Raw genomic sequence first — 140,332 nt, forward strand, 5'->3', positions numbered from 1 at the left:
TACACCTCCTGTGACGGGGAGCCCACTCCTGCACTCAGCCAGCTCGACCCAGACGGTGCTCTCCCTGCCACAGGCTTGGGGTGGGCTCACCTGTGTCCGCTGCTGTGGGCCGGCCCCCACTCGGGGTCACGGGCTGCCTCCTCCCTGCAGAGACAGACCCACAGAGTCCCCGAGGGAGGCTCACATGGGCTCAGAGCCATTGGTGGCGGGGGATGGGGGGGTCAAGGGAGACCTATAGGTTTGCAGGCATGAACTCGGGCACAAGGGCACTCGCGGAGATTTGGACTCGGGGCTGAGGACTCATGGGTGGACGCGTGGGTGGGTGGGAGGGCAGAAGCAAGCACGGTGTGCGTGATCCGGAGTGGCCCTCGGCACGTGGGCATGTGGGTCAGAGGGAGAGTGTGCAGCTAGGCAGGTGTGCACGTGTGAGCGTGTGTGTGAGTGTGAGAGTGTGTGTGTGTGCTTGTGTGTGGAGTGTGTGCACTGTGGCTGGCAGGGCAGGACCCTGAGCACAGGGTGTGTCGAGGGGGAAGCACAGGCGTGACAGGCTGTGTGCTCCTACGGTGCGCGTGACACTGTGAGTGTGATAGCGTGTGACAGAAATGAGAGTGTGTGAGTGTGCCGTGGGACGGGGAGGGGCAGGGCGCATCTGGGCACTTCCCGGGGGCTCTGGTGGTAAAGAACCCGCCTGCCAGTGCAGGAGGTGAAAGGGATGCAGGTTCGATCCTTGGGTTGGGAAGATGCCGCGGAGGAGGGCACGGCAACCCACTCCCATGTCCTTGCCTGGAGAGCCCCATGGACAGAGGAGCCTGGCGGGCACAGTCCACGGGGTCGCAGAGTCAGACACGACTGAGCACACACACAGGGGCCTCCGAGGGCTGCAGTCCTCAGCCCCCGGGACAGCCCCGGCCTGGGTGCTGTCACCAGGCAGGAATAGCCCTGAGCTCATCTCCTGGACGCAGAGCCCAGGAGGTGGAGTCGGGGCTGCGGGGAGGGGGCAGCCTGGTCAGCGTGCTTGGCTCAGCGCAGGGGCCTCCAGGGCCTTGAGGGCAGAGGGCAGGGCCTGGCTCCTGAGCCCTGGGGTCCCGGGGCTCTCTGGCTCATGGGAGCGAGCACGGCGGGGGGCGGTCACGACTCAGACCCTGAGCCTGACCGCATGGCTCCAGATGGGCCTCAGCGCCTGTGTGCCCCGGAGGCGGGCTGCTCACCCCCCGCCCCAGGCACAGTGAGGCCTCGTTGCCCGGCCGCTTCAGTCTGGCTCAGCGAACGCTCTCCCTGCGGAGCTGGACGTGGCCGGCCAGCCAAGGGGGCAGTTGGGGGCCAGGCTCCCTCTAGGACCCTCACCTGCTTGTCTGTGAGTCAACCTGGGATCCTGGCCAGCACCCGTCCTGCCCACCTCCCCTGGCCCCACAGCCGACCACTGCCGAGCCCTCTGGGATGGTATCTCTGCGATCCGGCCCCAGCTCTCAGTTGCCACGGCAACTACTACCCTTCAAAGCACCTCTTCGCGCCTGGACCCCACTGCTGCCCCCTTCTTGGTCTCCCCCCGACCCTGCCCCCATGATGCACGCTCCCCGAGGCAATGTGATGCCCAGCCTGCGGCAGAAGGTTGTGGGCACTGCTGGTGCCAAGCCCGGGTCCCCCTGGACGGGGGACACCCATCTGCTGACCACTGTGTGAGCCCCCCAGCTCACAGCCGTGCCTCTACTGAGACAGCACCCCGAGGCTAGAAAGCAAGTGCCAGGAACGTTTTTGCTCATCCCACACACACCCCAGGAGCGATGACAGACAGGGGTCATTTACTCTCCAGGAGTGCCAGCAGACACTAAGTCAAAGGACATTCAGCGGCAACTGGGAGGTAATTCAGGGGACAGTCACCATCTCCCTGAAGAAATTCCATGACCAGCCAGTCCCCAAGATGAGGCAGCCGTCTCTGGACTGGGGCGCTGCGGAGAACAGACGACCGAGGAGTCTCAGCCTTTCAGCCTCTCCTGCCCATCCCCTTCCAGCCCATCTCTCTCAGCCCCTCCACCTTCCAAATCCTGAAACACCAGATCGGATGCACAGACAACAGCAGGAAAGTCTGGGGACCCTGAGGGAGGAAGAGAGGACAAAGAACTCCAGAAAAGCCCAGAAGAGACAGGCGCTGGTCAGAAGGGTTAAAAACTTCTGGGAAGATGGAGACCAGCGGGGGAGGGACCTGGGTGTGGGGGAGGGCAGGGCTCTCATTTGGGGTGGGCAGCATCCACTCTCCGCTAATGCCCCCAGACGTCCTCCAGAGCCTCCCCTTTCCCATTCTGGGGGTCCTCCCGGCAGAAGGGAACGTCCACCTCTCACCACCAGCTTCCCCCTCTTGCCCAGGGAAGCCCCACTGACTGACAAAGTCTGAGCAAAGCAGAGCAAAGCAGGCACGTGGTCAGGAAGTGGCCATAGGGCGCTCTCTGCCAGCTCTCCAGAGAGTCCTCTGGACCCTTCCCTTTTTATAAACACTGTCCTTGCGTTTTACATAAATGCATCATTATAAGTATCCTTTCTGTACAGGCTCCTCAGGTGCGACAGTGTATTTATCCACGTTGACATTTGTTGCTCAAGTTCTTTCTAACAGCTACATGATTATTCCAAAGTGTGAAAACATCAGAACTGCCCAGGTGAGCCAGAGACTCGAGAACAACAGCGCAAGCTTATGTCTGCAGCAGATGGGTTTGCGGTTGTTTTGTTACACAGCAACAGCTGACTGATACAATTTCACCACGGGTGGCAGAGCGGAACCAATGTCTCACAATGCCAAGGAACGCAAGCCACAAGTTTCCTCGGAGGGGCTGTCCCTTTGGGAGTCGAGTCTGTGCAACATCAACATTCCTACACGTTCTAGCCCACATTCCAAACCAGGTCGTCCTGACTCCAGTGGTTCCGTGAGCCCCAGTGGTTCCGTGAGCCCCACTAGCCCTTCCGTTTAAGCTCCCTTCTCTCAAGCCACCCAGCGTGCGGCCTGGTCTAGAGGGGAACCAACCAGCTGACCACAGGCTGGCAGCAAGAATAAATGGCTGTGGATTCGAGTTGCTAACTTCTGGGGTGGTTTCTTACGTGGCGATCACTGACCCAGAGGGTCACCTCAGTGCGGCTCCTAACTGAAAAGCATCCATCCGGCCCCTTAGGTGAAGGTTCTCCAAGACGCACTTCCACAGCAGCCTCGCAAAGACAACCAGAGCATTCTCACACAAGCCAAGAGCGCCGCCAGAGCTCTTCACGAGACAGCTCTAAGCCGGGGCTCAGCATAGCTGCCACACAGCCCCAGCCCCGCTCAGGGTCATCGTGAGAACCCGGGCCAGTCCCTTTCACCTCTGAACTTCAGTGTCCCTGTCTGTGAGACAGGGTTGTGCTGTGCTAAGTCACTCAGCCGTGTCTGACTCTTTACAACCCCATGGACCGTAGCCCGCCAGGCTCCTCTCTCCGTGGGATTCTCCACCAAGGATACTGGAGTGTTTTGCCGTGCCCTCCTCCAGGGGATCTTCCCGACCCAGGGATCCAACCCTCAGTCTCCTACGCCTCCTGCACTGGCAGGCGGGTTCTTACCTCTAGTGCCCCCCAGGAAGGGCACCAACCCCCAACGCACAGACATGTTACGAGAAGGAAGCGAAAGAACAGGACACGGCACGGCTTCTGTCTTTCAGGTCCACTGACCGCTAGACTGCGTAGCCTGGGACCAGCACCTGTCACTTTCCAGAACTCTCCACGTATAGTTTGGGGTTAATCACTACTACCTCAGGAGAACTGGTGGGGTGCATGACAAGGGATGTCAGAAGGACCATCAGGAAGAATGCTTTCGGTGGCAAGTAACTGAAAACCCAATTTTAACTAGTCATGTACAGATGTGAGAGCTGGACCATAAAGCTGAGCGCCAAAGAATTGAGGCTTCTGAACTGTGGTGCTGGAGGAGACTCTTGAGAGTCCCTTGGACTGCAAGGAGATCCAACCAGTCCATCCTAAAGGAGATCAGCCCTGAATAGTCTTTGGAAGGACTGATGCTGAAGCTTCAATACTTAGGCCACCTGATGTGATGAGCCAATTGACTGAAAAAGACCTTGATGCTGGGAAAGACTGAGGGCAGGAGGAGAAGGGGGCAACAGAGGATGGGATGGTTGGAAGGCACCACTGACTCAGTGGACATGAGTTTGAGCAAGCTCTGGGAGACAGTGAAGGACAAGGAAGCCTGGAGTGCTGCAGTCCATGGGGCTGCAGAGTCAGACGTGACTTAGTGACCGAACAACTCAACCTATAAGGGGGATTTGCTGGATCACATCATGGAAATTCCGAAAAGGGATGAATTCAGGCATGGTTTGGTCAAGCCTCCAACTTTGTTTGTCTGTGACTCTTCCTTCTGGACAGTCCTTTGGATGTTGACTTTGCCCTCAAGGTGACTTGTCCCCAGGCGCTGGTTGGCCTAGGCACTCGTTACTGGTTCATCGCTATGAGAAATTGGTGGGATTGTGCCTCCTGGCTTGGAGTGTCCGCGGCAGAGCTAAGGTGGAGACAGTGGCCTCTCACCCCTCATGACCACAGGTTCGTGGGAAAAAGAAGGGATGGGAGCCGAGGAGGCTGCAGTGAGAGCCCTGGCAAGTCCCCAGCCCCACGGCAGACCTTGGGTAAGTGACCAGCTCCTCTGTCACTGGCACACCCGTCTCTGGGCCTCGGGTTCCCTTGCGAGAATATGAGGGGCTGCCTGGGTGGCATCTCTAGACCCCCACCCAGCGCTCAGAGCTCAGGTCCTGATGAACCATGCGGTGTCTTAGGTGGGAGCCTGGAGCCCATCGCCTGCCACTTGTGGGATGGACCAGACTCCAGAGGCAAGTGCTCTGAGCAGAACACATGTAGGGCCTTGCTTCTCCTTATAAATGACTTCCAGAGCTCATTAGGGCAGGTGAATGATTTCCTCACCCTGCCACCCCTTTCCAAGACTAATCGCATTTCTAGGGACAGCGCCTAGCCCCTAGTGGGGGCCAGGATGTGGCCAACTCCGGTGCACATGTGGTGAGGCCATCTGTCTGTCTGCGGCCGGCCCACCTCTCGTCTGAAGCAGCGCCGAAGGTCCAGGCCTAGCTCCAGCACCACGTGGCCATTCAAGCTCTCAAGAGCCGTGTGGCTTGTGGCTACCACACTGGCCAGGTGACCTCTAACAGCTCCGTTCCTGCAGAGCGCCCCTCTCGCCAGCCGATTTCCAGCGGGAACTCGATGCGAGAGGCCAGCCCCTCCTCCCCTCAACGCCTACCTGTCCTTCCCAACTTCCTCTTCTGTAAACTGGGCTTAGAGAAATAGACACATGGGATGGGGCCTAGGAAATACTGACTCCAGGGCCAGGAGTCCCTGGAACATGATCTGGAGTTTAGGTTCTCACCAGCTCCCGGTGTGTCCGGTGGGGAAAAGACAGGTGACGGGCATCTAAACTCGACTTCACGTGGCAGATTTGGTTGGTTTTCCCACTCTACCGTCATTGCTTCTCTCTCTTCAGTAACAAGACTCTCATTTTTGGTAAAATGCATTGACCCAGCGAACAAAGGATGATTGCCCCGTGCTAATCTTGCCATCCTTATCATTATTTGCCTGTGACTGGTCCAGGAGCGGACATGAGACATCAGGAGAGGTCTGCGGGGAGCTTCTGGGGAAATGTTCCCTTCATGATAACAGACTAGCACAGGGGAGAAAATATCTTGGTACCCTGGTCGCTTCCTGCGTTGGATCTATTGTGTGTGGCTGGTGCTATGGCAGCCATTTTGGGGCTGTGAGTCACCACCCTGCAGGGAAAGTGATCATGCCGAGGTGTCCACGTGGGAGGGTGGAGAAAACTAGAACTCTGGTGTCTGGGTCAAGCCCTTGAACACACACTGCCTCCCTCCCCTCCAGACTCTCGTGAGGTGAAAATCAGTGTCCTCGAAGGCCAGCCCTCCTGCAGTCAGAATCACCCTGAGTGCCTCTCATTCACAAGTGAGTCAGAGCTTTCCAGGTCACGTGGATGCACAAGGACATTCCAAGCAGAAAGGACAGGACGCGTGTGGGCGCGGAGGTGTGGGAGAGGATGCTGCCTCCTGGGAACTGGGAGAGGCTCCTGGGGCAGGAGTGGCCCGAGCTGATACCGGAGCTGGCAAGGGTCAGGTTGGCACACAGGGCCACACACTGGAGTTTTGTCTCCACCTGTGGGAAGGTCGTGGCGGGCAGTGGGAGGCAGAACATTGGAGCATTTTTTTAAGGAACAGTTGGTTTTGAGTTACAGGGTGAACTGTGGGTAGGGACGGGCCGGTGGGGAGAGACTGGAGGCAGGGAGGCCAGGGCGGAGGCTGGACGGCAGCTGAGAGTGAGTGTGAGTGCTGGGGAGGGCCGGGGTGGCAGGGGGTGAGAGGGTGAGGAGGGAGGCAGGAAGGAGCAGACAGTCCTGGTGACCGAAGGACTGAGGAGACGTGAGGGGAAGGAGCCGGGGCAGAGGGGAATGAAGGACACAGCCCCCGGGCTCTGTCACGTGAGACGGGAAGGAAACCAGCCCAGAGGGGAGAGCAAGAGGTCAGAGGAAACGCAGGAGCTAAATGCAAAGAGGGTTCCAGGAGGAGGTGGGCGCCTGGCGAAGGCTGAGCCAGGTCACGCCCCCCACCCCGCTCCACACCTCCAAGGCTCACAGCACCTTTGAGGCTCCAAAGACCCCAGCCCATTCCCTCTCCAGCTTCGTCTTCAACTACTCTCTCCCGAGCTTCAGCCACGCTACCTCTGTGCTGCTTCTCGAACAAGCCAACAGGTTTCCTGGAGGTTTCCCTGCCCTTCTTGGGTGAGGTCTTCCCTGGCGACCTTATATTATATGATCCGGCCCCTCCCGCAGCACCGCGCACCCTCAGCCTGTCATCCGTCCCCACGGGGGTGTGAGCAGGACAGCAGGCACAGGCGTGGACTTGAGGGGCTGGTGTGCCCACGGGCCCAGTGCAGGGTGGGAGTTAGGGTCTGCTCCTTGCACTGCGGTTACTCCTGGGCTGCAGGGAGTGGCCAGTGAAAATCTGTTGAATTAATGAGTGAGGGCCAAGTGTGAGAGGCCTGCTAAGGTCCTCTCTGAGTTCAGCCAGGAATCTAGAAAGGTGAGGGTGGAGAGTGGAGTCGGGGGCATAGAGGACTCCTTCAGGAAGTACGGGGAAAGGTGCCAGGGAAGGAAGTGAGCGAGGAGAGACGAGGGGTTCAAGACACAAGAGAGGGGTGACTCACAGAGGCTGCCAGGGGACCACGGGGATCACATCAGCGTCAGTGTTCCCTCCTTTGCTTGGCTGTTAGGAAGCTCACAGCCAAATTCTAAGGTCAGCCTCTAAAACTGCATAGAATTCTGTGCTCCGTGTCGCCGCATTCTTACTGCCTCCCCAGACCTGATCTCATAAAGGTTTTCATTTTGCTTTGCCTGGAAGTTCTTGGTCACCGTTGCTTTTCTTTGTGGGGCTGCATTTGGTAGAAAATCTAAATATAACTGTGGCTTAAAACATGATGCTGATTTGTTTTTCTCTCTTATTACTAAAACCCAGGAGGTATACAGACGAGGCACACACTATCCCCTACCTTCCTTCAGGTATGCCCTTTGTCCTCATGCTCACAAGGCAGCTGTAGAGTTCCAGCCATCACATCCAAATCCAAAGCAGATAGGAAAAGAGTTGCCAGAGGATGAGTAGCCAAATGAGTTTCCCAGAAGCCCCTCCCAATGCCACCTGCTCAAACCCACTGGCTAGGACGGTTTCCTAGGACCACTCCTCGTTGCACGGGAAGCCCAGAAACGAAGCTCTTTTCAAGCCTAGTGCAGCTCTGAACAAAATCAGGCAGCGCTGGTGGTTAAAGACCCCGCCTGCCGATGCAGGAGACATAAAGAGACGCAAGCTCGATCCCTGGGTCAGGAAGATCCCCTGGAGGAGGGCATGGCTTCCCACTCCAGTATTCTTGCCTGGAGAATCCCATGGACAGAGGAGCCTGGCGGGCTGCAGTCCATAGGGTCGCAAAGAGTCGGACACGACTGAAGCGACTTAGCATGTACACAGGGCAGCTCTGAACAAAATCACAGTCCTATTATGGAGAGGAGGGGGATATGGATATCGGTTAGGGATGCGGCAGCTATCTGTCATGGTTACCCATATTTCTCTCTTTCATCCTTTATGGATTAAGAAGCACACAGAGGTTGCAATGGAGCATAAGAGCCTTTTCAGGGTAGCGATAAGCTCTGTGTTTGTAGCTCTGTCTTCAGTCCCCTGAGGGTGAACCAACTGCGTCTTGCATGTAGGTGGCGTTATCCCCACTTCACAACAGAGGAAGCAGCTCTTCTCCAGAGCTCAGAGACATCAAACCACACAGTCATTAGCCCACGGAGGAGGAGACATGGCCCAGAGATGCTAACTGACTTGCTCAGGATCAAACAGCAAGTCCAGGGCAAAGGCTAGAGCCTGGATCTCTTCAAGATTACATTTCAGACTGAACCTGGTCTGGACAGATCTCAGCCATGAAGTTCGTCCAAGGCAGGATTTCTCATTCCCCGAGACACTGCTATTCCTTTATCCACAGGAGCCTTATGCATGGGTCCCAGTGAGGCGGCAGTCTGGAGTCACTTCTGAGCCCTGCAGCTGCTATAAGGTCAGGGGAGTGGGGAAAGTAACTGACCATAACTTTCAACCAAAATCAGGTGCAAGTGGCAAACAATGAACTTAAGAGCTGGGGAAAAAAAAAAGAAAAAAAAATGTTTTCCACCACAAGTCCCTTTCCTCGGGTCAAAAGCTTTTCAGCAGGATGGGTTTCCAGCAGACCATGAAGACCCGAACACACTCCAAATATGTAATCTCTTAATAAGCCCTGGAGAAACCCTAGGCAGGCACCCTGACAAGCCGCCACCCGAATCACAATATGGTTTCGGCCCCCAGAGAGGAATCAAAGTCCCCATCATTAAAATGCGTTATTTATGGCTTGCAGAAAGCCTTCCAGACCCTGACAGCACAGCAATGAGCTCAGAAGTTAACTGTTTGATATTATCAGGGTCAATTCATCTCTCTGAATTCTTTACCCTATGTTCTTTTTTTTTTTCTTCTGAAAGGCATGTACAGAAGAGGAATTTCATTCCAGGCACACCGGAGTGACGAAGCCAGCTGGGGTACTGCCTTTCTCCCCTTGGTGATCAACCCTCTGATTCATCCGTCCTTTTGGTAAAGACAAAATCACTTCCTGCCTCGCTGAAGGTGGCCGTGAGGGTGGGAGAACCCGGGAGGCGGCCAGGGAAGCAAAGCACGAGGCTGGAGAGCTCCTAGAGACCACGCGACCCCGCAGAGGCGCAGAGAGGGCACGGAGCCTGGCAGGTGTCACACAGCAAGCCTGGAGCCCAGGGCTGTGGGACGAGGCAGGCTTCCACCAGGGCTGCCCCACCCTTGAAGGTCCTTGGCAGGGTCCTGACTCTGCCTGGAGCCTGCTTTTCCACCTGTAAAATGGCTGTGGACATGGGTATTTATCCAAAAGGCATGGAAACAGGATCTCAAAGGGATACTAGCAGTTCATGTTCATTGCAGCGTTATGTAGGCTAGCCAAGAGAGGCAGACAATGTCAGTGTCCATCGGTGGGTGGACAGATAAAAAAAGGTGTGGCGTATGAGTGAAGAGCCGACTCACTGGAAAAGACCCTGATGCTGGGAAAGGCTGAAGGCAGGAGGAGAAGGGGACGACAGACGATGAGGCAGTTGGATGGCATCACTAACTCGATGGGCATGAGTTTGAGCAAGCTCTGGGGGTTGGTGATGGACAGGGAGGCCTGGCGTGCTGCAGTCCATGGGGTCACAAAGAGTCAGACACCTGAGTGACTGAACTGAACTAATAGATACATACACATATATACATATAGTGCAGTATTAGTCACGATAGAGAAGGGAATCCTACCTTTTGCAACAACATGGACGGACCTTGACGGTATTAAACTAAGTGAAATAAACCGGACAGAGAAAGGCGAATACTGCGTGATCGCTTTCATATGGGGAATCTTTTTTTTTTTAAAAAAAAGAAGCAAAACTCACAGAAACAGAAAGCAGACAAGTGGCCTGGGGATGGGGGAATCAGGGAGAGTGTGGTCCAAGGGCACAGACTTCCAGCCATACGGCGAATAAGGGTCAATCCGCGAAGCGCGTGGTGCCTGCACTGACAACACTGTTGTCTAAGTGAAATCTGCCAAGACAGAAGCGCTTCAGTGTTCTCAGCACACACACAAGGAAAAGGTGCACGCACGAGGCGACCGAGTGTGAATCAGCCAGATGGGCGGAGCCATGCACACGCTCAGCAGTCACCGTGCACACGCTCAGCAAGTCATGGTGCACACGCTCAGCAAGTGATCATATACACGCTGAGCAGTCATCATGGACACGCTCAGCAAGTCACCATATACACGCTCAGCAAGTCACCGTGCACACGCTCAGCAAGTCACCATATACACGCTCAGCAAGTCATGGTGCACACACTCAGCAGTCATCATGGACACGCTCAGCAAGTCACGGTGCACACACTCAGCAAGTCACCGTGCACACACTCAGCAAGTCACCAGTTTTATTTGTCAACATGTCTCAGTAGAGCTGGCAAAATCAATGAACACCGAGGAGTGGAGACGTGGAGAATACTGCCGCATGTAAACGAAAGGCTCAGTGACGGATTCAGACTCAGGCAGGGATGGACACTTTCCCAAAGTGTCCCCCAGGCTGTCTCTTGGCCGCCGGCGGCACCGTTTTGATCTGTGTGGCTTGCCCTCAGGCAGGTATCCCCTGCAGTGGCAACATGCTGGCCACCAGCCCCAAGTCCTGGGAAGCCACCCCTCGCCCAGGCAGAATCTCCGCACTAACACTGATGGAGCTGCCATGTGACTTCACGCATCTAATGTCACGTGACCACCCCTGAGCCCCAGTCAGAGTGGTCAAGACCAGCTCCTCTCTGATTAGCCAGGCCTGAGTCTCAGGCTCAAGTCTGAAGCTTAGTGTAACAATCCACTCCCCCATCAACTTGCATTATCCCCCAAAGACAACAAACCTTCCCTAAGAAGGCAATGTGGGTGCTAGGAAGACCACACCCACAGAGGACCCCAGAGAGACGTGGGATCCAGCTCAGGGAAGCACAAAACCCTGACTTCAAACTATAGCTCAGGCACGTGCTCAACACCCAATGTGTGAGAAAGGGCGGGTCACTGCACTGGAGGCAATCGGGGGGCCCGGGACCCATCCACACCTCCCCTTTCCCGCTGTGAGCATCCCAGCGGGGACAGCCAGGGACCCACGCAGATCCCTAGAAGCAATGCTTCCATGGCCTCAGCGGCTCAACCACGTGGTCTGTTCCACCAAGTCCTTTCCCACACACAGAGCCCGAGGTCATCCTGCCCCACCTCCCGTGTGACAGCTAATCCCCTCTCCCTGGCAAACAGTCTCTCCACCCTCCTTCACACCTCCACGGTCAGAGCACCCACTCTCCTGACACTCACCCCTCCCGGTATTGCTACCTGTTCAGTCTTCACTCCAGACTGTGAGCTTTGCAAGGGCAGAAAGGGAGCCTGTTTCCACTGCTGTGACCCCAGCCTCCTGCAAGGAGGATGGATAAATATCAGATGGATGGATTGGTGAGTAGGTGGACAGATGAATGGTCAGATAGACAGAAGGACAGACGGATGTGTGGGTAGATGGATGAATGGATGGGTGGTGGATGGACAGACAGATGGACAGATGGATGCACGATGGACAGATGGATGGCTGCCCCCGGACACCCCCAGCCTACACCTGTCCTCTTCTCAAGGATCTCAGCTGCAGCACTTGAGGAATTCTGCGAAGTGCAGGCTGAAGGCAGTGACCACCTTCCGCCTTCCAGGCTCTCTGCCTTAGGTCCTCCGACCCGGGGCGCGTCTGCACCGCACAGGGGCTGAGCCCCTGACCACCATGGACAGCGCCGAGCCGGCTCCTCTGATCCTAGCCACACGCCACTTGCTCGGGGGATGCAAGCGCTGGAACTGACATTCATTTCTACCTTAATTCACTCTGCCCCATCCACTCCTCCCAGCATGACAAGACCACTCCGACCCCTGAGTCTGTCCGTGGCTCTGGGCCATCTGTGGCTCAGCTACAGGCAGGGCATGGTGGCATTTTCCCTGGGGAAGCGGCATAGCCCACAGTGCTGGGGAGCAGGGGCAGGGCAGGGTCCTGGTGGCGGGGGGCTGAGCTGAACCCCACCCTCAACACCCCCCAGGCGTCTCCTTTCCCCTCCTCTGTTTCCCCTTGTCTCACCCTCAGGGCTGCAGCGCCCTGCCCCCATCTCCCAGAAGCTTCCCGAAGTCTCAGCGTCACTCCTCGCCCAAGAGTCACTGCCACATGTGGGCGGACGGGGACGCTGAGGCCTCGGGAGAACACGCTCCTCGCCCAAGGTCTCCTAGAGCGTCAAGGGCCAGACCAGACACCACCTCTGCGGGCGGCCCCACCGCTGGACATGCAGGGCTGCAGACATTAAGACAAAATAAACGGGGCCTAACCAGACTTACAGGCTTTTTGCATGGCAAAGGAAACCACCAAAGAGGCCAAAAAATCTACAGGACGGGAGAAAATACCTGTAAATGACGTGACTGACGAGGGCCTGGTTTCCAAAATATACAAACAGCTCATGCGACTAACAACAGAAAAACAACAATCCAACCCAAAAAAAAGGGCGGAAGATCTAAACAGGCATTTCTCCAAAGAAGACATACAAATGGCCAAAAGGCACGTGAAAGGATGCCCAACACCACTACCTTTTAGAGAAATGCACATCAGAACTGCAATATGGTACCATCTCACACCAGTCAGCGTGGCCTCGGTCAGAAAGTCTGTAAATGACAAATGCTGGAGAGGGCATGGAGGAGAGGGAGCCCCCCTTCACTGCTGCTGGGGATGAGAATTGGTCCAGCCACCATGGACAGCACACGGAGGTTTCGCAAAGCACTAACAGCGGAATTACCATAAGATTTATTAAAGGCAATCCCACTCCTGGAAGTATATCCAGACAACACGATAATTCAAGAAGATCCACGCACCCCCTCTGTGCACAGCGACACCGTTCACAAACGCCGAGACAAGAAAGCAACCTAAAGGCCTGTCAACAGATGAAGGGATGAAAGAACGTGGCTCTTAGATGCCACGGAATAGCACTCAGGCGCGAAAAAGAGTGAAATGACACCACGGGCAGCAACACGGATGTGACGAGAAACTATCACACTGAGTGGAGCAAGTCGGGGAAAGAGAAAGACGGACACCACATCACTTATACACAGAATCTGAAGCAAGACGCGAAAGAACCCACCAATGAAACGGAAACAGAACCACGGAAATAGAGATCAGACTTGTGGTCACCAAGGGAAAACAGGCTGGGGAGACGGAATGGGAGGCTGGGGTTTGCAGATGTAAGCGTTTATACATAGGATGAATAAACAACCAGGTCCTGCTGTATAGCAAGCACAGGGAGTATGTTCAATATCCTTTGATAAACCGCAGTGGAAAAGAACGTTTGAAAAGAACGAATGCTGAATTTCTTTGCTGTACAGCAGAAATTCACACAATGTTGCAAATCAACTATATGTCAATAAAAATTTTAAATAAATAAAAGTAAAACAGTTAATAAAATGAAAATAAAAACCAGAACAGGCAGGGATGTGTAGTGGGCAGACAAAGGGGCTGCTTCCCACAGTGGGATACCAGCTCCAGCCTCCATGACCTTGGCCAGTGACCTCTCTGGGCTCAGTCTACCCGGCTGTAAAATGGGGATATTTGTTTCAGGACTAACCACGTACTACCCAGGTGTTCTGAGGATGAAATGAGGTAACCCATGGAGGGTGCAGAGAGCAGCACCCCAGGCGTGGAAACGGCCCAGAGCCCTGCATTTTCCACCCCTGGGGGACGGACCCGGCTCCAGGCACCAGGCATACATTGTCCCCTTCCTTCCTTGTGAAGCACCGGTACTTAGAAAGGATTATTCCCATCTTACAGCTGGGGAAACTGAGGCTCGGAAAAAGAGCCAGGCTTGCTGCCCTCTGCACTCCTCAAACTGCCCGGTATGTCCTGCTGAACAACAGGCTGGAGTGTCCACTCTCGGGGCACTGCCCACCCGCCTCCCAGCTCTCAGTCATCCTCACCCTCATTCCAGGCACTGGGCTCCTGGGAGACCCAGGGAAGGGCACGAGGGAGGCCCTGCTCCATCTGTCTTGGGGAGACCTGGGCTGACCTCCAGCCAGCCCACTGCCACCTTCCTTTACCACCCCTTGTGCAAGGAAAACAACCACCTAAAAAAGACAAAGTCCAGGAGCGAACATGCTCTGACGAGGAAAAACAGGAAAATAAAGAGATGAGGGTGGGCATGTATTAGTCAGGACGGCCAGGGAAGGCCTCGCAGAAAATACAATCTGAGTTGTTGAGGAAGAGATGGATCGTGGCTGTCTGAGGAAAGGAATCCAGAAAGGGAAAAAAAAAAAAAGCAGGTGCCAAGGGCCTGAGGCAGGCATGTGCTTGGAGGAACAGCAAGGCAGCCAGTCCGGCTAGGAGGAACCAGAAGCGGCAGAGAGTGTGAGGCCAGGAGGATCCCCAGGAATGAAGTCTGCCTCCTGGGCAGCGTCAGTCCTCCCAGAGCAGGGGAGATCATGTTTGAAGGAGGAAACAAAAGGAGGGCAATTGCTTTTGATCCCAGGACATTGTGCGCGTAAGAGAGAACACGCAGCTGCTGGGAATATGACCTGGTATCAAGGTTCAAACATTAGTAGTGCACATCTTCTGACCAGGCCATTTTAGCTGCAAGAGTGATCAGGCGCATTTAATCACAGCCGGGGCAGAGGGGAAGGGATCTGGTAAACACTGGGTCTGTGGATGGGTTGGCTGTGTGCATCACGACACGGCATCCAGGCTTTGTGAAATGATGCTTCGGAGAAATGGTTCCCAACACAGAAAGACAGGCACTCTATTTCATTAAAAGGAAAAACAGGGGAGTCCCTTTTTTCTAAGTACAGATACACACAGGCACAGCAGAAGAGACTGGAAGCGCCATCGGCCGTCTCTGGGGGAGGAATCTGCAGGCAAGTCTTCTTGCCTTCCTTCTGTTTATCTGGGGTTTTCCCCCCGGGGGTCCCTTCAACTCCCCTGAGTTACGACGCAAGCTGCAAAGAGGGCAGAGCTTCGTGGCTCTACACCCAGTGGGAGCTGGGAGACGTCACCGACTCGGTGGTCACCTCCACGGCCCAGTCCACCATCCGCAGCCCTGGCCGGTGACCCCCAGGTGAGTTCTCCAACAGAACCCTCTTGGGGAGCCCCCAGCAGACCCGAGGGGAGGGGAGGGATGCGAGCAGGGCGGGGCCTGCCGAGTGGCCAGGACGTCAGTGGTCAGCACCCACGGGGCAGTGCCCTGGGTCAGAGCTCGCCGCACACAGCCTTCCCCTGTGTCCCCAGCAACCCAATCTGGGGGATACTGTGGTCCCCACCTTACAGATGGGGAAACTGAGGTTCTGAGAAAGGCACCAGCCTAGCCTGGGTCTCACAGCCGAGCAGCACCAAAGCCAGGATGTAAATTCAAGCTGCGAGAACGGGTGACAGGCCAAGAGGGTCTGCTGACAGCCAGGTGTCCCCTCAGCGCCCCTCAGCTCTTCTGCGGCCTCCTGAGGGAGCTCGAGGCACAGAGATGTTAGGCAACTCCTCAGAGGCCACACAGCCCGGAGGAGGCAGGGCCGGGGGCTCCAACCCCCAGGCACACTCCAGCTTCCAGCACAGGGACAGGCCAGAGGGCGCTGGGAAGACAGCCACCTCGTCCCCCGAGGACTTGCGCAGAAGCAGAGGCAGCCGTGGGTGGGAGCTGGGAGCCGCTGATCACCGCCTTCTGGGGCACCCCAGCCTCCCTGCCTGACCCTGCAGAGCCTGGGGATCTCGAGTGGGAACTGGTCAAACTGTCCACGGCAGGTGCTTGCAGAGCCCTGGGTCCCATCAGGAAGCCCAGAGAGGGCAGGTGGCTTGTCCAAGGGCACACAGCACAGCAGCAAGGCGGGGCCCCCGGGCCGGCCCTCCCGGCGCCGCAGGCTGGAGTCCGGGGCTTGTCAAGGAGAAGGAAGGAGCGGGCCTGTGTCTTCCAGGCAGAGAGAGATCCCTCACGTCCGGCGATCACGTCATCGGCGGGGACGCCGGCCCCCGGAGTCACCGTGCTGTCCTTCATGACCTCATCTCTTGGCTCAGCCCCAGCGCAGTGCCTGGTGCCTGGAATCAATACCTCTTGGCAGGGCCCGAGGCCCCCATGTCTTCCTGTCGGCCCCTCCCGGACGGCCCTCCCCAGCAGCACACAGACCCACCACCCGCCTCACGCTCCCAGGCAGGGAGTCAGGGTCGGAGCCGGGCTGCAGGTGACTGTGGGCTCAGACCGGCTCTCCTGCCCAGCGCCCCCCGGGGCTGTGCTCTCTGCCAGTGGGAGGAAGCGGTCTCTGTGCAAATCCAGACCCCGCCCCATCTCCTGCCCGCTGGGCAGCACACATGGCCGCCTTGGGGCTCAGGGTCTCACACGTCAATGCGGGTGATGGATCCAGCTTGCAGAGTGGCCGTGGAGTTCCACCGCCCAACTCGGCACCTGGCAAACAGTAGCGCTCAATAAACGCTCCCTTCGGCCTGTGGTTGTTCAGTCAAAAGTTGAGTCCGACTCCCTGCAATTCCATGGACTGCAGCCCACCAGGTTGCCCTGTCCTCCACTATCTCCTGGAGTTTGCTCAAACTCACGTCCAGGGAGTCAGTGATGCTTCAGCCTGGAGTTTAATAAAGCAAGTTCAAGGACATTGTCTGTTATCACTCTGAGCAGCAACAATGTGAAGGGAGTGGTGTGGGGACCGTGGACGCTCAGGGTGGGATATACGTAAAGCTCAAGACTGCATTTCAGGACCTGGGCTGGAGATCCTCTGAAAGAACATGTCACCTGCCCTCTCTCGTTCACGGGTGGGGAAACCCCCCAAGGCCCAGGAAGGTCAAGGGAACGCTGAAGGTCACATAGCAAGTCAGACTGGAGCTTGGATGCTCGGCTGTGAGCAGGGGGAGCAGTTAAGGCAACCTTCCCATCCTGGGTCCTGTGCCTTTTGTTCAGGGTACACCCCTCGCCATGTACCTCACTCACACCAGCCCAGACTCCCCTGAGAACCACAGCCAGCGGTGGGCAGGGGCCACACGTTGGCCTTGAGAGGACACGGTCGTCAGCAGGCAAATCATGCCCACCATCCCGAGATGTCCACGTCCCAACCCTGGAGCCCCCGTACGTGTTACCGCACGCAGCAAAAGAGACTTTGCAAACATGATTACGTTACGGATGGTGAGAGGGGGAGATGATCCAGGTTATCCAAGTGGGCACAACATAATCACTGGGGTCCTTTAAAAAGGTAGAGGAGGAGGAGGGCCAGTGTGGATGGGACTTGCCTCAACAACTGACCCAGATCCCAGAGGACAACCAGAGCAAGGCATCCTCCTGCCCAGGGAACTGGCACAGAAGGGGCCCGATCCCTGCTAAGGCCAGAACCTCTGCCGGCTCTGCTAGAAATCCCACCTGTGAAGCCTGGAGCCTCTGCAGCCACTTTGCCATCATGAGGAGGGTGACACACGGAGGCAGCAGGAGCGAGAGAATCACGGTGAGAGCAGCTGAGGCCTGAGCTGGAACAGCAGCTGCAGAGAAGGCAGAGGGCCCGGGAGGAGGGAGACTCAGGAGACGACAGGATGGGAAGACGGAGCTCAGAGCTGCGGGGGGCGTGGGGACAGCCTGCGGGAAACCCGCCACCAGCATCTCAGCGACATTCTCCCCCGGCAGCAGGGGGCCCCCCATGAAGACCTAGGCCACATGGGGACCCTCCTCTGCTCAGACCTCCCATGGCTGCTTCCTCACGCCCAGCAAGAGCCAAAGTCCTTATCTTGGCTCCCAGGGCCCCCGACCTGGCTCCCGCCTCAGGGCCTTTGCCCAGGCTGTGCCTTCTGCCCCGCGCGCTTCTGGACGCTTGCTGGGCTCACTCCCTCCTGCATTTCAGGTCTTTGCTAAAGTGTCGGCACCGCTCCGCCCCCCTTCCCTGACCACCGAGACCTAAACCTGCAGTCCCTGCGGTCACCAACCCTCCCTCCCCGTCCCTCGGTGGGTTTGGCTCCCATTTATTCACTGGTACTGCAGCTCCTCCCGGGGGCCGGCAGCTTCTCCGCGGAGCGCTCCGTGCTTGAGACTGAACCTTACTCGGAGCAGCTGCAAAGCACCCCCGAGTCAGGCCCCCTCTGACCCCACCCCCACTGCACCGGCGCCTGGAGCTTGCTCTCGGGCGCCCCCCAGCGCCGGAGCCCGCCACGGCGCCAGATCGAGGGAGTCTGCAGGGGACAGCTCGGCCTTAAAAAGAGCAGGCATTCCTGGGCGCCCGCCGCCCATCGCCCCTGCCCCAGGCCTCCGGCGCGCACGAGGCGCGTGTGCAGACAGGCCGGCACGAGTGGATTCCAGGAGCCGAAGGAGCAGCCCGCTGGGCGCAGAGAGGCTGCCCACCGTGGGGCACCCCCAGCCCCGGCCCCAAGCGTCCAAATCTGCTACCTGAGCCCTGCTCCTGGGCACCTGGGCGGCGCGCCCGGACACACACACACACACACACACACACACACACAGCCGCTCCATTTGGAAATGCCAGAGTCTCAAAATTCTGAAAACGTATGATTAGTCCATGTCCTTTTCTTGGAAGTCCAAGACAGGCAGATTGCACATTTCCAGATCCACAGACCCCTCCGGAGTCAAAGCAGAAAGGCTACACCACATCACCTTATGGCAGAATCAGCTGGTGGCCCCCAGCACCAACCTCCCCTTCTCTCTCTGATTTTCAGCAGGGCTCCCAAAACAAAGATTCCATTCCCAGCCTCTGCACATCTAGGCTCCGACCAGTGGAATATAAGAGTGTTCAGCATCAACTCCCAGGAGCCTTTCTTAAAAGATATCTGATCTCACACTTGGCCCCCTTTTCCTTCTTTCCTCCTTCTTCCTACTGAGAAGTCAGATGTGATGGCTGGAATTCTGGCAGCCCTCTTGGACCTTACGGACCAGATTTCTGCCTTGGTTTGGTGCATCCAGGAGCTAGAAGTAGGCTGGCTCCTGTATCACATACTCCTAGGCTTAAATATGAAAGAGAGAAACTTCTCTCTTATTTAAGCCAGTGCTCTTTCGATTTTAATTTACAGTCCAACCCTCTCATTGCCTAGATGGGGGCGAGTGGACTATAGTCAGGCATGGACGTGCGCAAGGCCAGATGGTGAGTCAGGGCAGGGCCAGTATGAACTGAAGCTCCTGCCTTGTCTTCCTATGAGCCCTAAGCCAGCTCTTCGGGTTTCTGCTCTAATGGGTCCCAAGAGCTTTTCCCCTCAAGGTTGCCCAGCTCAGCCTGCTGCCTCACTCTCACCCACGGTGATCCCAAGGTCCCTAGAGGCAGCCCTGGGTGGAGGCACAGGGCACCCTGGGCTCTGCCACAGCACCTGTGTGAACCTGGGCAAGGCCTCCTGTGTGCTTGGTCAGTCCTGGCCGCTACCCTCCACGCCTCCTTTCTCTAGTCTCCCTGGGCTCTGGTTTGCCCTGAAATCTGAAGACCAGAGGATCTGCTGAAGATCAGGGGACCGCCAGCCCAAGCCCTGTCCCTCCCTGGCCACCCCGGCAGATGGTCACTTGGGTCCTGCTGGGACACCCCAGGTGACAGAGAGAACCTTCGTCCCCGACAGCCCAGCTCGGGCCAGCCCTGCTGAGCTCCAACTGGGCCACGTGGGCGACCTTCTGGGCTCACCTGGGCACGAGGACCAGGACTCTCTGAGGCTGCTCCTCTCCGAGCTCCTGAGCGTCTGCTTCCCGAAGGACAGTGGAGGAAGGCAACCCCAGCTCAACAGAGCTTCTCAAGGACAGGGTGCCACCTCCATGGGCAAGGGAGCTGCAGGAGCGGCCCCAGGCCTCCCGCAACACAAGGAGGGACCCGGCCCACGTGGAGCCTGCTGTGTGCCATACAGAGGGTTGCTTCGTCACTATCCTCGAAGGCACCCGAGTACTAACCCCGTTCACAGGTAAGGAAGGGCTTCCCAGGTGGCGCTAGAGGTAAAGAGCCCGCCTGCCAATGCAGGAGACGTAGGAGGTGCGGGTTCGATCCCTGGGTTGGGAAGATCCCCTGGAGGAGGGCATGGCAACCCACTCCAGTATTCTTGCCTGGAGAATCCCATGGACCGAGGAACCTTGCAGGCTACAGTCCATGGGGTTGCAAAGAGTTGGACATGACTGAAGCAACTTAACGCAGATAGGGAAGCTGAGGCTCAGAGGAACCTGTCCACAGTCATTCCCCTGACAAATCCAGCCGCAACCCAGGGGTCCTGCCCCCAGCCGCCCCTTGCTCTGGAGCAGGCCCCAGCGGGGGGCAGGGGGAGAGGGTCTGAGCGCCAGCCCACAGCCTCCCAGGGCCCCTCCCTCAGCCCGCGCCGGGACAAGATTCTGACTTGCAGGAGAAATTATGAATAAGGCGAAAGAGAGTTGTCCTGGCCCCTGTGCATGCCTTAAGTGTTTAAATTCTTTTTCATAATTATCTCAAACAGTAATTACTGCAGGAGCAGATGCGCTTATCACAGACAAGAAACCACCCGCCTTCCCATTTTTGTCAAAAGTGGAAACACTGACATTATTTTCCCGATTCGCTTCAATAGCTGTTTTCACTGTAAATACCACCTTAACCACAAGAAAAATACCCTGGGAGACGCTGCAGGTATTCAAGGTTTCAGAGGAATTACTCTGTGAGGGCTGCGGTGGTTCACGAGGAGGTGGAGAGAAGGGGGCTCGGAAGACCGCTCCCCACCTCTGCACCACCGGGAGAGGTGCGCCCCTGGGAGGAGGGTCTACCCCACGTCCACGTGGCACTCCCCACATCCCCTCCTGTGCTTGCCCCAACTCCCACCCCTACCTCCAGCTGCCCCCTCTCTAACAGCCCAGCCTCCGGAAACACCTCCTTCACCCCAAATGACACCAAAATCAAGGAGCGGCCCCCCACAAGCTCCATGGGAAATGAAGGGCCCCACCCCTAAGTGGAAGCTTGAAGAATTCTAAGGCTGGAAGGGACCGGGTTTCCAAGAATGTGGCATTCCAAGATTTCCCGGTCTCTAGGCCCTCACAGTCTGGCAGAGGAGGGGAAGCTGCGGAGACCTGGAATCCAGGGGTCACAGCCTGGAAAACACCCCTTCCCCTGCCAGCGCCTCCCTGGAGCTCTACAGCACCCCAGCGCAAGCTGCCAGGGAGGGAGGTGAGCTCTGGGGGCTTGCAAGCAGGGTCGGACGGGCACCGTAGGGAGCAGTGTCCAGGGCTGAGCAAGAGGCTGGGGACAGGGACCTTGTGGGCAGAGGCTCCCGGACAGAGCGGGACAAACTGAGGCCACACAGCAGGCGGCCCGGGTTCCAGTCCTGGGTCGGCCCAGGATGGTCTGGACAGGCCGACCCGCAGTCCTGGGGCCTCTTGGCCTCGCTCCTGGTGCGTAACGTTGGGTAAACCCTCCTTGACAAGCTCCAGCTTCTGATCTGTGGTCTCTGGGCTCTTCCCGCCCCACCCCGTCCCGTCATGAATGCCCTGGTCATGACCGACTACCACCGTGGAGCGTATTTATGAGAGCTGGGCTGCGTGCAGAGTCCCCGGCGTGCGTGACGCATTTTGTCAGTTTCCCTGCACAAGATTACACCAGCGGCCATCATCCCCATTTCACAGACGGGGAAACTGAGGCTCAAAGAGGGTAAGCGGGTTGCCCAAGGCCACCCAGCTCATCGGCCGCGGCACGTGTGACGGCAAACACCGCGACCGCCGCGTCCCTGGAGGTGGGACTCTGTTCCCGTCTCAGAGAGGCGGGTTCCAGGCTCCCGGGGGTCCCCCTGCCGCGTACCGGGAGTGCTGAAGCCCGGCTGTCGCACGTGTCCTGCAGGTCAGAAGGGGGGAGCGTGGGAAGAGATTAGCAGGATGGGAGCACTGAAGTGGAGGGAGGCGGAGGCCAGGATCCGGCCGTGGTTCCCAAAGCGGGTTCCGAGAGCCCGAAGGGCGCTCAGCGGCAGCCCAGCCGCCCGGGTCTTTCCCAGTGGTGTTCTCTGCTGCCCTCGTGTGGCCGAAGGAGTCAACTCAGCCTCCTGGAGGCAGTTTCGGGGTCCCGGAGCCCGCCGGGGCGTGGAAGGGGTGGGGCTGGGCAGACGACAAGCGGACCCAGGGGCGTTGGGCACAGCCCTTCTCTCGAGCCTCACCCACCCCAGCCCAGCCACACCAGCACGTTCGTGCTCCCCGGCTCGTGGGGGCCTCTGCCCGGGACCCTTCTGGCCTTTCACACGGCAGCACCTTCTCACCCTCTGGGCATCTGGCCCTGTGACACCTCTGCCCTGTAACCCGGACCCCCGCGTTCTCTCTGCCCCGACTCCACTCTGCGCTTCATCTTCATCCCTGTCACCACCCCCCATCACATCCTGGTTATCTGGCGACTGTGCGTTCCTCCAGGAAATTCATGTCAGCACCAGTGCCTGGCGTACAGTAGGTGCTCAATAATGGCTTTTGAACCAACATGCTCACCCCAATTACGGGGCAGCTGTGACCAACATCAGGGCACTCCCTCAGAGCTCTGGGCCCTATCTTCCCAAGGGCCCCAGCCCAAGGGTATGGCAAAGTTAGGGCAGGCAGCCACCCACATTTACTGATGCCCTCTTGTGGGCTACACCACACCCCGGACGCACCTCCTTGGCCCCACGCGAGAGCTGTCTGCACCCCATTTACCGGCGGGGAGACGGGCTCGAGGCTCCTCAAAGGTGCCACAGCACCCAGCTGGCCGGCATCTCCCAGGCCACGGTCTGGGCCCCACGCAGACTTCACCCTCTCTGTCTCCACCTGCTGGGGCCGCTCTCTGCCCTTTTCTTCCCAGGAAGGGAAAGGTCTGGGCCAAACCGGTCGTGGACAGCCCCCGCCGTCAGTGTTCACACATCTCTGTCTCAACTCCCCATCTCTGCACCTCCAGCTGTGTCTCGGGTTCTGAGCCCATGAGTCAAGCACGCCGTGATGAATGACAGTAAACCCTGCTGGACAGAGGTGGGTGTGCGCCCATTTCCCAGGTGGGGAAACTGAGGCACCGAGAAGCTAAGGGCTTGCCCACCATCACTGGGTATGTTAGTTGCACAGTCTCCTCCGACTCTTTAAGGTGACCCCATGGACTCCTCTGTCCGTGGAATTCCCCAGGCAAGAATACTGGAGTGGGTTGCCATGCCCTCCTCCAGGGGAACCTTCCTGATCCAGGGCCCAAAGCCGGGTCTCCTGCAATGCAGGCAGATTTTTTTTTTTACCAGCTGAGCCACCAGGAAGCCAAAAAGACACCCCTGCCATGCCATGTTCCCACGACGCCGTGACTCAGATGCGAACAGCTGCTTAGTGGCAGGGCTGGGGTTTGGACCCGGGACATCGGGCTCCAGGCTCTTAAAAGTGAAAGTGAAAAAGCCGCTGGGTCATGCCTGCGACCCCACGGACCATACAGCCCGTGGACTCTCCAGACTAGAATCCTGGAGAGGGTAACCTTTCCCTCCTCCAGGGGCTCTTCCCAACCCAGGGATCAAACCTGTGTCCCCTACGTCTCCTGCATTGGCAAGCGGGTTCTTTACCCTCCTCCAGGGGATTTTCCCGACCCAGGAATCCAACCAGGGGCGCCTGCATTGCAGGCCTGTTCTTTACCAGCTTAGCCAGCAGGGAAGCCCGTAAGAGATTTCCTTCGCGGGGTGTTCTCCACACCTCAGCCTGCAGCTCTCCGGGACAACGTCGGCGCCCGGAGACCTCAGTTAAGGGCACACGTGCCCTTCAGAGAAGCGGGGCACAACGCCAGGAGGTCCCTCCCAGCCCCGGGGCTGCTTCCTCCAAACGGCGCCCGGTCTCTCGGGCGGGAGCCGAGGCGGTGCTGGCTTCTGAGCCGCCGGCCGTCCCTCCCCGCGGGCAGCGACGAGCGGCCAGACCCTGGGGTGAGAGCGCCCCCTGGCGGCGTCTTGCCGATCGGCTCCGACCTTCCTTAGGTACAAGGGGGCGGGGCAGAGGCCAGGGGGCCGGGGTGCCCCGAGGGCAGAGCAGGGATGGGGCGCCAGGCAACAGTGGGAGGGGATGACTCCGAGTGCCGGCCCGCCACCTGCTTCCCGTCCCCCCAGACAGGGCAGTGGCGGGAGGGGAAGGCCTGCAGTCACACCCCAGACCAGCCCGGGAGGGTCAGGGACCTTCCGGCCACGCAAGCTCGGCCAGGAGGTAGGGCCACGTTTCCTGAGGGCTCAGGGTGCATCTTCAACGTAAGTGCAGCCAGCTGATGGAAATGCCCGAGCCGGGGGTGCAGAGAAAGGCGGGGGACTCGCCTAAACACACAGGAGGGTCCAGATGCCCTGGGCCCCCTCGTCCCCCATCCTCCGCCCGTGTCACCACCCGATGGAGTGAGTGACTGGCAGGAGGGTCGCTCGGGAGGGTGGCTGGCCCGGCCCTCAACAAGCACAGACCTCAGGCGGCATTCTTCCCCGAAACCAGGCAGTGCCCCCCACCTACAGAAATCAGCCTGCTCCGAGTCTAACAAAGGGTGGTGGAGGCTCCCTCCCGCTGGAGCCTCAGCCTCTGTTTCCATGGCAACCCCTCTTCCAGGACAAAGCAGAGACTCAGAATTACCCACAGCCACCCCCTGGCAGCCGGCACCGCCAGAGGGAGAGCCCAGGCCGTCGGGCACAGAGGGGAAACTGAGGCCTGGAGAGGGCCCGCACCCTGCTCCGCGTCCCCCGACTCACCCCGCATGGCCCCCCGCGCAGCACTCATCACACCATAGGGTCTGCAGGTGTGGACCTCGGACGGTGATCACACAACTAAATATGTGAGACAGCATGAGTGGATGTGGTTTGATGGAAAATATAAAAGGCTCAGAGGAGAAGTAATGCCAGCTGGGGGGTCGGGGGCCAGGACTCCGAGGGTCTTAGAGGCCACAGTTAAGGAACTGCTGTTCGTCCTGGGAGTGATGGCAAGCCCATGGCGGGGGGTAGGGATGGAAGGAACACAGAACCGGCGTGCTATTTAGAATGAGGAGAAGGTGCTGGGCAGACGGGCGGGGCAGGCGAGAGGGGCCGCGGAGGAGGAGGAGGTGGGGTTCTGCAGTGTTCTGAGGGTTCGGCAGGACTTTCTGACAGCGCGGATGCCGGGGCTCACAGAGAAGTCCGGCTACTCCGGATTCCTAACTAGACACCAGGGGCCGGGGCACCACCGCCTGTGCACCCTGTGATCCACCCCCGGCTCACTGGGCCCTTCCCTCCGTATACTGTGACTTCTGCAGCCAGCACCACCCCCCCCAAACCTCCTCCCTTTACTTGAACACTTGATCCACCGTCAGTGTCTGAGGACCCCTGCTGACAAGGTTTCCGCATCAGCTCCCCTCGTCTGGAGGGATGGACAGGAAGGTGGTCAGTGAAGACCCCCGGAGGAATATGGGGTGGGGGGGCTGGGACAAGAAGGGGCTCGCCCAGCCACAGCTGAGGAAACCGAGGCCCCGGGAGGCGGGATGTCCTGGCCAAGGTCTCAGCTGGCCCAGGCTGGGCCAGCCACTGCCAGGGACACTGCGTCCACTCTGGGCCCAGCATACTGGGCGCCTGGGGTCTCAGAACCCCTCTGCTGCTGCTGCGTCCTCCGGGCCAAGTCCTGGTGCCCAGGCCCAGCCAGGCTCTCTGCAGGGACAACCCAGTGGCGTCAGCCCGCTGCCCAGCTCTCAGGCACAAATCCTGACGCGGCTGACAGCGTCCTGGGGCCGGCACAGAGACCCGCTGTCCCCTTCCTGCCCCCGCCCTTCCTGCCAAGTTCCCCGGGGTCAGGGCGGCTGGGTGTGGAGGACAAGCACTTAACCTTGGGTGCAGCTGGACCGGACCAGCCTTGAGCTTCCGATCTGATAAATGGACCGAGGAGCGGATGAGGCGGGGCCTGGTGCTGACATTTTAGGGCTGAGACTGAGAAAGCTGCTGAGGTCCAAGCCCTTGGGGGACCCTTGGGGGGAACCCCCCTCTCAAGATCAGGCTGATGGGAACCTGGAGCCGATGTTTCAGGTTCTAGGGGGGCCGTGAAGCTTGCAGACGGACCCCAGCCTGGGACCCCGCCCCAGTGGTCCCTGCTCCTCCTGCAGCTCCGACTCAGTCGGGCAAACTCTGATCACCCACCCGAACAGACGGACAGGACCCCGCCTTTCTCTCCTGGGTGGGTAGGTGGCTGGGTGGGGGCGCGCAAAGACGCTTGTTTATTCACTCAGCAAACATTTTTCAGAGCCCGCTTTGTGCCTGCCTGCTGCTGAGAGCTGGGGAAACGGAGATGGTATCTGTGTGGGTTTCTCCTAAGAGGGGCTGTGTGGAGGCCACGGGGTGAATAGCAGGACGTGCCCCTCTGTGCGCGGTGGGTGGAGTGGGTCCGCAGGGCACTCCCGGCACAGGGGACAGAGGGGCGCATGCCTGGAGGCGTGGAGGTGCTCAAGGGAGCCACGGAGGGCTGGGGCTGAAGCGGCAGGAGCACCGGGGTGGGCTGAGAGCGACGGCGGGCGTGGAGCTTGGACGTGAAGCCAGGGGTGGGCGGGGCGAGGAGCTGGGTGGGGTGCACACGGGGCAGGGGTTGGTGCGGAGCACCCGCTTCCAGCCCAGCCTCACACCTCCCTCTCCTGAAGTGACAGGCAGGGACTTGGAGGCTCAGAAAGACCCACCCCTTGTCTGTGGCTGTACTTTCTGTGTGGCCTGCGCAGAAATACTCAACCTCCCTGGACCTCAGTTTCTGCATCTGTAAAATGGGGGTGATCACAGTTTCTGCATCTGTAAAATGGGGGCTTTCCTCATAGCTCAGTTGGTAAACAATCCACCTGCAATGCAGGAGACCTGAGTTCGATTCCTGGGTTGTGAAGATCCGCTGGAGAAGGGATAGGCCACCCACTCCAGTGTTCCTGGGCTTCCCTGTGGCTCAGCTGGTGAACCTGCGATGCTGGAGACCTGGGTTTGATCCCCAGGTTGGGAAGATCCCCTGGAGAAGGGAAAGGCTACCCACTCTAGTATTCTGGCCTGGAAAATCCCATGTAGCCCATGGGGTCGCAAAGGGTCGGACATGACTGAGCAACTTTCACTTTCACGGGAGGAAGGATGTGCTTGGTGATGCAAGAAGGCTACACACAGCCCATCCATCTCTCAGAGGAGGCGGTGCAGACCCCCCTGCCGACCCCACACGCCACCCCGGAGCCGGCCGGGCAGGGCACCTGACGACGACCGGTGAACACAGGGCTGCAGGCCAGGAGGCTGCGGAGCCCAGGCACCAGGTCAGACCCCTACACACACACACACACACACACACACACACACACACACGCACACACGCAGACACACACACACGCACAGACACACACAGACACACACACACAGACACACACATGCACAGAGACACACAGACACACAGACACACAGATACACACACACAGACACACAGACACACATGCACACACATGCACAGACACACACAGACAGACACACACACAGACACACACAGACACACGCACAGAGACACACACACACATGCACCCACACCCACACAGACACACACAGATACACACACAGACACACAGACACACACACAGAGACACACGCACAGACACACACACAGACACAGAGAGATATACACAGACACACAGACACACACACAGACACACAGATACACACACAGAAACACACACACAGCACCCACCTCAGATGCTCTCTGCTGCTTCCACACTCAGGCTCACTCACCTGGAGACGCGACCACTGACGCCCTCAAGCCCCCCGTGCGAGGGGGAGGCCGTGCACCCACCCACTGCTCCGCTCCTCCTCAAGAGTGCAGGTCCAGACGGTCACGTATACAGCCTTGCTGGTGTCGCCCTTCCTCCCGGGAAGTGGGTCTCAAACACTGTGCGTGTCTGCGTGTGCATGTGTTTGTGTGTGCACGGGCGTCCCAGGGACGCCTCTGGCAGCCTGGAGGAGCCTGTCGGTTTTTAAAACGCCACTTTAGATTGAAATTATAGTTCTCAAAACACTGAAAAGAGGTCTGTAATACGGCACAACGCGGGCCTGCTGCTGCTGCTGCTGCTGCTGCTGCTAAGGCGTTCCAGCCGTGTCCGACTCTGTGCGACCCCATAGCCGGCAGCCCACCAGGCTCCCCCGTCCCTGGGCTTCTCCAGGCAAGAACACTGGAGTGGGCTGCCATGTCCTCCAGGGCCTGCTTCCCAGCACCGCGAATAACACGATCGGGCGGCAGGTGGTGGTTTGTCAAAGCACTGATGAGGCCCGGCGCTACTCTGAGCTACCTAGAGGAGAGGGGAGCACAGCTAGCGCTACCGAGGTTTCCTGCCTGCGCTCGTACCGAAAGCAAACGCTCCACTTCCACTCGAGGTTAGTGACAAACAAACCATGTCATCTTTGCACGTCTGTATTCGCAGATGCCCCTGATTCCTGCTCCACGACCGCGCCGGGTGCTCTGCCCAGGCCTGCCCGTCCAGGTTGGCACAGGCTGTCCGCGGTCTGCGCCTGCGCGGCCGCCCGCATTTCCCTGCGCCGCCGCCAGGTGTCGCCGCGCACACGTCTTGGCCCAGAGAAGCCCGAGCGACCCCAGAGACCTCACCTCCAGGGTAGGGGCGCCTCCTGCGACTCAACTCCGCACATGCTATGCACCCCAAACTTCCGCTGTGCCCCCAACACCTCGCACCTCCGTGCCTTCCTGCGAGCTGGTTCCTCTGTCCCTAAGGCCGGCCCTGCTATTCCAGCTGGGCTGTCAAAGCTCATTGAACGCTTCCTCCAGGAAGCCAACACTTCCTCCAGGAAGCCTTCCCTGATGCCGGTGTTACAGCTCCTCTGAGTGTTCACAGCCCCCTCGGCCCCCGTGGCCTCCGCATCCCTGCAGTGACTGTACGAATGGTCGTACCTATTTCTGTGTCCAATTCCCACCAGACTGGGAGCTTCCAGGAGCTGGTTAGGGTAATGCAGTGATTCTTTAAAAAATAGACTACTTTTTCATAACAGTTTTAGGTTCACAGCAATATTGTCTGGGAACTGCAGAGTGCCCACATCCGCCCTCCCTCCACACAGGTGCAGTCTCCCCAACCATCAGCACGCCCCGCCACCGTGGTGCGTTTGTTAACAGTCGATGAGCCCATTTCGCTGCACTGTTGCTAACTATAGTCCACAGTTTATACTCTTGGTGGTGCATGTCCTCTGGGGTTAGAAAAATGTACAATGACACGTGTCCACCGTTATAATATCATAAAGAACAGTTTCACTCCCTTAAACATCCTCCAGAATGCACCGGTTTGCCCCTCCCTCCCTGCTAAACTCTTAGCAGCTACTCATCTTTTCACTGTCTTCACAGTTTTGCTTTTCCCAGAATGTCACAGAGTGGGAATCACAGTCTGCAGCCTTTTCAGACTGGCTTCTTTCACTGAGTCGTAAGCATTGAAGGTTCCTCCCTGCCTGTCTTTTCATGACTTGAGAGCTCATTTCTTGACAGTGCTGGATAATACCCCATTGTCTGGAGGCACCACAGTTTATTTACCCCCTCACCTGCGGGAGGACATCTTGGTTGCTTCCTAGTTTTGCTGTATGAATAAAGCTGCTATAAATATCCATCTTTGCATTTTTGTGTGTGCACACAAGTTTTCAGCTCAGCGGGTAAATACCAAGGATGGTGACAGCTGACTTGTATGCTGAAGAGTATTTTTAATTTTATAAGAAACCGCCTGGTGTCTTGAGGAGTAGCTGTACAATTTTGTGTTCTCACAAGCAGTGAATGAGAAACCCTGCTCACCCACAAGCTCACCAGGATGGGGCGTCACCTGCACTCAGTATCTTAGCCATTCTAACAGGTGTGTGATGACGCTTCCTGGATTTAATCTATAACCCCTGACGACATACAGCGCGGGGCATCTTCCCATCTGCTTCCTTGCCATCTGTGCGTCTTCTCTGGTGAAGTGTGTGTTCAAATCTTTCGCCCATTTTTAAGTTAGGCTGTTCATTTTCTTACTGTTGATTTCTGAGTTCTCTGTATTTTTAGAGAACTGTCTTTTGCCAGTGTTTGGTCCCTTATCTTCTCGTTCTATTGAGCCATGAGCTTTTGCAGTCAGGCACACCTGGGTCGGAATCTGTGGCCTTCGGCCAGTCCCACACTCTCTCTGAGCCTCAGTCTTTGCTTCTGTGGAATGGGAGCAGCAGCCCTCCCTCACAGGTCATGGTGGGATGAGAAGCAATCTTAGATGAAAAGCAATCTTAGCAACGCAGAGCCCCAAGCACAGAGGCTGAACCCCTGCAGTGCCTCCAGGGAGATGCTGGTGGAGCCCAGGCATGTCAGTTCTCGGGGCGGGGGGGGGGGGCGCGCCCTTTGCGCCCAGTTCCACCATTAATGCACCTGGCTGTCAACAGTGATCCCATCCATGGCAGGGCAGGGCAGCAAATCCGCCTGCCAGGAAGATCCCTGTGGGGGGAATTCTCAGTCCCACAGAGACAGTAGAGGAGCAGGCCCCCGGAGACCTCAGCGCTGGGCTCAGGGACACACCTGCTGTTGAAGCAAAGGGTGATCACTCTGGCGGGCGCTACCCAGGCCCACGTCCCTCGAGGACCACCCCTCACTCCACATCCGGTGCCCCCCATCTGACCCCCCACTCCAGACCTCCAGCCTCCAGTACCATGACCCACTCCCCTCCAGCCTCAGGACACGTGGTCAGGGTCTCTCGTGTGTCCCCATGAGCCAGCATGGACCCCCATGCCACCAGGAACACCTTCCCCCACCTGTTGTCCAAATCCATCTCACTCCACAGGTTGTGGGCAGAGCAGCCGGGCTGGGCTGCAACCACGAGGGGGCGCCATTGCCCGGCTCACGCGCCTGCGATGCCCGGCCTGCTGGAAGGAGCCGCCTCCATCCCACTGGCTTGCAGAGCAGCAGGAGGGAGAACACTTGCCTCACAAAATCCTGGAACATCCAGGGCCCCATGCCATGCCCAGCGGACCTTCTGGGCCCAACCTGCACATCTCCTGTGACGGGGAGCTTACCACCTCCAGCCAGGCCGTCACAGCTTTGCTCTGGCCTGTTCTGCAGGAGCTATGAGGTTAGATAAGGTTAGACGAGGAGCCATCACTTCATGGGAAGTAGATGGGGAACCAGTGCAAACAGTGAGAAACTTTGTTTTCTTGGGCTCCAAAAGCACTGCAGGTGTGGTGACTGCAGCCATGAAATTAAAAGACGCTTATTCCTTGGAAGCAAACTTATGACCAACCTAGACAGCAGATTAAAAAGCAGAGACATTACTTCGCCAACAAAGGTCCATCTAGTCAAAGCTATGGTTTTTCCAGTGGTCATGTATGGATGTGAGAAGTGGACTATAAAGAACGCTGAGTGCTGAAGAGTTGATGCTTTTGAACTGTGGTGTTGGAGAAGATTCTTGAGAGTCCCTTGGACTGCAAGGAGACCCAACCAGTCCATCCTAAAGGAGATCAGTCCTGGGTGTTCATTGAAAGGACTGATGCTGAAGCTGAAACTCCAAAACTTTGGCCGCCTCATGCGAAGAACTGACTCACTGGAAAAGAGCCTGATGCTGGGAAAAACTGAAGGCAGGAGAAGGGGGCGGCAGAGGATGAGATGGTTGGATGGCATCACCAACTCAATGGACATGAGTTTGAGTAAGCTCCAGGAGTTGGTGATGGACAGGGAGGCCTGGTGTGCTACAGTCCATGGGGTCACAGAGCCGGACAGGGCTGAGTGACTGAACTGAATTGAATGAGGTCATAAGGGGCCACAGGGGTTACCAAATCAACATTTTAAAAGAAAAGCTTTACCTTGGGAAATTACGAGGAGGAGGAAGCCTGGGGTTTCCAGAAAAGCTGAAAACCTGTAAGTTCGGGTGGAAGCTCTCAACGTTTACGTGTTGCTGCAAAGCTTTTCTAAAGATGGTGGCAGTCATGCCACGGCGCACACGGGCCCTCGGCTCGCTGGCAGGGACCCCGTGTGGGGGGAGCTGAGTGACGAAGCAAGCCTGGGCCACCCACGAGGGGCGCTCAGACACAGCGCCTGGCACTGGATGCTGGACACTCAAGGCCGGGGCGGGCTTCCCCGCTGGGCGACCCTCCCGCATCGAGGCTGGGAGGAGGTTACCGTGCACCTGGGACTCCACGGGGAAGGCGTGACCAGAACCTGTGCGCAGACGCCCCCGCGCCTGCCCTGAGTGTCCTTCCTCGGCTGATTTTCACCGTGTCCTTTCGCTATCGTGTTCCGTGGATTCCACCAGCACACGCGTGTGCATGCTGGGCCACTTGGCCGTGTGTGACGCGTTGCGACCCCCTGGACCGTCGCCCGCCGGGCTCTTCTGTCCATGGGATTTCCCAGGTAAGAACACTGGAGTGGGTTGCCATTTCCTTCTCCAGGGGGATCTTCCCGACCCAGGGATCGAACTCACATCTACGAGTCTCCTGCACTGCAGGCGGATGCTTTACCACTGAGCCATCAGACACATCCCTCTGCTGTTAACAAAGCTGTAAAAGTACGGCGCTTTTCTGAGCTCCATGGGTCATTATAGCAAATCCTTGAACCGGAAGGGAACACAGATTGAGCTGGCAGCTGCTCTGAAGTGAGTGTGGTCCTCGGATATCATAGCTGGCGTCTGAGGATGTGATGGCTACTTTATGTACCAACCTGACTGGATATCTGGCCAAACATTTTTTTCCCAAGTGTACATGGGAAGGTGTTTCTGGAGGAAATGAGCATTTGAACAGGAAGGTGCAGGAAAGTCGCTTGCCCTCAGTCCGTGTGAGCAGAACCACACGGCGGAGGAAGGGAGACGCCAGCTCTCCCTGCCGGACTGTCTGGGCTGAGACGCCAACCTTCTGCCCCTTGCGTGCCGGGCCCTCAGGCCTGCAGACTCGCACCGAACCACCCACCAGCTTTCCTGGGCCGCTAGCGTGCAGGCGGCAGGCCACAGGACTTGCGGGCTTCTGGAGCTGTGCAAGCAATTCCTTATTTTATCTACACGCACACGCACACACACAGATAGGTTCTGTTTCTCTAGACAACTCTGACCGACACAGAAGGGCAGTTGTGAGGGGGTCACTTCCTCACACTGTGTCATGTGCCAAACGTGGATTTGGGACCAGAAGCTCTCCACTTGAGAGACACTTACTGGCTGGGTACTTTGAGACACTCAGTTGGCCCCATGTTGGGCCAAACACTGCCTCACGGGTGGTGGCCAATGGGCTGCCGCACAGTCAGGCAGAGGGCAGTGGACACCTGGTCTACAATGCTGTTCAGGTGCTCAGCCCTGTCCGACTCTGCGACCCCATGGACTGCAGCACGCCAGGATCCCTGTCCATCGCCATCTCTCGGAGTTCACTCAAACTCATGTCCATTGAGTTGGTGATGCCATCCAACCATCTCATCCTCTGTCGTCCCCTTCTCCTCCTGCCTTCAATCTTTCCCAGCATTGGAGTCTTTCCCAAGGAGTCAGTTGTTCGCATCAGGTGGCCAAAGGATTGGAGCTTCAGCTTCAGCATCAGTCCTTCCAATGAATATTCAGGATTGATTTCCTTTAGGATGGACTGGTTGGATCTCCTTGCAGTCCAAGGGACTCTCAAGAGTCTTCTCCAACACCACAGTTCAAAAGCATCAATTCTTTGGTGCTCAGCCTTCTTTATGGTCCAACTCTCACATCCGTACATGACCACTGGAAAAACCATAGCCTTGACTAGACGGACCTTTGTTGGCAAAGTCATGCCATCTACTACGGCTAAGTTAAGGCTATGTGTAGTCGCTCAGTCGTGTCCGACTCTCTGTGACCCCATGGACTGTAGTCCACCAGGCTCCCCTGTCCACGGGATTTCCCAGACAAGGATAGTGGAGTGGGTTGCCATTTCCTTCTCCAGGGGATCTTCCCGACCCAGACATCAAACCTGTGCCCCCTGCGCTGGCAGGAAGCTTCTCTACCACTGGACCGGGGAAGCCCAGTGAGGGTGCCTACAACTTGCAGCTGCTCAGTCACTAAGTCGTGTCCGACTCTCTGCGGCCCCATGGACTACAGCACACCATGCTTCCCTGGCCTTCACCATTTCCCACTTTTCTCAAACTCGTGGCCATTGAGTCGATTCAGCCTGGTAGTAGACGCAAATGTTCAAGAACCTGTGAGAGCCTGGGCACGGGAGACAGTGTGCCAATTTGAACCAGCCAATCACGTTTCTTCAGACCAAGGATCGCACATCACAGCATAGTGCCAACAACAGGCAGAGAGGCCTCCTCCTTGGAAGGCTGCTCAGACAGAGTCACAGTGGCATCCGCAACGCTCGCTGTCTAACACGGCGTGGGGAGATAAAGCCGGGACGTGCCGGCTTTCAGGGTTTCCTGAGTATACGTTCAACACCAGGGGGACCGAGGCAGGTCCCTGCTAGACGGATTCCTCGGTTTTTCCAGGTGATCTGGAGCGATGGAGGGGGAGGCAGGGAATGCTGTTATGAATACACAATTCTTCCCACGGCGGGAGGACACAGCCATGCTGTATCTCAACCTTCTTTTTCTGTATCTAACGCCAGGAACAAGGCTGCAACAGCGGCCTGATTCCTAAGCAGGAAACTAAGACTTTAAACCCTGGTGGCAGAATTCCAAAGGGCCTTGCCTTCCACCCCTCTGGCAAGACCAAGGTGGACAGTGACTGCAGCCGCACTGCCCGCTGGTAGGGGTGACCCCTGGCTCTGGGTCCGCACCCTTACCCGGGGGGCAGAGTGGACTGGGGGAGGCGCTTGCTGGACGGCCACTGCTGCCTTTGGTCTAGACCAGCACCATGGCCAAACGCGACGTCCACTCCAGAGGTGAAGAATCGGGGTACCAACAGAAAGGCAGTCGCAGCCAAGGGGAAAGGAAGAATGGTTATTCAAGAGGGAAAGGCGGTATTACGTTTGTCCACACCGCATGACCATCTCAGGGGGCCTGGAGAAAGAGATGATGTCACCTCTCAGCTCCATCACACCAGACGTCTGAAAGCGGGGAGCCAAGCTCACGCCTGCCTCTGGAGTCTGACAAGGCGGAATGGAGGCCGGGGACCCCGGCAGGCACGTGGTCACGCGAGAGACGACGCAGCGGATGAATGGCTAATGACAGCTGGGGCCTCAGCCTCAGTCTCATTCTGCAGGTGACTCCCCCCTGCGCCACGTGTCCACGTAGCCCTGGCGCCGCTGGTGAGGCTATAAAGCCAGTGATAATGGTCAGGTACGTGGGGACACTGAGCTACAGCTTCTGAAGGACGGAAGACACCAATGGAAAATGGCTGGCCCGAGAGAGCAACTGGACTTGCCTAATCGTTAGCTAATTTCTCTGCTCAACAGTCCCACTCAAGTTCATTGTTAGGTGCGAACAGTGGTAGGTTAACAGGTCAAACAGGTAACACTACCCACACTTGCGTGTATGGGAAGTCATGTCCAACTCCAGGCAACCCCATGGACTGCAGCCCGCCGGGCTCCTCTGTCCATGGGATTCTCCAGGCAAAAATACTAGAGTGGGCTGCCACGCCCTCCTGCAGGGAAGCTTCCTGAACCAGGGATCAAACCCACATCTCTTCCCTCTCCTGCACAGGCAGGCGGGTTCTTTACCACTATCACCACCTGGGAAGTCCCAACACTATACACAGATGACCAGTTCCTGGGTGATGTCCAAGGTGACAAGCCAGGTGAGGTCCACACTGGGAGAAGGAAAGGGGGTACCAGGAAACGAGTCAGAAGCAGAGTCAGAAGTGAGCGTGTTCCCATTGCCATCCTTCCAACAAGAGGCGAGGGCCCGGCTGGGGACCGCGGACACTCGGGAGCATCATCCTAAGCACGTCACAAAAGGAAGCAGGGTTTCTTTTTTCACTTTTTTACTTTATAACCCTTTGGAACTATTTGAATATATATATATTTGTAATATATATGTGCTACTTTCATAATTAAACAAAAACACAAAAATGATCTTAAAAAAAAAAAGAACTAATCACAGTGTAACATGAAACAGAATATCATCGTTGGGGACAGGTCACCCAGTTGAGTCCAAAGCTCCAACGCGGTTTCCAGTCTCGGTCGCCATGTCCAGCCTCCGATCCTCCGACCCCTTCCACGGGGCATCAGCGATGGCCTGCAACTGCCCTTAAAGCCCCGTCCCGCGCCCAGGAGAGGCCAGACCGCGAGGAAGGAAGTCAGCAAAATTAAGTTAATTTACAGCATCGGAGGAAACCGGCCACAGCGCCGGTCCCCCACGCGGCCGGCGGGAGCGTGGAGGCGGGCGCGCGGCCAGGGCGCCGGACCAGCGGGGGGACCCGGGCTCCACGCGCTGCCCACGGCGGGCGCCGCCTCACAGGGCGAAGGTGGTGAAGAAGATGTGCATCTTGGCCAGGAAGGTGGTGACGGAGCCCTGCCGCCAGAGCTTCATCTCCACGTCCAGCGCGAAGTCGCGCGGCTCGCGCACGGCGCGCTGCAGGAAGACCACGCCCGTGTAGGCGTTGAGGCGGCGCGTGCCGAAGTAGCCCTCCTCGTTGCCCCTGGTGATGGTCAGCGCGATGGTGTCGCCGGCGAAGACGGGCGCGGGGCTGATGCGGAAGATGTGCGCGGGCACCAGCAGCCCGGTCTGGAAGTTGAGCAGGTAGTGCGTGATGCGCGCGGGCGCGTTCTGGCACTCCAGGAAGTCGTGGCACTGCGTGCGCTCGCATTTCCTGCGGGGCGGACGCGGGGCGTCAGCGGGGGGCGCCCCCAACCGACGCCCACCCAGCCTCCGCCCGCAGCTCCGCCCTCGGCAGCCCCCAGCAGCCTGGGCTGCGTCACCTGACGCCCCCAGGCCCTCCGCTTTCCCGTCTGCAGGATGAGTTAATAGCCGCGCTGCTGGAAAGAGGTGAGTTATAAACCAGGCGGCAGCTCTCCCCGGCCCCGCGCTCCTTCCTGTCTGCCTTCATTCTTACCTCCCTACCTCTAGTTTTGTCCTTCCCACACCATTTGCATGGATTCCCTGGCCATGGTGTTTCTTTAGTCGTTTCTCAGACTCCCTTTTCTCCCGTAATTGACTCTCCTGAGCCGTTTCCCCCGCTGACTTGGGACGGCCTGCCCTTGTCCCTCTCCGAGTATCAGAGAGCTCTGAGTCACACCTGTCCCAGAGAAAGCCGGGGAGCCCGGCCACACTACAGGGTGACGACCAAACCCCATGGGGCCCCGACTCGATTTCTAAGCTCAGCAATAATCTGGTCTCTTCTTGGCGCAATGAGACTGTCTCCTCCATCACTAAACCCCCGTCTTGAAGCTCAGTGCTTCCAACAGGGGCACCAGGGCTCCGCAGTTGTAGGGGATGCTCTGAGCAGAGTTCCCGGACGGGGGGAGCCACAGCAGGCAGGACCAGGCCACGTCATACCCTGTGTAAGCTCATGGCATGTTGTCGCTCATCACGAGCTCTCACCCTCCCTGGGGCTGGCGCTACCATCACCCGTGTAGCAGGCGGAGCAGCTGAGACCCAGGGAAGGGAGGCCACCGGCCACCACACACACTCATCTAAACACCCACCACACCTGCACACCGACCCGCCCTCGCACTGTGTATTAGTGAGCATGGCACAGGGTCAGCAGGGCAGCCAGGAGTAAACCACGGGCGCATACGTGCCAGGAAGGGCCGCCTTAGGCGGGCCGTGCGTGCAGAGGCAAAAGAGGCTGGCAAAGCAGCGAAAGCAAGCTCGGAACAACCGAGCACATCTGCGTGGCAGCACCGATCGGAGGAGAGACGCTGGACACTCCGGCAAGCGCTTATGGAAACGTGTGTTTAGTACGAAAAGTGAAAGCGAAGTCGCTTAGTCGTGTCCAGCTCTTTGTGAGCCCATGGATTGTAACCTATCAGGCTCCTCTGACCATGGGGTTCTCCAGGCAAGACTGCTGGAGTGGGTGGCCATTTCCTTCTCCAGGGGATCTTCCCGACCCAGGGATCGAACCCGGGTCTCCTGCATTGCAGGCAGACGCTTTACCCTCTGAGCCACCAGGGAAGCCCCGTGTTCTTTAGTAAGAAGACAGGAAAAACAGCAAAATGCCAAGAAGCATCAGGAGGAAATGTGGTCACCAGCCTGTGAGATAGCCCCCACGTCCCCCCTCTGCAGTCACACCGCATGGACCGCCTCCCCGGTGACACCTACCCACCCGCACCCACAGCGCTGGACTGTGTGGCCAGTGGCAAGAGTGATGATACGTCGGTTTTAAGAGTACGTTGGGTCACAAAGGATTGTCACTTGCCTTCTCAGTGACCCAGGCTGGGGAGCTCCAGCCCCAAGGAGAGGCCAAGGTGGTGAGGCGCTGCAGCCTCCCGCCCAGAGCCGTGAGCAGGCAGCGGCATCCTGAAGCCCCGGCAGGCCTCCAGTGGACGTGGCCCCACGGGGCCCGGAGCAGAACCACCCAGCTCAGCTGCGCTCTTTGGTCACGACCCTCCCAACACCGTGGAGGATGGTACCTACTTGCCATACTTCTTAAGGTGCTACACGTTGGGAAACACTCGCTACACAACAGAAGATGGACGTGTGCGTGTGTTTGAGAGAGAGGGAGATGGAGGGTTTTTTTTATGTGTGTGTGAGTCTTCTTTCTTTCACTCTCTCTGTCCCAAACTTCCTGCAAGGTGCTTTCTTTTGCACCATTTATGGTCAGTCAGACCACACCCTGGACAGGGGGCCCGTGAAGATCAGGAGCTGACAAAGGTGGGCATGCTGGTCGCCTGGCCTCTGCCCCGGGCACTGCGGGACTGGGGCAGGGTGCCCGGGCCCAGGGCCGGGGGGACGACTCACATTTCGGAGACTCGGACGTAGTTCGGAGGGCAGTCGAAGCGCAGGCAGCGGAAGCCGCCCTTGACGTTATGGCAGGTCTCACCCTCGGAGCAGTTGTGGGTGCCCAGCACGCACTCGTCCAGGTCTGTGGGGAACACAGGGTGATGGGCGGGTTTACGGGGGCCCCGGTCTGGAGACCCTCGTCCGAGCACCACACACCCCAGCCCGCCCTGGGGGCCTGGGTCTCGGAGCAGCTGGTCCTGTGGGTGCACAGCTCACACGTCCCCATCTCATCCACTCTGGACAACAGTCCGGGCCTGGAGCCTCAGTGGGGTTGGCACTGGGGAGGAAGGCTCAGGGGGAGACAATCTGAATGGACACACAGGTGTCCAGCCTGAAGCACCTTCAAGAGCCAAACTCAGTGTAGCGTCTGAGCTTTGAGATGCCCCTCTGGGTTCCATCAGGCAGACACAGCCTCAGCCTCCAGGGTGAAACCACGCTCCAGGCACGTGAAGGCATCATTCCCACCTGGCCGTTTACAGCAGGTGGGATCCTTGTCTTTTACAGAATCCAGACTGGTTATTTTTTTTAATTAAAATTAGTAATAAACTGTGGAAAATTCTGAAAGAGATGGGAATACCAGACCACCTGAGCTGCCTCTTGAGAAACCTGTATGCAGGTCAGGAAGCAACAGTTAGAACTGGACATGGAACAACAGACTGGTTCCAAATAGGAAAAGGAGTACGTCAAGGCTGTATATTGTCACCTTGCTTATTTAACTTCTATGCAGAGTACATCATGAGAAACCCTGGACTGGAAGAAGCACAAACTGGAATCAAGATTGCCGGGAGAAATATCAATAACCTCAGATATGGAGATGACACCACCCTTATGGCAGAAAGTGAAGAGGAACTAAAGAGCCTCTTGATGAAAGTGAAAAAGGAGAGTGAAAAAACTGGCTTAAAGCTTAGTTTTCTAAAGAAAACTAAGATCATGGCATCCAGTCCCATCACTTCATGGAAAATAGATGGGAAAACAGTGGAAACAGTGGTTGACTTTGTTTTTCTGGGCTCCAAAAATCACGGCAGATGGTGATTGCAGCCATGAAACTAAAAGACGCTTACTCTTTGGAAGGAAGGTTATGACCGACCTAGACAGCATATTAAAAAGCAGAGACATTACTTGGCCAACAAAGGTCCATCTAGTCAAGGCTATGGTTTTTCCAGTGGTCATGTATGGATGTGAGAGTTGGACTGTGAAGAAAGCTGAGCGCTGAAGAATTGATGCTTTTGAACTGTGGTGTTACAGAAGACTCTTGAGTCCCTTGGACTGTAAGGAGATCCAACCAGTCCATACTAAAGGAGATCAGTCCTGGGTGTTCACTGGAAGGACTGATGCTGAGGCTGAAACTCCAATACTTTGGCCACCTGATGCGAAGAGTTGACTCACTGGAAAAGACTCTGATGCTGGGAGGGATTGGGGGCAGGAGGAGAAGGGGACCCAACAGAGGATGAGATGGCTGGATGGCATCACTGACTCGATGGACATGGGTTTGGGTGAACTCCGGGAGTTGGTGATAGACAGGGAGGCCTGGCATGCTGCAGTTCATGGGGTCGCAAAGAGACACAACTAAGTGATTGAACTGAACTGAACTGAATATTAAAATAGTATTAACAGTAAGAACTCTGCAGCCAGGAAGCCCCAGCCAGCCCAGGGGTTCCTCTCCTGCAGGCTCCTCCCTGGGGAGGTCTCCCGCCTTCAGGACCACTCCCCAGGATCCCTGTCCCACTGGCAGGACAGGGTCCAGAGTGGAGTCCAAGCCTCCAAAACTCTCAGCTGGGTCAAGCAGCAGAAAGACCGCCCTGTTCCTCACCCCAGGCGTGGGCCCCGGTGAGCCTGGCCACCAGCGGCATTGGCCGTTCCGGGCTCACGCGCTCGGTGTTGTGGCTCTGGGCACACGGCAGGCTGTGAGAGGCTTCCTGCGCCCACTCGGGGGCTGCCTGAGGCCCCGCCGGCGCGGACCCTGCACTCACCCTTGCAGGACCTGCCATTGGCCGTAATGGTGTAGCCGGGCTCCGGGCATGCACACTGGTAGCTCCCTGGCACGTTGATGCACTGGAAGGTGCAGAGGACGCCGGCGCCCTGGGTGCACTCGTCAATGTCTGCCAGAGAGAGCGTCAGCCCTCAGGAACCCCCGGTCACCCTGTCCCTGCCCCGGCCTGGGGCGCCTAGGGGCCCTTCTCGCAGATGAGGACAAAGGGGCTGGGGACAGAGCTGCCCAAGACCACACCGGACCCACACGCTGGGGCCTGCCCCCGGGGCCGCTCCGGGCTTGCTGCGGCCAGCCGAGGGCCCATCAGGTACCAGACACGGCCTGGACGAGGCACAGCTGACCCCTGAACGACACGGGTTTGGACTGCGTGCATCCGCTTACACAGGGACCTTTTTCAATAAATACTATGGGATCCACCCTCGGGCCAGTCACCCATGTGGGACCACAGATACAGAGGGCAGGCTGTAAAGTTACACGTGACTCCAGGGGAGGGGAGGCCTTGAGCCCTGCAGGGTCCAAGGTCAACTATGTAACTTAACCCTTCACCCCACTGCGGTCACGACCATCGTCTCTGCTTTGCAGGGAAGGTGCCTGAAGTCAGACCTGGGAAGCACTTGTCCAGGTGCCAGGGAGCCACATGGCTGGGAAGGGACCGCCGCTCCGGTGCCGAGGCCTCTGTGTGCCCGGTGCGTCCCCCCCACCCCGGCGGGGACTCTCGAGCCTGACGCACAGGGGAGGAGCCTCCAGGCGGGGGCCCCGGGCGGACCAGGGGAGGCACCTGTGCAGGTGTGCCCGTCCTCGGCCAGCTGGTAGCCGTGCCTGCAGTAGCACTGGTAGGAGCCGTAGATGTTGGCGCATTCCTGGCTGCAGCGCTGGGCCTCACACTCGTTCACATCTGTGCACAGACCGGCCAGAGGTCACGGAGGAGCCCACCCGGACCAGAGCTGGGACCGGGGTCTCGCTCACGTGGAGCCTTCTCTTGAGAGACCATCGGTTCCAGCCTGCGCTTGGGGCTGATGGGGAACCCAAGGTCCAGAAAAAGGCAAGGGGTCAGCCAGGGACATGCAGTGAGGCAGGGGCGGGATTGTGGCGTCCTGGCCTGCTGCCTGGGGGCGGCAGCCACGGTGGCATAGGTCCTCCGGTGGGGACGTAGATGCTGCTGTACTGCGGGCCCACAGCAGCTTGGACAGGTGGCTCTGAGAGGCGCTAACAGGAATCTGCCCTCGACCCCCTTCATGGGGCTGGGGGAGAGGCGAGAGCCGGCCTGCGGGGGACGGGGAGGGAGGGAGGGAGGGACAGTGAGGGGGGCATTGGCTGAACCCCGAGCTCCGTGCAGGAAGGGATTTGTCTCTCGTTCATCCAGCCGAGACCTGCCGAGCTCTGACAAGCGCCAGGTCTGTGCCGAGCTTGGAGACACGGCCCCAAACAAGACAGACAAACACCCCTACCCCGTGGAGCTGATGAGGTCAGAGCGGCTGGCGGTGGCCCTGTGCACGAGCAGGGGGCTCTGGGGTAAGAGCAGGGTGAGCCGCGGTGGGGGTGGGGCTGACATCCCACACGCCCTTGGGGCTGCCGCCTGACCCTCACGGCCCCTCCGCACACACCGCTCTCACATGGAATGACTGAAGGCATGAATGAACGCGTAAGTGCCTGGTCTCCTCTACCAGGCTCCGAGGCCATGCTGGTTCCATCCCTGCGCCTACCGCGCGGCCTGGGAGAAGCAGGTGAGGTAGGGACGGAGGGTGGGTGAAGGCAGACGCCACGAGGGTGGGCTCGACGGCCCGCCCCCCACAGCTCTCTGTGCCCACCTGGCCTGGCGGAGGGGCTCAAAGGTGACGGGAACACCAATGACTGAACGCCAGCCACAGGGTCTGTCTGGGGAGCCCATCCGAGTGCCATGTGACGGAGCCAGGCCTGGCAATGCTCCGCTGCCCCTGGGCGGGGCTTGTCCCAGGGAAGCCCGCTCTTTAGCCAGGCCAGGCAATCAGAGAGAGGGGCCTGGCCTGCCTGGGGATCTCAGCAAACTCACCTCCCCAGGAGGAAAGAAGGAGAACAGCTCCTGGGGAAGGTGCCGGGAGAGACAGCGCCGGCTAGCGGGGGCTGGAGACCCCACACCCCCTTCACCCCTAGCGTGGGATCTCCGCCTCCCCACCCTAGTCCCAGCAGACCTGGGACAGTCCCTCCCAGGTCGTCAGCCCTGGGGCACCTACCAGTGTGTTCTTGTAAGTTTAAACCCACCAGCAACATGTAAAACCCAGCAGGATTTATGCGTAATAAATATCTGGGTTGCTGGGATCTGGAAAACCGTGACTGGTCCGCCTGCACAGCACACGGGGTGCTGCGAGGCCGCGGGCCTGTCTCCTGTCTCGCTCACTCGGCTCTCTGCCCAGACCCCAGGGCACCGTAGTGGTGACCGGGACCGGAGCCTACCAAGGGGCAGAAGCTGGGCTGCCAGCCCTGCACACGGAAACTCCCACCTCTGGGCATGCAGACAGCAGAGCCAGCCAGCTCCCCGCTCTGAGACGGGGGTTCCTGCAGGAAGCCGCGGGCAGCTTAGGCTGGGGGCTCAGGGGGCGGGTGGGCGGGGGGCCGCGGTACCTTCACAGTGCTTGCCGTCGGCCGCCAGCAGGAAGCCGGAGGCGCAGGAACAGCGGTAGGAGCCCAGCGTGTTCTCGCACGTGTGCTGGCAGACACGCGTGGGTGATGTCCAGCACTCGTTCACGTCTGCAGGCGGCAGGTGCAGGGGGCCTCAGGAGGGCAGAGGGGCCTGGACGCCAGCCCCCACCCCCACCCCGGGCAGAGGAGGGACCCAAAGGAGCAAGGGGGAGGAGGGATCAGAGCAGGAAGCAGCCGGGGTGCCGTAGGGAGATGGAGGGACGCACGGACAGACACAGGCAAAAAGCAAGAAACGAGGGCAACAGGAACCGTGAGGGGAGCCTCAGCTGGGCAGACACACCCAGAGAGGGCCAGGCAGGCGGTCAGAGCACGGCTGGCTGGGGCCTGGGGCAGGCAGGCACTGCTGGGGGCGCGTCCCAGCCCCCAGCCCCACCTACCGATGCAGGCGCGGCCGAAGGCGTCCCGCTGGAAGCCAGGCTTGCAGTCGCAGCGGTAGGAGCCGGGGAGGTTGTGGCACGTCTGGCCTTCGCCGCAGCGGTGCACACCCGTCTCACACTCGTTCACGTCTGCAAGGGGAGGCCAGCGGGGCACGCTGAGGCCCAAGCTCTCCCCCCTGCAGGAGCCACCATGCCCAGGGGCCCCAGGAGGGCGGAGGCTGGGGGGGGCTGTGGCGGGCCTCACCCACACACTTGGTCCCGTCCTCGCTGGCGTGGTAGCCACGTCCACAGATCACCAGGCTCCGTCTGCACGTGTAGGAGCCCACCGTGTTGATGCAGTTGAAGCCGGACCGACATGGCTCGGAGAGAGACGTGCACTCATTGATGTCTGCGGAGGGGATGCGGGTGACGGGGAGCCAGGTGCAGGCCAGCCCAGGTCAGGGCCGGAAGGTCAGGACCCTCCCCCCCCCCACCCAGTGCCTGTGTCCCAGGACCCAAGGGTGTTCCCTCCCAGAAGCTGGGCACTGTTGAAAACAGATGTGATACACCTTCATCCAGCCCAGTCCCACAGATGGGGCAAACAGACTAGAGGAGAAGCAGCTCGGCTGTGATCAGACAGCTCGGGGTAATGGGAGCTTCCGTCTGCAAAGGCCTCCGGGGCCCAGGCACTGGCAGTCACCGACACGGAGGCTGGGGGAGGGAAGGGCAGCCACCCAGGCGATCTCTCAAGCCCTCAGACCCATCCCCCCAAGCACCCTCCCCGAAGACCACCCCCACCCCCCGCCCCGGGGCCGGCAGACACAGCCGGGCAGGCCCCGCTCACCCACGCAGTTGCCCTCGGGGTCCTGCAGGAAGCCCTCCAGGCAGCGCTCCCGAGCCTGGCAGTGAAAGGAGCCCTCGGTGTTGCGGCACACGGCGCCCGCCGGGCAGTTGTGCGTGCCCAGCTCACACTCGTCCACGTCTGCCACAGAGACAGGGCTGGGGTCAGGGGCTGGCAGGCATGCACCCGCACGTCCCTGCCACAACCTTATTACAAAGGTCTCCCGCATCGCGGGGCGCTGCCGTGGCCCGTGCAGCAGTGCCAGCGATGTCACCCTTCTCACTGCCGGGCACTCCAAGATGTACATCTTTACTCAGTGCGCACGGGTACCCAGGGCCGGGGCCAAGATGAGCCCCCTCCCGCATGGGGGAAACAGGCACGGGCACAGTTCGGCGCTGCTCCTGGGCCGCCGGGCTTGGAGCTTCCAAGGATGAAGCCGCCAGACCCGCGTGTCTCCACTGTCCCCACCAGCCGTGCGGCCTCAGTGGGTCAGGGCCCACCCCCACCCCGCCCCCGCTGCCCAGCACCCAGTTTACAAAGTGCCGGCCTGTGCCCCCCCCACCCCGCAGCAGGCACGTCGGGCTGTTTCCCCAGATGAGGAAGCTGAGGACGGAGTCAAAAGACGACGCGGGGCTCGTGGCACAGCTGAGACCCCGTCAGCCTCCTGACGGCCAGGCCCACCTCGTGCGAGCGTCTGTCGTCCATCCGTCCACCCTCTCCGGTTTCCACAGCAGCCCAGTCTCTAAGGGTCCCATATTGGGTTCAGGGACCCCAGGAAGCCTGAGGACACAGCCTCTGCCCAGCCACTCTGGTCTAAGGAGGGTGCCCCGGGAGCAGAGGGCCAGGGGTGCCAGGCGTCCAGGGAGCCAAGACCACTCCCCAGGGGTCAGGGTTCTCTAAAGGGGGCTCGCCATTGATCTGCGTGTGCCCTGGGCGTGCGTGGGTGTGCACAGGTGTGCTACAAGGGGTCTGCGCTCCTCTCCTCTCAGCTCATTCCACCCCTGCTCTGAGCCCAGCTCAGGGCCTGGCACGGAGTGTGTTCGGTCACTTCCCTGAGCTCATGCCCAACCTCAGAGTTGCTTCCCATCAAAATTTTCTAGGCTTGCAACAATGGATCACTGCTCTGGGTCTCACCTCCTGGGTGACATCCTGGACGTTTAAATAAACTGTCACCGATCATGTGTGAAATAGAGTCCCAAGTCCTCGCCTGCCTGGGCCTGCCAACCCAGCACCCTCCTTCCATTGGCAGCGTGCCCCTAGCCAAAACTTCCCTCTGCTCCATGTACCAAGGCCCCCTCCTCCCCTACCCCCTAAGGGCTGGCACCTGTGTTCCTGGCACCCTTCCCAGGGGCTCTGCATTCTGTAGGGCCCTGCCTTGACATCACCCCCACAGGGGGCTGGCCTCTTTGGACCCCCAACTAAAGCAAAACCCAGCCTTAGCCCTGCCATCCCAGTGTGCCTGTGAGCCCCTGCCTACCTGGTCAAGAGACCAGACAGAGAAACACGCCCCCACAAGCACCCCCACCACCCAGAACCCTGCCGGGGCCATAAACAAAGCCGGGGGAGCCGCTGCTGAAATGGCTCAGCCGAACTTCTCTCTCTCCTGAGGTTAGGCTCTTCTGGTTAAAAAGGACAGAAATGACCCTTCTGTGGGAACGGAGGCATGAAGAGGAGAGTAACATGACCCAGACACGTTTACCTCGCCCCTCCCCCCTGCCACCAGTTTGGAGGCTACCTCTGTCCCCAAACACCATCATCTGTGGGGTCTCTTAACTGGCCAGCAACCCTGGAGCTTGGAACTTTCCTGAGGGAGCATGCTCTGAGCGGCCGGGGCAGGCGGCCTGGGAGAAGGGTGAGGGGCGGGGCGGAGCAGGGTGAGGGGCGGGGCAGGGTGAGGGGGCGGGGCCGGCAGGGTGAGGGGGCGGGGCCGGCAGCCAGCCCTCCTCACCTGTACACCGGCCCTCCTCGACCTTGTACCCTGGCTGGCAGCTCAGGGCGCTGTAGCAGATGAAGGAGCCCACCGTGTTCACACAGTGCTCACCGCGGCTGCACGTGTGCAGGTCTGTCACGCACTCGTTGATGTCTGCGGGGAGGGCCAGGCCGTCAGGGGCTGCGGGGTGGTCCTGGGGACAGCACCAGCCGACCAGCCCCGCCCTCCAGGTGCTCGCCTGCCAGACAGCAGCAGGCTCTGTGCCACCACCCATTCAACAAAGATTTATGGAGCACGTGCCTGGTGCCAGCAGCACCGTGCTTGGCCTCAGGGGCCCCGGTGAGCAAGACAGACAGGAGCCCTGCCATGGGGCACGCTCAGAAGACGCCCAGCAGACAGGCCTAAGAGGGAGGGTGGTCTGGAGTCTTATGGAAGAAACAGTGGGGTGGAGGAGACCAGGAGTGTGGGGGTGGGGGTGGGGGGCACGAAGGGTCATCAGGGCAGAGGGCACTTGAGCGACCATCTGAAGAGCTCCAGAACAAGCCAAACACACATCCCAGGCAGAAGGGGCAGATTCAGGGTAGGGTCCAGATATGGGGTGTGGGGAGAGGAGATGATCAGGAGACGCGGCGGGAGGCGGGAGCCATGGAGGGGTCCAGCAGAGGAGAGCGGACTGACTTGTTGGTAACAGGGGCCCCTGGCTGAGTGTGAACACTCCAAGGGATGAGGGGTTCACAGAATAGGAGATGAAGGGGCTGAGGCTGCCATCCACAGAGGCAAGGAGACACAGTCACGTTCTGAAAGTAATGTGAAAGTCAAACCAACAGCTCTATGATGGATGAGAGGAAGGAGAGAGGGAAAAAAGAAGGCAAGGGGTCTGGCCAAAGCTTCCTGGCCAAACAGCTGGGCAGCTGAGGATGGGGCCAGCTGAGGGGAGCAGGCTCACAGAGGAAGGCTGGGAGCCTTGGAGGGGACACTGAGTCCTGCCTCGGAGTTCACAGAACAGGTCTTAATGAAGCTGGGAACTTGGGAGTGGGGGTTACCTGGGGGACAGGACAGGCACAGAAGACGCCTAGGACCTACGCCTGGTGGGAGCAGGCGGCGGAGAGATGCCAGCAACGGAGGGAGAAGCAGCCCTGGGGAGGGCAGAGGGGACCCAGAGCGGTGACCAACGCAGACGCACGCGCGGGGGACACCACGAGCCGGCACCCCCCCAGCCACACCGGCGCAGCAGTCCTTACTGATCCCTTCATTCCCTGGACACACCTCAACGAGCACCTATTCTGTGCTAAGCCTGGGCGGCCTAGCCGCATGGGGGCCACCCCGAGCTGGCAGGGAAGTGGGGACAGGCGGGTGGAGGCACTGGGGAGGAAGGTGGCACGGTCTCGGAAGCTCCGCCTGCTCGGGGGCTGGAATGTCAGGGTCGCTCTGGGGGACACTGAGATCAGAGCTGATCCTACAAGCAGGACGGGGACCAGGTGGAGAGGAGGGGTACTGGGCTGTGGGGCAAGTGTGTGTTAGTCACTCAGCCGTGTCTGACTCTGCAACCCTATGGACTGTAGCCCACCAGTCTCCTCGGTCCATGGGATTGTCCAGGCCAGAATACTGCAGTGGGTAGCCTTTCCCTTCTCCAGGGGATCTGCCTGACTCAGGGATTGAACCCATGTCTCCTGCATTGCAGGTGGATTCTTTATTTTTTGAGCCACCAGAAAAGAATGCTCCCAAACTCCCAGGTGAGCCGACTGGTGTATAGGCTGAGCTAAGCCTGGTTGGGTGGGGACGAGGGAGAAGAAAAGGGGATTCTGGACCCATAGTTTCCAAGAAAGGCTTGGCTCAGCGAGATAGAGACTTCTGATTTACAGGCTGGATTGACACTTTCTCAGGACCCCAGAAACGTCATGGGTCAGGAGCCCCCCCGCCCCCGGTCCCCACCCTGCTCCGGAGCCTGGGAGGAAGCGTGTTGAGGGATGACAGCAGACGCCACTGACTGCACGGCTCACTAGGGACCCGGTGATTTAGAGCAGGGGTCCCCAACTCCGCCGGTCTGCGGGCTGTTAGAAGCCAGGCCACACAGCAGAAGGTGCGCCGTGGGCAAGCGGGCACTGCTGCGCTGCCGTTCCCCATTGCTCGCGTTACGGCCTGAGCCATCCCCCTCCTCCCCGTGGAAACCCTGTCCCCACAAAGCCAGTCCCTGGGGCCAAAGAGGGTGCAGACCGCTGGCTTAGAGGAGATGCCCTTCCATGACCTCGAACACTCCTTCCCAGCTAAGGAACTAGGTCTCACAGAGGGGATGTGACAACCAAAGTCCCACGGCCTGCACGTGGCAACAGCAACAGAGCTCAGAGTGCCCAGCTCTTTCCTCACCCCCGCAGAGTGGGCCACAGAGCCAGGGCGCCTACCTTCCCAAAGCCCAGCCCACCCGGAACCCTCTTCCCCAGGGCCCATGACAGTCCTCAAAGGACAGGGCACAGCAGGCTAACAGAAGAGCACAGGGGGTTCCCCTACAGAGGCCGCCAGCCTGTCAGAAGTCCTCTGGACTCGGCACCACTCAGTCCTGTCCCACTTTGGCTTACATACCTCCAGTGATGGGCAGCTCACTACCTATGCAGGCTGCCTCAGTATAACACATTTGTTGAATCATCATTATGACATCAAGCTCTAGCAAGTTCTTTACATGGACTCATCTAACCAGCACAGTGACCCTTGGAGGTAGATGCTATTGCTCTTTTCACGGGTGAAGAAACTTGAGTCTCAGAGAGATTAAGCGACTGGTCTTCGGTCCTACAAGTAGAAAGTGGCAGAGCCAGGGCTTGAACCCAGGTGGTCAGGCCGCAGAGGCCACACTCTTCACCCGGGCACCCATCTCCCGTCTCACCAGCCGAGGTTAACAGAATACGCCCGGAGCTTACAACGCACCCCAGAAGACACGTTTGCGGACAGACAAGTGATGCAGAGAATGAGAGCTCACAGGCGAGATGAACACGTGCGTGGAACAAGGATGGAGAGGAGACCGGGGTCCAGGCAGGATGTCAAGGAGGGGAAAACTCAGTGAACGACCATAAACCTTGCTGAATGGAGGCACCTCTGTTCTTAACCCCAAAACCCATTTTCCAGCCACCCGGCAACCCCTTTGAGAACAAAGTCATCTGTCGGACCACCAGGAAAACCTGCACACCACATCCTGGGAAGGTGCTGGCGGGCCCCACGGACCATCCTCCCAGACACACACACAGACACGACCCAGATGGGAGGAGCTGCCGACAAGCAGGCTCCGCAGGGCTCATGTTGTGCCCACGGCCGGGGGCTGGGGGGCAAACATGTCTGCAGCGGCCACGCAGATGCCCAGCGGTGGCGGGTGAGGCAGAGGACATGCCCAAGCTGGGCATGGTCCCCAAGCACAGAGGCGACGAGTGGGGGTCTGGGCGCAAGCTGTTCCCGCCTGCATGTGCTCCCTGCCATTGCTCTTCCTCCCCGCATGCCCTTCTCAATTCCCACGTCCCTGCTGTCCCTGGCGCCCCATGCCGCGTTCTCCAGGGAGGGTGTCCAGACACTGCCGGCTGGAACGGCCTCCCCCTTGGCCTGAGCCCCTGTATTTCCCAGTCTGCCCCAAGCTCCACTAGGCTGGGTCCCTCTCGGGTCAGGTCCACGATGTTTCCTCCGAGAAAACCTCAGACCCTCCCCCACCAAGCCATGGGAGACCAGCTACCCAGGCAGGAGGGCTCCAAGACTCAGGGTCACACAGCAAATGAACACCCAGCTGGGGTATACAGCCCCGGACCGTCCAGACCCCAGCTCCACCCGTTTGCCTTGGAAGGGACTTTGGCCCCACTGAAGTACGGTCTCAGCAGCTGAGGTCACGTGCTCACTGTGCCTGGCATACTGGCTATGCCACGCACATGCCACATAATCGCCAAACGGGGAGCAGTGCCTTGAGCACCCCCTTCTCACAGATGATGAAACAGAGGCCCAAGAGGAAGCTCAAGACCACAGAGATACCGGGCGGCCCTGCTCTGAAGCCCGGCCTCCCTGCCCCCAGACCCCACATCCTGTCCTGCTGCCCACGTGTCTCAATGCCCGCTCTTCAGTGAGCAGCCGGGTCATGCCTCAGTTCCAGCTCTGACTCAGGCCCATCCCTGGGGAGAGCGGCTTCCCAGGGGGTCAGTGGAGAAGCAGGGCAGGACATCAGGGGAGCGTGGGGGCCGTGCTGAGAGCTCACATGCAGAGGTCGGGCCCTTTGGCATGTGGCTGCGGGCGTGGCGGGCGGGCGTGGAGCAGAGCAGGGGGCGTGGCGGCAGGCGGGGCTCTGGCTTACCCACGCACTTCCTGTGCATGTTGAGGATAAAGCCCTCAGCACAGACCACTGTGTGGTTGACACAGTAGAAGGATCCCAGGGTGTTCACACAGAACTGTCGCCGGTTACAATCGTGAGCGCCCAGCAGGCACTCATCTTGGTCTAGTGATACGTCGCGAGAGGAGAAACAGAAGGGCCGTTAGAGAGGTGTGGCCTCCAGTGACAGATGGGGAAACTGAGGCCCAGAAGGGCAGGGAGCTGCCCGGGGCCTCTCAGCCCATCCATCAGCAGTCCCTCTGGGCTTTGGGCCCAAGTCTGAGTTTGTGCAGTCAAGAGAGGAGGGAGCAGGAGCTCCGGTAAGGGCAGGTGGCCAGGCGAAGCTCAGCGAGGGCAGACAGCCTGCCTGCGGTAACACAGCGGGCGGGACCAGAGGCTGTCCCCCGCCCATGCTCCAGAGACACTCCACCTCCATGGACGGCCAGGGGAGTCACAGGTGCTGGGGGCTGCAAACCTGAGCACTGAGGGGGCCAGGCTGGGGACATCCGCAGGAGCAGGGGCCAAGGGGGCTCCGTGGGCACTGCTGAGCCTGTTCTCTGTCCAAAGGGGAACTGGAGCTGTGGGCTCGGATATTATAAAGATCCGAGAAGAACCTGAAATTTGGATTCTTCTGAGAACAGTTCTGGAGCTGTCACTGTTGGTCACCTGGTGGATGATTTTAAACAGGATGGAGCCCAGCAGGACTCCCCTGCAGGGCAGGCTGCACCCATGGAACACCCTCGCACGCACCCCCTGACCTGGACACCACAGCCTTCACCGCTGGGGGCCCTGCAGACAGAAGCGGGGGCCTGGAGGAGCAGGGACACGGGCTCAGGAGAGATACAGGTCCCGGGAGATGGGGAGCAGAGCCAGCTTGGCCCCCACCATCTGAGAGAAAGGCTTGCCAGGCACCGCCGTGCTGTGCATGCTGGGCAAGTCTCCCACGCTTTCTGGGCATAAGGATGGTTTCCGCCCACACCAGAGCCGTCTCAGGCAGGCGGCTGGAGGGTTTTGGCTGCTGACAGGGAGGGGGGTCTTTCCCAGACAGGCGTAACCCCCCAGGGCCCCCACCAGCATCGTGGCTCCTGAACGTGAACTAAAGCATAAAGCAACTCTGACACCATCGGCACGCTCTGTGCCCACGCCGCCGCCCAACACGGAGGGGCTCCAGGTGACGCTCACTGCGGGAACCACGCCCTGATGGCCCCATCGCATAGAGAGCGGGCGGGCCCAGCCCGCAGGGCAGACCCCTCGCCCCGGGACGAGACCCAGACTGAGCAGGCTCACGGGTGCGAAAGGGACACACTTCCAGACCCTTTCCAGCCCCTCTGTGAAGGCAGCGTCGCCGACACCCATACCCCTCCGTGGTTTCTGAGAGCAGGCCCCCTAGCTGGGCCGCCCCCGCCCCGGCCTTGCTCCCCAGGGCGGCCAGCGGGAGGCACTGCCTGCTGTCCTGGCCTCACCCATGGCTGGAACAGGGGCTGTGAGTGAGAGGAGGCATGCTAGGTGCTCAGTCGTGTCCAACTCTTTGCGACCCCATGGACTGAAGCCCGCCAGGCTCCTCTGCCCATGGGGATTCTCCAGGCAAGAACACTGGAGTGGGGTGCTGTGCATTCCTACAGGGAATCTTTCCGACCCAGGGATCGAACCCAGGTCTCTTGCGTTGCAGGCAGTTTCTTTACCATGTGAGCCACCAGCAGGGCTAACAGAAAGGTCCCACCGAGATACGGACTCGGATTTCTGGATTCAGAGTCTGGAGTGCTCACCGTTACAGGGGCAAGGCGGTCACAGGCCAAGACAGGCCACTCACGGGGGTTGACCCTCAAGGACAGAGCCGGTCAGAGCGGGGCCCAGGGGGCCTCGGGCCCCTCCCCAGACCTACTGGGCCAGATCGCTAGGGCCAGGTGGCATTCTCAGGATCGGTGTGGCCCCAGGCCCCCGGGCTACACACTCAGGTTTGGGAAGGCCTGCTCCAGGGGCGGCGGGGCTGCAGTCACCCCACGTGCCCACTGGGGCTGCACGCACGCCCGGCGCGTGGTGTGGCAGCGGTCTCAGCCGCTCCCCGTGCCGCCAGCGGTCGCGGAAGCCACGCCCGCTCTCGGCACAGCGGGGCTCAGCCCTGCACCGCCTCCCCCATGCCGGGCCCACTCAGGTGTGCGGAGGGCGGCAGGGACTCACCTTCACAGGACACGCCGTCCGCCATGATGGCGAAGCCGGGCAAGCAGGAGCACACGGCCGCGTCCCCGACGACCCTGCAGACCTGCTTGCAGGGCCCGTTGTCTGCCAGGAAAGTGGACGCGTTAGCTGCTCAGTCAGGTCTGACTCTTCGCGACCCCATGGACTGCAGCCCCACCAGGCTTCTCCGTCCCTGGGATTCTCCAGGCAAGACTACTGGAGTGAGTTGCCATGCCCTCCTCCAGGGGATCTTCCCGACCCAGGGATTGAGCCCGGGTCTCCTGCGCTGCAGGCAGACTCCTTATTGTCTGCCAGGAGACCACCCAGCCCAGCACCCCCAGCTCCAGCCTACACATGGAGGGGCCGGGAGCCGGGGAACCCCAGTCCCGACCCTTTCCACAAGGTCTCCCCTCCCTGCTCACACCCTGCTGGGGTCTGGGCTCCGCCACCATCACCCAGCCCTCCCTCAAGTGCCAGGGATGCCGGCAGAAGGAGATGGGGAGGGCGGAGTGAAGGATGCAGAGAACTTTCCGCACGTCACTGAATGCAGGCTGCACGGCTCCTGGGCAAGCAGAGCTTCTACGCGCTCGGTTTTACAGAAACTGAGCCTGAAGGCGGCTGACGGGCTGTCCGGGGGCCACACACGCTCGTCCCAGGCCGTGTCCCCCATCTCACTTCTCCCAGCACAGACTGCGAGCTCAGCCAACCTCCCCGAGCAGAAGTACCCCTTGGCAGGGCCACCTTGCTCACGCCCAGCCCCAGAGGGCTCCCCGCCTGCCCGCGGCCAGGTTTACCTTGGCAGATGTTGGGATGCGGCACGGACAATGCGATGGTGTTGGGGGCCTCCTGGGAGGACTCGGGCCTCTGCGCAGACTCCTCTGTGGCCTCCGGCTTGGAGGGGCCGCCATCTGTCACGGGCAGGGCAGACAAGCGAGGGCGTCTCATGTCTGCAGTCAACCTCAGGCCCTTACAGGTGTCACTCGGGGCACTCGAGCGGGGGTGGCTCATTTCACACACACCCCCCACCCCCTCAATCCCAAGGCAGAGGAAACAGAGGCTTAGGGAGGAACACATTTCAGGCAAGATCCACCTCACAGCTAATCAGAGTCGGGGGCAGGGAGGGGAATGGTCTCTAGACTCAGATGACTCTACCCTGGAAGCTGGCAGGGAGAAAGTCCTCCTGGACCAGGTGCTGGGGCCTGACCACCGCAGGCCCAGTGCTGGGGACACAGTCTGGGGACACAGTCTGGGGACACAGGGGCCTCCTCTGTGGCCCAGGTCCTGGCCCTGAGCTTGAATCCAGGGTGGGGTGCGGGGGTCCCCTGCAGATGGATTTCCAGGAGGGAGCCATCTGCCTGGGCTCACAAACCAATCGCTCAGGACCCCTGGCAGCTGTGGGTTCCTACATGTGCATGGCGGGAGGGGCAGGACTAACCCCCATCCTGCAGCGCACCACGCCCTGCTGGCAGGGCCGGCCCCGCCCCCACCCCCCGGGCCCTCACCTGGGCGGCAGGTGCGGCCGTCATCCTGCAGCGAGAAGCCGGGGAAGCAGGCGCAGCGGTAGGAGCCCACCGTGTTGATGCACAGGTGCTGGCACAGCTCCCCCGGGAGGAGCAGGCACTCGTCCTGGTCGTCACCCGGCAGGCTGTTGGGCAGCTCGGTCTCCGTGCCCAGCGACAGGGCCTCCCGGCTCGCCAACTCTGCCTCTGAAACTGGGGCGGGGGTCCGTGCTTGTGATGAGAGCCAGGCTGGCCCCAGAGAGTGGCTGAGACCACACCACAGGCCCTCGGGAAATCTGATCAGGTCCTCCCCAGAGCCTTCCATGTGCTCAGCTGAGACAGCATGATGTAGGATGGAGGGGCGCGTGGATGGCGGGGCGCGTGGATGGAGGGGCGTGTGGATGGAGGGGCGCGTGGATGGCGGGGCGCGTGGATGGTGGGGCGCGTGGATGAGCAGGTAGATGAATAGGCTGATGGAGAGGTGAGTGCTGGGTTCGGTGGATGGATGGAGGGGTGGGTGGATCAGGGAATGAGTGGTAGGAAGATGGACCAGGATTGGCGGGGGCTGGGTGAAACGGATGGGTGGATGGGGAGGAATAAGTATGGATGTGTAGGTGAAAAAGCAGATCGGAGGATGCATGGGTAGAGGGTGGAGGGAGATGGGTGGCACGCCCTCATGCGGAACGGATGGTTAAACAGAAAAGCGAATGAGGCCACCGTCTTGAAAATAACAGGAGTCTATCATCGGAAGCCACGGGAGAACTCTGTCAAGAGCAGACCTCGGGAAGGCGACCGAGGTCCCCACAGAAGGCCAGAGGGCACCGCCTTGTCTTGAAGCCCCAGCAGCTGTCCCCCGCCACCCACCGGCCCCCGGCCTGGCTTGGGGAGCAGCACGCACCTCTCCGTGGTGCGGCCTCAGGCTCTGGAGGCCGGCGGACCTCGGGCACAATGAGGGGGTCTTCACCCTCACAGCAGGAGAGCATGACGTGGTTGCAGGGGTAGCCGAGGTTGGGGTTGGACTCACAGGACTGGCCCTCAGCCCGCACGCGGAGCCCCAGGCCGCAGCAGTCACAGCATTGCTGGAGAGAAACGGATGGTCGCTGCCCAGCCCACAGGCCTTCCCCACCTGCCTTCCCCACGGCCTGAGGGCCCATGGGGCTCACTCCGGGCCCCCAGGCTCAGAGGAGGGGCTGATAAACGGGAGCGGATTCACCCCCTCTGGTTTCTTCTGCCCAGGACGTGTTCTCCAGGGACAGACGTGTCACCTGTCCCCATGTCCTGTGTCTGGCTCAGCTAGTGCAAGTGATTTTAATAATTCATAAATGACTTCTTATGAAAAGAACTACAAGTTAGCCCCTGGCCACACCCATTAACTGCCCCTATATTTACCAGCAGACTCCAATTTTGTTCTGCTGCCTAAAAGACAGCACCTCCCACGCCCCTTGAAGTTAGAGACAGGAGTCGGTGGGTGGAGCTTTCAGGAGAGCTCTTAACTGGGGTTAGCTCAACTTGAAAGCACATCTTTTTACATTTTTACTTCCTCCTTTCTGGAACAGATGTGATGGCTGGAGCTCTAGCAGCTATCTTGTGTCATGAGGTGACCTTAGCGATGGAAACTACAGGATCAAGCGGAAATACAGAAGCTTGGGTGCTCAGAGATATCTTTAGATTCACTGTGCCAGCCTGCCTGCCTCCAAAATCAAAGCCTGTCATTTGTTTAAACTACTGTGGCAGACTGACTGCAGTAACGGTGCCAGCGGCTCGCTCTTCACTGTGCCCTCTGTCTTCGCAGAGTGGTAGTGCTGATTCTCCTCCTGAAAGAGAGGGCTCATTTCCCAGTCTCTTGACCGCACCTCGTGACTTGCTTCAGTCAACAAGAGGAGGCAGAAGTGCCGGAGGGCCCTTCTCAGCCCTGGCCCCAAAAAGCCCTGCACACCTCTGCTTCCTGTGTCGGAGGCCTGCCCAGCCACGACCTGAACGAGCCCACGCTAGCCTGCTGGACGTTGGGGCCACATGGAGCAGAGAAACACTGTCCCAAGTGACGGCCATCCTGCATCTAGCCCGCAAAGCCACTGGCTTAGAGCAGCCACGAACGGACCGAAAAAGAAACCGAAAGCCCTGTGAGGGCAGGGGATTGTGTGTGATCCATCTCTGTGTTCTGCGTGACACGGGGCCCGGCACACACTGGTGGTCCGTCAATATTCCCGAATGAATGGGTCCATGGGCCGCCCCCAGGAGGGAGCCCCACAGCCTGCCCACTCCCTCTGTGCTAGAGGACCTGCGGGCTCGGGCCGCGAGCCCTGGGGCAGCTTGCCTTGTACAGGGAGACGCCGCAGGTGTCATTGTCCTCGTCTCCGCAGGCCTCGCCCTCCTTGGCACCCAGCACGCCAGCCATGCAGCTCTTCTCCTTCAAGTAGGACACGCAGCAGTGCTTCTGGGCCGTCCTGCAACAGAGCCGCGCCTCAGCCCCACCGAGCACCCCATCCTCCAGGGACCCCGCTTTCCCAGCGGAGGATGCTCGGCTCAGGGAAGGAAAGCCCCGCCGAGGTCCGCTGCGGGCGGGGTCCCTGCTGGCACGGGGGCAGCAGCTGGACGGCACAGCCCCAACAAGTGCCGTGAGCTCTGTTCTCAGCTTAACCAGGGTGACTCAGGCCTGGGCCCCATGGGGCTCCAGGCTCGGTGTCCCTGACCAGTGGTGGGGGTCAGCGTCCCTGGTCCTGCCTCCAGTAACTGTAGGGCTGAGAGAGCCGATGGACCAGCACCCAAGATGGGGGATGAAAGAGCAGGCTTCAGCCTTGCTTGAGGAAGGCCACGTCCCAGCAAGGGCCAGCCGGTGGCAAGAACGGCTGCCTATGAAGCAGCGAGGTGCCCGGCACAGCAGGACTACAGGCAAGCGCCGGAGCGCTAGGTTCAAGACTCCCGAGTACGGCCCGCCCTAATGCCTAGGCAGCCCGAGAGCAAAGGGGCGAGGCTAGCATTTGAGTATTTCTAGCAGAGGGTTTCCCAGGTGGCTGTGCTTAAAGAACCTGCCTGCCGGTGCAAGAGAGGAGAGAGACTCGCGTTCGATCCCTGGGTCAGGGAGACCCCCTGGAGGAGAGCATGGCAACCCACTCCAGTATTCCTGCCTGGAGAACCCCATGGATAGAGGAGTCCATGGGGTCACACACAGTGGGACAGGACTGAGCGGCTCAGCACCCAGCAGGGGCTTGGTGCCTGGAGAGCGGGAAAGTGCGTGTCAGTCAGATGAGCAGGCGGATTCTTTACCATCTGAGCCACCGGGACAGTAGGAGGCACGGGATCTAATCCAGGCCAAGCTCCAGTGAGCTGTGTGGCTCAGGGTGAATCATATGCCCTCTCTGAGCCTTATGCAGAAAGAGGAGCAGGCTGGATGAGACGGCGCGTCCCAGGAATAAAGAGGGGTGAATGTCTGAGAGGACGTCCCCTGGGCCTGGCACAGGGAGGGCGTGGGCAAAAAGGCTTCCTTTGCTGAGTCAACCGTCAGAAGAAGCGATCAAGGCTCAAGGCTGAGCAGAGCGCTGGAGCAGTACCTGGTCAGAGAAGCAGCCAGCTGTTCCCAGGTGACGGCGGGCCCTGTCCCCTGCTGCCAGCTGCCCACTTCTGACCGGTCAGCCGCTAGGCTGCACGGTGGGCTGGCTCTCAGGGCCAGTCCGGGGCTCCCCACACCCGGAGAGCACCCGCGGGCACCTGACGTGTGCAGAGGGCTCCCGGGGCAGCGCAGGGTCCGGGGCTGGGGACGCGGGGCCGACTCCCGCCCTACCTGCACACGTCGCCCTCGGCGCTGCTCTCGGGGATGTCCAGGCACTCGTCGCTGTCGATGGCCCACTGCTGCCCGGCTGCGCAACACGTCTCGATCAGGTCCTTCGTGGACACTGTGGGCAAAAACGCGAGCAGAGTCAGCGCCCGGATGGGGCCCACGGTGCCCAGGTGTGCAGGCCCGGCAGGTACAGAGGCTGCCGGCGCCCGGCCAGATCCCTGTCCATCGCTGGGCAGGGGCCTCGCCCACCTGCTGCCGCCCATGCGGGCCACCGCCAGCCCACAGCTCGCAAGCACGACTGTCTCTGCAGAGCTGCCTGGGCAGGTAAGTCCAGCCGGGGGGAGCTGACCACCAGCTAGGCAGGGTTCACGGACCCATTCCCTCTCCAAGGGGACAGCCCAGTGGGACCAGGAGTATCATCAGCTCCTTCCCTGGTCCCTTCCCTGGGCAGTTTCACTAAACGAACCACAATGTGCCCAAGAACCTCCAACCCAGACTCTGCCTCTGAGGCACCAGATTTAAGACACCAACACGTGAGCAGCGGCATCATCGTCGGGGAAAGTTCTTGGGGAGGACGGGTGTGCTGACTGGGGAGGACAGGAGGAGCTGGGGCTTGGGAGAAGGTCTTAAAGGCACAGACCACAGTTAAAATATGGATGCCTTTTCCTACTCCAGAATTAACATTCCTTGAATAACCAAGAGCTTCGTGGACAAATACAGCAGGCTGCTGACAGGTTAGGAGGTGTTTTTGGAGCGTCTACACTGACAAAGAGTTGCTACTGAGAAATACAGTAACCTCCTGGAAATAAACATGAAAAAAAACAACCCCCAAAGTAGAGTATCTGTGAAGCCAGAAAAATGGGGAAGAGTGATGAATGCCAGGCGCCGGCCCTGGTGCCCTGGGCACGGGAGCGGTGACCGCAGCAGCCAGTCCGGGTGGACACCTGGCCCCTCGCACAGTTGGGCACATCGGTGCCCCGGGCCCAGCGGTCCTGCTCCCGGCGTCTACGGCAGGACAGTCATCATCGCAGGGACCCACATTCACCAGCTCGAGGGCGCTCACTTCAGTGAAGCTCATGCAGGTGGTGAGGAGGCAACCTAAGTGCTCATCACTGGAGTCTCTCTTAGCAAGAGAGAGTCTTGCTAAGATGATAAGGAGCCGGGAAATAAGGAAGGTAAGTAACGCAACCATTTGCCTCCGCAGTCTGAAAACAAATGACATTCAAAGACGGAGCCCAACTTGGACGGCTATGTGCGTGCTGAGGAGCAGCACAGCTTCACAGAGTAACTTCGTGCCTGGGTCCACAACTCGGGGCTACCGCGTACAGTCCTCTCTCTTCCCTGAAGACTCAGCGTCCTGCTCTGTTATGCAGACCCACAGCGGCACAGCTGCCAAAGCCTACGAGGACCTCAAAATTTCCTTGAGCAGTTCACAGAACCCAGCAGGGCTGAGGAACAAAAGCACCAAGACACGGCAGCGGCCTGCAAGGTTCTGGCAGCAGAGAGCTCAGCAGGAACCATCTGCGTCATTGGCGTAGCGTGCATTTCAAGTCACTGAGCTTTCCTGAGTTTCAGTTTCCCTTCTGAAAGCAGAGGCAATAAGCTCTGACATCAACCTGAAGGCTGTTCTGAGGCACCAGGGGGATGCAAAACATTCTTCAAAATCAGTGTCTACCAAAACAAGTAACAGACGTCACGCCCAGTGCTGAGACATCAGGCACGTGCCCACTGCAGGCAAAAGTATCCACGAGCGCTCCTGCTCAGCACTGTCTGAGAGATGCTGGCAGACACAATAAAGCAAGAAAAAAAGAAGAGGCAGCAGAGAAACATCGGAAGAGAAGACACGACTCATTCTCTGCAGATGTCACGGTTTCATCTCTCCAGAAAATCCGAAGGAATCAACGTTAACACAGTACTGAAATGAACACTAATTATTATTATCGTTTGGTAGAAAAAAATCAACACATAGAAACTGGTGGCTTTACCATACACCAGCTACAATTAAATAGAAAGGGAAAAGAAAAGAAGCCCCACACTACAGAGAAAGAAACCGGGAAATAAATCCATAGTAAACACACTAAATCTACGTGAAGAAAAAAGTCGCCTCATTGATGCTTTTGAGCTGTGGTGTGGGAGAAGACTCTTGAGAGTCCCTTGGACTGCAAGGAGATCCAACCAGTCCATTCTAAAGGAGATCAGTCCTGGGTGTTCTTTGGAAGGAATGATGCTAAAGCTGAAACTCCAGTACTTTGGCCACCTCATGCGAAAAGTTGACTCATTGCAAAAGACTCTGATGCTGGGAGGGATTGGGGGCAGGAGGAGAAGGGGACGACAGAGGATGAGATGGCTGGATGGCATCACCGACTCGATGGACATGGGTTTGGGTGAACTCAGGGAGATAGTGGAAGACAGGGAAGCCTGGCGTGCTGTAGTTCGTGGGGTCGCAGAGAGTTGGACACATGACTCACAGACTGAACAGCAATAAAACGTCTCAATAAAGCTCAATAAAGGGGAGAAAGAAAGCACAATTCATAAGCAAGAAGGAAAGCCTTAACCCAAGCAACTGGATAAAAGCTGAGAGCGCCTGATGGTAAAACGCAGCCCCAGTCTTACCGCGTCACTCACTTTCTAGTCTCCTCACGGCGCTGATCACTATGTGAAGCCCTCTTATTATCCATGAGCTTCCTTTTTCACTTGTCTGTTTCGTCCCCTCAGGGTAGGACCTGAGTCTCTGTGGCCCCTGAGAGTGATGCCACCATCCACACTTAATCCTCTCCCATCACACTCCAGGCACGTGGGAGTCTCGCCTTGCTTGAACACCTCTGGTGGTGGGGAGCTCACTGTACCCAGGCAGCTTGTCCCTTTCCGCCCAGCTCAGCACACAATGTCCTTTCTTTCAGAGGACTGAATTCTTTCTTCCTAAACCTTCTCCAAGACGGCCTTAAAGATCAGCAGATGGCAACAGACCCCTGGGGCTCAGCCAGATGGCCGGAGGTAGGTGCCGTATCAGGGTAACACTAACGGCTGGAATGCGCTGAGTGCTGGCCACAAGCCAGGCGGGAGCCAGGCGCTTTGATCTCCACAGCCATTTATTACGGGTGGGAACCCCGGTCAGGCCCACTCGAGATCAGGCAGGGAGCCGGACGTCCCATGCCTCAGTTTCCCCTCTCCAGCCTCAGCTTCTCCACTTGGGCGGCCGGGCGGCTTGATGCAGCAGGGCCCTGGAGGCCCTGTCTGAGCATCTCAGTGCCAGCCCGGGAGGAGGCTCCCTGCCCTGTGGACGGAGCGGGATCCCTTCCTGCCCCCGCCCCCCCAGCAGACGCCAGGTCCCAGCCTGCACTTGGCAGGCTCCCCACCATTCTCTCCTAGTCTTCCCCCCTTTCTCAGACAAAGGAACGCAGGGGCGTGACCCCTGAGGTTGGGAGGGCCACCCACTTGGAGCGGGTGGGGGATTGGCTCGGGTGCCAAGCCTGGCACTGCCCGGTACTGTCGACGGTGCGGGAGTGGGAGGCAGGGCTAGCAAAGCCCACCAGCTGTGGACCCCGGCTTCTTGTCCAGAGCGCAGCACCCCCAGGACCCCTGCCCCACCCATCACCCCCTCTGCAGTCGCAAGCTTCGTCTCTCGGGGTCTTTTTAAGCTCCTGGGCACCGAGCCCACAGAGTTCCGGCCCCAGGGCTCTTCCGTGTGTCCACACCCTGGTTGGCTGAGCTCGCCCAGGCTTGCTCCTGCACACGTGGCTGAGCGACCAGCCCGGAGCACCCTCTGGCGCTGCCACGGCCAGGGTCTGTCCAGTAACTGACTTTCCCCAGACCACCTCTCCCCGGGTGGTCCCTGTGCCAACCTCAGGAGCCGCCTGGACGCTCCAGCCCCTGCCCCCTGCCCTCAGCGACCTCTGTTCTGCTTCCTGTCTCTGAATTTGTGGCCAGGAGAAGGTGGACCTGCGGGCAGGTCCATGGGGTGCAAAGGGGCACACAGCACACCACGCCCCATGAAGACCCGGTGACCCACAGAGACACGGCCTTGAGGGAGCAGCCGTCACGGCCAGACACTGAGCTTCCTCGCAGGGGAAGCTCCGACCCAGGGAAGGGCGCCTGCCGAGGTGGCAATGCTGCTACGAGCACGAGGTGCCCGTGCCTGCAGAAGCCAGGACGGCGGTGACCGGGCAGGCGGCCGCAGCCTCCGCCCCCACGGCTGGTGCTGAGGTGGGTGGCACCCACCTCGAGCCCTTCCGCCACCGTCCAGCAAGTGCCCCATGCTCCTCTACTCACAAGTACCCCATAACAAAGGCATTACTGGAGAAGATCGTCTGGCTAGAAAATTCTCAGACTGAAGATGCAAAGAGTTCTGGACAGCTTTGTCCCCAAAAGTGCCACAAGCGAGACACCAAAGGCCAAGTGTGAGATTCTACTTACACAGAATTACACAGAGGACTCTACTTACACAGGATTCTGCTGATAAAGAGAGAAGGCAGAGGAGAGGTTACTGAGGGCAGGGGCAGCGATGAGGGGGTTAGTGTTTCACGGGGACAGAGCTTCCATTTGAGAAGAGAATACGCTTGGGAGCTGGACGGCGGGGAGGGTGGTGATGGTTACATACCAGGATGAGCATCCCTAAGGCCACGGACGTGTACATTTAAAACCAGTTACAATGCTCAGTGCTATACTACGTGTCGTTTACCACAACGGGAAGAAAATAACGCACGGCAGCATAAACACAAAGGGGTGAGGCAGCGCCTCCCCTCTGAGAAACCGATCAGCCCACAGGTCTACAGTGGGCACGCACACCCAAGTCCCGGACACCAGCTGCCCCGGAATGTGCGACAGCGAAGGCGCAGACCCAGCCACCCCCGCCGACAGGGCAGCGACGAAACAGCTGGTGCCACGACCGCCGCACTGCACACGAGTGTCAAAAAGGACACGCTCGGCGCCAGATCTTCACGCAACGCCGTGGAACAACTTCCCGTTAGACGACAAGGAGCGAAGAAGGCAGGCTTCACGCTGAGCAGCGCCTAGTAAGCCACTGCCGACCTCTTCAGACCTGGAGGAGGAAACAGCACCCTACTCCAACATTCCTGACTGTCAAAATCCCACGGACAGAGGAGCCTGGGGGGCTACATACAGTCCACGGGGTCGCAGAGAGTCGGGCACGACTTAGCAGCACCTTTTCAAAGGGACACAGACACACACACGGAGGGTTTCAGGAGGGGTAACAGCGAGGGGCCTGGCCCTGGCGAGGAGGCAGCGCCCTGTCACTCACTGCTGGCCTCTTTTGTACTTTTTATGTGTCTTCCTTATCGCAGGCAGGTATTGCCTACTGAAGAGAAGTGCTGTTATAAAAAAGACCCTGAGCTTCTGGGGACTCTAACCTCCTTTGATCACAGGAAATGGGGGGGGGCAATCCATCCCGGAGGTCGTGACCCCTCCAGAGGGTTCCCTCTCCCAGACATCAGAGCCCTAGAGAACGGCGGCTTTGGAAATGCTGCAGAAAAATGTCCACCTGCAGGGTGATGGGCGGCCACCACCACCAGCGCCCTGTTTGGACAGGATGTTTGCGGGCCCTGAGCAAACAGCCCGGGGAACGCCGCGGCGCCGATGCTCCGTGTTCTTGGGGGGAGGGGTCACCTGCAGGCCCTGGCTGTGCCTGGACGCCTTTCACAATGACTGGAAGACGGACAGACAAGCAAGACTCTGAGCGCTGTCTTCCCGCCCCAGGATCCTGGACACGATGGCTGAGAACCAGCAGGAGTGGTTGGGCTGAGCCCAGCTGCCAGGCCCAGGCCATCCAGCCCCTCAGAGATGCCTCCATCCCTCACCCAGGGCAGGAGGCCCCCAGCATCACCACCCCTCACAGCCCCTCTCACCGCCTAGCTTCCCTGTGGGGGGTGCCCACTGACTCCCTCCCCCGACCTGAGTCAGCACCTCATCCACCTGCCGACTACCCCAGCCTGACCTGGGAGGTGCCCGGCCACCCTGGCTGACTGGCTCGACCTCTGGCCTGGTGGGCACCAGCCTGCAGCCGCAGCAGGTAGAGGAAGAGGTCCCATCCCCAGCCCCGTTTCAGAGGTGAACAGATAGCCGTCCCGACCACACGCCCAGCCAGAGGCAGTCAGGCGGCCAGAGAGCAAAAGTTCCCAAGGGACTCCAGTAACTCAGGGCAGTGAGCAAGACAGCTTGACACAGAACAGAAAAGAGAGATCAGAAAAAACCTACCCAGGTGCACCCGACCCTGACTACGGAGCCTGCAGTGGGCAGGGTGGGGGGCCGCGAGACGGGCTTCTCAACACCCAGACTGGGGGCAACTGAATACCCATTTGAATCAAGACAGTATGGTACTGGCACAAAACCAGAAATACACACAAGATAGAAAGCCCAGAGATAAGCCCACTCGCCTACAGGCACCTTATCTTTGACAAAGGAGCCAAGAAGATACAATGGGGCAAATAGCCCCTTCAGTAAGTTGGTGCCGGGAAAACTGGGCAGCTACGTGTAGGAGAATGAAATGAGAACACTCCCAACACCACACACAAAGATAAACTCAAAATGGATTAAAGACCTAAATGTAAGACCAGAAACTATAAACCTCTTTGAGGAAAACATAGGCAGAACACTCTGACGTAAATCGCAGCAAGACCCTCTATGACCCACCTCCTGGAGTAATGGAAATAAAAGCAAAAATAAACAAGTGGGACCTCATTAAACCTAAAAGCTTTTGTACAGAAAAAGGAAGGAATTTTGACTCCTACTCACGCTACCCAGAGCAAAAAGCGAGATCTAATGTGGAAGGTGAAATAAGTTAAAAGATCCAGAGTGTAACAAAGGAAAATATTTTCATGACTCCAGGGTAGACAAAGATTTCTTGAAAAGCGCAAAAAATACATTACCATAAAAGTAAAGATCAATAAAGTGTATTTCACTAAACTGAGAAGTCTTCACTCCTCAGAAGACAGCATCTACAATGTGCCGATCAGAAAATGTCATCATGAGACTGGAAAGAAAAGGCAGGGAATGAGATGAGGCATTTGTGACCCAGCTGAAGATGTATCCTCAGAACATCTCAAGAATTCCTAGGCACTGGCAAGACAAAGAAACCTAATTTAGAAACGGGCAAAAAACAACAAACTGTTCAACAGTAATATGAAAATATGCTCAACGTCATCAGATGCCAGGGAACGCAAATTAAAACCACCGTGAGATCCCTCTACACGGCCACCAGGTTGGCGATGATGAAACAGACCACATCCAGTGTCGGCAAAGACGGGACAGCTGGAGTGTTGCTCATGGCTGGTGGGGACAGAAACCAGTGACACTCTGGAAAACTGGCAGGGTCGGCCACAGCTCAGATGCAGCAACTCCTCTGCTGGGTGAACACCTTTCGGAAACACAGAATGTCCTCAGCCACGGTACTCACTACAGTTGCTCATCGGAAACAGCCCGAACCTCCATCCACACCACGACAGATCAATAAACTATGATTTATCCCTGCGACGGAGCAATAAAGAGCAGCGTTTTAAAATGAATTACTGCTACACGCAGCAGTCTGCATGACTCTGCAACACACGGTCCTGAGCTCAAGAAGTTAAACGCAAGTGAAATCGTATCATATGGTTCCCATTACACACAATAAATTCAAGAATAGGCAGGAGTCATTGATAGTGATAAGTCAGCCTTGCGGCTTCCACGGTGGGGGTGGGGTGGGGGGAGGGAGAGCAGAACTGGCCGAGAAGGGGTACCAGGAAGATTCTGGCCCACTCGAGATGTTCTGTGTCTTGATCTGGGTGGAGCTGCCTGGAACCTACTGAGCTTTTTTTATGAAGAGTCCTGTGCTTTACAGACATAGTACTTTATAAAACTATACAGTAAGACATAAAAAAGTTTTAAGGGAGTACTATTAAATTAATCTCGATGAAAAGATGCTCCAGAGCCTCTACGGTATTCTTTAATAAAAACTTTCAGAAAGAAGGAAAGTCAAGCAATAAAACAACACGAACTGGAAAAGATCTCATCGTCCCTGATTAGATACTAGTTTACAAAAGCAACTGGAGGGGCCTCAGGAAGTATAGACGCAGCAGGAGGGCACTGGCCGCTGTTGGGTGGAGGACCGCAGCAGCAGTGTATCCAGAGATGCCTTCATTTCTCAGTTGCAACATACTGTGCCAGACCAAACCACGTCCATCACACACGCATCTGCGCCCTGTAACTGAAACCAGAGAGAAAGGACAAGCCCTGGACAGTTACAGGACTGAGATTTCTTTCCCGAGCCCAAGCCGCTTAGAGGGTCTGTCCCAGCTACCTGGTGGGGGTTGGGATAGCAGGTGGGACTTGAGAGGCCGGTTGCTGTGGCTGGCAGAGCCGCAGATACTTGCAGGCTCTATGGTGGGCTTTGTTCATGCGGACGGGCCATGCCAGGCTTCCGGCCAGTCCTGGGAAGCTCTGGAAGGTAGTAGGCAGTGGTCGGATGACCAGCACAAGTCCTACCCTCCCAGCCTCACCAGGGAGTAGGGGCGTGGGTCTGTTGGGGGCGTTTTAAAGGGCTAGGGCTGTTGGGACCGTCACTATCAATGAGAAGCCAACACCACGAGAAGAGAATAGCCGCTTGTATAAAAGCAGGCTGCCCTGATCGGGGGCCGTGCAGAGACTCCTGACAGGCTCTGCTCTGTCCAAGAGGCGTGTGGGGCCCGGGCACCACGGTTAGCGGATGCCACCCCAGAAAGGGCCACTGGGCACAGGGAACCTGCAGGCAAACGCTGACAAACTGAACGGGACCAGCCTTGTTTTCTGAGAAGGAAACTTTCCCAGAAACAAGGAAGCAACAACGAGACGCAAGCACTTGGACGCTGCAGCGGACAGCTCACGCCCGAAGGGTGAGCGAGCCACTGGAGAGGAGTCCAGAAGCAGATACTGCAGGCATCTTTCTGACGCAGGGCACGTGACCGAGGCTGGGTTCCCAGGAGAGTGGCCTTCGTCTGGAAGGAGCCCTGTCCCGCCCTCCACCCAGGCTCACCTCGGCCACCAGCCAGCCCGGCCCCTGCCGAAGCTCCTGGTGGCCCCAGATGTGGGGGCACTCCCTTGCTGTGCTTCTAGAGGCTTCTGCAGACCCCCGTACCCCAGCACAGGCTTGCAGTGTAACTCACACTGCAGGAAAACCAAGACATCTGACACGGACTTTGTTCCTCCTTAGAAAGAACTGTGAACTCGCTCTGGTTCATTATGAGCTTCAGAAACGGCCGCTACCCCAGACGACGCTTTGGCTCAGACTAGAGTCTGATGGCATTCCGGTTCCTGGGATAGCTTTTCGTTTTATAGACAAATCTTGTAAGCGACATCATTCTATTTTCCTGTTCTTTCCAGATAGTTTAATTACCAGTTCATCATACATGCCCACAGTTTAATAAGAAAAGATGTTTATCTATAAGGCAATTTGGGTTTTCCCGAGCCAGTATTTACTCTAACAGAAATGTAAATATAACTTCAATTCCCATCTTATTAAAACTGACTTGTCAAAAACATTTTAAAAAATCACATAAAAAAAACTGGACAAGTTGTTTTTTTTTTTTTTGTTCTGTTCTGAGATGAGATGCAAATAGGAAGCAGAGCATCAGCAGAGGGGACATGAAAAGTCCTGCCTGGGGAAGGAGCAGCAGGCACCCTGGGGTCCGTCATCAGAGGAGGCAGTGGGGTGGGTGGTGGGGGGGTGCATACTGGGCAAGGGTCTGGGGCTCAAGGTTTCCAGTGTTCCCAGGTGGGATGCCCTGGGCCAGGCTGGGGTCCTTCTGGAACCAAATTCCCAGTGACTTTCTGTGTCTCGTAACCCACATACGTGGCCCACCCAACCCAGATCTTGGCCAGATCTCTTCCCCACCCCACCCGCAAATATCTCCATCCTTTGTCCCCATCCCCCGAAGTCTGCAGTGTGTGGCGAATATTCAAAGTGAAGGGACCCAGAAGAGATGGGTAACACCCCCAGCCTCACTGAGGACCCGAACTGGGCGTCACCGGGAGCAGAGCTGGGAAGACGGAACCCTGCTCTCCCTCCCACAGGCTGAGCCACTGCAGACAACACCCTCAGCCTCTCTGTTCCGGGATCCAGGCTCTGGGGGGCAGGCGGCGATGGACAAGGAATCACGAGACCTTCCCTGAGCGACCAGCTCCCACCCCTGAGGCCACCCGCCTGACCAGGTGGGCCCAACTTGGCGGGAAAGAAACAGGCCGGCCGCTCCCCTCTCTGAGCAGGTCTCCATGGCCCAGACCTCCGCTCTGACTCCCACAGCTCCTCCACGGGAGTCGGCGCCCGGCCCCCACGCCTCCCTCCAGGATGGGCCCGCGAGCCGCCCTGGCCCACCGAGCTGGGGCCGCCTGTCTCGGCAAGCACACGCTGCTCCCCGGCTGGGAGGTGGCGTCCAGCTGACCCTGATCCACCGCCTGGCCTGCTCACTGCTCACCCTCTCCAGGAGCCTAGAGCCTGTTTTCTGGACTTGGATTCTGCTAGGCCAGGAGTCGGAGCTTTGGGGACCCCACCCTCTAAGCTTGCTGTGAAGTCTGCCAGGCCCCCGTTGGCCTCTGTGTCCTAGACGTATAATTAGGGGCAGTTGGCGCTCTCTGAGTCTAAACAAGGCAGCAAGCTGGTGCCCACTGCATGCTTTGCTGGGGCCTTGATATACATTTACAGACCTGCAGACTTGATTCAAAATTCCAGGTCCGAGGCATCTTTAGGAAAATCTAAGGTGACAGGTCATGCCGCCTCGTCCCCCCTCATTCTGCAGCAACGCTGGAGCTGGGGACCTGGAGCCTCGATCTTCTGACTACGGGGAGAACCACACCCCCCGGGCCAGGCAGCTGGAAAAACCCCAGGAGGCGCCATCAGTGGTCGGTCGGCAAACATCCGCTTCACCACCCTCAGTGACCCTGCACGTGGACGTCACCTCCCTGTGCCTCAGGCGCCTTGGCTATGAGGTGGGGATGACGGCCCCCCCATGCCACGGGTGTCCCGGTTTGTAACACCCTGATCAATACATGTCCAGGGAGGACCACAGCGCCTGCCACGGGATGTATACACAGCCCGACCCAGGCTGAAGGAGGAGATGCTCCCCATTTCTGGGATGTCAGCCCACGGCCAGGCTGTGCTGCCGAAGGCAGGACCCCGCAGGACGGGAGCTGAGTCCGTGGGCAGGTGTCAAAACGAAGGTGCAGGGCAGGGGCCAGCCTGGCGGGGAGTGGGGGGAAATCTCTACAGGTCTCGGGGGGCTGGAGGGGCAGGCGGGGGTGGGGGCAGACAGTAAGCCGCTGAACTCCCCCAGCCAACCCTACGAGGCCCGGCCCCTTTGCCTCTTCACCAGAGGGACAACTCTTGGCCCCAGAAAAGGCCACATCTGTTCACTTAAGCAGAAACAAACCCGCAGCCCACCGCCCAGAGTGCAGGGCCCCGGGGCAGGGATAGAATGGGGCTCAGGCCACGGCAGCTGCTCTGGGCGGGCGGTCATCCCCTCTCTCCGCTGGTCAGTAATCCATGGCGGGGAGAGCTTACCCTTCTGTCTCACCGATGCTGACACTGAGCCTCAGAGAGGGTGCGTCCATCGCCTGACGTCACACAGCCAGAGCCTCAGAGGCAAGGCTCTCGGCCGGGGACTCGCCTTCTGAAGACCAAGCTGGCTCATGGGCAGCACAACTCGGCCCCACGCCCGACTTCCCTGCGTGGAGATCCCAGAGCAGGCAGGGAGGGCCCAGTAGACACCCTGTCCACACACAGCTGGCCTCGGCCGGACAGAAGCTCCTCCTGGAGGCCCCAGACGCTGGAGGACCAGGGGCCCGAGGCTGTACAACCCCAGCCCCACCTGCAGGAAGCGCTGGAGGATGACGGGGCTGACACTCCCCCCGGGGAGCCCACCCCCGCCCCCCCACCTCTGAGCTGTAGGTCACGGGGCACCCGGGCTCTGGAAGGTTCAGGGTGCAGGAGGCCCAGGGGGCTTGGCTGGGCCTCAGGAGAGCCACTCGGTGGGTGAACAGGAAGCAGCCTGGAGCTCAGAGGGACTGCCTTCCAGTGGAGCGCCCAGGACACTGGCGTGAGGCCAGCCCTGCTACGCGGCAGACCCCAGCAGGCGGTCCAGCTGAGAACGTACTCTAGCAGGGAGCCCTCAGGAAGCCCACGGAAGAGATGAGAAAGTCGAGGCCCGGGGCAGTGAAGCGATGTGCCTGAGGTCACACAGCCAGCGCGGGGGAGGGCAGCTGCAGCCTTGGGGACCAGGCCAGGGACCCCCGAGGATCAGAAGGACCTGGATTCGCAGCTGGCCCACCACTGCTCGCGGCTGGGCCGCGGGCTGTGTCCCCTGGTGGGAGGGGACTCGCTGGAAGGCTGTTTAGGGGCTGAGATGAGGTTCCCAGAGCAGAGGCCTGGGGTAGATTCACTGCAACGACCACCCAATGTGCTTCCTTTCTTTCCCAAACCCCCTGTAACATAAAAATCAGGAGGGACCCTCGACCCCAGGCCAGCGTCCTGCTCGGCGGGCAGCAGACGCGGAGAAAGCAGTGGCTGAGCCGGTTCCGAGCCCTGTCCAAGAGTCCCCGTGTGCATCTCATCTTTCCCTGGGAGCCCTGTTTCCACGATGGGATCGGGCGTGTTGGGAGGCGGCAGGTGGCCTGGTAGGGGCTGTCCTGAAACAACTGCTCCCAGAGCAGCCCCTCCCAGCGGCCACTCCCAGCCTGGGGCAGCGAGCCTGGCCGAACTGTGGTCTTGGGAGCCGGAAGCAACGCGTACGGTGCACCGCAGAGGCTCCGCGGAGGCGGAAGACCGTGCATCCATTCGTGCCGTGACTGAGGCGCGTCCCCCGCTGGGAGGACTGCCACCGGTTTGGCGAGACGGCAGAGAGATCACCCGCACCCCACGCAGGGCTGGCAGACCTCCCGGGGGGCCCTCGGCCGAAGCAGGCAAGAGAGGAGCGCACGTGCACGCCAGCGGTCCTGGGGGACACGTCCCTCCGGCCGAGGTGCAAGCACCTCACAGCCCTGCTCAGCGCTCTCCTTGGCGCTCTTCAGCATCTGACACAGATCTGACATGTTCTCACGGGTGGCTGTGGGCACCCCCTCCCACAGGGTGGAGGGCCCGTGAGGGGTGCCAACTTCATTCAGTTTGACCTCAGCTGTCTCTCTGGCACCTAGAATTGTGCAGGAGGCACTCATAAATATTTGCTGACTCAGTATCTTAGGAAACAGGCACTCTTATACACGGCAGGCGTGAGTACCGTCTGGTACCATTCGTGGAGGGGAGTTGGCAGGCACCGACTAGATGCACACACCCCGTGGTCTCTCCAGCAGAGCCCATGGCAGCTGGCTGGTGCTTCCCTGGAGAAAAGCGTGCAGGCAGCCATTAAAACAGGAGTGGCGTGCGCACAGCAGCCCTTCTCCAAAGGGTCCACACCAGAAACAAGCCCACAGCCCTTCAGGAGGAGGAACCACCAACCGGGGTCTGTCCTCACCATGGAGCGGCTCTCAGCCACAAAAAGGACGAACCGCGGCGCCCACAACATGTGGGCATGAACGTGCCGTGCTGAGCGCAAGTCGCCACCCCAGAGAGCGGACTACACGGCTCCGTTCACAAAGCTCCCAGAGCGGCTTGCGGGCAGGGCAGCAGTTCTGGGGACGGGCACAGACGAGGGGACCCTGCATCTCGGGATGATGCCTCATGATCCGGGTGCTGGGCACGCGGGCGTTCACCTCTGAGACGTATCATTGAGCTGCAAGTTTCTGAGGCTGCCCAGGGGGCGCGGTGGGAAGAACCCGCCTGCCAAGGCCGGGGACACAGGGAGACAAGGGACACAAGGTCAACCCCTGGGTCGGGAAGATGCCCTGGAGTAGCAAACGGCAGAGTCAGACACGACCGAGTGGCTGGGAGCATACACGCGTGCGCGCTTCTGAGAGGGTCTCAGAAGCTAAATGGCTCACCAAGAGTAAAGAGAGAAACCCACAAGGACACGGACCCGGCAACTTCCTGCCAGGACAGGAAGACGTTCACTGGGGCAATGGAGAGAACCGAGCATCCACCAGCAGGGATAGTGAGCCACTGCGGGGGCGAGCAGAGAGCAGAGCTCCTCCCCATGTGCCGACAGGGAGCGCCCCAGGGTGGGCTGTCCACGGAGGAACGCAGGGGACAGAAAGGTCCGCGCACGACGCTGTATCTGTGAAAGGTAGTGCACACGCCTAACACACATGGCAGAGTCGACCTGTGGTTCCCAAGCGTGCTCCTACGCCCCGGGGTCCCTGAGACCGAGCCGGGGACCCACGGGGTCACGGTTACTCTCAGAACAACGCTGGTGGCCTCCTTCGTGCCCCTTCTCCTATGAGTAGGCGGTGGAATCTTCCAGAAACCACGTGACAGGGACGATGGCATCGCTTTGATGGCTAACAGAACGCGCGCTTGCATGTTCAGGGCTGTCTAAACTCGAGAAAAGGAGCTCAACGTCACCAGCCTTCAGGGAAACGCCAGTGAAACCCGCAGTGAGATAACACCCAAGACTTCAGCACATCACATTCAAAAAGACATACAGGTGTCTGGTGGTCCAGTGGTTAAGACTCTGAGCTCCCAACGCAGGGGGCTGGGGCTCAATTCCCGGTTGGGGAACCAGGTCCCATATGCTACAACTAAAACCCAGTACAGTCAAAAATAAAAACTAAATAAATATTTAAAAAAAAATACAGACAATAACAAGTGCTGGCAAAGACAGTGGGGGCAGCCGCTGTGGGTTAGCAGTTCTGTGTTTCATGACAGTTACACAGAGTTACCAGATGACCCAGCAAGACGACATTCCTGGGTACATCCCCCAAAGATGTGAAAACACACAGCCACTCAAAGGTACGTAATGAACACCACGAGCAGTGGCACTCACAGCAGCCAAAAGGTGCCAACTGTGCATCACCTGGCAGCGCACAGACAAAGACGTGGCCCATCGCCACGCTGGAACGCCCGCCACGAGGAGCGCAGCCCTGATCCACGCTGCAACACGGAGGAAACGCCGCAGCGTCACGCCGAGTGACTACCCGGGGGCAGTCCCCAAAGGCCACATACTCTGTGATCCCACGTCCAGGAACGACCAGCACACGCAATCCACAGAGACGGAGCTAGACCGGAGTCTGCTGGGGCCTGGGAAGAGGGAGCCGGAGGTGGCTGCTACTGGTATGGGGTTTCTTTCTGGGGTGATGAGAGTGTTCCAGAATTCGATTCTGATGATGTTTTCACAACCCTGACAAAACCTACTGAATTGTATGCTTTAAATGGGAGGGCTTAATGGTGCATGAACAATGTCTCATAAAGCTGTCTAGGAAGGAAGAGGGGGAGGGAGGCAGGAAGGAAGGAAACCGTTTTCCTAAAGCCAAGAAACCCCCTCAGGCCACACCTTCACTATGGGGAGCGGCTGTGAAATGAGCCCTTTTCCTCCAAGTGCCACAGGCTCTGGGAGCAGCCAAAGCCGGGGACCCCTTCCTGCCCCTGGTGCCCCATGGGCGCTGGGAGCCAACCCCTCGCCTGGGAGACGAGGGCCCCCTGCTCAGCTCTACTACGCCCTCTAGAAAATCCCCTCCACTCTCAGGATCCCAGTTCCTCTTCCATGGAATAGAAGGACAACAGAGACCTGCCCAAGGTCACCACACAGGACCTCTCAGTGCCCTGACAGGCACCCCCTGCAGAAGACCCATCCACCACCCAGCTGCCAACTGGGGCTGGGCCAGTGACGAAACCGAGGGGAACCAGCCCAGGACAGTCCAGCTCCCCCACTGCACCCCGACGGGCAGGCAGCCCCTTCTCAGATCCCTTGGCGGCTGCCCCAGGACACAGGGGCCTGGTGTGCCCACAGAAGCCGATTTCCAACAAAAGCCAGGAAGCTCGCGTTCACAAGACGTCTTCTAAATGTGTGCAACAAAATCCGAGCGCTTACGAAGGTGCTTTGCAGAAAGACGCTGACCCGTGGCACTGGCGTGCACCCTCAGCCCAAAGGCAGACAGAGGAGAAGGGGGCGACCGAGGATGAGACGGCTGGTGGCATCATCGACTCAAGAGACAGGAGTTTGAGCAAACTCCGGGAGACGGTGAAGGACAGGGAAGCCTGGTGTGCTGCAGTCCAAGGAATCACGAAGGGTCGAATACGACTGAGTGACTGAACAAGAGGGAGCGGGGGCCGGCCCCAGCTGTGCGGGGTCAGTGAGGAACCTGGGGCTCAGAAAGGTAGCATCCCAGGCCTCCGGTCACACGAGGAGCGAGGCTGAGCTTCGCCCGGGGACTCAGCGTGGACGGGCAGGGGCCGGGGGGCTCCTGGGTCCCTGGTCTGCTCCCAGCGGCATGGGCTGGGGCAGAGCCACTTGGCCTGCCTGTGAGCTCGGCATGGGGGCGGGGGGATGCCCCCTCTCCAGGCCGCTCCGGGAGCCAGGCACTCCCGCATAGGACGTGGGCTCAGCTGTCCAAGTTTCCAGCCTGGTTCCCTCGGGTCCCCCGGCTGTGCTCGGGGACCTCTCAGACCCAGCGCGAGTTTAAATCTCCCACACGCCCGGACTGGAGAGGACAGCAGAGGCCACAGTCTGCGGCGATCGTCCAGGAACCAGGCAGAGGCTGGGCGGGTCTCTCTGCTGCCTGGACCCACAACCCGGGGACTCTGGGGGACCCTGGAGAACCCCAGACGCTGAAGGCCCCACGTTCTGCCCCTGCACCCGGAAGAAGCGTTCCAGGACCCAAGTAAGACTGTACCAGCTCCTGCCTCACACCTGCCCCTGGGGAAAGGCCCCAGTCTTCATGCTGAGGGTAACACTGCTGCCCTGGGCTGGGTCCCTGCCCCTCCCGGGCCTCTTCTCGCCGCAGCCACACAGCCTCATCCCAACCCAACCTCCCCTCCACCTGCAGGGCCTCTGCCAGACACTCTCTGCTCCCCACTGCCACTCGGTCAACAGCTCCTCCTGCTCAAACAGCCCTTCCTCCAGGAAGCCCTCCCTGATCTCCAAGGACGTCAGATCCCCTGGACAGGCCCGCAGAGTGCATCCGCTCCACCCCCACGACGCTCGAGCTTTCTCTTCCGCTGAACTATACGGTCCCGGCGACAGGGCCGCGCTGGGTTTTGGGGAACATCTGGCATGCGTCACAGCCCCCGGGCAGGCCGGGCACCGGAAGTGACTGTTGGGGTGAAGATGTGGAGAAATGGGGGGTGAGGTGGGCCCGCCGCCTCCTGCACGTGTGTCGGTGGGGAAGCGGCCCCGATTCCTCCGCCATGTGCCGAGGGGGCAGCTGTGATGACTGAAAGGGCCTCTGGTCTCAGAGAGCTTACGACAGTGCGGGCACAGGCCTCGAGCACGATACGGGGTACAGCTAGCACGCAGCGATCTCAGTCAAAGCTTCTCTGTTACCCAGACGTCGAGCAGCTCAAACACCCCTACCCAGCAAAATCCGGGGGCGGGGGGGCTCCTCCTCCCACACGGTCCCGGGGCCTGCAGGTTTCGCTGGGGTCCTTTTCTGGGGAGGGGGCTGCCTCTAGCTGGGCCACCCTGACCCCAGGTTCCCTCCCTTGTGCTCAGGGGGGCAGGGTGGGGTGGTCCCCGGGTCCCTCCATCCTGCCAGCCCAGCAGTAGAAGCCCCCGAGTGACAGGAGGCGTCAGAGCCCCTCTCCCCGTGGGGGAGTCAGGCATGTGGCTCCCAGCAGGTCCCATCTGGACATCCCAGAGGCGGCCGGGAACCCTGGCAAGGCTTGGAACCCTGCCTGAGCTGGGCCTGGCGCGACGGCTGGCAACCACCTTCTCCAGGCCCGGGCTGCCACAGCAGCATGGCCAAGGAGCATTTCCGCCCCGTGACCCACCTCTCAGCAGGTCCCACAGGCAAGCAGGACCAAGCTACCAGCTCCCCAGCTTTACCCAAGGGCCCTCCTTCCCTCGGGATCTCCCAGCCACTCCCTGCAACAGCAGCAGAAGGCACAGAGGCCCTGGCTGCCCCAGCAACGTGCCACTGGGCCCGACCCCCACCCACCAGGCCTCCCGCAACCCCCTCCCCACGCTGTGTGCACGGTGGCGACCACGAATAATTCCGTGTGCCCATCCACGCGTGCCCTCCGCCCCCACCAGACCACAGAGGGCAGAGGCTGTGCCCGCCCAGTTTCACCAGCCCGACCCCTGGTGCAGAGAGGCTGTTCTGCACTCGTCTATTGCAGAAACGGAGTAGCTGGACTGAGAAACAGAGGGTGGATAATCACGGCGAGCGTTTTTAATTACTCAGCAGCGCTGTGCCCCTCTCCGAGCTTGAATGGGTTAGTTCATTTAACCCTCAGAACCCTTCCCTGCCCCCGACGAAGGGCCTTCCCTGCACTTATAGATGGAGAGAGCGAGGCACAAAGTGGTGCCTGCCTGAGTTACAGGCCGGGAGAACTGGTAGGGGTCAGGGGTCAGGCAGAGGGGTCAGGGGTCAGGGTGAGGAGGAGGCAGCGGCAAGATGGATGGGGTGACGGGCGGCGGTCAGTCCTTGTTCATGCGGCCAGGGCCAAACTCCTGGGTCCCACTGACATTCACCCCACCCGGCCCCACGGTCCACACCTCCCTCCCTGGAGGAGCATCACGAAACCCAGCCCGTCCCGTCCACGCCCTCCGCCAGGCCCCTGCCAGGACAACCCTCGGATGGGACGAGGGGCACTGGGTCAGGGGCCCCTACCCCCTGGCCGACTGCAGCAGCAGCCACACCCCAAAAACCATCTGAGAAAGCCCAGGCAGAGGAAAAAAACCTGGGGCGCCCGAGAACAAAGCAAGCCTCCAGGATTCCAAGGCCCACAGCCACAGAGAGGCCTCTGGCAGCAAGCAGAGGGGCGGGGGGCTGTGTCTATTTTGGAAACCCCGGAGGCTGCAGGCACAGACTTGGGAGCCAGGCCTGCGAGCCCGCCCGCTCGGGCACACGTGGACTTCATTACGCTCCCCGCCTCCTGCAGGCCCGGGGGCCTGGGTGAGGAGGAGCCCCCGGAAGTCCGCTGCCCTGGTGGCAACCCGCCACCTCCTGCCGTGAGACCACGAACCACACCTTTCCACCCTCGACCTGGTGAGCTGAAAAGCGGGAGCCCAGCGCCCAGCCTGTGCACGGATCAAGCCACAGACGGGGCAGGCACTCGGTGAGGGCGAGCGCTGCACCGTCCACTGAGAGCAGGATGCAGGGAAGGAGCCGCCGGGCTGGGGGCCTACAGTCTCAGCCTCAGCACACCGTGGACACCCGCCGAGGGCCACAGCTCTGGACAGACGGGCCCCCCCGTCCCCAGGAAACCCTCCTGGACCCCGCCCAGGAGTGGCCCGCTCACAGCCCATGGACCAGGGCCAGCCGGGCCCATGCCTGCCTCCCCAGGGTCCCACAGGGCCTGCCCAAGGCTGATGCCCAGTGAAGGTCTTCACAGTGAACAAGCCAGGCCTGGACAGGACATGGACTCCCTGTCGTGGACAGAGGTCTCCAGAAAACAGGTTCCCAGGGCTCCCTCAGAGGGGTGGGCTCAGCCACAGACTCCCCCCTCCCCAACCCCTCTCCAGCTGAGCACAGACCTGGGCTGGCACCAGGACCCGAAGACGCCCTCCGCTGGACAAGGTTCCCTGGAGGAGCCAGGGAAGAGTCTTACCTTCCAGGCCGCCTCTCGGGACAGAGTGCACGGAGTTGGGGTCCTCCTCCTCCTCCAGCCGGGACCGGGGCCCGGCCGGCTGCTGGGGCACTTCCTGGGTGGGCGGGGCGCGGGGGATCTCCCGCTGAAGTGTGGTCAGGGCGGCAGGGGCACTGGGCTCGGTGGGGTCTGTGGGGGGGCCCTGCGTGGTCTCGGTCAGGAGGATGCTGGGCACGCTGAGCGTGGGAAGGGGCCCGGCACTGCGGTGCGTGGCCTGCACGTCGGGGATGAGGTTCTCTTCCACCCCGGCCCTGGCCTCGGCCCCCTCCTCCCGGACAGGGTGAGCCGGCATCGGGCCTGCCGTGGGCCGTCCATCCAGCCCCCGGGGGCCGCCTGCGGCCAGCTGCTCCCGGGTGGCCGGCGCCTCCCTGTCTTCCTGACCGTCGTCCGTCACTCTCCTGGCTTTGGCCTGCACGGGGGCCGGGGGACCCAGAGCGGCGGCTGCCGTGGGCCTGGGGAGGGCGGCCGGCCAGAGAGTGGCCTGGAGGGCTGAAGGTGGCTGACCCCCGCCTCCCAGAGCGGCCGGGCCCCCAGCGCCCGCCTGGAGCTCGCCCGCCAGGGCCTCCGCCTCGGCCACCTCCTGGTCGTAGCTGTAGGGGTCCTCGTAGTGCCGCTCAGGGTCGCCCTCCTCGGCGTCCGAGGTGTTTCCGGGGGTGGCATCTCCGTGGCAGCTGGGCAGCGGGTAGCAGATGAGCTCGCCGCCCGCGTCGGGGCAGTGGCAGGCCCGGCAGGGCGCCAGGCGGACGGTGTGGCCGGCGGCGTACTTGCGGCCGGAGTGGACGCAGCCCACCTGGCCGCACTGTGGGCAGCTGTCGGCCGCCACCACAGCCTCGATGCAGTTGGGCGGCAGCTCCGGGCAGGGCATGAACTGGCAGCTGATCTTGCCACCGCCCGGCGGGCAGGAGCACTCGGTGCTGCCGAAGTCCACGAAGTAGGACTGGCCGGCGGGCACGCGGCCGCGCATGAAGCCGCCCTGCAGGCAGTCGTAGTACTGGTAGCCCTCGCAGGCACAGCCCCGCTGCACGCACGTGGCGCAGCAGGCCCCCGGCTCGAGCGCGTCCTCGATGCAGTTCTCAAGCGGGGGGCACTCGACGCCCGTGCAGTCCTGCCCCGGGGCTGCTGCACCGCCGGGACTCAGGGCCAGGGCCAGGGCCAGGGCCAGCCAGGCTCCCACGGGCTCCCCGAGTCGCGCCATGCCCCGCAGCCGGCCACGTGCAGCCTCCAGACAGACCGTCCTCTCCCGCGAGGCCCTGGGGGAATCAGAAAGGACAGGGGTCAGCACCGCGTGGTGGGGGTGGGGGTGGGGGGACTCACGTGCACGCCCGGCACACACACCAGCACGTGGGGGCATGGCTGGACAGCCTCACCGCCTCCATTCACACGCGGAACTCGGCCCACATCCCCGCACACACATTCCCACCTGCTCGGACGCTGCACAGACAGGTCACCGTGGTTCTCACCTGGGTGGTGTACAGGGTTGCCAGCACCCAGCTCAGGGCTGCAGCCCCCGCCCTCACCTGCCTCCTGGCACGTCCCCGAGTGGGACCCTCTGCCCCCAGTCCCGCATGCACACACACACACACACACATCACACGTGTTCACTGGGCACACGGCCACAGGCATGCGGGTGACGGGCAGGCAGAGGCCCCACCACAGTCCTCCAGGCAGTTATGAACACCGTGGCACCAAGCCTCGCCCGTGTGCCGGGACACCACGGGTGCTCTCGCACACACGGTCCCAGGCATGTGCACACGGTAGCACCCAGCTTGTTTCCCCCCGAAATCCAGGTTGACTCCCAGCCACGCGCCCAAAGGCCCGGGGCAACCAGCCGAAGAACACAGCCAGGTGGATGCGAGGCAGGAACCAGGCCCTCCCAGGTCTCACGCAGCAACCAAGCCCCCCACCAAGGTGGCCCTCAGATCCCAGGGCTCAGGAACAACCCCCAACAGACCTCCCATGACTGCAAGCTTAGCTGCAAGGCAGCCTTATGCCAACCTCCTCAGCAAACGTTACTGCCGTTTGCAGAATTAGCCTTGCACGCACACTGTCCTGCACACGCACACACACACACACACACACACACACACGCCGATGCCGTCTATTCATGGGGCCCTGTGAACAGCTCCCCGCCTCTGCCCTGCTCCTCCACCCACCCTGCCAGCCCCTCTCCATCACCATAGCCCGCCCCTCTCCACCCACCCCTGCCCGCCCCCTCCATCACCACAGCCCGCCCCTCTCCACCCACCCTGCCAGCCCCTCTCCATCACCACAGCCCGCCCCTCTCCACCCACCCCTGCCAGCCCCCTCCATCCACCCTGCCAGCCCCTCTCCATCCACCCTGCCAACCCTTCTCCATCCACCCTGCCAGCCCCTCTCCATCACCACAGCCCGCCCCTCTCCACCCACCCCTGCCCGCCCCTCTCCATCACCACAGCCCGCCCCTCTCCACCCACCCCTGCCCGCCCCCTCCATGCACCCTGCCCGCCTCCTTCCACCGACCCCTGCCAGCCCCTCTCCATCACCACAGCCCGCCCCTCTCCATCACCACAGCCCACCCCTCTCCACCCACCCCTGCCAGCCCCTCTCCATCACCACAGCCAGCCCCTCTCCATCCACCTCTGCCCGCCCCTCTCCATCACTACAGTCCGCCCCTCTCCACCCACCCTTGCTCGCCCCCTCCATGCACCCGCCCCTGCCCACCCACCTCCATCATCACAGCCCTGCCCTGCTCAAGCCGCACACTTCCCTCCCCCAACCAGGACCCTGGAAGCCGCCTGCCGCCTCCCTCCCCCTGATCGCTTTCTCTGCAAAGCCAGTGTGCTCTGAGAGCAGCTGACCCCATGGCTTCCCGGACAGCAAGGAGCAGCCTGGATTCCCTGTGGGAGCCACCCCGACCTGCCCTCCAGGGCCCTCATGTGACCCCCGCAGCCCCTCCTCAGCCTCCTCTACAAGCTACTTAAATGTCACCTTCTCACAGGTCCTCTCTCGTCCCCTCACCTCCATCCTCACAAAGGTCAGTGGTCCCACGGCCCTGGGACCTGCCGCGACCCGGGAGCAGGCCTGCACCGCCTGGGGCCGCGTGCTCCTGGTCAGAGATGAGGGTCCCTCTCCACCCACTCCCCGCCCCGGAGCTATGCCAGTCACTGCTAAAGCCCTCTGATTCAGCAACAAACACAATGAAGCGGTACCACTAGTATTTTAAGTTTGTAAGTTTCACACCTGAGAAATATAAGGATAGGGGCTTCACTTTACTGTGTTTTTAACAGAGAGAAAGAAAGAGGAAACAGTCTTCATGCCGCCCACCACCTGGCTGAGCTGGGCAGAACACGACAAAGGAATGTGGGAGAACACGAGAGAACACAGGAGAAACGGTGAGAGAACACGGGAGAACATGATGAGAGAACACGGGAGAGATGAGGAGAGAACACGGGAGAACATGAGAGAACACGGGAGAAACGACGAGAGAACACGGGAGAAACGACGAGAGAACACGGGAGAAATGACGAGAGAACACGGGAGAACATGAGAGAACACGGGAGAAACAACGAGAACACGGGAGAAACGAGAGAACACGGGAGAAATGAGAGAACACGGGAGAACATGAGAGAACACGGGAGAAACGACGAGAGAACACGGGAGAAACGACAAGAGAACACGGGAGAAACGACAAGAGAACACGGGAGAGATGACTAGAGAACACAGGAGAACATGAGAGAACCCGGGAGAAACGACGAGAGAACACGGGAGAACATGATGAGAGAACACAGGAGAAACGACGAGAGAACACGGGAGAAACGACGAGAGAACACGGGAGAAACGACGAGAGAACACGGGAGAAACGACGAGAGAACACGGGAGAGATGACGAGAGAACACGGGAGAACATGATGAGAGAACACGGGAGAACATGATGAGAGAACACGGGAGAAACGACGAGAGAACACGGGAGAAACGACGAGAGAACACGGGAGAAATGACGAGAGAACACGGGAGAACATGAGAGAACACGGGAGAAACAACGAGAACACGGGAGAAACAAGAGAACACGGGAGAAACGGTGAGAGAACACGGGAGAACATGAGAGAACACGGGAGAAACAACGAGAACACGGGAGAAACGAGAGAACACGGGAGAAATGAGAGAACACGGGAGAAACGGTGAGAGAACACAGGAGAGATGAAGAGAAAACACGGGAGAACATGAGAGAACACGGGAGAAACGACGAGAGAACACGGGAGAACATGATGAGAGAACACGGGAGAAATGGTGAGAGAACACGGGAGAGACGAAGAGAGAACACGGGAGAACATGAGAGAACACGGGAGAAACGAGAGAACACGGGAGAACATGAGAGAACACGGGAGAAACGAGAGAACACGGGAGAAACGACGAGAGAACACGGGAGAAACGACGAGAGAACACGGGAGAAACGACGAGAGAACACGGGAGAAACGAGAGAACACGGGAGAACATGAGAGAACACGGGAGAAACGACGCGAGAACACGGGAGAAACGACGAGAGAACACGGGAGAAACGAGAGAACACGGGAGAACATGAGAGAACACGGGAGAAACAACGAGAACACGGGAGAAATGAGAGAACACGGGAGAAATGACGAGAGAACACGGGAGAACATGAGAGAACACGGGAGAAACAACGAGAACACGGGAGAAATGAGAGAACACGGGAGAAATGAGAGAACACGGGAGAAACGGTGAGAGAACACAGGAGAGATGAAGAGAAAACACGGGAGAACATGAGAGAACACGGGAGAAACGAGAGAACACGGGAGAAACGACGAGAGAACACGGGAGAAACGACGAGAGAACACGGGAGAAACGACGAGAGAACACGGGAGAAACGAGAGAACACGGGAGAACATGAGAGAACACGGGAGAAACGACGCGAGAACACGGGAGAAACGACGAGAGAACACGGGAGAAACGAGAGAACACGGGAGAAACGAGAGAACACGGGAGAACATGAGAGAACACGGGAGAAATGAGAGAACACGGGAGAAACGACGAGAGAACACGGGAGAAACGACGAGAGAACACGGGAGAAACGACGAGAGAACACGGGAGAAACGAGAGAACACGGGAGAACATGAGAGAACACGGGAGAAACAACGAGAACACGGGAGAAACGAGAGAACACGGGAGAAATGACGAGAGAACACGGGAGAACATGAGAGAACACGGGAGAAACAACGAGAACATGGGAGAAATGAGAGAACACGGGAGAAATGAGAGAACACGGGAGAAACGGTGAGAGAACACAGGAGAGATGAAGAGAAAACACGGGAGAACATGAGAGAACACGGGAGAAACGACGAGAGAACACGGGAGAACATGATGAGAGAACACGGGAGAAACGGTGAGAGAACACGGGAGAAACAAGAGAACACGGGAGAAATGAGAGAACACGGGAGAAACGGTGAGAGAACACGGGAGAGACGAAGAGAGAACAAGGGAGAACATGAGAGAACACGGGAGAAACGAGAGAACACGGGAGAAACGACGAGAGAACACGGGAGAAACGGTGAGAGAACACGGGAGAGACGAAGAGAGAACAAGGGAGAACATGAGAGAACACGGGAGAAACGAGAGAACACGGGAGAAATGAGAGAACACGGGAGAAACGGTGAGAGAACACGGGAGAGACGAAGAGAGAACACGGGAGAACATGAGAGAACACGGGAGAAACGAGAGAACACGGGAGAAACGACGAGAGAACACGGGAGAAACGACGAAAGAACACGGGAGAACATGAGAGAACACGGGAGAAACGACGAGAGAACACGGGAGAAACGACGAGAGAACACGGGAGAAACGAGAGAACACGGGAGAAACGAGAGAACACGGGAGAACATGAGAGAACACGGGAGAAACGAGAGAACACGGGAGAAACGAGAGAACATGGGAGAAACGAGAGAACACGGGAGAAACGGTGAGAGAACACGGGAGAAACGGTGAAAGAACACGGGAGAACATGATGAGAGAACACGGGAGAAATGACGAGAGAACACGGGAGAACATGAGAGAACACGGGAGAAACGAGAGAACACGGGAGAAACGAGAGAACATGGGAGAAACGAGAGAACACGGGAGAAACAGTGAAAGAACACGGGAGAACATGATGAGAGAACACGGGAGAAATGACGAGAGAACACGGGAGAACATGAGAGAACACGGGAGAAACGAGAGAACACGGGAGAAACGAGAGAACATGGGAGAAACGAGAGAACACGGGAGAAACGGTGAGAGAACACGGGAGAAACGGTGAAAGAACACGGGAGAAACGGTGAGAGAACACGGGAGAAACGGTGAGAGAACACGGGAGAAATGATGAGAGAACACGGGAGAAATGACGAGAGAACACGGGAGAACATGAGAGAACATGGGAGAAACGATGAGAGAACACGGGAGAAACGGTGAGAGAACACGGGAGAAACGACGAGAGAACACGGGAGAACATGAGAGAACACGGGAGAAACGACGAGAGAACACGGGAGAACATGAGAGAACACGGGAGAAACGACAGTGGCACAAGGGCTCGGCCAGCGGGGCGGTGACAGCGCGGCTCGGCGGTCGCAGAGCAGCAGCAGCCGCCCGCCTCCGCAGCCACTCGGCCAGGAGTGGGGGGCACAGGCCCCCCAGGCCGGCGCCCTCCAAACGGGGCTTGTCCGCCAGCGCTGTGGCCCCAGCGTGGCGAGGCCGGTGCCAGCCCACAGGGACTCCGGAGATCACTGAACGCCAGGCGGCCGTGAGGACAATGGAGACGTAAATGAATGAAAGCCAGGAAATGGGACAGGAAGAGGCCGGGGCAGGGCAGAGGCTGTGTCAGCCAGGGGAGCCGGGCAAGGCTTCTCTGAGGAAGTGCCATTTGAGTGGGGGCCTGAGCCCCGTCCCCCTCGGGAGGCAGAGCACAGCAGAGCAGAGACCGCAGTGCAGAGGGCCTGGGGCAGGACTGGGCAGGGACAGGGGTGCCCCCCACCCGCAGGGTCCACCCTCCACGGTGGAGCCCAGCGAGCAAGGGCCAGGTGGTAACGGCCAGGGAGCCCCGGAGCCGGGAATGATCTGACAGGGTGCTCGACCTAAAGGGCTTCTCTGCTGCCGCGTTGAGAGCAGGAAGCTGGGCAAATGATGGGCAGCGGGAGAGGGCGTGGCAGGACCGGCTGGCAGCCTGGGTGACGGGTAAGGGGTTCAGGAGAAGCGGAGGCCTGGGCCCGGAGCGTCTGGAAGGATGGGTGGAGCCGGGGCTTCCATGGAGGGGCGCCACGGCGGGCAGAGGAGGCTGGGCCAGGCTGCGTTTGAGGAGCCCGGAGACGGTCCAGGTGAGGACGGCAAGGATGCAGGTGAGGACAGGAGCACCTGCGCAGTGGGGCCAGAAGCCAGGCGTCCCTGGGCGAGGGCTGAGCCCCACGGCCCGCCTCAGGCGCGTGGAAGGGCTGAGCCCCACGGCCCGCCTCAGGCGCGTGGAAGAGCTGAGCCCCACGGCCCGCCTCAGGCGCGTGGAAGGGCTGAGCCCCACGGCCCGCCTCAGGCGCGGGGAAGACGCCACAGCAAGGAGGCCCGAGATCCACATGACAAACCACAGAGATGGGGGGACAAAGGCAGCCCCTCTGGCTCAGAGACAGACCGGGCTGCAGGGACAGAGGGAGCTCCCCGTCCTTGGAGACAAGCAAGCCAACTGGGAACCCGCACGCGAGAGAGGACTGCGAGGGCACGATCTCCACGCGGCTGGTTCTCGGATCCAAACACGCTGTCCCGGGGGTGCCCGCGGCTGTTCTCCCAGGGCCCCTGCCGGACAGAGCCCCCCAAATGCCTGGCTTCTGCAGGGCCCCCCCCCTTCCAACCTAAAAAGAGGAATCACGGGAGGAAGGGCTGAGAAAGGGTTCTTGACCTCCTGCAGCCAGAGAGTGGGGAACACATGGAGACCGCGTGGCGGACTGCCCAGGGCCTGTGGCTGGGCCAGGGTTGGGGGCACCGGGCCCGAGGGAGGGGCTCACTGGGGACCAGGGAGACACAGAGGCTCCCCCAAGCTCTCCCGACACCCGCAGATGAGCCAAGCTGGGTAAGGCACGCACGCTGACGATGAGACGACGCCTGTCACAGTGCCAGCAGCCTACGTGAGCCCTGGAGCGGACACTGCAAAAGGGGCACCCATGCGTGCGGGGCGGGCGCTGGGCTCTCCTGACCCGCGGGGTCCCCCCGAGGGATCTGCAGCCCGCGGTGACGGCCACTGATGGGCGTCCTCTCGGGGCCTCACACTCCATCACCAAGAGACAGAAACAAGAGGCCTTTAGATGGGAAGGAAGATGGGAGATGCCTTCAGCTGGGGTCGTCCTGCTCTGCAGGCCCAGGGCAGGCTCGGGGAAGCAGCGGGGAGGTGGGGTGGCCAGGGCTGACCACAGCTCTGCCAGGGAGGGGTTCTGATGCAGCCCCGGGGCCAGGGTCTCACAAGCCGGGTGTGGGCAGGGCGGGGCCGGGCCTCGCTCAGCAAGGCTGTCTTCCAAGGGTGCCCAGGGAGACATGCCTACCGTCCCACAGCCCCGCATCCACGGGAGCCCAGGGAACGGGGTGGTGACGCTGACCACACCTCCACTGCCCTCACTGCCCGGCTGCGAGCTCCTGTCCCTGACCCCCCAAACACAGACACGTGTTCCTCCATTCAGATGACCCCCCGCCCCCATAAATGGACTACAGCGCACCCGTCCACAGAAGCCCCGGACTCACACTCTGGGAACTGGCAAGGCCACCCTGGTGCCCCCCACACGGGGCACCAACTCATCACCACTACCAAGGCTCCACTACTGAGCGTGGGGTCTGGCCTCACGTGACAGACAGTGACTCACAAGATAAGGGAATTCTTCCTTTCTCCAGTTTGCTGAGCCTTCTGATTCTGACGAGAACAGGCTTGCCAGAGCTAGCCAATAAAAATACAAGACATGCAGTTACAGAGGAATTTCAGATAAACAAGGCATTGTTGTTTGGTACTAAGTCAGCCCTGTGCAATATTGGGAGATACTTATTCCATCGTTTCTCTGAAATTCCAACGTAACTGGACATCCTATGTCTTTACTGGGCAACCCCAGACGAGAACAAAGTCTCAGGTTGACGCTGGTGTGGCTTCAAAACTTTAAAAATATCTGTGGGGCATCTTTCTTTTAAACCCGAGGCAGACACAGCCAAACGCTGAGGCTCTCAAGCAGCTGGGGATGACAGAAGGGAAATAAACACTCAGGACCCTTGTAGACACACCAGTTACAAGCACGCGAGTAATCGGGACCACCTGGCCTGCTGGCCGCCACCTCACAGAGCAGCGCTGGCCCCAGCATCTCCCAGAAGCCTGTCCAGACCGCTGCCCGCTGCCCCCAGGTCCAAGCAGAGGTTGAGCGCCAATCAGCCACCCCACCGTCTGTCCACGGGGTATGCTTGGAACCCACACAGTGCTTCTGAAACTAGTTGCTGTTATTAACGTTGCAGTGTTACTAATTTATATAATTGATTTAATGTTATGACACATAAAATCAGAACATTTTTACAGTCAACCTGGATTTCCAATTTCTCTAGGAAAATCTGAAGCTGGGCCTGACGGCAGGTCCACGCTCACTGTCCATCGGCATCACGAGGCTCCCCCTGGCACCCCACTTCTATCCGCTGGAACCCTCCCAGGCCTCTCCTGTCTACACACAAGCAAGAGAGTCCCAGGGGAGGCAGGGGTCCCTGCTTCTTCCTGCCTAGAGTCTCTACCGGAACCGCCTAGTGTTCTGGGCTAGGAACTGTCTCTTCTCTAAGTAGAAGCTGGGGAATCGTGCCCACTCCAAGAAGTCCACTCCAAGGAGCCTCGAAACCTAGAGAGCATATTAAAAACCAGAGATGTCACTTTGCCAACAAAGGTCTGTATAGTCAAAGCTATGGTTTTCCCAGCAGTCAGGTACAGATGTGAGAGGTGGACCACAAAGAAGGCTGAGTGCTGAAGAAATGATGCTTTCAAACTGTGGTGTTGGAGGAGACTCTTGAGAGTCCCTTGGACTGCAAGGAGATCCAACCAGTCCATCCTAAAGGAGATCAGTCCTGGGTGTTCATTGGAAGGACTGATGCTGAAGCTGAAACTCCAATACTTTGGCCACCTGATGCGAAGAGTTGACTCACTGGAAAAGACCCTGATGCTGGGAGGGCTTGAGGGCAGGAGGAGAAGGGGACGACAGAGGGTGAGATGGTTGGATGGCATCGCCGACTCGAGGGACATGAGTTTGAGCAAGCTCCGGGAGACGGTGAAGGACAGGGAGGCCTGGCGTGCTGCAGTCCATGGGGCTGCAAAGAGTCGGACACGCCTGAGCGACTAAACCACCGCCAAGGAGCCCGCTCCTACCCGGGCGGCCTGGAAGGTCAACGGTGTGAGAATCCGACCTCATCCGCGCAGCCACAAGACACACACACCGGAGGGAAAGTGGAGTGGCACGCTGGCGCCCCCCAGAGGCAGAGCCCGAGACAGGGCACGGGGCCCACTGCAAGACCCTTGGGAGGAGAGCAAAGGGGGCGTGATGGCAACGGAGCCAAAGTCTGACACCTGCCTGACCCCACGGGGAGCGCCCAGGGCTCACCCCCGTCAGGCACGTCGGAGGGTCACCTGCTGACTATGGCGGAGAGACGACGGCCGGAGATCACGACCTGGGCCTGCGGCGGTGGGGGGGCGGGGGGAACGCCTGTCGGCCAAGGGTGAGCGTCTGGAGAGGGTGCCGGCGTGAGCCAGGAGGAGCAGCCTGGGCGCCAGCGGGGACCACAGGCTCTGCCACACACAGACGCACACACGCGCGTGCGTGCGCAAGAGCGGGTCAGCGAGCCTAAGCCAAGAGGCCACCCCCAAAGCTAGCTTTACTCGCTATGCAACTTGGGCTGGGATCACCCCAGGCTCAGAAAGGTAAGAAGGTGAGGTCCTAAGGTGTCGACGCAAAGCCCGCAAGGTGCTGAAGGCCAGGGACGCCTGGCATGCTGCAGTCAGCGGGGCCACAAAGAGTCGGACCCGACCCAGCGACCGAACCACCACAACACGTGTCCTGAAGCAGTGTTTGCACACCGATGTTCACAACAGCATTATTCTCACTAGCCAGAAGGGGAAAGTAACCCAGGCGTCCATCGACAGACAGACGGACCAACATTACATGGTTCTCTGCACACAACGGAATATTACCCAGCCGTATAAGGGGGTGCTAACACTTGTGACTACACGGGTGAGCGTGGAGAACGCTGCTCGGTGAAGCGAGTCAGACACACGAGCACGGGCTGTGCGACCCGCTTACGCGCGGTCCTTAGAGAAGGCAGCTCCACAGAGACGACAGCAAGATGGTGGGCGCGGCGGGCGGGCGGGGCGCGCGTCTAACGGGAAAGAGGGTCGGCTTGGGAAGATGAAGGCTCTGGAGAGGATGGTGGGGACGCTCACACACCAGCGGGGATGGACTTACCGGTACTGAGGTGTCCATTCAGAAACGGCCCAGCGGGGCAGTTTTATATGTATCTTCTACAGTCAAAAGTAAAAAAACGTGTGGTGCGGAGCCGAAAGTGAACAGTCAAGGAGCAGAGAGAGCAGGAGAAAAGAAGCGCTGTGCTGAAGAGCTAACAGGAAGCCAGGGGCCGCCCCCGAGACCTCGCCGTTGTAGGAAGCTTCCTGGCAGCCAAGGCTAAAAGGGAAATCGGAGGATGACCCGGTGCTCCGTGTCTGATCAGAGGAAGTCATCTAATTCTCTGGGAAAAATAAACGTACTCTTGGCACAAAACGTCAGGAGGGATGTTAGCTGTTGATCAGGTTCGTATTAACCTTTGCTTCCTCGGCACCGACGGAATGCCCAGCACTGGCCTGAGAACTTCCAGCGTGTTGATTTTATTTAACCATGACACCAACGGTAAAAGGTGGTTCAGATATCGGAAGGCAGATCCGCCTGGTCAGGGAGCACAGCCTGGGTCCTCCACGCTGCAGACACTCATTGCCCACCTGCTGCCTGCCAGCCTCCATGACAGGTACCAGGACGCGGCCACGAACAAGACCCCCGGAGGCCAAGACCTCGTGTGGCCAACATCCTGGTGGACAGAAGAGACAAATAACACGTAAGAAGGGAACAAGGAGGTTGTGAGGGATGACCCTGGCAAGACGGGGCCGCACGGGCCTCTCCAAGACGGCGACACTTGGGCCGAGAGTCTCCTGGCACAAGCGCGGTGGCTGTGCTAGGACGTGGGAGAAGCAAGCCAGGAGGTGGTAACGGCACGTGCGAAGGCCCTGCGGCATGAACCAGCAGCACTCCCTGGGGCCGGCACGCAGGGAGACAGAGAACCGAGGGAGAGGGGGTGACAGGAACCGCAAGACGGAAAAGAGGTCGGGGTGTGAAAATCAAGGAAGAGGAGGAGGTCAGAAGAGGAGGCCAGTCAGTCCCCCATGCCCAGGGCCCCAGGGGACGCGGGAAAGTGTCTTGGTGGACACTATTCCAACAGGGTGGCGGGAGGCATCACCGGGTCCCAGCACGTTAGGAAGTTGTCAGGAAGCCGGAGGAAGATTCCAGCCACAGGTAGCAGGGAGCTGGGTTAAACTCTGTCATTGTCAAGGAGGGAGAGCAAGCAGGGGGCAGGGCTAGACGGCCACGCCCAGTGAGGCTGGTGGGTGCTGTGGGGGCGGCGTGGGTGGAGCACCACGGAAGGAAGGGGCGTCCTCCAGGGTCAGAGGCGGTGGTGGTCACAGGAGAGTGTCTCCACTACTATGCTGACTTTCATGGACTTTTGGGTACGTTTTGGTATGCGTGTTTTTTCACAAGGGAAGAGACTTTTAAAGAAAAGAGCCTATTATAATTGCCCAGAAAAAGGAAACAGAGCTGTTGGCAGAAGAAATGGACAGGAATGGACAGACGTGAAAAAGTCACAAATCACCCGAAGAAAAGTGATGAGGCCTGGCTTCCATCTTTAAAGGCCGATATTCCTGCCCCTTCTCACGGAAAGACATCTCAGTGATCTGTGCCGTCATCTGCAAAAAGACAGGTCTGGCCAGGGGAGAGTGGGCACGGCTGAGGGCACCGGGGACTAGCCTGGGACCCCCAAGGCAGATGGGGACTAGAGGGCGTGCAGGGGACCCCGGGTCTCGGGCCAACCTGAGGTGAAAGTACTGACCGCAGGGGGTATTGGGGCCCGTGCGCTCATACTCATGGCCCTGGAGACCCTCCACGGGCGAGCTTGTGAAAACACCGGGAAGACCATCCTTCCAGTTTAACAGCCAGGCTTCTTCCCCTCCCTTCCCTCTCTTTGCTCATAAAGAGAAAGGAAAAAAAAGTAACTAAAATGGTTAAAATCTCCTTAAATCTGGAGTGAGAGTTGAGCCTTCATACATAATCGCTAATCTCATTACCAACATAAGCAGGTGAAAAATCACAAAGATGAACACCCAAGACTTACAATCAACCCTCGAGTAAAGGAAACGCTGCTTCTGGCACAGGACGGAGCTGATGTTTTCCTTCCCCAGGAGTCACGACTCTGGAGAGAGGAAGCACACTGGGCACAGCAGTGAGCGATGGCCCTGCCCGCGGCCAAGGCTGAGCTCATCACCCTCCCCACCTGCGTCCCCACGCCCTCCACCCGGCCCCAGGCAGGCAGACAGGCATCCAGCTTGCCCGTGGTCCTGCCCGCCTAGGACTTCTCCCCAGACTGCCTCCCAGTTGCTAGAAATTCTGATGCTTCTCTACCACCTCCAATCTCTTGCTTAATCCACCCATCTCCACCACAAAAGGAAAATGTGAGCATTCCTTGGACATGGGACGGCTTCTCATTACCCATCGTACACTCACTCTCCTTCCAAGAAGGGCCCCTGGATTTCACTCCGGGGTCCACGCCACTCAACTGCCATGCCATCAGTGCTTCTTACTCCTCTCGCAACAATGGCTAACCCAGGGATGGACACCAGGCCGACCCGAGCCCACGAGGCCCAACTCCGGTGAGACACTGGGCAAACGGCCTCTCTTGTTCCCACCGTATTAGGCATGAACTGCTTTAACAATGAGGCTCCCTGAGGCCATCGTGTTGTCAGGTGGAGACTGTCTGAGGCTGGGGTCAACTCAAAACCAAACAAAACACAAAGGAAAAGCCAAGATACAGGAAAAGAGAAAGAGTCACGGTGACAGCTGTCGAGCACCTGGGTCCAGCCAGGCCTGAAGCTAACAGATAAGCCGGACTTGCAATGTCACGAACCCACCTTGCTTACGCTTCCCATCACCTGCAACCCAAAGTCGTAACAGGTATATGGGCTTATATAGAAAAAAACTGATGCCTATCATTTTAGGGGTCTCAGAGACTCTCTGGGACTCATGGAACCAGGGCTGAATCCCCCTGGCCCACGGATAAGGTGAAAACTCCTAGGGTGAGCTCTCAAAGTCCTTCACCATCCCACTCTCACCTATCTTTCCTGCTCCATTCCTCTGAATCGCCCTCCACATACGTAATTCCTGCTAATTTCTAAGGCTCTGGTTCCCAGCCGCTCATTTTGGCTCATATTGTTATCCCAAACAAGGGTGCCCTCCCTCCTGAATCTCTGCACACCCAAACCTAACCTTAAGGCCAAGACCCAAGGGCGGGTGGACGGATGAGTGGGTGGGCACCAGAGGGAAGGTGGATGAGCAGGTGGACTAGCAGATGGGAACGTGAACTGGCACGTGGATGGACAATGACGAAGAGACGGACGGCTGTCTGACGGATGGCGGTCCGATCAGGGATGATGGGGGAATGAATGGCAGATGGAAGACGGATGTGAAGACGGGTCGGCGGACGGAGGAGTAACCAGCCTGTGGATAAATGTCTGGTGGATGCGGGCAGGTGGGTGGAAAGATGGGTGAAGAGACGCAGGCAGCGTGGACAGGAAGGTGGCTTAACAGCGAGGGCATCCGCAGGGGGACGAAGGGCTGAAGGACAACGGGCTGGCTGGGCAGGGAGCGGGTCAGCAGACAAGCGGATGCTCGGATGGCAGGTGGGCCAGCAGACCGTGAGCAAGTGAGGGGAGCTCTCGCTCCATCAGTGCCCCTCCCAGCCTCCCTGGAAAACCCAGAGCAAGGCTCACAGCTCCCCTGCAGGCCAGCGTCTCAGGGGAGTCCTGCACCGCGGTGAACAGCGTGCAAAGCACAGGGCGGGTGTCAGACGGGCTCACGTTCACAGCCCAGCGGAGCCACCTCCTGCCGTCTGACCGCGGACCAGAAGCTCCAACTCCGAGCTTCCTTTTCCCCGTCCATCCAGCGAGGAGAACATGCTGCCCTTGCAGGGCGCTATGGGATGAGATCGAAAGGTAGCTGCAGAGGCCAGCCCGAGACCTGGTCCCGTCAGAGCTGACAATAATTCCCACTCTACTAAAAACTGTTCCAGCGCCTAGAATAAGAATGGGGCCTCCTCCTCCCGTTTTATGAGACTAGGAAAAGTCCTGATACCAAAAGCAGATGCGGGCACGACAAGAGTGAGGTGCCGGCCAGCCTCACTTATGAATCGAGCTGCCAAGCCCTAAGTAGAATATCAGAAAATTGAATCCAGCAGCACATTACAGCAGTAAGAATACATCGCGTCCAAACAGGGTTTACCTCAGGAATGCAAGCGCCGTACAACACTGAAAAATCAAGGCAATTCCCTAAAAGACAAATTCTGTGTGATCCTTTCAATAGACGCTACTCAATAAGCTTCAACATTTCGTGATTAAAAGTCCTGAGAGAAGTCAGTTGCTCCGGGTACAGTGGGTCATCCACTCGGTCCTTACTGGAGGGGCTCCCTCCCTGCCAGACGTGGAGAATGGGTTCACCCATCACCCACCCCCCCAGGACCACACATACACAGAATAAAAGTAGCTCAGTCGTGTCTGACTCTTTGCGACCCCATGGACTGTAGCCTACCAGGCTCCTCTGTCCATGGGATTTTCCAGGCAAGAGTACTGGAGTGGGGTGCCATTTCCTTCTCCAGCGGATCTTCCTGACCCAGGGATCGAACCCGGGTCTCCCGCATTGGAGACAGATGTTTTACCGTCTGAGCCACCAGGGAGTCCTAAACTGGCCTTTACAGGGATTTAATTCCCCTCCCGCGTGTGTGTATGCCGTTATACATGACTCCATGTGACCACACGGACTGTAGCCCTCCAGGCTCCTCCATCCATAGGCAAGAATACTAGAGGGGGTTACCATGCCCTCCTCCAGGGGATCTCCCCAACCCAGGGATCGAACCCACGTCTCCTGTGTCTCCTGCACTGCAGTGGACTCTTTAGCCACTGAGCCACCTGGGAAGCCCCATGTCTCTCCCTGAAAGGGACACAAAGGGAGGAGATCAACTCTGGGGTCCATCATTCCTTCAGAGCCTCCCAAACCAGGCATGTGCCCTTCTCCAGCCCCTGGACTCCAGAGGTCCATGCACACTGAGAAACCACTGGAGGAGGAGAGGGGAGTCCCCGAGCGGGGCCGGGACCCGGTTCTCCCCCTACCTCCGGGCTCACGCAGACCGCCTCTGGCTTCCTGTTTTCCTTCTCCTTCGGAAGCAACATGCGTTTTCAAGGGAAGCTGAAAGACCAAGCATCCCTCCACGAGAGACGCATGTCCACAACCTGCGGGTCTGTGTAAGCAGGAGTGTTGGGGCAGAGGCGGGGAGGCAAGTGTGTCTGTGTGCATGTGAAGTCTAAGTGAGTATGCGTGTGGGCAGGTGTGTCCCCGAGGCACGTTTAAGCGTGTAGGAGTGCGTGTGCGTGAGTGTGAGCCTGTGCACGCCTGCCGCACTGGGTTCCCAGCTGCACTGGTGTGACCGGGGTGTCAGTGCCTACCGCACCCCACGTCCTGTCCAACCTCAGCACGGGCAGCTCTGCCCACATCCCCGCGCTCCGGGCTCCCGCGGTGCCCTGGGCAGCCTGGTTCTGCTACCACCTCCCCTCTGCCCAGACGGGCCAGATGTCCATGGGGCCAAGGCAGGCAGGTTGCCTCCTCGTGCTGGGAGCTGACATCTCGCCCACATGGGCCGGAGGCGGGGACCCAGCTCTCCTGCTCAGCCCTGATGCTTCTGGTGGGCGGGAGAGTGGGGATGGGTGGCTGGATTCACTCACCCGGCCCCAGCACAGGACGGGAACAGGATATGAGATGCGTCCTCAACGTGAATGTCACCTGCACTCATCCCAGAAGGGCCTTCAGCAACGGAGAAAAGCTCACCTGACGTCACCTGGCAAGTCGCTGGCTAAGCTGGAGGTGGTGGTCCCACTGTGACCCCCGCCGGTGTGTGTCCACCCTTCATACAGAAGTGTGTGTCTCCTGGGTCCTCCTCTGAGCCTCACAGAGGCCAGGGAGGGACTCTCGGGTGGGGGGTGGGGGCAGAGACATGCAGACACAGAGCGAAGCAGCAGCAGACAGACAGACAAGCAGAGAGACAGACAGGGATGGGCAGGGGGCCGGTCCGGCAGACTGGGCTCCTGGACCACCCTCCGAAGCATCAGCATTCGGAAGGCGGTGTGGCCAGGGAGGCTCTGTGACCGTCTGGGGCCTCTGCCAGGCCAGCACCCCCATTTATTTGCATGGCCCTGAAATTTAGAAACTTCTCATGGGGGTCCCCAAAGGGCCCCCAAGGCCGTCAGTCAACTCTGCTGGAGCAGAGATGGGCAACAAGTGGGACCAAGCCCTGGACCCTGGAGGTCAGGGTTCAAATGTGAGCCCAGGTCCCCCCAGGCTGTGGGCGGCTCAGAGCATGTGACTCCAGAGCGGACCCGCTCCTGTCTGCTCGTGAGCCCAATCGCAACAGCCTCCCGGCAACACGGGCAGACTCCAGAGGAGAAGGAAAGGCCGCAGCAGGGTGCCAGGCATTCAGTGAAGGGCCTGCCGCAGCTCCTCTCAATCTCACAGCCCCTCAGGTCTGCCCACTGTTCTGGGCCCTCTGCCAGGCACACCCTTCTGGCTTGAGCAAACTCCTAGTCATCCCTAAAGACCCAGCCCAGTATGCCCTCCACCAGGACATCTTTCCTGGGCACTCACAGCTGCCTTTGATGCCCTCCCTGTACCCTGTGCATGGAGACCTGCCCACTTGGAATAAGGAAGGCCGGGCGGGAGGTCGGGACTCTGCAGCCTCACCCCGAATCTCCAACTCCCCATTTTCCAGGCCCAGGCAGGTGCACCAGCACCCTGGCCTGGCGGGGTCCTCACCCCACCGTCACCCAGCACCTCGGACCCCTCTTCTCACACTCCAGGCCATTCCTGGGCTCCAAGTGAGAGCAGAGCCAGGAGGGCTGGCCCCAGTTTGCAGATGAGGAAACTGAGGCCCTAGGAGGTGAGATGGCCCGAGGCCAGCAGAGTCTGCTCGAAGGCAAAAGCCGCCAGGGCCTCAGAGGGTCATCCACTCCTGGGCACATGGGGGCTGGTGGCCCCCACCCTCTTGGCCACACAGAGGCTCTTGACGCTCCCCGCCAACTACACCCCCTGGCAGACAGGCACAGCACTTCCTCACTGACGCTGACCCAGGCGGGGGTGCCCTGGCCGCCCACACTGCAGCACACGTCCCCGCCGACCGAAAAGCCAGGCTCCCCACCCTGAGGAAGGAAATAACCTTTCCCCAAACCAGCACTTTCTTTGCAATAATCTCCATATATGAGAAGACGGGCATTTTTGCAATGCTTCCAAATTCCAACAACCCTGAGGACAATGGTGCAAAATGACGCACGACTTGACCCCACAGGGACCCCGAGCAGGGACCAGCCCGAAGGAAAGGAGTTAGCAGTTCGTGCGCGCCAGGCACCCCACAACCCAGGGCCAGCCGGCCCAGGGCAGAACCCGACGTGGACATACCTGGCCCCCGCCCAGCCCTGCTCCTCACATGCTGTGTGACCGCAGCCAGCCTCCCACCTACGCTGAGCCTGTTCCCTGCCCAGTCACCCGCCCAGGCCTCCCACTGGCTGGCGGACCCTCACCCCTCCGCTCAGAAACGCCCGAGGCTGCCCACCCGCCACCCTCTGAGCAGGACTTAGCTTAAGGTCCTCCCTGTCTGGTCCAGGGCTTGAGGCCAGCCTCACAGCCCACCTCCCCTCCAACTCATCTGAGAGGAACCAGTGTTCTCCTGTTCACCCCTCAACCTTCACGATACAGAGAAAGCATCGCCCCCTCCAGGAAGCCCTCCCTGACCACGCCCACTCTCAGAGGCTCCACGCTCTCCCCTAGAACCGCTCTGATGGAAGCACTTCAGAACTGCCTACGGGGGTCCCTGGGGCCCTCAGGATGGCTACAGGAGGGACCCCGGGCTGGCCCACACCAGAGGCTGTCCTGAGTGCTGGGTGTGAGGAGGGGACTCAAGGTCCCTCATACGGAAGGAATCCCGAGTCCAGCCAGCCTCTCCCGGCTGCTCCCACACAATCCCCACCCTGGGTTCCCAACCTTCCCAGAGGCAGGCTGCGATCCCACTCCCAGAAGCCAGGGGTCCCTGAAATTCCCAATCAGATCGGCCCACTCTCATCTGATTTCTCATCACACCCAGGGTAAGACTGAAAGTCCCCCTGAATCCCCAGATCCGACCACCCCATGCTCACGGGGGTCCCTCCTCCAGCTGCTCCGGGTCATTTGCCCAGGCTGTGCCCCCTCCCCCGAACCCCACTGGCCTCCACTGATGTTCCACCTACAGCAGCCCCCCCCAACCCAGGCTCTGGGCCAGCTTCTCCTGCTTTGCAGCCCAGGTGTACCCGGCCGCCTCGGGACCTCACAGTGAGCATCTGTCTGTCTCCCCTAGACAGCGAGCTCTCTAGGGGGCAGAGGAGCTGGTCCTGGCATTGCTTTCCCCAAGGACAGCGACCAGCACCCACTGGGTATCACTTCCTTCCTCTTTCCAACAACCCTAAGAGATGGGTTATGACACCATTTGACAGATGGGGTCCTGTCCCGAAGGAAGCACGGCCTGCGACCAGCAGAGGTGGGATCTGAGCCTTGGGGGTTGCCGAGGCGGGGACTTCCTTGCACCCAGCAGGCCCCCGTGGTCTGGACCTGTCGCTGAGCTCCAGCCCGTTGGCAGGCAGACTGCAGAAACAGGCTGGAGAAGGGGCGCCAAGTGCCATGGTGCCCACCCCAGGAAGAACCAGCAGTCAAACCTGGAGAAGGAAACTCCCACAGGAAAAGGGGCAGAGAAAAGGGCGGCATTTTTTCTTTTGTCCAGTTGCCAAACTTTGCAAAACGTGACTTTGCTCGCATCTAATTTTCATCACAGTGGAAACCTTTCTATACCGTGCCAGGAAGAAGTCAGTCTGTTCGGTAAAGCAAAGAACTTAGAAACCGTCCTTAAACGCTGCACTTAAAACTCACAAACGAACCCTCACCCACCAACTGCTCAGCTGTGTCTGACTCTAACGTAATGCTTAAACAGCGAATACAGTGGTGTGGTTCAAAATCCAAAAACACAAGGCTGGCAGTGGGCGTGTCACCTGATCTTACAGCCTGGCCCCCACCTGCACACGCCCTCCAGGCAAAGCAGACGACCACTCTCACCCCAGGGCTTCCTCCCCGCGTTTGCCTGCGAGCATACGAGCAAATGAGGATGTGCAGCTCTTACTTGGCACAAGACACACTGTGTGCCACATGCTGATCACCACCTTCTCTTCCTTCAACGGACCTCGAGGATCAGAGCCTCCTTTTCACAGCTGCATAGTCTCCCGTCAGACGGCTGCACCAACACCTGCTTCACTAGCATGCATCACCCTGGATCTCAAAGGTCTGTCGACGGCCCTGTCTCCTCACCTCCCCTGTAGCTTCTCAAGGGGGAGACCTGCCCTCGGGCCCAGGCCCAGAGAGGGCCTCCCCACTCCTGCCAGCACGCTCCTGGTGGGGGCACACAGCCTCCAGATTGCGCCGCCAGGGAGGCTGTCTTAAAACGGCAATCAGAGCTCGTGGCTCCCTGGATAAACACTTCTCCGCAGCTTTCCAACTCCCTGACCTGCCCCTCCTCCCCTCCCCTACCGGCTCCAGCCTCCTCCTTTCTGTCCCTCGTCCTTTGAACACGCCAAGGCTCACGTACACCACGCCAGGGCCCCACTAAAGGCCGCTTGCACCAGCTGCGCCCTCAGCCTGCATGCTCCCATCTCAGCTCAGGGATCCCCTCCTCCGAGGACCCTGTCCTCCCACCTGGGTTGGGCTGCCCTGTTGGCTTCAGCGCCTTTATAGCAACTACACCTGTCTGAAGTCAATCTAATTCAATTCTCTGTTGCCTCAGTCACCCTACCTGGCAGGCTGGAACGACATCCCAGGACCAGGCCTTCAGTTGGGGTGGGGGGGGGGGGGCAGGTGGTGAGTGGTGGGACATCAGGGTTCAAGAAGCCAGAAAGGGGAAACACCCAGACACTTCCTGGGCAGCGGGCCCCAGGCTCCCCTCCCCAACACCCCATTTCAGGACCGTGAGCCCTTTACAGAAGAGAAGACCCAGGGTCAGGGAAGGGCGGAGCAGGCCATTGGCACCCTCCTCTGTAGCAAGAACGAAAGCCTCGCGAGGCGCAGGGACGAGGCTGGGGGCCGAGTCCACCCCCCAAGTCCCGCATGCCACCCACAGGCCCAGTCCTCAGTCAGTCAGTCAGCAGACTTCCAGGTAGCCACCCACCACAGGCTCAGCCGCATCCATGCAGCAGAAAGAGAGCAGAGAGTCACAGCAACCAGGCCTTAACACAGCCACCGCCCCGCCCCACGCCACCCAGCTCGAGGCCGCCAAGAAGTGGGAGCTGGGAGCCGGTCCCTCGGCCTGAGCCCCGCCCTGCAGAGAGCGCCCTCCTCCTCCAAGGCCAGCCAGGGGTGGGGAAGGGAAGTGCTCCCTGCTCCCCTCCACGGCAGACGCAGAATTCTGATGCCCAACAGGACACACCGAGGTCCTCCGGAGGCCCCGCAGCCTTGGGGAACTCGGGGTCTTCAGCCTGGCAGTCCTGGAGTCACAGGGGCTGCAAGGCCACAGCGGGAAGAGTGCCCACCGGCCCAGGCCCCCTTGGGGTGGGCACTGCAGCTGTAAGGGCACCCCAGTTTATACAGCAGGTCTGGGGGGAGCTGCAAATGGGAAAGCGGCCAGCTGGGGACTACGGCCTAGTGGGCCCCAGCCCCGACCCCAGGGGCGGCAGGCAAGCCAAACTACCCAAGGGCCCAATCCCCGGCGACATGGGTCCCAAGCCGCCGGAACCCTGCAATTTCTCACAAGACAGAAATCAGATTTTTCTGTGAAGCTCACCGATCTGCAAATGCTGACAGCTAATTAAATTTTTAAAAAGAATACTAACGTGCTGAGAGCCAAACCAAACAGGCAGGGCCAGGCTCGGCTGGGGCTGGCAACTCTGCGCCTCCCGAGTAAGAGCCTCTGACTCCATCCACGCCCTGCCCACTGCCCTTCCCAAGGCTCTGGACCCGGTGGTGGAGGGGGAGCGGGAAGCAAGAGATGGAGCAGTAGTTCCCAGGCCCTCCCTTCCTCCCGGGGGGGCGGGTGGCGGGGGGGTGGACGGGGATCTTCAGCCCTGTTTGCACGTGGAGACGCTCAGAGTCCCAGTCACTCAGCCACAGACTCCGGCCAGGCCCAGGCACCAGCTGACTCCAGGAGGGCCCTGCAGCTGCACCTTCATCCGAGGGGCTCGGGGTGACGGCCAGCACCCAAATGATCTTTCCGTTTTTCCATTTCTAGCCGGTCACGGTGACACCTGCTGGCTCAGGCCAGCTTTGGACCAACCCAAGTGGTGGGCACACACTGAGGGGGAATGGGACCCTGTGACAGCAAAGGGCAAGAGGGCACCCCTGCTTGGAGAGCGCGCAGGAGGAGAGGACACAGGGAGGCGGTGTGTGGGGGTGGGCGTGAAGAGGAGGGGGAGGCTGGCAGGGCCAGTCACCCCAGCCTGTGCTCCCGGGAGCCACCCAGGCTCCCCCACAAGGGACAAGGCCTCTGGGGGCTTGCCTGGGCCCCCACGGGGGTTAGGAGGTCATGAAGCCGGGTGCCCACGAGGGTGTAGGGGGCCGGGGTCCCCCAACGAGGAAGCTATTGGCCTGTGCAGGCATTCATCGTGTGTGGCTGGGAGGGGGGTCTGCTCACCCCCGCAGGTATGCCTGCGACACACGGGAGCGGTGTGTGGGACAGACACACAGCGGCGAGGCACACGCGCGGCACAGGCAGCGGGGTGGAGGCTGGCGTGCGTGTCCGGGGCCGCCCGTGTGCAAGGCACGTGTGGGTGAAGCTGTGCGCGCACAAGAGACGTGAGAGAGCCGAGTGTGAGGGGCCGGGCGTGCGCAGGGGGTCCGGGGTGGGCGTGCGCCGAGCAGGAGAACTTGGGCCGCCCGCGGTGGGGGGACGCGCGGGGGAGGAGAGCGGTGCCAACCGACCAGGGCCCGGTTCCCTCCGGGGAAGGGGGCCGGGGGCGGGACTAGGCGGGGGAGCGCGGCAGAGGAGGAGCCGGGGGCCCCAGGGCGCGGGCCGGGGTCCGCGTGCACTCACCGCGCTGCGCTCCGCTCGCCCGGCCGCCGGCGCGTCCACCCGTCCGTCCGTTCAGCCGTCGGCGCGTCGAGAGCTCCGGCAGCCCGGCGGCGGCGCGGGGCGGGCCGGGGGGCGGGCCGGGGGGCGGGCCGAGCGGGCGCCGGGCCCCCGGGCCGCCCTGCCCCCTCCGCCTCCGGGGCGGGGTCTCGGCCGCGGCCGGGGAGGGGGCCGAGCGCGCCGCCGCTCCCCGCCCCGCCGCGCCCCCGGGGCCGGACGTGGCCGCGCCGCGCGTGCGCCTCGAGCCCCGAGCGCCCTGGGCGCGCCCCCTCGCAGACCCGGCTCGGCGCGGAGTCCCCGCTCTGGCCCTGCAGCCCTCAGGGGGCTTTGGCCCGGCCGCCTCGGCCAGCTGGGCCTCAGTGTCCCCGCCGGGAAGATGGGCCGGCCTCCCCGAGCAGTTGAGAGGGCCCGAGGGGCCTGGCCGCCTCTCACCAGCTCGCTCCCCGTCTGGGGGGTCTCCCACACCACCCCTGGCCTGCTGGCCCCGGGTCCCAGCCCCCAGCCTAGGCTTGTCCTTTTCCCCAGCCCACACGGCTGCCTGTGGCCACTGTGTGACCTCAGCCAAGGCCCTTGACCTCTCTGAGCCCAGGCTCCTCATTTCTTGAGCAGTCATACCCTGGGCTGTTGGTGGGGAGCCGCGGAGAGCCCCGTATTATGCCCTCCTGGCTAGGTGCGACAGGCAGTGAACACCCCAAGCTGTCAGCTCAGAAGGTTGAGTGCCCTGACGCCGACCCCCACAGCCAAGGCGGGGGGCATCATCCGGCCCCCACTCACTGGGTTTGGCAGCCTTGGAGCTGGTGAGAGGACCTCCAGGGACAGGCTGCCTTCTGCTGAAGGAGGAAACAGAGCAGGCTCCGTCTTGAAAGCAGGACTCCGTCTTGGGCCGGACTGCGGGCTTTGAGCTATATGCCCAGTATCTGTGGAAACAACATACCAACTGGAAAGCCAGGGCCCCTGGATGGAACCCCAGGGCTCGTAGCTAGACTCTCTGTTGCCTAAAAGAATACCCTAATTATCTGTGTAACCGAATAGAATCATACATTCTAGTATGCTTATTGGGGTATGAGCACAAGTGTATTGATAGTTGTCCCCTGTTAACTACCTAGGCTTAAGGCATATGAATCACGGGTTAACTTTGTATCTTTCTTTTCCTTTGTTCAGACTAGTTTCAGGGAATTTGGGGAGGTGGGTTTGGGCAGGTACACTTAGGATATATAAAGTTTTCACAAAAACTGATCGAGGTCCTTGGCTAAGAGGAGACTCTGCCTTGGGCCTGCCGGTGTAATAAACTGCACTCCGCTATCTGCACTGTCCTTCTGAGTGAGTTTGTTTCCTGGAACATGTGGCTACATTTGGCGCATGGGCCAGGAAACTCCTCACTTTGAGGAGTCAGGTCCCATTTGGGACTACTCCAAGGTCTTGTGGCTCAAATCTTCTGGAGGGGGGAAGGCGCCTGGCGCTTCTGGAAGGATTCTGCTTCTCAATGCCCGGACCTTTCACGTTAACAGGTAGTAGATGGCATCAAGGAAAGTGAGCGCTGGGGTGAGGAGGAACCCACCCGGTAGGGTGGAAGTGGGGGCCTGATCACCCCCCTGGGAGGGATTAGAAGGGGCACAGACCCACAGGAGCCTGGATTAGTCAGGTGGCAACGATTGCTTGGTACACAGGTTGACGAGCGTGTTAGGGTTTAGGAAGGAAATTCGTGAAGGTCATTTAGGAGGTGGTGTCCACGCTGTCTTGGGGAAAATTATTACCAAGCGATTGCCAGGGGATTTTTAGGAGAAGAAACTTGGTTTTTGTGTGCTCGTATTCTGCTCTCACCAAGGAGGTGTCCCATCTGCTGTGAAATTCTTGACCCCCTCGGAATTGTCAGGCTAGAAGGAGGGGGATACACAAGTGAGTATGAATTGGCTTTTCCGGAGACGGCCTGGGACGTGGGATATTTAACCCATCTGTATTTTCATCCGCACCTGATCAAGCCCACCAAGGCAGAATGGACTTTAAAAGTTAAGGGAGAAACAGTCTTGGATCACGTGGTGTTCTGGTTCGGCTGTGCCGACCGGCAGATGAAGGCACGCAGATCCCCCTTCTCCCTCTGGGATCTGGCAGGTAAGGCTCTTCTCACCCCAATTAGGAAGGAGGCAGAATGGCAATTTAAGTGTTTCATTGAGTGGAAATGTCAGAAGTGCATAGGGTGCTGAGAACTTCGTAGACAGAACGAAAAGGAAAAGTAGAAAAAGGTCCGAGAAGGTAAGCAAGATGGGGGAGTGAATCTGAGGCACTGAATTGGAGCGCACGATTCAAAATTTAAAGAAGGGATTTGGAGGAGACTATGGGGTGAAGAAGAAGTCTAACCGCCTCCACATACTCTGTGAGGTCGAATGGCCCCCTGTGGAGTAGGACGGCCACCAGAGAACACCGTGATCTTACAAATGGTGGGAGCAGTCTATCCAGCAGTCACAGGAGAGCCGGGACACCGGATCAATATCCAGGTACTGACTCATGGCTCGGCTTAGCTCAAGACCCTCCTACTTCCACAAGGTTCTGTATCCAGACAGGAAAGGGAAAAATATTAATGGCACAAAAATTGACTGATGGAAACTCTACAGAATTTGGACGGGGACGACCTGACCCCTCCTTCTTGTGGGAGAAGGTGGGCCCTCACATGATTGCAAGGTAATATGCCAGCAGGCCTGACTTGAGAGACCAGCCAATCCCAGACCCAGATTTGGTCCTGCACACCAACGGCACCAGCCCGGTGAAACAAGGACAATGACTGTTGGGATATGCAGTAGTCGTGGAAGAAACCATCGTTGAGGCTAGCTCTCTGCCGTCACACTGGTCCGCTCAACAGGCCGAGCTATATGCTCTAATCCAGGCCCTCCAGCTGTCCAAAGGACAGAATCTCAGAACTGCACTGCCTGCTCACAGGTCAATGCTGCCTCTTGGCACAGACAGGAACCTCCAGGGATTCAGGTAAAAGGCCCGCGGCCCTTTGAACACCTGGAAGTGGACTTCACTGAAATGAAATCTCGCCAACACTACCTTTATCTGCTGGTCATGGTACGTACATTCTCGGAATGGGTAGAAGCTTTTCCTACCCGGACTAAAAGAGCATCCAAAGTAGCCTGGTGCCTGCTTAGGGAGATAGTTCCCAGATTTGGATTTCCTACCAGCATCGGATCGGACAATGGCTTGGCTTTCGTAGCTGATGTAGTATAACAAGTAAGCAAAACTCTAAACATCAAGTGGAAATTACATACAGCATATAGGCCCCAGAGTCCTGGGATGGTGGAAGGAGCCAGCCGGACACTTAAAGAGACACTCTCCAAGTGGATCTTAGAGACTGACTGCTCCTGAGTGGGCTTGTTTCCGACGGCTCTGCTCAGACTCAGGATGACCCCACCATCCCATGGCTCTTCTCCATACAAAGTTGTGTATGGGAGGCCCCCTCCCATAATAAAACAGGTGTCAACAAATTTGCCTCAAGTAAGGGGAGATGAGATTTCACAGCAGATGGAATAACTGGGTAAGGTAATAAACCAGGTAACCAAGTTTGTACAAGAAAGGGTGCCATTCCCCCTTGGGGAACAGATTTAAAAATTTGTGCCCGGGGGTCAGTGTGGTCAAGCACTGGAAGCACGACTCCTTGGCCCCACATTGGAAGGGTCCACATGCTGCGGTTCTAACCAGCCCGACTGCAGTTAAAGTTGCAGCTGTCACTCCCTGGATCCACTGCACGAGGGCGAGGAAAGCATACCACGCAGACCCGGAGGACGCCAAGTGGTCTACACAAAAGGACCCCACTGAGCCCCGGGAGACCAAGAAAAAGAGGTGAAGCTCTACAATCAACTGCTGCTACAAGGACTTGCTGGTATCATCTTGAGACGAACCTTAGCTTCAGTACAAAGACGGACCTGTGCCATAATTAAAGTGGAATGTTGTGTATATGATCCTGATTTATCTGGCTATATATCAGCCACCTTAGATGACATGAAAGGCCAGGTAAAAGTTATGTCTGATGATAATCTTCCTTTTTGGACTTCGGTCCTATCTTGGGTAAAGCGTGATTGATGGAAAACTACATTTACCATTGTTATAGCTGCCCTGACACTTCTGCTTTGTGGACCCTTATCTTACAATGTGTTATGAACTTTGTAACCAACCCAAAGGTTGATGTCGTTCTCCCAAATTGGAGGTCGAAGAGTCAGGGTGCAGTATATCCCTATGAATGATGCTCATACTATGAGTTAAGAGCATCAAGAGCGGGGATGAAGGAGGAAACAGACAGAACAGGCTCCGTCTTGAAAGCAGGACTCCGTCTTGGGCCGGACTGTGGACTTTGAGCTATATGCCGAGTATCTGTGGAGACGACATACCAACTGGAAAGCCAGGGCCCCGGGATGGAACCCCAGGGTTCGTAGCTAGACTCTCTCTTGCCTAAAAGAATACCCTAATTATCTGTGTAACCGAATAGAATCATACATTCTAGTATGCTTATTGGGGTATGAGCACAGGCCTATTGATAATTCTCCCCTGTTAACTACCTGGGCTTAAAGCACATGAATCATGGGTTAACTTTGATTGTATCTTTCTTTTCCTTTGTTCAGACTAGCTTCAGGGAATTTGGGGAGGTGGGTTTTGCACGTACACTTAGGGTATATAAGGTTTTCACAAAAACTGGTTGGGGTCTTTGGCTAAGAGGAGACACTGCCTTGGGCCCGCCGGTGTAATAAACTGCACTGTCCTGAGTGAGTTTGTTTCCTGGAACGCGTGGCTACAATACCCAGACTTCCCAGGCCCTGTCTCTAGGCCAAGGGCTCAGAACCCCGTCCCAAAGCCTAGGTAAGCAAAACTGGCCACTGCCAGACCAGGGCAGCCCGGTGCAAGGGGGACTTGCCCCCAGCCCCTGGGCCCTGGAGGCCTAGACTCAGCACAGGGACCCACCCCCCAGCCCCTTCCCCACCACCAGCTTAGGGCCCCGGAGAGAGTCAGGATCCCAGAACTCGGTCCTTCCATCGCTGTCTCTCTTTTCACTGTAAAATTGACAGAGCGTGAAATTCACCATGGCAAGCACCATTCAGCGGGGTCCGGACAGTCCCAGCTTTCTCTGCTAGCGTCTCCGTCTCCATCTCTCTTTGCTGCTGTGGGTCAACGTCTCCCTGTGTCTCTGGGTGTCTCCTTCAGATGGCCCGTGTCTCCCAGGCTCTCTGGGGGCGTGTCCCCCTCCCCACTGACCCTGTCTCTCCCTCTCTGCGTCTCTGCCTGTGTCTGTCTTCCTCTATCCTCTGGGTCTCTGCATCTCCCTCTGACTCTGTCCTCCATCTCTGTGTCTGTCTCAGCCCAGCGACCTCTGGGAGCACCTTCTGTCCCTGCCAGGAGACACGTGGTAGCGGTCGCTGCCTCACATCTGAGCAGCAGCCGTGGGCCCATCGTGGGCCCTGCCCCCACCCTAGGGGCCTCCAGAGCCCAGACTGGGATGAGGCAGCCAAGGGCAAAGGCAGAGAGAAGGAAAGCCGCCTGCCCAGGTTCACCCAGTGGGAGGAGGTGAAGCCAGAGGGGCTCAGTCTGGCTGCGGACGAGCCAGAACTGGATGGAGGGGCCAGCTCTGTCCTGAGAGCCTGGGGCCAGGCCAGTGGGCTCCCGCATAGCCCCTCCAGGCCCTTTCTCTGCAGGCCCTTTTCCCCTGGAGCTTCTTCTCGCTTGGGGCCTCTGCCTGAATGCCCTTCCCCCAGATCCCCATACAATGGGATGTCACTCCCCATCCCACCCCCCGGGAGCCCTCCCTGAGACCCCAGCAGAGATAGCAACTGCCCCTCCCTCTGTCCCTTTCTGTCCTCTCTATTCCTCAGAGTTCTTGTCCCTAGATGCCTTTTTAAAGTCTGTTTATAAGTAACTTTAGGTAAGCTAACCCAGTAAGGACTCCACCACCCGCCGGCTATGTGACCTTGGGCAAGTTGCTTGACCTCCCTGGGCCTTGATTGTCTCAACTGTCGAATGAGCCGAATGACTTCAGGGCCAATCTGGTGGGATCTGTGGGGAGGATTAAATGAGTGGAAATCCCAGAGCACTTTGAACAGGGCTTGGCCCCAGGGGCGAGCTCGGTAAATATCTGGTGATCAGTGAGTGGTGGATTGAATCCTTCCTGCTGTGGGCAGCTGGCAAAGGCCCTGGGCCGCTGTCCGCTCTCAGACGCACTCCCTTTCCGCCCCAGGTGTCCAGGCCGGGAGGGGCGGCAGTGAGGTTGGGCCTCACCTTCCAACCCACCCCCAAGGCCTGGCCAGCTTTCCAGAAGATAAAGCGGAGATACCTCCCTGTTATCTGAGCTGGAGATGAGCCGAGGCAGCCGGCCCCTCAGAGTCCTGCCAGGACCGTATCACAAGCAGCCTGCACATCACCCACCAGGAATGTGGGGCCCGGGGCCCGGCCGCCACAGGATTGGAGGAAGTTCCGGGCCGATAAGGCTGAGACAGAATGCTCAGAGTGGGCAGAGGGGTTACATCAGTGACGATCTCCCAGGCATCGAGGCGCCAGGGCTGGCGGGTGTGGGGGCTCACCTGAATCCCTCTGCCGGCCCCGGTGGGGCAGAGAAGGCCTAGTGAGCTTGCTGGGTCTATATCCTTGCTGCATAGGCAGGAGGAGGTCCCATGCCTCTCTTAGTGCGTGAGACACGCGAGTGACCACAGCAATAACCCCAGACAACAATCACATAGGTTTGGACACGCGGGCTCTGCAGCCAAAGGGTTGGTTTAAAGCCACATCTGCCTGCATGACGTTCATAGGGGGCTTTAGTCCTCTGCCCTCAGTGGACTTGTCTGGAAAATAGTTCCTGCCCCGTGGGATTGTTTTGAAGATGCTTACAGCGAGTCTGGCACATAATGAGCCTTCAATTACGGCCGGCAGCTTGGGCCGGCCACCTTCTCCCTGCAGCCCTGTGTGCCGGCTGTGTGGGGGCTGCTCACTGCCCCCGGGATCTGCCTGCTGCTGCCTCTGGGGGTCACAGGGACCCCCTCCTTTTCCCAGGACTGGGCTCTGCACTGGGCTGGCTTTCTCATCGCTCTGACTTCAGGTTCACAGTAACTAGGCAGCACAGAAAGTGAAGCATCTGGGCCCAGCCAGAATGTCTCCTATATACGGGAAAGACATTCAGAGTGGATGGACAGTGACTTTCAGACAGAGGCCCTTCTCCCCAGAGTGGCGCTGCCTGCCAGGCTTCTGTCCGACAGACTCAGGGTTGCCCCGCCCCTGGGAACTGAGCTCTAGGACAAAGCTGCTGTCTAGAATCACCCCATTCTGGAACGATTAAATCTGAGTCTCCGGAGGGTGCAGCCAGGTGTTGGGATTTTTTTTTTAAGCCCCAGTTGCCTGGAGGTGCTGCCAAGTGGGGAAAGCACAGGCTCCCTGTAGCCTTCTGGCAGAACTGTGTCCCTGCTGCCTGGAGCCCACCATGCCTCACGCCAGGCCCTGGAATCCGCTGCTCAAACGGCCCCCGAGTCCCACGATCTGCCCCTAGGAATGGCCACAGTGGACACATGCCAGTCCCAACAGGTGGCCGAGGGCAGCTGCTGGCAGTTAGCATGAAGGGAGCTCAGATCCGGGCACAGAGTCAGGCTTGGAGCCCCGCGCAAGCGCCCTCTGCTCTGGACTCCAGCCATCCCTGCAGCCCCTTTGCCCTCTGCACTCCTTTCTGCATCCCCAGCATCCTACTCATCAACCCAATGAAAGCTGATTGTGCCCGGTCTCTGCATGGCCCCACATTCTGGCTGCAGGAGGTCAAGAACCCTTTCCCGTCCTTGCTGGCTGAAGCGAGGGCCTGGGGTGGGCATGGAGCTGGAGCGCCCCCGTCTACCAGGGGGAAGTCACACTGGGGTGGGAGCATCCCTGAGCCTCATGGAGTCACCGAACATGGCCTGGCCCTTCACCTGCAAGAGAAATGAACTCTCGGGTGCACTGAGCCCTGGGTCTGTAGGCCTGAAGCCAGCCCACCCCTGGGGTGTACTAAATTCCCTTTGGGGCTTCAGCTAGTCTGAACTGGGGCTTTATTACTTGCACCCAAGAGCTTCATCTGATAGCCTGAGTTTTGTTGTGGTGACATTACCTCCCACCAGTTCCCAGGCCCACTTAGGACACGGGTTAGTTAGCCATCAAGAATCTGTTTTTCCTGATCTCCAAGGATGCTCTGCCTTAAATAAAGGTGACACTGATTGGAATGAAAAATAAACTCATATGTGTTCATCACACACTGTAACAGTTCAAACTGTGGTGCTGGAGAAGACTCTTGAGAGTCCCTTGGACAGCAAGGAGATCCAACCTGTCCATCCTAAAGGAAATCAACCCTGAATATTCACTGGAAGGACTGATGCTGAAGTTCCAGTACTTTGGCCACCTGATGTGAAGAGCTGACTCATTTGAAAAGACCCTGATGCTGGGAAAGATTGAAGGCAGGAGAAGAAGGGGACGGCAGAGGATGAGATGGTTGGATGGCACCACTGACTCAATGGACGAGTCTGAGCAAGCTCTGGGGACAGTGAAGGCCAGGGAGGCGTGGTATGCTCCAGTCCATGGGGTCACAGTGAGCCAGATGCAACTTAATGACTGGGCAACGACGACAGTACTTTAATAGGAACCCTACACTGATTAATCAATTTGATCTTCAAAGTAGTCTTTGAGAAACTAGGTATTATCACCCCCATTTCACAGACAAAGAAAGCGCAGCTTGATGGCAAAGCTAAGGCCCCAGCCTAGAGCAGTCTGAGCGCAGAGTCCGCACACTCTCCCTGCCCTCCCAGAGGCAGGAGGGGAGCACCCTGCAGCCAGGCAGTAGGTTCCCCATCCACGGGGCGTGAGCAGGGGCTCGGAGACCCCTTGGCAGAGTGGTTGGAGTGGGCTGTGTGGAGAGAGGAGCTGGAGGAAGCCTCCACAGTCCTTCTCTGACTCGAGGATTTCTCTCCACTTTCCCAAGCCATCTGCTGATTCCAGGAAAGCGGCCCGGCCTGACACCTCCCATCTGGGAATGGCCAGACCCTACCTCCTGTGGCCTAGCTCATTCGTGACTCACCCCCGCCCATCCCTCTGCCTGGTGTGATGAAATTTCTGGCACTTCTGAAAAGTTCTGGTCACCCTAGACAAGACTTGGCCCAGTCTCACCATCAGGCCAGCTTTCCTGGGAGGGGGAAGGGAGGGAGGGGGCTAGGGATGCGATACTCAGGGGGCTAGGACCTCCCTGGAGGGCTGGAAAACTCGGTCTCAGCGCCCCTTCCCTACTGGGGCAGCCCAGAGATGGGAGGCCTGCTCCCAGCAAGTCTCTTGTCTGCTCTGAGCCTCAGTTTTCCCATCTGTGAAATGGGAGAGGCTGGTTTTGATTTTACTAAATAAGTTAGGAAATGCATAATAAAACACTCAACACTAGCAAATCTACCTTCACAAGAGAAACTCTTCCAACCCCTTTTGTTTTATAAAAACGAGTAGTTGCATGAGCGAATGTATGTGCATCGACATACATGTACGCTGAGTCGCTTCAGTCATGTCTGACCCCGTGACCCTGTGGACTGTAGCCCCCCAGGCTCCTCTGTCCCGGGGATTCTCCAGGCAAGAACACTGGAGTGGGGTGCCATTTCCTCCTCCAGGGGATCTTCCCGACCCAGGGATCAAACCCAGGTTTCCTGTGTCTCCTGCACTGGCAGGCAGGTTCTTTACCACTAGCGCCACCTGGGAAGCCCGTCCGTATGTACGCCCACAAATTCTAACACACTTTCTGCTCCGTTTCTGTGTGATACACTGTGGCCATTTCCTGCATCAACACGTGTGTCTACAAAACTACAGTCAAGAGCTGCCCAGTGTCCCGCTGTCTGCTGTAGCCACGGTCGATCTGATTCTCCATTCATCATTTCCAGCTTTTTATCATGAAAAATAATTTGAAGAATATCCTCCAGCCTATATTTTGGGGCACTTGTCCACCATCCAGAAACTGGAAGGGTGTGCACATGTGTAAATGCTTGCGGTATATCCTGCCAAAGGACCCCCGGAAAGCCACACAGATTTCCTCCCCCAGTCGTGTGAGGACACTCGCTCCTCGCCCAGTCACCGCCGTCTTCTTAGGTCTTGGTCCGTCTGCCAGGTGAAGGCCTTCTCCCACCGTCTGAAGCTGACTGTCGTCGTAAATGATTGGTGTTTTCTGAGAACTCCGTGAACCTGTTGTCCATTCGCTTTCACCATTGAGGCGCTCATCTTAATAATTTTTGAGAGTCCTCTGTATAGTGCGAGTGCTGACCCTTTGTCTGCCAAGTACCTGCTGCAGACAGCTTTGTTTTAAGTTTATCTGTTTCTCTCTCTCTCTTTTTTTTTAACACGTAGAGCTTGTAAATTGTTTTTTTTTTTAACTTGTAAACTTTGATGTAGAAAAACTGTCTAGTATTTTCCTTTGCGCTTAGGATTTCTCCATTCTAAGACAGACTAGCAAGCAACCTGTTTTCTTCCAGCTCTTTTCCATTCATCCAGCCTTCACCCATTGTTACTCTCATATTTAACCCCTAGCCCTCTGGCCGCCCTAGCCCACACCCCTGGTGGCTGGGCCCTCAGCACCAGGACTTGTTGACGGACAGGAATTCCCAGTAATTCCTTAAAGCCTCCCCTTCTGGGAACGTGCGAGGGAAAACACATCTCTATTTAAATCACGAAGTTTGGCCTCTGAGGCTCCAAATAACCTCCAGTTACCCGACAGGGCTCCACCAGACCAGTCTGCGGGTACCGAGGAGTTTAGGGTAGCGATGCTCTCAGTGGCCCTGGGAATGCCTCACTCAGACCTCCCGCTCCAAGGAGCCTGGGCGACCCCTACTCCCGCCGTGTGAGCTGCCCCTCAGCCGGCAACTGAGCACAGTGGCTGCCAAAGCAGGATCACTCCAGCAGGACCCGGGGATCCCCCCGCAGAAAGTGGCTGAGGGCTCCCTCGTCCTGGCTGAAGCTTTCGGGAATAATGGTGAAGACAGTAATTAAGACAGTCACGGGCTTCCCTGGTGGCTCAGCAATAAAGAATTCACCTACAAAGCAGGAGACGTGGATTCAATCCCTGGGTCGGGACGATTCCCTGGAGAAGGAAATGGCAACCCACTCCGGTATGCCTGCCTGGGAAATCTCACAGACACAGGAGCCTGGTGGGCACAGTCTATGGTGTTGCAAAGAGTCAAACACGACTCATGGCTAAACAACAAGAAGCGTAGTCCACAGCTTCATGCAGCTTATGAGCCTGCGATACAACCACCCCTCTCGGGTCCTTCTCCACCACGCGGCTGAGACTCGCACCTGAGCTTGGGCGCAAGCCCGGCCTCTCTCCTTCCCGCCAGGAAGCTCGCGTGAGCTCTGTGCCCACCCTACCCACACCCCGGAGTCCCAAGTCCCTGAGTCCAGGTCTCCCAGTCCAGAGACACAACCCAGCAGGCTCCAGGTTTCCTCTCCCAGCTCTGAGACCCCTGGACCCCAGCTGGTTCTAGCGATGCCGGGGGAAAGGGCCCAGAATGCCCTTCCCTGAGTAGAGGAGCCCAGATCCTCCTCTCCCAGCTGAATCCGAAAGAAGGAGCCAGAAACTGGGCTGTTAGGTGTGGAGAGAAAAGTCTTCCTCACACAGGAAGGCGACTCCTTTTTGGGTCCCAGCCCTGCCTTCTGGTACCTGCAGACCCCTCTGCTACTCCTCAGTCAGAGCTCCAGGCTGCCTGCTTTCCAAGCTCACAGACCCCAACTCCTCCAGTACCCTGTGACCAACTCAGCCCATCCCTTTCCCAGGGCTGGGCCAGAGGCTTTCTACACGGTCCAAAGAGAATTTTCACCTCCCACATTCCAACCTTTAGACCTCATGTGATGTGACCCACGCTGGAGGTGGTTATCTAGGGTGGCCATATTGAAGCACCAACATACTGACTGCAGTGTCCCTTAGCTGCCCGGCTGACCATACAAAGCTGAGGAGTCCTTTGAAGGGACGGTGGTGAGAGGAGAGGACTTGGCCAGGCCCAGTGGGCTGGCAGAAGAATTTGGTGTTTATTTGGAGAGCTATGAGGAACTGCTAGAGGATTTTAATGGGAGAGACTGAGAAGGCTGGGGCTTCCCTGGTGACTCAGCAGTTAGAAGAATCCTCTTGCAATTCAGGGGATGCAGGAGACGTGGGTTTGATCCCTGGGTCAGGAAGATCCCTTGGAGGAGGGCGTGGCTGCCCACTCTGGTATTCTTGCCTGGAGAACCCCATGGACAGAGGGGCCTGGGAGGCTACAGTCCATGGGGTCGCACAGAGTCAGACATGACTGGGCAACTGAGCATGCGCGCACACACTGAGAAGCTGGGTGCCAGAGATCAGGTGGGCGATGACACAGTTCGGATGGGGGTTGTGGCGTGAGGATGTGGCAGGACTGGAGGGACACTGAGGAGAGACACCACCCGGGCTAGCGTGGCCTGGGAGCTGGGGAGAGGGAGGGCTGGGGCGACTCCCAGGTTTCTGGCTCCAGGGGTGTCCCTGATGAGCTGGGAGGGGTGCTGGTCTGCACTTCCTGCTGCAAGTCACAGAACACTTGACTCACAGGGGCCTAAAGCCAAAAAAAAAAGGGGGGAGGTAGTGAATTCCATAATGGAACAATATAGAGAGGAAGACTTCAGGCATAGCTGGATCCAGGTGCCCAAATGTCTCCAGGAACAAGTTTCTCCCCCTCGGCTCTCAGCTCTTCTCTCCTCTCTCCACTTTCCACCCAAAGCATCTCTGCTGGTGACCAAAATTCCCAGAAGTTCCAGCCCACAACCCTTCACGTCTAGACGAAATGAAGCAATACTCCACTGGCCTTAAGGTTCTCTCCCGATGGAGGGGCTGAAGTCAGATGCTCAGCCCTGGACCAATCACTGCAGCCAGAGGAACAGGCTGTGCTGATTGGCTCAGCCCCGATCGAACGCTCTCCCAAAAGCCTGGGTGTGGGAGTGAGCCTCTCAATGGAAACTGGGGGCCGTTGCCAGATCCTGGAGAGGAATCCGTGAATGACCCTCACAGGGTGACTGCATTTGCGTTCTTGGGTTTGAATTTGATTTCTTCTGCATTCGATTCAGATGCTGTCAGATAATAGCAAACATTCCAGAAGCGTGTTCTCTGTAAAATCCCCAACAGTCATTTTGGGGACTTCATCGAGCTCATCAGTGATTGGCTGTCAGCCAACAAAGCCCTGAGCCACCAGCCAATGAGAGCCCAGAGATTTCCTGCCTCTCACATGGTCGCTGACTGCGGCTGGACTGGGTACCAGGAGCCCCGGCAGCAACGGGGAAGCAACGTGGGCCTGATAGGAATGCCGTCGCCTGCGGCTGGTGACTAATAATAAAATAAGCGGGTTACACCCATTGCAAAAATGCGAAGCCAGCAGGAGAGAAAGTGACACGCGCCCAGTGGCTGATTCCCACTTTGTGAAAATACCGGAAGCAGGGGATTGTGGACCACGGGGTCCACCGGATCCAGAGAGCCTCTCCCAGGCCCCTCCCCGGTTGCAGCATCTCCCCGTAAAAGCAGCGGCCAGCTCTGGGTACATCCCTAAGTCGGTATATTGTTTGGGTTGTTTTTGAACTGGACCTAAACAGACCCCCGTAAACGGTCTTCTTTGCATCCGTGAGCATGCGCACATCCGTCTGCGTTTCCTTTCAGTGCTGTGTAATATTCCACCGCCCCTGGGGGAGCACAGCGGGTGAGTCTGCTGTCTGGGTGTTCCAGGCTGCGGTCTGGTTTCCCTGTTACACGTGACACCCCTCTGGCTGCTCCAGTGACGTCGGCACTAGTCCTCCAGGGCCAGCGTGCGGCCCGGGTCACGGGTGTGCACGTTTCAAGTCCACCAGCTCAAGCCAAACTGCTCTTTCCAAGTGTTTGCACCCACGCGGGCTCCCGCCAACGGCTGCTGGCGGCGGGGGGCCGCGCCTCCCCTCCAGCTCTTGTTAACGCTGGCCCGTGCAGTAGGTGTGAAATGGTGTCTCAGCGTGGTTCTAATTTACATGTCCCTGGTCACTAATGGGGATGAGGATTCTGACGTGTTTGCCAGGCGTCTGCAGCTCATCTTCAGTGAAGTTTCTGCTCAGGCCTTTCACCCCCAAAAATATTGTTCTCTTCTGGGCAATCACTGATTTGTAAAGCGCAGTCTGGCCACGTGACTGCCTGTCTTTAAGCCCTTCCGTGGCTCCCTGGGGGCGCTGGAGCAAAGCCCACTCCGAGGCCAGGCCGGCAAGGCCCTCGAGTGGTTGGGCTCTGATCGGCGTCTGCCCTGGGTGGGAGCCCGGCGTCTCTCTCTCTCCTCTCAGTCTCCCCTCCTCTCTGTGCCTGTGGGGCTGTATCCACTTTCTTGTCCACACCCTGCTCTCTGTGACCTCCCAGCTCCTGCTTGTGCTGTGACACCTGCCAGAAACACCCTCCCTCTCCCCACCGGCCCCCCCTTGCCTGCTTGCTCCATTCTCAGCCTTCGCATCTCAGCTGAAACATCACTTCCTCCAGGGAGCCCTCCTGGCTTCTGTCCACCCCTACCCAGACAGTGGGGCCACAGGGCCTGTCTCCAGGCTCTGCTCTGTGTGCCATGACTGTCAACAGGCTCGTGAGCCTCTGCCACTGAACAGCAGCCTCCCCCGAGGGTCAAGAGCATGACCGTTTGGCTCATGGGTATAAGCTTTGTAAGTGGGAACGTAGCTGCACAGAAGCAGGTCAGCAAAACTCCGTGGAAGACACAGATGGACAGAGGCAGCCTGGGGATGTTTAAGAAAAGCAGCTGCACAGACAGAGACCCTGGGAGAGACCCAGGGGCCACTAGGGAGGAGGAGGGGCAGGCCCTGGCCTGGGAGCCCTGGAGCTGGTTCCAGTCCTGCCAGACTGAGTCCTCAGCCTTCTCTGTCGCCCCGTCTCACACAGGGGTGTCCTCCTGGCTCTCCTCTCATCACAGGTCATGCCGTGGGTGGCCAGCCCAAGGTCGGGCCCGTAGCTTCAGTCTCGGGGAGCAGGCAGACCTGGGATCAAACAAAGAGGCCGTGTTCTGGGCTCTCTCAGTGGCTTGGCTGCAGCTGAGCAAAGCCACGTGCCAACACGTGGGAGGAAGGGCTGGGGGCGGGCAGCACCCCGGCCCCCTCTTGGCCTCCAGGCCCCGCTGTCTGAGCCTCCCGTGGGCCCGAGGGAGCTGGAGGGAGCGTGCTCTCCACCCTGGCTCTCCCAGGGCTCATGCCCATGGCCTGTTGAGCGGATGGGGAACTAGAGAGGCTTGGAGGTCGTGGTCAGAGGTCCCGGGATGCTGCTAGGAGGGGCAGAGGCTGGACCGCACTCCGCCACAGTGCCCAGAGGCTCCCTGCCGGGGTCTCAGCAGCCTCTGGTCCTGCCCTGGGAAGATGGGGCACGGTGCCCTCCTGTCAGCTGATCAGAGGACGGGCAGAGGCAGCTGCCATCACCTGGCCGGCTGCACGGCTTCCAGGGGAGGAGCAGGCCTCAGTCTCAATCACCACCTCGTGTTCGGAAATCTGCCGAGCATCCACCCACGTCCCCTCCACCCGTGTCCCCTCCACCCACCTCCTGCCAGCTGGCAGAAGGCCTCCCGCAGAGAGCCTGGCTCAAGCCCCAGCCAGCCGCCCGCACGCTGTGTGACGTGGGCTCAGGGGCTCCCTCTCTGGGCCCCTGTTCTGTCTCGTCTCTGAAGCGTGGAGGAGGCTGGCGGGGGTCAGAAGGACGTGGTGCCTGTGAACAAGCCCCATGGCCGCTAGGTTTGTAGAAGGAAGAGGACGCGTGTCTGCAGTGTGGGCGGGAGGAGCCGCAGCTGGAACCCTTGTCCGCTGCGGGTGGGAGCTTCACGCGGTATGCTCATCTCAGAAACCATTTGGTGGAATTGGCTGCAGCTGAGCACTTGACCTTGGATGACCCGAAACTCCCCTGCAGAGGAGGCAAGCGAGTGTCCGCCAGCAGTCAGACCAGTCAGTTCCCTCCAGCACCGCCCTTAGTTCCCCAAACTGGGAGTCACTCGCACGCCCGCCGCAGAGGGATGGATACGGGCGTCTGGGTGCGTCCACACGGCAGCAGAGGGTATCGCGGCGAAAACAAACGGTTCCCAGCCACATGGGACAACGTGGACATCGCTCAGTAACGCAGCCCAAGAAGCCAGGCGCAAACAGCACGCACAGGAGGCCCCTTTCCACGAAGTTCGGGAGCAGGCAAAACTAGTCTGTGCGGCTGGAAGTTGGGAGTAGGGACCCTCAGGGTAGTTAGGACTGGGAGGCAGCACGGAGGGGACTTTTGAAGGGTTCTCGGGCTGTGGATTTTTTTTTTTGGTCACATGCATGGCATGAGGGATCTTAGTTCCCCGAACAGGAATCGAACCCGAGTCCCGTGTGTTGGAGGTGCAGGGTCATAGCCGCTCGACTGCCAGGGAAGTCCCTGGGTTCTGAATCGTAACCTGGGGGCCAGTTTCATGAGTCTGTGTGATTCACGAAGATCCAGTATACACACCCTGATGCTGGGGGCGAAAGAAGGTATCCCAAGACAGGATCGCGTGGGAACTGGGATATCCCCCCAGCTCTGTTCATGTGAGTTTTGATGAGGCCTCAGGAGGGTAGCAGAGTGGCCCAAAGGCAGGCAACACACTGCCTGCCGCCCTCAGCCCGTGCAGAAGGTCACCGCAGCCCCCATGGTCAGCCTTGCATACACGTGGCTTCTGGCTCCAGGGGAGCAGCTGGCCCGTGTGTGTGTGCAGGGCCACCCCAGTGCTGTGGAGTTAACCTCAGCCAGCAAGGGGCAGGGTGGCTGGGCAAACACCCAGCTTCCTCGGCCCCCACTGGGGGCAGTTCTCAGGCGCGCCCTGCGCAGTCCCTGCGGGGGCCCTGGTTAACTGCGCCCCGGTTACCCCAGGGACGACGTGACCCCTGCTGGTGACTTTCCCCCTCGCCTCCCTCCCTCCCGCACTGGGCTTTCTGAGTCACCCTTTGTGCCTGAACCCTTGCTCCAAGTCACCTTTCGTGTCCTTAGATGTGGAACAAAAGGGAAGCCGGAGGGATTACCCCTATCTGGGAATCTGGAGGCAGGCGGCCACCTCAGATCTAATCAGGAGACCGCGTGTTCCCCGGGGCTCAGTCACCGCCTTATCTGAGCTGTTCAGCAGCCCCACATCTTGACCGCGGCTTTTGCAGAAACTAGTAACCAGGACTGAGAGCAAAGGACAAAGAAGCCCGCCGAAGCTATCACGTTCTGTGATAGATTCAGATTGTGAATTTCTTGCATATTTTTCTTTCTTTTTATACTGGCTGCGCTACTTGGCATGTGGGGTCTTCGTTCCCCAACCGGGGATTGAACTCAAGCCCTCAGCTGAGTGAGCGCAGAATCCTAGCCACCGGGAAGGGAAGTCCCAAACCCCACCTTGTAAAGACAGTCAGAGCCGCAGCTCCATCACCCCCACAGGAGCGCCCGCAGCGCGCCCGAATCCGCGTGGAGCGGGAGGATGGGGGTGGGTGGGGGCTCAGTGCAGGGAGGGCTCTGCACTGTTAGGACATAAGCCGCACTTCCCCTCCCCCAGAACCCAAGGTAACCCCCAAACCTGCACCCCCCCGAAGCCAGGTCTCCTGACCGTGTGGATCTGCAAGGAGGAGGGCCTGGCACTCCCGGTGGATCCCAGAGGCCCTGTGTCCAGGGCCCAGGTGTGCAGGCGAGAGGAGGGCAGAGGGCAGTCGCTGGTGCCCACCGCTGGTCAGCGCAAGAGGGGGCCAGGCTCGGGCTGTCGGGTCAGCTCCCCACGCTGGAGGGACGCCTGGCCTGGGGCACCCGGCTGGGGCAGCGTCAGAGCGGATAGGGAAGGTGCCCCGGGGTCAGCGCTCTCCCCAACAGTGCTTCTGGAAGATCCTCACATGCCCACAAATGCAGTGGTGGGGAAGGTGCCCACCCTAGGGACCCTGATGGCCGCTCAGGGCAGCCCAGGGGGCTGTGGAGACGGCAGCGAGCGGGCAGCAGAGGCGAGGGGGCAGCAGAGGCGAGGGGGCAGCGGAGGCGAGGGGGCAGCAGAGGCAAGGGGGCAGCGGAGGCAGGGGCGGGCGGAGGTGGAGGGGCAGCGGAGGCGGCGGTGGGGGGGGCAGCGGAGGGGGGGTGCGGTGCAGCGGAGGCGGGGGCAGCAGAGGCAGGTGCCGCCTCCTCCCTGCAACCTCCGGCCTCCGCGGGCTGGACACAGAGGAGGGTGGGGGTGGGGGGTGGGCACCACACCCGCCCCACCTTGCCCCAGGCCACAGGCCACGTCCCACCCGGGAGGGACACAGCGGAGGAGGTTCACAGCATCCTGAACCCGCCTCCCCCAGCTGACCCCTCTGCATTCTGCCGGAGTCGGGGCTCAGGGAAGAGCCAGCCAGCCGAGCTAGGATGGAAGGAAAAGAGCTTTCTGCCTTGTCTGCCCAGGAGTGCAGGCTGCTCGTCGAGCCGGTGGTGGTGAAACGGGAAGCTGGGCCTCGTGAAGGACGAGACCGGGGCTTTGTGGGGCGCCAGGCTGCGGCCCAGCTGCAGGAGACCCCCATTAACCCCCCACATGCCAGGCTGACTGAGGCGGCCTCTGCCCACTTGGTGATTTTGCTGGTGGGCAGCATCCTCAGACAACAGGACTGCCCCCCCAGGACCCCCAGGACACAGAGGGGCTCAGGCCCCCCAGACCCTAGGAGGGGCACCCCAGCGATGGGCTGCCCCTCGGTCCTGGAGCCCCCATGAGCTTAGACAGCTGAGCATGGGCGGGCCGGGGCAGGGGAGGGGGGCAGAGAAATGAAGAACCCCCAGCTAGGAGCAAGGACAGGCACAGGCCAGTCTCATCCAGAGACACAGGCGCGAAGGTCCTGAACGAAGGCGAACAAAGCAAATCTGGCCACCTCTGCAGAGAGACGCATCACGTGTGAGCGTGGCCCAACCAGGATGGCGAGCCTGCAGGGCAGGAGGACAGGTCACCACGGTAAAAGAGATGCGGGAGGCCATGCCGTCGTGTCCAGTGGGCGCGGAGAACACTGCTTAACAAAGTCAGTGTCCTCACGCAGACTGGCCTGGACAGTAACCTTACAAAGGGCGGGGATGTATCGATTCCACTGCGGCAGGTTAAAGGCAGAGCTGGTGGGCAGGCCCACGCCAGCGTCCAGTGTCACGCCAACCCCGATCGCCCTCCCAGACAGCAGCTCACTGGGCACCTCCTGGCCGGGTCCATCACTGTACTGACCTCCCAGAGCAGCGCTGGGTCCCCGGCCGGTGGGCCGGGCGTGCAGAGCCCATGTCCCGCTGCAGCGCTTGGGTGCGCCCCGGGGCTTTGGGAACAGGCAGCACCGGCTCCGCCGCCTCCACGCCAGCCTCCCCAGCCCGCCTCTCCCCTCCCCGCGGGAACTTCACAGCCACTGCCTTTAAATTGGAGTCATTTTACACGTAACGCATAATTGTAGTAAAATACACATAACAAAGGTCTGTCTAGTCAAGGCTATGGTTTTTCCAGGAGTCATGTATGGGTATGAGAGTTGGACTATAAAGAAAGCTGAGCGCCAAAGAATTGATGCTTTTGAACTGTGGTGTTGGAGAAGACTCTTGAGAGTCCCTTGGACTGCAACGAGATCCAGCCAGTCCATTCTAAAGGAAATCAGTTCTGAATATTCATTGATAGGACTGATGTTGAAGCTGAAATGCCAGTCCTTTGGCCACCTGATGCGAAGAGCTGACTCTTTTGAAAAGACCCTGATGCTGGGAAAGACTGAAGGCGGGAGGAGAAGGGGATGACAGAGGATGAGATGGTTGGGTGGCATCACCAACTCAATGGATGTGAGTTTGAGCAAACTCCGTGAGGGACAGGGAGGCCTGGTGTGCTGCAGTCCCTGGGGTCACAAAGAGCCGGACACGCCTGAGCGCCTGCCGCTGTAGGCACAAGTATGCAGATGTCCGTTGCACACCTCACTGTTAATCATGAAATGGAAATATTTTATGTCTGAACAAAAATGTGGACCCACCAAGTGCATACATTTCTCTCAGAATTTGCGTTTTTCATCCCACGGTTAGATCTTAAATCCAGATAAAAGCTGCGTGCGTTCTCGTAGAATGGAAGTGAGTCAGCTTCTCTCTTTCCCAGCTCTATAATCACGGTGCAGGAACTGATTATTTCCAATCCACCGACCAAACACAGGAGTAGGTGGCACGGCAGACAGCAGAGACCCCAAACGCACCTCGTGTGGCCTGAGGACACTGAGCCGTCACCGACTTAACCCTCCAAACAGGGGCTTGGAGCTGAGTCCTCAGGTGCCGGGGCAGCCGGACTGCAGGGAGTTCAGTTCAGTTCCACGGATGACGTGATGCTTATGAAAAGGTGCGTCTCGAAAACACACGCATCCAAAGCACCTGTCTGTGTCACGAAAGCAACCGTGTCCACGGCGATGGCTTAACACAGCCAAGCACTTTATCCAGAACTCGTTGCAGAATTTCTGGAGCATGGGGATCATAAAAAGCAGACTGCCTTTATGACTGATTCAACTCATGCACAGGCAAGGCCCCGTGTTGCCTGTGCCAGGGTCGGGGTGGGGGCTGCTCTTCCTACCAGCCCACCGGGGTCTGCATGGCCCTGGCAAGTCAGTAGCTCTGGAAAAAGAGTCCTGCTCACCAGGCCCCGCCCGGGGACCACTGCTCAGGCCCTGTGGCTCTAGGCTTTCTCTGGGTTTGCTGGGTGCCCCTGGTGGGCCATCAATCAGCAGGGTCTTCACCCTCGGTCCCACCTGGGGCAACTGCCGGGCCCCCACTCCGAGTGGCGGCATGGCAGGGCTGGATCGAGGCGGACCCCCGGGGGGGAGCCTTTTTTGGCTCTGCCCCACACCCCAGAAAGATGTTTGTCAGGCTCTCTCTGTCTCCCCCTGACTTTCCCAGCCCCGATGACCTCGAGCACACCACTGCAGAGACGTGACCCGGCAGACAAGCCCCCGTGGCAGCCGGGATGCTGTGCCCAGCAGGCAGCCTGAACCAACCCGTGCCTGCTCTGCCGGACTGATGACCCCGATCCTGCGCACAGACAGGCCGGCCAGAAGCCCTCCCGCACATAAAAGGCCTTTGTTTGGCTCCCTTCACCCCGGCCCCCCGACTCGGCTGCCCGCCCAGCGTCTGTCGACCCCTGCCAGGCCCTGCGCCGGCCGGCCCTCACGCTAAGCTGTGGAAAATGCTGGAGAGGTCATGAACGTGGACTTTGGTGTCACACCCGGGGGGGCTGCTCCTCACGACCACACACCAGCTGCACAAGCCTGGGTTTGCTCCTGACCACTCTGAGCCCCTCGGTGGCTCAGACGGTAAAGAATGTACTCGCGATGTGGGAGACCCGGGTTCCATCCCCGGGTTGGGAAGATCCCCTGGAGGAGGAAATGGCCACCCACTCCAGTGTTCTTGCCTGGGAAATCGCATGGAGAGAGGAGCCTGGTGGGCTACAGTCCATGGGGTCGCAAAGAGTCGGACACAACCGAGTGACTAACACTCTCTGACCCCCACTTCCTGGACAAAGCGATGTCCTAACCCCCAGGACAGATCTGGTGTGCCGGGGGTCAGAAACCGGGGGCCCCCTTGTCCCCACGTGCCTCCTGCTATGTCTCCCATCCCCGGCCCATCTGGACCCCGGGCCCTGGCACTTGCGGACTCTCTGTCTGAGCCCCGTGTCACTGCGTCCCTGGGCACCAAGCCAGCAGCACTCTCCCCGGCTCTCTGCGTCCTTACCTGGTGGGACGCTGACAGGCGCGTCCCCCGGCGGGCCTCGCTTTCCTCTCAGGACCCTTGACGAGGGTCGCCAGTGGAAAGCAGAGCACGATGACCGCACACATGCGCCCACCACGAGGTTCCCTGTGTTCCCAACCCCAGGAAGAGTCTGTCCTCGCCTGAGACCCCCGAGCCCAGGACCCCACACCAGGAAGGGGCGCTGGCACCAGGACCGCAGGGAATCACCCTGTCGGATGGCTGCCCAGGTATCCCTGGCTGACCTGGGTTCCACGGTGTTATCTCCGGGATGATGCCCTCCCCAAGGAGCTGGCTGGGCAGGAAGCTGTCCTCGGAGGGCGGGGGTTGCCTCCCTGAGGTGGGCACAGCCCTGTCCCTACCTGGGCAGCTGACCACCTTTCCTCTGGCCTCAGCTTTCCCTGTCCCCGATCTTGGACGCCCCTCCATCCAGCCCGGGATGGCCTGGCCGGAGCTCGAGTTGGGGAAACTAGCGCAGAAGAGAGGAGGGCTCACCCCACATCTGTGATGCTCGGGCTGCAAAGTGGGAGACCCCGGGGTGCCATGGAGGGAGGGGCACCCCGTCTCAGCCTGGCGCTGCCGGGTGGAGTTGGGACATCAGGGGGTCCGGCTTCCCCAGCACCCCGGGGAGTGGAAGGAGGCTGCCGGAGGCAGGCCGCCCTGGCCTGAGCCCACGGGTGTCTGTGGGGGCAGCCAGCAGTCCTTTTGGTCGCCCACGGGGATCCCGCCTGATCTCACTCCAGGGGACACTCCCCTCGGGTGGCACCTTCGTCTGCACGCGAGGCCCTAAACCATCCAGCCCTGGGGCTGCAGAGCCGGCACTCTGGAGCCACGGTGTCGGAGAAAAGTTGGAGTCATCGGTGAGGGCGGAGGGGCTCAAGGTCAAGTTCAAGGGCCGTGCTGGGAGCCAGCCTCCCCGCAAGGGGGCTGCCCGTCCGGACCCCCAGGAGGCACCAGCTCTGAGGATGGCCGGGGCTGCTGCATCTACTAGGGCGCGGGGGGCATGCCCCCACCAATCCTGAGCCTGCCTGCTGTGTCTGTGCGGGGCCCCCCTTTCCCAGCGGGCGTCTCAGACGGCTCTGAGGGGCCACAGCCTGGCTCCTGGAGCCATGGCCCCAGCCCCGGACACCTCGCTCTGGCCCCCTGGCTCTGCACCTGACTGCCAAGCCCAGCTGGATGCCCTCTCCTCACTCCCAGCTGGTGGCCCCCTCCCGCCCAGTCCACGCGTCCAGCCGCCACAGGGAGCTCCCGATTCAGCTCAGTTCCAGGCGTCTTTTGGGGAGACATTTGCTCACAGCCTGCAGGCTGCCCTGGCTCCCCTTTCCAGCCCTCAGAGGGGGAGGACCGCAGTCTGCTGTAGACCCTGGCCAGCAGCCGCTGGCACTGGATGAGCAGGCAGTGCCCAGTGTCCATCCTGGGTCAGAGAGAGCTTGGCAGAGCTCTGCCCTCCTGTTCCTGGGACAGACCCAAGTTCCCATGGGCAGAGCACCCGTCCCAGGACTGACCTGGCAGCTTCCAGGGTCTTGGGAGCTGAAGCCAGCACGATCAGTGCCCACGGCTGCATCCTCCGGCCCCTGGACAGAGCAGGAGGCCTGAAGCGGCCAGAGGCTCAGAGCCCTGTCTGCCTGCCTGCCGGCCACTGGGGTACACGAGGGCCAAGTTGCACATGTTGGGGGCGTTCCTCCTCTGCTTTGGGGATGAGGAGCTGGGAATCAGAGGGGAGAAGGTCCCTGCTCAAGGTCACACAGCTGGGACGAGGTCCAGACGGGACTGGAACCAAGGCCTGATCTCTGCAACGCCCCTCAAGTCAGCCTCTCCCTGGCTGGGCCCTGCACCTCCTCCCATAGGCAGGCGGGCCCTTCAGTGCCAGTGACCGCGGTGCCCCGGTGCCCACGCAGCTACCATCTCCCTGCTGGGTCATGTTCATCATCAAGCCCTGGAACCGGGCTCCTGGAGATGCCCCTGCCTCCCCCAGCGGGGTCCTCCCCGGGATCCGACTGGCCTGGGACAAGCTCCCCCAACCGGTGTTAATGACTCTCCCCTCCCCTTCCTGAAGCCTCGTCCCTTTCTGGGGCACATGGTCCTTCCACAGCCCAGCAGCTGCTTCTCAGCCTAAGCCCAGCCGGGTCAGGAGGGATGAGGGGTGAGGCACATCCCACTGACGGTGTGCACACCCACCTGAGCACATTCTTCCCTTAAAGGGCCTCTCAAATGCCACCGGAGTATAACGTCCCGAGTCCCCCCACCCCCACACCCCATCCTCATCTCCCAGGCCCAGAGCGGGGAGGACACACAGAGACCGACCACTCCATCCCCCTGATTTTCACATGGAGGTGGGGGAGAGCTCCAGGCCTGCAACACTGGCCACCAGGGTCTGACTCGGTCAGCCAGGGGCTGCCCCAGGCCAAGACCGCGGGAGCCAAGGGGCAGGCAGGGAGGCCTGCCGGGGTGTGATGACCTGCGTCTCCTCCAAACAACAGTGGGGGACGGCGGCCAGGAGGGTGGGGACAGCTTGTTCTCACAGCCGGGCCCCGGGGACTTGAGTGGCCGCCCCTCAGCCCCGCTGGACCTCACAGCTGCGGGGCCGCCCTGCCCCCAGCCCCAGCCTGGATGTCGAAATCTGCGCAGAGGCTGCTGGGACGCGGCTATATCAGTAGGCCCGCCACATCTGCAGCGCAGGGGGCCGGCAGGTGACCTGTCCCTTACATTTCTGGGGACAGCTGCCAGGCTACAGGCAGAAAGATGGGACGGGGACCGGGGGTGTCTGTGGGCTCACGGCTTCCCTACACACACAGCGGCCCGGAGACGGGACTGACCTGCTTTACCGCAGACGCGGCGTCAGCATCAAGACGACAACCCGCGGGAACGACGCCTTACAACCGAAAGGATCACGGCAATGCACTTCTGGAGCCTTCGTCCAGGGCCAGGCGCTGTTCTAAGGCCTCTGCACGGGGCCCCCCAGCCAGGCTGAGATGTCTTCCCCATTTCATGGATGAAACGGGAGCAGAGGGCAGTTCGGTCACGCACCCCAGGTCAAATGACAGTGGACAGCCGACCCGCGGCGTCCACTTCGCTCCATGGACGGAGTGGCTGAAGCTCGGCTCCTCCCGCGCCCGCTGGCGGCTCACCCGAGCCCCCCGGCTTGGCTGCCAGCCGCCCCTTGGAAGCTCCAGGTGGAAAAACAATTGTGGTGTTGGCCCAGGGCTGCTGGCGGGGCCCGGGGCCCCCCCTCCCTGAGCCAGAGATGCCAAGCAGCCTGCCGGGGAGCCCTGGGGAGGGCCAGTGGGGGGAGGGGCACTTGCTCAGAATGCAGGGGGGGAAGGGGGCCCCCTCCCGGATGTGGAGTGCGGAGGGGGTCTCTAGGCTGGCCCGGCAAAGACCGCTCCCAGCCGGTCTCCTGCAGCCCGTGGGCACAGACCAGAACACCAACGGAGTGGTTCTGAGGACCCACTGCCTGCCCTCAGGCCCTGTTCTGGGGCTGACGCGGGGGACAGAGACCCCCACGCTCTTGCTGCCCAGCAGGGAAGCGAAAGGGCCTGGTTGTTCCTTGCACCCTGGGAAGCCAGCACCTGACGGACGAAGAAACCCAGGCTTCCAGAGGCTAAGCGACTTGCCACAGGCACCCGGGGACCCACGTCAGGGGCCCTGGGCCCCGCGCCCACCAGCCACGCCCTGGGCCCTTCTCACGCCCACCAGACTCTCCTGAGGACCCCGCAGGTGGGTGTCAGCTTTCCCGCTCTTGGCCGCCAACGGGCAGGGGCGGGGGCTCGTCTGGAGTCATCTTGCCGGGAGAGGCAACACCAAGACTGCCCCCTGGCGCCCCGATGGTCCAACGTCAGAGCCCACAGGCTTTCCTGCTCAGACGTGTCCGACTCTGCGAAATGTTGGACGGTAGCCCGCCAGGCTCCTCCGTTCATGGGATTTTTCAGGCCAGAATACTGGAGTGGGTTGCCATTTCCTCCTCCAGGGGATCTTCCCGACCCCAGGATGGAACCCATGTCTCCTGTGTCTCCTGCATGGCAGATGGACTCTTCACCTGCTGAGCTATCAGGGAAGACCCACTGTCCCTCCCAAAACTTTCCCGGAAGCTCCCCACATTTTGAGTCATAGGAGGGAGTCCGCATGAGCCGGGCAGACTGGGGTTACGGCCCCGGCCAGCGGGCAGCCCCCTCCTGCACCGGGGACAGCTGGGGGACTGGGCCTCGGCCAACAGCTTCCTTTTACAATGATATGTTATTTACCTAGCTCAAGCCACACACACACGCGCCCTCTGCGGATAATTTTGGTCTGTCCTTTTTAAGCAACAACACAGTTATACTTAACCATTCAGGAGGAAGTAAAGCCCGCACAATGCCTCCTCTGTGATCCGACAGAAAAACGACCAGGCCAGCCAGCCGCCTCAGGCTGCAGCACAGCAGAGCACCTGGGCCTGCGCAGAGCGTGGGCGTCACTCCCTCCACACGGAGGGCCCCAAGCTGCACTCGGCTGTTGCTGTTCTTGTGTTTGCTCTTGTTAGGTCTCCTCTCCTGTCGTTGGTCAGTCGCTTCTAGAAGCGCCCAGGCTCTGCCTGGAAAGCGGCTAACAAGCTCGATGCCTCTGGCCAGTGAATGGACCATCGATGACTCTGCTGTGAGCAGAGCTTAACAACGAGGGGAACTCGCGGCGAGAACAATCGCCGAGCCCTCCTCGAGCTCCAGACCCTCTGGGGGCTCCAGGATGCAACTCGGGGATCTGATACCGCAAGGGGGCCAGCCTGGGTGAAGTCATGTGCCAAGCGCAGCGAGGCTCCACTTCCTCCAGATGCTTCACCGCCACCTGCTGGAAGAGTATCCTGGCAAGTACGTCTACCCTGATGCCCCTCTGAGCAGCGCACGTCAGAGCTGGGTAGGGCACAATCGCACAGCTGTCCATGAGAGCCCCGTCTCAACGCCACCAGCCTTCCTCGTTTCCCCATCATACTTTATCCTTTTTCCCCTCCATTTCATTTTCTAATACCTTAGACAGGCTTTATCTTTGTGGCTGAAATCAGGCTGCTCTGTGACTTGTGAGACAAAGTCCCTTCCCCTCCCAACCCCCAAATATAAAAGTCTAGGTGAGGACTCTGGTCCGTCACTGAACCTTCTCCGTAGTCAGAGGCAGGGGACGGGCGTCAGGATGGGCAAGGTTGTGCCAGGCAACGCGCCATGTAGAACCTCAGCGGTGCTTCATTTCTCCCTCATTCTGAACATCCACCCTTGTCTGCCCAGGGGGCTCTGCTCACCTGGGGCTTTCAGGGACCCAGACTGGCAGATGCCACAGCTCAAAATGTGTTCCCGCCGTCACTGCAGCAAGAGGGAGGCACCCGGAGCATCGCCCACTGGCTGGGAAAGCGTCCCCGGGGAGGAGAGCATCCCCGGGGAGACACACAGGGCTCTGAGCTCACGGTTCTTGAAGCAAGTCCGCGGGCACGTCCAAGCTCAGGGGTGGAGAGGAGCACCCTCCAGGAGGATCTGCGCTTGGATCACGCTGCACTCTCGGGGCAGCGGGGGCTAGGCTGGGGGGGCGGGCAGGGGACCGTGACTGCTACAGCCTGGGCTGGAGGCGTGGGAGCCCCTCCAGGAAGGCGAGGAGGGTGCCAGCGGCTCTAAACACTCGCCCGGGGCCGCGACCAAGAGGGAGTGGGGCCAGGCAGGGGTGTGTGAGCAGGGGCACTGGGCGGCCGCACCAGGCTCTGGGCCCTGCTGCGGTGGGAGCCCCCAGGGGCCCCCAGGGACCAGCTCTCCGGGAATAAAGAGCCAGGCTCCGGCCCAGGCGAGACGGCAGGAGTGGTCTGGCCTGGCCTCCACCGGGATGCGTTAGCCGGGGACCCTGTCTATTTGCTTCCCCTCTGGTGCTGGGGTTGGCTGTGAGCAGGCCAGGGTGCCAGGAATGACTCATCGTCAGAGTTGAAGGTTCCGCTGGACAGAGGCTACTGGCGCTTGGACTGGCCAAGGACCTGTCTCAGGCTCGAGGAGCTCTTGGGGAAGACGCCACTGCTAGGTGCCCACCACCTGCCAGGCTAGCATGCCCCCAGCCCCACCAGGAGTGCCCGTCTTAGCCGCGTGGACGAGAGCCTGGGGTCCGGGAACGCATCACACATCTGGCACCTCGTCCCAGGCCTTGGACCCCCGCGGCATCGCAGGATTCCTGGGGAGGGAGCCACAGCCTTTGAGACGACAGCGGGTCCTCACGTGACCGAAGACCTCGGGAACCAGATGGGCGTCCGCCGGCCTGTGTTTTCGCCACATTCCTGAGCTCCGAGAGGAGAAATAAAAGTGTTCCCTTGTCTGCGAGCTGAAGAGACAGCAATATTGTGGCGTAACTAGGACCAGATGGACTCCAGGAATTTCCAAACGCCTCTCAGCGCATTAGACAAAATAGCCTCCCAGCCGCACACCATAACTCTGTCTGGCCGCCCGGGTATCAGTTACCGCGACGACCGGCGGGTTGTGAGTGCCGGCTCGGGGGTCCTAGCAGGGAAGGGGTCTCTGGTCAGGCCACCGCCCCCTCCTCCTGGCCCCTCGGGAGCACCCCTCATGCGTGAGCCCTCCCCAGAGCTCCAAGGCCAGGGCGCCCAACGGGAAATCTCAGAAAGTGGTGGGACATCCCTCAGCCATGGAGCTGGATGCCCAAGGCCCCCTCGCTAGCACACCCCCTGGGAGGGGAGGTCACGGCCACAGGGCACCCAAGGGTGGGCACTTCCAGCACACCGAGTGCAGGCTCTGGGGGGCTGGGGGCATGTCCGGAGACCCGCCATCTCTGCACCCGTCTTCCTCCATGGCCACAGCGGTGCTGAGAATGAAGCCAGTGAAACACGCCTGTGCACAACCCGTGTCGTGAACCCAGAAGCTGCACCCAGAGGCCACGAGATGATCTCGGATGCCCCGGCCCCGAGAACATCCCGCCCGGGGCCCTCCTGAAGGATGCCAACGTTAACTGAGAACGCGCCAACACCAGGGCATCCTACGGGGGAGGAGATCGGGGCTCAGCATGGTGATGCACAGCTGAAGGCCGCACAGCTGGCAAAGAAGTCCAGCTCCAACCACCGTGCCCACCACCTCCCGATGAGCCAGCTCCCGCGTGCAATGAAGCCGTGTCTCTCTAGGTGTCCATGTCCCGTCTGTGTGGCAGGAGGCCGGGGAGCAGGCCAGGAGGGCAGCCCACACTCTCCCGCTGGACCCGAAGTCCGCCCTCAAGTGACCGGAGCACGTAGGCCAGGCCACTTCCATCCCCTCACACAGGCCTCTGCGGAGGGAGGGCCAGCCTGCGGGCAGGGATGCACCTTCCCAGGGTGACTCTGAGGCCAGCGGCGAAGCAGGTTCAGACCGAGGCTGGCCGGCCACAAAGCCCACGTCCTTCCTGTAGAGACCACTCCCCCGACGGCAGAGCCCAGGGCTCCCTCATGCCCTGACAGCTGTACCTCGACCCTGGTGGCGACGAGGTGTGCGGAGGTCGGGGCGGCGCTCGGGACCCCCGCCTCCCCTTCGTAAAGCTGCCGTGGGCGGGAGCCAGGAGGCTGAGCTCTGGTCCCCTGCTGGCCACCAGGCTCCTTAACAGCCCCCCTGGGCGTCAGTTTCCAGACTGACCACAAGCCCCGAGCTGGTATCCCAGCAGGCCCTCCACAAAGGACAGCTCCGCCTCTCCTGCCCCCGGGTCATTACAAACCTTTGCAGGACGGTCTGCTTGCAGGGTGGTGGTGGGGGGGGGGGCGGGCAAGGGTGCTCATTCTAGAGCCAGGCGGCCTCGGGTCCATTCCCTGGCTTTTGTGGTGCCTGTGTGACCGTGGGCAAGTCACTTGACCTCTCTGAGTCTCCCTGTCCCTAAGGCAGTGACGCAGCTGTTGATGGGTAACTGGTATGGAATGTCTGTTCCAGGCTCGACACCACTATAAGCTCTCAACAAATATTGGCTCCTTGAGTTCTCATGACAACTGCCCCCATGCAGAGTATCAATCCTACTTTGCAGATGAGTATACTGAGGCAGAGAGGGAAAAGCACCCGGCTCCAAAATCACTGCAGATGGTGACTGCAGCCAGGAAATTAGAAGACGCTCACTCCTTGGAAGGAAAGTTATGACCAACCTAGATAGCATGTTGAAAAGCAGAGACATTACTTTGCCAACGAAGGTCCGTCTAGTCAAGGCTATGGTTTTTCCTGTGGTCGTGTATGGATGTGAGAGTTGGACTGTGAAGAAGGCTGACTGTGAAGAAGGCTGTGAAGAAGAATTGATGCTTTTGAACTGTGGTGTTGGAGAAGACTCTTGAGAGTCCCTTGGACTGCAAGGAGATCCAACCAGTCCATTCTAAAGGAGATCAGCCCTGGGATTTCTCTGGAAGGAATGATGCCGAAGCTGAAACTCCAGTACTTTGGCCACCTCATGCGAAGAGGTGACTCATTGGAAAAGACTCTGATGCTGGGAGGGATTGGGGGCAGGAGGAGAAGGGGATGACAGAGGATGAGATGGCTGGATGGCATCACCGACTCGATGGACATGAGCCTGAGTGAACTCCGGGAGTTGTTGATGGACAGGGAGGCCTGGTGTGCTGCGATTCATGGGGTCGCAGAGTCAGAAGCGACTGAATTGAACTGAACTGAGCCAGGGGTGGAGGGTTGGGACTCGAGGCCTGGCCAGTGAGGGGCGGGCACTCACGGCTTAACCGCTGCCCCCCTGCAGCCTGGCTGACAGTCCCAGGAAGGCACTGCTCCCAACGTGGCACCAAGCCTCCCCGTAGTGGCCCTGGTCTCGGGGCAGGGTGTCCCCAGCCGGGGCTGGCTGGGCTAAATGAAGCCAGCAGGAGGGCAGCCAGCCCTGGAGGAGCCGGGGCGGCATCCTGTCTCCTTCAGATCTGCCCGGGAGTCCTACGAAGCCAGGGGACCCTGCCAGTGCCCCCGCCTGTGTTTGCGCCCTGGGTGGCAGGCTGGGCACGTCCCTTCCTACCTCTGTGCCCTCCAGCCTCAGGCGTGGTGCCCTGGGTGGGCAGTGCTGCCTGAGAACCCGCACTGGTCCCTAGCTGAGATCAGGGCTCTGAACTCTCTCGAGAGGACCTCCCAGGACTCGAGGGCCTCCAGCCGGGCCTGGCGCTGGGGTCTTGGGGATGACGGGGGGATACGATCGCGCAGCAGCTACGTGGGGTCAGGCTCTGAGCTGGCTCCAACATCACCCCGGACACCCAACATCACCCCGGACACCCAGCCCAGCCTCACAAGTTCAGGACACAAGCCACCAGGACGGCTGAGGACGGAGGCTCGGAGAGGCCCCGGAGGGCTCCCTACTTGGTGGGCGTGGGGCCCAGGGGTCTGCCCACTCCCCAGCTTGGGGCGTGGTAGGGGCGGGGGTCCTCCTAGGTCAGTTCTTCAGGACGCTCTGGAGCCACCTGCTGCAGAAATTCCCACCACCTCCAGGCATCATGTGGCCCACACGGGCTCCTTTTTGCAGGACCTTTTCCAAGCTTGCCAGGCTCCTGGGTTCTCCCCCGAGCACGTGTCCGACCCCAGACCTCCCAGCCTGGCCCCATTCTTGCCCACCCGGTCGGCCAGGGCTTGGTACATTCCCCTTGGGGTTTCATAACCTGGGGGATCATCTGCAAAGAGCACACATCCTAAGAACAGACCCCAAACACCTCTCGGGAACCAGCCCAGACCCTCCTCCTGCCCCACAGCAGTCACCATCGTAGTCACGAGCAGTCCCAAGCACCCCCAGGCGTTCAGTCCTGGGCCCGCCCTCCGGGTGAGTACCGCGTCCTTCGAGGCCCATCTCACAGACGAGCAAAGAGTTGCGGATTCTGGAGCCAAGGCCTTGGTGGGAATCCTGCCCTTGAGCTCCCAGTGCGTGCTCTGAGCAAGTAACCCCTCCCCTCCCCCGCCAATCGCATGCCTCAGCATCTACATCTGTAAACAGAGACGATGGCCTTGCCAGCCTTCACTCGCCTCACACCTAGCGCAGGGCTCACCTGGACCCCAACCACCACCCCGATGTCTTCATCTCTTGTCTTTGCCCTGGCACTGACCCTCGAGCGACCACCCACTCCCTGCCCAGGCTGTGCCCCTAACGCTGGGGGTGCCCTGGCCGCTCTGCCGGGCTGAGGACAAGGTCCCACTCCCCACCTGCCCCAACCCTTCTGCCCCCACTCAGCCCATCCCTACATGTGCTCCCTGCCTGGCACCTTCCCATCCCCACTCGCCCCCGCCCCAAAACCGCTCTGTCTGGACAGCACCCTCTCTTCACCCTTGCTAAATCAGAGGCAGCTGCGAACATGCTGTGGGATCTGGCAGAGCTGCGGTCAAGCCTGGTTCCACCACTCACTAGATGTGGAGCCTGGGACAAACTCACTGAGCCTCAGTTGCCTCATCTGTAAAATGGGCCCAATGACCTTCCTTCCCCAGGAGACTCTGAGGACAGAACGAAACACTGGCGTTCACCGGGCCGCTGCCCCAGGCCCCTTGCTGTGTGAACTTTCAGCCTTTATTTCCTTGATCCTTAGGAGGGACGGATTCCTCCTCTGAAGAACACACGTCAGCCAGCTCGCATCGGGAAGGGCCTTTATGGTTCTCTGGAACAGAGGCTCCACGGACACAAGCCCATCACCGCCTGCCCCCTGGGGTCGCAGGCCCGTGTTGGGGAAGAAGGGGTGTTAGGTGCAGAGACCGGGGGGCGGGGGCGGGGCAGGGCGTCCAAGTGTTTGTGACACTCGGTCATCTTGGGACCCTCCCCACCCCCACAGCAGACGGGGTGTGAGGGAGAAGGCGGGAGGATTCAGGGCACCCCCAGGTGGCGAGGAGCAGAGTCCCCACGGGGGTTGATCAGGGACGGCCCACCTTCCCTCCCCCCAACTCTGATCTCCGAGAGCACACCCAGGCCGTGGAGCACTGGATGTCTCCCTCACCCTGGCTTCCTGGGGGGTCCAGAGCATCCCCTTCAGAGCAGAGCCGGTGACAAGGTCAGGGCCCACCTGGGACCCCAGGCGCAGGGCAGGCCTGACATTTTCAGGGAGACCAGTGGAGGCTGTAGCCCTACCTGGCCTCACCCCAGCCCCCAACCCCCTACCCGCTGCAGGCCAGGATGGAGACCCTCCGCTCATGCCCAGCAACCCCAGCCTGGCGTCACCAGCACCGCAATCCCCACCTGGGCCTCGAGGCCTGCGGGACCCCACCCGGCCACCTGCCCCTCCGCGGTCTCCTGGGCTAGGCCTCGGTTCCCTCCACCCCTCTGGCCTCCAGAGCTCAGGCCTGTCCTGTCCCTGAGCCCAGAGCTCATCCCCCGCCCCTCAACCCCGAGCCTGCCCTTCCCTCTGGACAAGCAAGATGTTGGTGGAACAGGCTCCCCTCTCCACCCTCCCATGAGCGGGGAGGGGCTCAGGGACAGCGGGTCCAGCCCTTCCTTTACTGATGGAGAAGCCAAACGGGAAGACCCACCTGTACCTGCACGCCTTCCCCGCGACCCCACATCCAGGACCAGGGCTCGAGCCTGCTGCCTGGGAATCCCTGCCCAGAGAGACCCGGCTCAGCCCCCTCTTAGACGGCCCACCCCTGGCGGGAGGGGGAGAGGGTGTGGAAGAGGCAGGAGGGCGATCCTGCAAGCCTCCTCAGTCTGAAATGGCCGTGCTGTGCTGAAACTGGAGCATCCCACCCTGAGGAGCGCCCCCTGCACCGGAGCCTCACCTGTCTCCTCCCTCTGGGGAGAACCACCACCTCTGCGGTCTGGTCAGGCCGTGCCCCTGTGGGTCCTGCCAGGACTCAGGCCCTGCCCTCTGCCCCATCTGCAGAGGGGCCCGGAGTCCCCAATACCCGGGGCGGGGGGAGAGCGGAGCTGTGCAAGGCGCCCCCGACCCCTCGGCTGGAGGAGGAGATGCGCTGGGAGGCTGGTGGGTGGGTGGACGGGCTGCAGGCGGGGAGCCTCCGAGAGGGCAGCGTGGTCAGGGCACCTCCAGGGGCAGCAGAGGCGTGTCTGAGTTCTGTGCTGAGACGCTAGCAGACTCGGGCCCGATGAGCCCCAGGCCATACAGGTTAAGGATGGAGTCGGCGATGATGCGGGCCGTGCGCTTCTGGTAGCCGCCCGAGGTCACCATGAGGATGGGCAGCTGGCGGCCACGGACTATCCGGAACACCAGCTCGTCCCGCTTCACAACGCCCTGGGTGGGTGCGGGGGACAGGGAAGATGGGCTCAGGCAGGCTCGGACCCTCAGGGTGGTGGAAGTCCTGCTGTGAGTCTAAGCCCGCTCCATGCTGCTGCTGCCGCCCAGCCCTCTGGCCTCAGGAGGAACGCCCGTGCCACCCACGTTCCCGTCGCTGCTGAGTCCCCAGAGCAGAGCCTGCCCCCGCCCCGCCCCGGGACGCACCTGTGGACTGATGGCCAGCCCGCCGAGGCGGTCGCCCTCAAGGATGTCCGTGCCCGCGTTGTACACCACCACGTCGGGGCGGTGCTCCTGCAGAGCTTTCTCCAGGTTCCTCTCCACCTTCTGCAGGTACTCGTCATCCTCCGTGCCCCACTCCAGCTCCACCTTCCGCCTGATGGCCTCTGGCAGGGGAGACAGCGATGCCCCAGCGTGCAGCCGGGAAACGGGGGCTGGGGGCACTGCCTGCTTTCCCGTCTGACTCTAGCGCTGCTCAGCCGCTCACCCACCCAAAAGTAAGCTAACAGAGCACAAGGACAGCGGATGGAACACTGCCTGGGGCTCAGGGACCCACACCAGGCACCTGGGCTCACTGCCTCCGTGAGCTCTCTCCGGAGACACAGACACCCCATGTGCCCTCGGGTCCGAAGCCAGTCCGCTCGAGGTGAGATTCAGTTCGGAATCGGGTCCCTGGGGCCACAGAGTGGCTGAGTCACCCACAGGCGCTTTCTGCGTAAATGTCCCCTCCCCACAGGGTGGGCAGGTCCCCCTGTCTTCAAAGCTTCATCAAAGGGTCTCCTGCCTTTTAATCGATGAGTTTAACCCACTGGCATTTATTTAACTGTCACGTTTGAGCTGATTTCTGCCATCTTATCTTGCGTTTTCTACTTCTACATTTTTCTGTTTCTTTCTTGTCCTTCCCTATTTTCGACCGGACAGCTGCATGCCCGGGAGAAAATCCCACTCTATTCTCCAGGCGGCCACCCCAGCAGAGGGATTCACCGCGTGCTTTGGCGGGGGGGCTGTTACACGGTCTTCCGTGGGTCAAGCGACCTCTCGGGTCTCAGTTTCCTTGTCTGTGAAGTGGGGATGGCCTCCCCCTCCCTGGGATGGCGAGGGTCAAGAAGTGAAGTGACATCTGCAGGGCCCGGCACGCAAGGGAAGCCCGGCAGACAGAGCCCAGCTCAGGCGGGCGCGCTGGGGTGGGGGGGCACTCACGCTTGGCGAAGCGGTCCCCGGGGTAGATGTGGCGGTTATACACGTCCATGATGTACACGCGCTTGTCGCCCATGAAGTCGCGCTCGTGCCCGTTGCCCTGGTGGGGACACAGAAGGCGCTCAGGGCAGGCCACCCGGGGCCAGGCCAGGACCCCCCAGCACGCCGCAGGGAACGCCCCCTGGGCGGGGGGTGGTGGAGGGGCAGCAGAGGCCCAGCCTGGGGCTCAGGGGTGTTCCTGGGGGTGGGGAACCCCACCGGGTGGGGCCGTGTGTCGGAGGCCGCCTGGGGAGAGGGAGACCCCAGCCCCGCCGGGCGCTCACCTGATGGGCGTCGAGGTCCACGATGGTGGCTTTGGAGATGCCCTCCACTCGGTCAAACAGGAACTGCCCAGGGCAAGAGAGGGGAGAGGTGAGGACCCCCCGGGCGAGAGGGCGCGGTCCCCCAGGGGCCCTGGTCGGCGACGGGGTGGGCTGGGAGCGCCTCCGTGCTTGCGGGAGACCCCAGGCTGCCGGGAGGTCTGTGGGGCTCAGAGGAGCCTGTGTGTGTCTGCAGCGGGGACCGCCTCCCAGCTGCACCCGGAGCTCCGTCTTGCCGTCTCCGCCTTCTTACAGGGGCCCGGCCCTAGAGCCACCGCCTCGGGGAAGCCCTTCCTTCCCCTGCCCTCCCCTCCCGCCAGGCCTCCTGGCCTCTCCCTCTCCAAACGGCCAGGGTCTACTGCCCCTCCTCCTCATCCGTTCCCACGCCGGGTGAACAGGAGCCGCGGGGACCACATGGACACCCAGCCTGAGCCCCGACGCGGGTGCTGGCAGAGCGCTGGCTCCTGACAGCCGCGGAGGCCACGGCCAACACTGCCCCTTCGGGCTGTGCCCTCAGCCCTGCCGGCCCCGTTCCCTGAGGGTGAAGGGGTGAGCCCCGCAGATGCCAGTCACTGTCGCCACCATCAAGGTCTTGATCCCTGTCTCCTCCCCGCTCTCCTGGAGCAGAGCCCTGTCTCCTGTTAATAATCTAGTGGCGTCCTGTAAGCTGCTCTCCTCCGGTCCCCGGCCCCTGGAGAAGGCCCACAGGCAACAGACACGAGCAGGTGTCACGTCCACGTTTGAGTCTCAGCCCAGCTGAGGGACCCAGGTGAGCTCCCTCCCATTCGGGGCCTCGACTCCCTTCGTGAGAAAGTGTGCTGAGAACACTGGGCTGGGGGGCGTTCAGGGAGGCTCTTGGAGACGATCACCCTCGCCCCCGCCTGTCACGAGCGCTCGGACGCACCTTGATGGCAAGTGTAATGTCCGCGTAGGCGCAGAAGCCCCCTCCCCGGTCGCTGGAGCAGTGGTGGAAGCCGCCGCCTGCGAGGACAGTCATGGAGTGGGCAGGGCTGGGCAAGGGCACGCCCCAGGTGCCCCCTCCGTCCTCCCAGGGACAGCTCTGGGCCTCCAGGCTGGCCAGGCAAACGGACCCCCCCCGGGGCAGGTCACCGCCCCCGGGTCCCTGGGTCGGGGGGCAGCTCTGCCATCACGGCATCCGAGCAGCTGCCACCAGGCCCCAGGCCCAGCCCTGGGGCACTCACCTACGTTGATGGCCCAGCCGCGGTCCACTGCCAGCTTCCCCGCCTTTGAAAACAAGCACAGGCTGAGGCAGGCAGGGGCCGAGCGCTTCACTCACTCCTGCGCTGACTCACTGCCCCCGTGAACACTGCAGGCAGCTCCAAGGTGCGGATGAGCTGTGAGGTGGGGTACGGGGGGCACCACCCACCCCCACCCGGCAACCCCCCGGCTGGCCTCTGAGACGGCAGCGCGTCGTGAGCGCGCTCAGTAGCGTCCGACTCTGACCTCGAGCACTGCAGCCCACCAGGCTGCCCTGCCCACACGATTTCCCAGGCCAGAATGCTGGAGGGGGCTGCCGTTCCCTCGTCCAGGGGACCTTCCCAACCCAGGGATCAAACCCACATCTCCTGTGGCTCCCGCACTGGCAGGTGGATTCTTTGCCACTGAGCCACCTGCAAAGCGTAGACCCCTGTGTAACTGTGTGAGGGAACTGGAGGAAACCAGAGTTCCGTTCTCAGGCTTGCATGCGAGCTGACAAGGATTCTCACGTGGCTTTCGAAGGGAAAACAGACACAATTTTGCTCACGGAAATACCGTTGCTCTAGTCCTAAAATCATGTAGGAACCCATCATTCTGGGGTGAGCAGGAATATTCTAATAAACTTTGAAAGTGCACAGATTTGCAAAGCTAAGAAGAAAACTACAAGGGGTCAGCCGGTGTTGATCCAGGTCTGGGTTAGATCACTGTACCCTTCAATCATTTCCACTTCTTTTCCTCACTGTCTGTGGCTGACTTTCATTGGAAGGACTGATGCTGAAGCTGAAACTCTGATACTTTGGCCACCTGATGTGAAGAGCTGATTCATTGGAAAAGACCCTGATGCTGGGAAAGATTGAAAGTGGGAGGAGAGGGGGCCGACAGAGGATGAGATGGTTGGATGACATTGCTGACTCAATGGACATGAGTTTGAGTAAACTCTGGGAGTTGGTGATAGACAGGGAGGCCTGGTGCGCTGCAGTCCATGGGGTCACCAAGAGTCAGACACGACTGAGCAACTGGACCGAGCTGACACGTGGTGTGAAACCCACTTTTGCCGCGAGTGTTGGTGACGGCCACACCCTGACGCGGGTGAGGGCCACCATCCACCGCCGAGATCACGGCTTTGTTTTCATCTGAAATGTGAGAAGCTCAGAGCTGCAGTTTTTGGACACACTCCTGGGGGGGCCAGCTGGTTAAGGACGCCTCTTACACACCAGCAAATACTCTAACAGGGGGTCTTGGGGGAAGAGCAGTGATTTCTATGGGAGAAGCTTTGGAAGAAAGTTCCTGTTGCCGCCTTGAAGAACATTTGTAATTTTGCTCAACTACTCAGCAGGACGAGGCATTCTGGAGGGAAAACCCCAGGTGGGCAAAGGCCCAGGGAGCGAAGGAGCCGGGGCTGGGGGCTCCCGCCCAGCCACCGCCCCCCACGCCCCACCTACCATTATGGTTCCTCCCGTCTGGGTCCGCAGGGGCCTGAGCACCTTCCTCTGCACCAGGAAGTTGGGCAGGAAGATGACCGGGGGGATCTCTGTGATGGTCGCGACAGCAAAGGACCACTGCAGGAAGAGACGTGGGCTGTTTGGCCTCCCTCTGCCCAACAGGCCCAGAGGCAGAAGATTCCCCCTGGACCAGATTCAGGGCGCCTGGGGGGCTGTGGGCAAGTGCAGCTCCTCGGGTGAGAAATGGGGGCCCTCCCACCGTGGCTGAACTTCAGGTTCGGCACAGAGATGCTCACAACAGGGTGTTCTTAAAGTGAAGTCAGCGAAGGGCCTCATGGGCCAAGGCCCTCGGCTGCCCTCTTGTGTCCAGAAGGAGAACTGCAGGGGACGACCGGTCACCACCCAGCCTACTCAGAACTGGCCTGGCCCGCACCCCGGGGCAGCAAGGCCCTGCGGGGTCAGGGAGAGGGGATAAGGAAGGAGGATCCTTCTTTACAAGGTCACAGCGAGTCATCGACAGAGTCCGGACTGGACGCCCAGGGCTGCTGGTGCCCCAGCGCAGCACGCCCCTTCATCCACCCGGAGTCAGCTATCCCTTCAGATGGGGCTGCACGCTCTCACCCCCTGCTGCCGAGGCAGGAGGGCCTGGGGCACCCAGACCAGAATAT

The 140,332-nt window shown here is 59.7% G+C and overlaps 2 protein-coding genes across 4 annotated transcripts in view; both read right to left on the reverse strand.

Annotated features, from left to right (window-relative positions):
* Positions 1-35,917: 35,917 nt before the first annotated feature.
* On the reverse strand, positions 35,918-101,650 carry FBLN2 (fibulin 2). 3 transcript variants are annotated; one of them, XM_069562440.1, is made up of 18 exons: positions 101,550-101,650; positions 78,061-79,349; positions 58,467-58,578; positions 57,003-57,132; positions 55,587-55,767; positions 54,692-54,901; positions 53,984-54,097; positions 53,193-53,294; positions 51,000-51,140; positions 46,706-46,840; positions 44,761-44,898; positions 44,182-44,325; positions 43,938-44,066; positions 43,483-43,608; positions 41,663-41,779; positions 40,865-40,993; positions 38,853-38,976; positions 35,918-36,762 (listed from the first exon to the last, which is right to left on the reverse strand). In XM_069562440.1, the coding sequence occupies exons 2-18, from the start codon at positions 79,292-79,294 to the stop codon at positions 36,405-36,407; spliced, it is 3,624 nt and encodes a 1,207-aa protein (XP_069418541.1). In that variant the 5' UTR covers positions 79,295-79,349; positions 101,550-101,650; the 3' UTR covers positions 35,918-36,404. The 3 variants fall into 3 exon arrangements, with proteins under 3 accessions (XP_069418541.1, XP_069418539.1, XP_069418540.1); XM_069562438.1 differs by lacking the exon at positions 51,000-51,140 and having other exon boundaries at positions 101,550-101,639; XM_069562439.1 differs by lacking the exons at positions 46,706-46,840; positions 51,000-51,140 and having other exon boundaries at positions 101,550-101,639.
* Positions 101,651-133,842: 32,192 nt separating this feature from the next.
* The window catches only part of HDAC11 (histone deacetylase 11), a 14,248-nt gene continuing 7,758 nt past the window's right edge, over positions 133,843-140,332 (reverse strand). The window contains exons 4-10 of the mRNA XM_069562284.1: positions 139,665-139,781; positions 138,207-138,249; positions 137,909-137,985; positions 136,969-137,031; positions 136,649-136,745; positions 135,656-135,834; positions 133,843-135,448 (exon numbers count right to left, since the gene is read on the reverse strand). Of these exons, the coding sequence (XP_069418385.1) occupies positions 135,233-135,448; positions 135,656-135,834; positions 136,649-136,745; positions 136,969-137,031; positions 137,909-137,985; positions 138,207-138,249; positions 139,665-139,781 (792 nt within the window). The 3' untranslated portion in view covers positions 133,843-135,232. The remainder of the gene's footprint in view (positions 135,449-135,655; positions 135,835-136,648; positions 136,746-136,968; positions 137,032-137,908; positions 137,986-138,206; positions 138,250-139,664; positions 139,782-140,332) is intronic.

This window comes from Ovis canadensis, chromosome 19 (genome assembly GCF_042477335.2).
Source record: "Ovis canadensis isolate MfBH-ARS-UI-01 breed Bighorn chromosome 19, ARS-UI_OviCan_v2, whole genome shotgun sequence".
In the NCBI taxonomy this organism is placed as follows: domain Eukaryota; kingdom Metazoa; phylum Chordata; class Mammalia; order Artiodactyla; family Bovidae; genus Ovis; species Ovis canadensis.

Bases quoted from the DNA above. Each gene is read 5' to 3' on its own strand.
- FBLN2 (XM_069562440.1), bottom strand. From the start codon at position 79,294: ATGGCGCGACTCGGGGAGCCCGTGGGAGCCTGGCTGGCCCTGGCCCTG. The intron at 58,579-78,060 runs GTAAGACTCTTC...TTTTGCCCACAG, and splicing joins CCCGAGAGGCGGCCTGGAAG to TGTCCACGAAGGACCTGATC. The intron at 44,067-44,181 runs GTGAGGCCCGCC...CTCCCCTTGCAG, and splicing joins GGACGGGACCAAGTGTGTGG to ACGTGAACGAGTGTGAGACG.